The sequence below is a fragment of the Hyperolius riggenbachi genome, chromosome 2, assembly GCF_040937935.1.
Source record: "Hyperolius riggenbachi isolate aHypRig1 chromosome 2, aHypRig1.pri, whole genome shotgun sequence".
Taxonomy (NCBI): Eukaryota; Metazoa; Chordata; class Amphibia; order Anura; family Hyperoliidae; genus Hyperolius; species Hyperolius riggenbachi.
In genome coordinates this window covers 269,039,842-269,184,020 of record NC_090647.1, presented here as the reverse complement: position 1 = coordinate 269,184,020, position 144,179 = coordinate 269,039,842, and the positions used below count along the sequence as shown (strand labels likewise).

Below are 144,179 nucleotides of genomic sequence, written 5' to 3'. Positions count from 1 at the left end.
AAAATAGGGTCACTTGTGGGGTACTTATATTGCCCTGGCATTTTTTTTTGGGGGGGGGGGGCTAAATTGTGATTACCCCTGTAAAGCCCCTTTGCACAGCTACGCAGCAAAAAAGTGTCACATATGTGATATCACCGTACTCAGAAGCAGGGCTGTGGAGTCGGTCCAAAAATCCACCGACTCCGACTCCTCAGTTTAGGATTCCACCGACTCCGACTCATCGACTCCGACTCCTCTAATTTGCATATTACAATTTTGTTGATTAAAAGTATGTAACATGAAATTCGTCTCTTAACTGCCAACGCTTAGGAATTTTACAAGACAACTGAAGTGATAAGGATATGTAGAATACTATATTTATTCCCTTTAGACTAAAACTAGTCCTTGGGAAGAGTACTTGTAAAAGGTACAAACCGGAACAAAGAACATCTATCAGGCCCTAGGCAATGTAAGTGTGGGTACATGTAAGAATGATGCGCAGGTACTCTGCAGGGGAATGAGGAGATTCTTCCTCTATTACAAATTCTTCATGCACAATCTGAACAAGGTTTATGGGTGACAGACAACACCTCTGTGTTCAATGTGCACAGCATTCTCAGTGGATTCCCTGCAGCTCTGTGGGGAGTGCATATGTAGAGTATAGTACTACTGTGTAACAAAGTAAACCTGAGACAGATGAAATTAAAGTTTTATACAGACCTGGGGCTTCCTCCAGCCGCCTTCAGGATAATCAGTCCCTCGTTGTCCTCCTCCACCACCTGGATCTTCTGCTATGAGTCCAGGTACTTGAGCCAGTCAGGCGTAGTGCGCATGCACACACTCCGCCGCCAGGAGCGTACTACACCTGTGCAGCACTATTGCGCAGGTGCAGAATGTTCCTGGCTGTGGGAGCGGCATGCGGCCGGACAGCGCTGACTGGCTGAATTACCAGGACTCATAGCAGAAGATCAGGGTGGTGGAGGACAGCGAGGGACTGATTAGCCTGAAGGGGGCTGGAGGAAGCCCCAGGTATGTATAAAACTTTACTTTTCATCCGTCCCAGGTACCCTTTAATTTGTAGTCACCAAACCAAATTTTAACAACATATCACATTATTTGATTTCATCAGCAAAGTGTTATGATCATGTCTGCAGCGTTTACTGCTGGCTGCAGTGGTATTGTAACCCAAGCAGTTCTGATGTTATTACATGCATTTTCTTGCATAGTTTGGTTTGCACTTAAACTAGTTGCTGATTCCATCTGCAGTCCCTCTGAAATTAATGACAGTTTAACATGCTCTTGTGTAAACAAACATTGTCTGCTGCAGTGGAGGGGCAGTCCCTTTCCTGCAGGCTGCATATCATTGTCTGCCTTTTCCTGCTATCAGCCTGTGATTAATTACCATTCACTTGTGTGGGAATCTGCAGGTCTGCTCCCATTGGATGACCTCAGTATAAAGAACTGCTTCCTGCAATGTCTCATGGGCTACCATAGTCTCAGATCCTGTCTGTTACTCTGCCCGTGCCCCACCTCGTTCCTAGTCCGTGTGGACTGCGCTGACTCCTGCGAAGGGGTCAGCGAGTCCTCCTAGTTCTGCTCTTGTTTCTAGAAGTTGTTACTTTGCTTGTCTTGTGTCATATATTGGTTCATCGCCAATATATACGCATACTTGCACGTTTATTATTTTCCTTGTATTCGTGTTACGTTGATACATCAGTGTCGCTGATATATACGTACACGAACTGTTTATATCCTGTATTCCGTTAGTCAGCGTTCCAGCACGCTGAGCTAGTTATCCTGTTCCTGGTCCTGTTTGTGGATTGCGTTCATCTCTGCGAAGAGATAGCGAATCCTTCTGAGTCCTGTTCCCTGTATTACTCTAGTCTTAGTCAGAGTTCCTGCTTATGTCATATATCGGTTCATTGCCGATATATACATATGTTAGTCAGACGTTACAAATGGTTTCATTGATAGCTGTAATTGTGATACGCTAGGAAATCATACTTATTGTATATTTGTCTGTGTTGCGTTCATCTATCTTGATCCTGCTATTTTCTGACTATCCTGTCCTGTCTTTGTGAGGCACGCCATTGCTGCAAACGCATTGGCTGCCTCATTCCAGTCTGTGTTTGTGGACGCTTGCTGTCACTAAGTAGTGGCTAGTTTAGCAAGCGTTCATTCTGTTTATCTGTCCTGATCTCCTCAGTTCTGGTTTGTGCGCTCAGCGCTACTTTGCGCTGAGACGTTATAGCGAAAGCATTGTTTGTGGCTGTCAGATCTGCACCGGCTCTGTGCGCCACAATCTCCTGTTGGAGTCAGTCCTCCCCTCCACTAAACTGGGGATATCCTGATTCCTTGTGCTGGTGTGTGTACCTCCTTCACGTCAGCTTATGCATCACGAGCTGACCGTGGAGAATACACCTCCAAGCGTGACATTAGAATACACCTCCAAGCGTGACATTATGGTAGCCCCATTACCAATCCCTATTGTGGGGGGAATTTCCAGAAATTATGACACTGTTTGTCAGGGGTCCTGCTCCTTTAAAAAATTTGAAAAGCTTGGTCCTGAAGTTACAGACAAATTTATATCAGAATTGGTTAAAGTTCTGGCCAATCCCGACTTTCGGGCTTCTGCAATTTCTACCTGGTCTGATTGGATCTTTTGTGCTCTTTTTAAGGGCAAACTTTTCGATTGGGCAATCGATGTCTTAGATCACACTCAGTTTAGACAAAGTCCTTTGCAATTTATAGCTTTTGTAATTCACAATTGGTTGCGCATAGATCCATTGCCTTTTCCTCTTAATGAACTCCTGGCAGCAGGCCAATCAGCTGCTCCTTCAATTGCTTGCAAGAATGAGCAGCAAGCAGAAAGTGTTACTGATAATTTTCCTGCAGCTTTGAATAAATCACCAAAAACAGCAAGGTCAAAGGCAAAACGCAAACGTTCTAAGAAACGTGTCCAATCTGCAGAATCGTTATGTTTAGCGACTGCGCATCAGACCTGCAATGAGATTCTGCCATTAACAGATAATGAAATGCAATTGTCTTTCAGGGGAGTTAAATGGACTTATGAAACTACTAATGAACTTTCATCACTGGCTAGGGAAAATAAAGATTTTTGTTTAAAAGAATTATCTGAGTATGATTATGAGGATATATTACAGAGTATTGAACAAATCAATCTATTCGTGCAGCAAGAAAAATTTGCATACACTACAGTCCAACACTTGCTACAGGTATTGGAAATCCTTAGGAATAAGAAATCTGCCAATCGCCTGTTAAATAATCCAATGTATGTTTCTGCCAAAACCACATTTGCAAACTGTGATCTGCCTGTTAAGTATGCTTGGAACCCTCCATTTGAGAAAGGAGAGATGGAGGCTCTGGTCGATGAATGGAAGAATGATTCAAGTTCATTTTGTCAATTTTACAGTGCAAAAAGTGAATTGGTATTGAATGCATGCATTAAGTCTGCCTATAACCTAATAAAAACTGGTGTGTGTGGGTATGACCTTGTGGCTCCATTGATCGATGTGTGGAAAATGATTTTGGACGATTTTTATGCGATTCAATCAGTTGATACCAGGGAAGACACACTGTCAATTGGAGACTGTCCCACTTTTCCAGTTACTGAGTCCCTGCCATGTCTTGTGAATGCTCCTGTAACTCCACCCTGTACCATGGATAACTCAGTGTTACTTCCCAGTAAAACAAAAGCCACTGATACTTTCTTAACTTTGCCCTGCACAAATTTCTCAGCAGAGAATCCAGAGGTCCTGCTGACTTGAGTCCAGCCTAGCCAGTACTCATGAGTCTTTGTTCAGTGAAACAGACACCAGAAAAATCTTGCCTGTCTCTGCAAACACTTCTGCAGAAATTACCTGTGTTAATAAAGTTCAACTCCTGTCTGATCCAGCAGATGCCAATAGATGCACTACATCAGTTTCCGAGTCCCAGCAATCCTGTCCAGAAACCTCAGAACCCCAGCATCTGAATTTTCCAATTTCACAATTGAATGGTGATTCAGATGCGCAAACATTGTGTTTTGATCTTCCTGTTTCTACACCTCACTCTAGTTTCATGAATAACTCAGAGCGTATGCTATGTGAATCCGAAATCGCAGAATTATTACCGTGTTCAGAAAATGTTCCAGTGAACTTGCCCTGTACCATGAATTGTGCAGTAGATCTCTCCAATGAAACTCAGGTCACAGAATCATTATGCTGTCCAGCAGGTGCTTCCATGGTTTTGCCCTGCAATATGGACTGTTCAGTGATCCTGTCCAGTGAAGCTGTGGTCACAGAGTCTTATGCTTCACCCAGTACTTTGGATACTTCAAACCCTCTAGCAGAGGAATCTGAGGCACTGCTTACCTCAGTTGGTGTTGCAGTAATATTCACTTGTCTAGCAGCTGTTTTGGAATTACAGTCTGCTCTAATAAAACTTGATGAATTTCTGCCCAGCGAAGCAGAAGCCATTGAAATATTGTCCTCGTCAGCAAGTGTGTTAGATACCTTGCCCTGTACACAGTCTGATTTAACCAATGTTGTTGAGTCCCTCTCCAGTGTTGTAACAGCCGAGGAACTCCAGCCCTGTCCTCTGAATGTTTTAAAAGTCTTGCCCTGTAACATGGATAATTCTGACTCGCTGGAAAAAATAATAGAAATCTCAGAATTTCAGTCCGGGTTAATGAGTGTTTCTGAAACCCAGCCCTGTATCCTGGAAAATTCTGGTTCTCTGGCCGGTGTGGCAGAAGTTCCAGTGTCCCCTTTCTGTCCAGTGAGTTACTCAGTTTTGCCTAGTTCAGTGGGGATTGCTGCACTACTGACTTGTTTTGCAGCCCTTCATGAGCTCCAATCCAGTGTATTTGATGAGTCTCTGTCTAGTCTAGAAGAAGTTATGGGAACCCTGTCTAGTTCGGTGCATACATCAGAAGATTTGTCCTGTCTTGTAAATGCCCCTGAACATGATTTGTTAATAACCTTGCTGGAATCAGAGACATCTAAGTCTGATCCTGCATTTTTTAGTGAGAATCCAGTAACTGTGAAGTCTAGTCATGATGATTTTTTTTGCCCAGTCCTGGTTTCGGTCCTGCCTTGACTGACTTTGAGGTTCGCAGTTCCTTGACATGCCCAGAAGTCTCTCTTGTGCCGGTGTGCCCAGATGTGCTTCGTATGTCAGAGTGCCCAAGTGTGTCTGTGTTGGCGTGCTCACACGCTTCCCTAGTGGAGACATGTTCTGATGTTGCCGGTTGGCCTGCATGCCCGGAGATGGTTCTGGTCCCTAAAAACCCTGATCTTGATGTTTGTCCTTGTGACCCTGACTCTAGAGTTGCCCTGGGTTCCATAGGGGTTCTTGATGGTTCTCCATGTGAGCCTAAGGGGCGTTCTGACCTGTGGGGATCTCTTTGGAGCTTCCAAGTGTTCTGGGAGATCTCTGAGGAAACTTGTCCTGGTACCTTGGACTGGTTCAACGGTGGGTTTTGTGTTGGTAGGGACAATTCCGGTGGGCATTGCAAAGGCTTTGGCGTTTTTGGACAGTCCCGGGAAGGCGGTGGGTATCGCTCAGAGAGTTTCTGGGGGCTTTTTTCTGGAAGTCGTGGTTCTGATGGGTATCACACTGAGGCTTGTAGTGCTGACGGGCATGGTTCTGTAGGTTCTGGTTCTGATGGGTCCAGTCTTGTGGGGCCTGATTCTGGAATGTGGTCTTGCCGGGCTGTCCCGGTCATCATGAATTATCAGTCAGATTGTTTTGTCGGGAATTTCAGTTTTGAAAAGCGTCTGGTATCCGCTTTTAAGGGGGGGTTATGTTATGATCATGGCTGCAGCGTTTACTGCTGGCTGCAGTGGTATTGTAACCCAAGCAGTTCTGATGTTATTACATGCATTTTCTTGCATAGTTTGGTTTGCACTTAAACTAGTTGCTGATTCCATCTGCAGTCACTCTGAAATTAATGACAGTTTAACACGCTCTTGTGTAAACAAACATTGTCTGCTGCAGTGGAGGGGCAGTCCCTTTCCTGCAGGCTGCATATCATTGTCTGCCTTTTCCTGCTATCAGCCTGTGATTAATTACCATTCACTTGTGTGGGAATCTGCAGGTCTGCTCCCATTGGATGACCTCAGTATAAAGAACTGCTTCCTGCAATGTCTCATGGGCTACCATAGTCTCAGATCCTGTCTGTTACTCTGCCCGTGCCCCACCTCGTTCCTAGTCCGTGTGGACTGTGCTGACTCCTGCGAAGGGGTCAGCGAGTCCTCCTAGTTCTGCTCTTGTTTCTAGAAGTTGTTACTTTGCTTGTCTTGTGTCATATATTGGTTCATCGCCAATATATACGCATACTTGCACGTTTATTATTTTCCTTGTATTCGTGTTACGTTGATACATCAGTGTCGCTGATATATACGTACATGAACTGTTTATATCCTGTATTCCGTTAGTCAGCGTTCCAGCACGCTGAGCTAGTTATCCTGTTCCTGGTCCTGTTTGTGGATTGCGTTCATCTCTGCGAAGAGATAGCGAATCCTTCTGAGTCCTGTTCCCTGTATTACTCTAGTCTTAGTCAGAGTTCCTGCTTATGTCATATATCGGTTCATTGCCGATATATACATATGTTAGTCAGACGTTACAAATGGTTTCATTGATAGCTGTAATTGTGATACGCTAGGAAATCATACTTATTGTATATTTGTCTGTGTTGCGTTCATCTATCTTGATCCTGCTATTTTCTGACTATCCTGTCCTGTCTTTGTGAGGCACGCCATTGCTGCAAACGCATTGGCTGCCTCATTCCAGTCTGTGTTTGTGGACGCTTGCTGTCACTAAGTAGTGGCTAGTTTAGCAAGCGTTCATTCTGTTTACCTGTCCTGATCTCCTCAGTTCTGGTTTGTGCGCTCAGCGCTACTTTGCGCAGACACGTTATAGCAAAAGCATTGTTTGTGGCTGTCAGATCTGCACCGGCTCTGTGCGCCACAATCTCCTGTTGGAGTCAGTCCTCCCCTCCACTAAACTGGGGATATCCTGATTCCTTGTGCTGGTGTGTGTACCTCCTTCACGTCAGCTTATGCATCACGAGCTGACCGTGGAGAATACACCTCCAAGCGTGACACAAAGGGAGTGCATACATTTGCATAAATCAGCATCAATGCAGAATTATTTCCATCTCATTGACCATCTCTATTAGTGACACAGCTACACATCAGGCTTTATTCTTACAGCATATATGTTATTTAGTATATATAAGAGATTCCTGTGTACACATCATATATACAGTCACAATCAGATCTGTATATCTGACCTTAAAAATACGGGAACTGCTTTATTGAAGCAGCACAAGTAACTAATTTTGATTGGTTTATTTCATTTTTGTGGACTATGCACAGCTATTACTGTATTTATACTGTATATATACATTATTTTTAATGACTATTATCTGAGAAATAGAACATTTTATCATATTTTCTATTTTAATTACAGTTACAAATTCATTAGGAGTCGGAGTCGGTGCATTTTTTCCCGACTCAGACTCCAGGCACCCAAAATTGCCCGACTCCACGACTCCGACTCCACAGCCCTGCTCAGAAGTAGTATAATGTGTTTTAGGGGTGTCTTGTCACACATACCCATGCTGGGTGGGAGAAATATCTCTGAAAATGACAACTTTTTCCATTTTTTTTACACTAAATTGACCCATTGTCAATAAAATTGACCCATTGGCGTGACGCGGGCGGCAGGTGGTTAAAACAAAACAAACAAAAGTATTTGGCTTGAGGAATGCCTCATAAACCATATGAAAGGAACACAATTATGCAATGAGTAAAAGTTTATCTCGGATCCACTTTAACCACTTAAGTTGTAATTGTTACAACTTAGAAAAACTTCAAGAAACTTTACACATGCAGGCTTTCTGAAGTGAAATATATTTGAAAACAGGTATCCAAGAGGTTAACAACACAGCCTGGGTTTTCCGGGATGCCTTGTTTGTTCTGCTCCCACTGCTGCTGCCTGGGGGAGATCTGTCCCCATTAACTTTCTGGCTTATCGCCACTTCAAAGCAGGCGGCATTTCTTTGTGTCAATACCGGCTGCTCTTATCTTTATGAATTGACACTTATTACATTTTACGACATGTGCTGGAGGTGTTCACCGCACAAGGCGGTAATTTATCTCACTGCTCGGTAATTGTAGCTTCTCATGCGGAAACAGCTATTATGAACGGACACTTTGTTAAGTGCTCGGGAAAGTCTGCTGTTTTCAGCATAACCGCTGCGGTAATGCTTTATGAATGATACCCATTATTGTTAGATCTGACAGATTAGCTGCATGCTTGTTTCTGGTGTTATTTAGACACTTCAGCAGTCAAACATTCCAGCAAGGCTGCCAGGCAACTGGTATTGTTTAAAAGGAAATAAACATGGCAGCCTTCATAGTCTTCTCAGTTCAGTTGCCCTTTAAAATACATGTAAACATATACACATAAGAAGTATGTTTCTTCCAGAATAAAATGAGCCATAAATTACTTTTCTCCAATGTTGCTGTCACTGACAGTAGATAGTAAAAATAAGACAGAAAAGACAGGTTTTGAAATAGTTCATCTTCTCATGGTGAATTCTCAGCATGGCTTTTATGCTTTATAAAGACGCTCGCTGAAAAGGATTTATACAATGATGCTGGCCAGCCTCCGTGCTTGCTGCACACTTTTCTCAAGTTAATGAAAAGTATTGCTTGAAAGATAAGTTGTGGACCACCACTTGAGAACCCTGGGCTTACACATCCCCTAATGACCAGACAATTTTTTTACTAAATAGGCCACAGCAGCTTTAAGGGCTCGCTGCAGGGCCGTACAACTCAGCACCCAAGTGATCACACCCCCATCCCTTGGTAGCCTCTGATCACTCCCAGGATGCTTTTTTTTGTGTAAATATTTCCTTTTTTTAACCAGATGGGGACCGACGCAGTACGAATCTACGTCCAGCAGGTGGTGCTGCCACTCTGACTGGACGTAGATTCAAAGTCGCAGTACACAAAACCAGGGCTGTGGAGTCGGAGTCGTGGAGTCGGAGTGTCGGGCAATTTTGGGTGCCTGGAGTCGGAGTCGGGAAAAAAATGCACCGACTCCGACTCCTAATGAATTTGTAACTGTAATTAAAATAGAAAATATGATAAAATGTTCTATTTCTCAGATAATAGTCATTAAAAATAATGTATATATAGTATACAGTATATATACAGTAATAGCTGTGCTTAGTCCACAAAAATGAAACAAACCAATCAAAATTAGTTACTTGTGCTGCTTCAATAAAGCAGTCCCCGTATTTTTAAGGTCAGATATACATATCTGATTGTGACTGTATATATGATGTGTACACAGGAATCTCATATATATACACTAAATAACATCTATGCTGTAAGAATAAAGCCTGATGTGTAGCTGTGTCACTAATAGAGATGGTCAATGAGATGGAAATAATTCTGCACTGATGCTGATTTATGCAAATGTACGCACTCCCTTTGCTGATGAAATCAAATAATTTGATATGTTGTTAAAATTTGGTTTGGTGACTATAAATTAAAGGGTAACTGAGATGGATGAAAAGTAAAGTTTTATACATACCTGGGGCTTCCTCCAGCCTCCTTCAGGCTAATCAGTCCCTCGCTGTCCTCCACCACCCGGATCTTCTGCTATGAGTCCTGGTAATTCAGCCAGTCAGCGCTGTCCGGCCGCATACCGCTCCCACAGCCAGGAACATTCTGCACCTGCGCAATAGTGCTGCACAGGTGTAGTATGCTCCTGGCGGCGGAGTGTGTGCATGCGCACTACGCCCGACTGGCTCAAGTACCTGGACTCATAGCAGAAGATCCAGGTGGTGGAGGAGGACAACGAGGGACTGATTATCCTGAAGGCGGCTGGAGGAAGCCCCAGGTATGTATAAAACTTTAATTTCATCTGTCTCAGGTTTACTTTGTTACACAGTAGTACTATACTCTACATGTGCACTCCCCACAGAGCTGCAGGGAATCCACTGAGAATGCTGTGCACATTGAACACAGAGGTGTTGTCTGTTTACAATCTCCTCATTCCCCTGCAGAGTACCTGCACATCATTCTTACATGTACCCACACTTACATTGCCTAGGGCCTGATAGATGTTCTTTGTTCCGGTTTGTACCTTTTACAAGTACTCTTACCAAGGACTAGTTTGAGTCTAAAGGGAATAAATATAGTAGTCTACATATTCTTCTCACTTCAGTTGTCTTGTAAAATTCCTAAGCGTTGGCAGTTAAGAGACGAATTTCATGTTACATACTTTTAATCAACAAAATTGTAATATGCAAATTAGAGGAGTCGGAGTCGAGGAGTCGGAGGAATCCTAAACTGAGGAGTCGGAGTCGGTGGATTTTTGGACCGACTCCACAGCCCTGCACAAAACATCCCGCCGCAAACATGCGCACCGGAGAAGGGAGATTAAGCTGTCATATGACAGCTGACATCTCCCCTCAGTGATCAGGAGCCATCGCTCTTGGCTCCTGATCACGTGATCACTACGATTGCCGGCGGATCATAGTGATCACTGTTAGAGGTGTGGCGGTAGGCGGGGAACAAGAGGATCCACTCACCTTCCTGATGTTTCCCCGGCGATCGTCGTTCCCTTCCGCTCTGGCCGGCATCCCCGCTCACTCTGATGTAAGTTTTGGTTCCGAGCTTGATGACGTCATCAAGCCACGACCTGGAACTGAGCAGCAGTACGAGTGTGGTTGCCAGCCAGAGCGGAAGGGTCCACAGCTGCTCATCGCTGGAGTCTGGGAGGTGAGTAAAGGCTGCCTGCAATATGGTGGACACCTGGCCACACTGGGGACACCATGCCCAGCTTAGCCCTACCAGGGATCCGGCTGCCTGACCCCCCCCCCCCCCCAATGCGCCCCTTCCCCTCCAATGCAAAATCGCCTGGTCCTTGGGGGGGGGGGGGGGCTAGGCAGTGGTTCTGAAAGGGTTAAGTAAAATCAGCTTTTTTTTTTTTTTTTAATAGTGTGGCCAGCCCTCCCTCCCCCTGCCAGCCAATCAGCGTGATCTCAGCTGTTATAGGCATTAGCCTATGACAGCCGATCAATCCTGAGCCTGCCAGGGGGACAGCTGTGTCACACGGCTGTCCCCAGTACAACTCTGCCATAGATCGCAGCAATGTACACTGTAAATAGGCGTCGGTTTCACCGTCTAACAGTCTCCTAGCAGACTATTCAGCACAAGGTATGATCACTTACTATTCCTATAGATACAAAGGAGGCCAGTTGCATAGTGTGCAGGCAATTGTGAGGGAGGAGCCACTGAATGCAACACATGCAAGAGAGGCAACATACATTTAGACAGGGGGTTAATCCTAGAGAAATCATTGATCAAGCTTTCAATAATGTTCAGACTAAGGGAAATGTTAAACATCGTAGAGATAGAGACAAACAAATCTTAATTCAGTCCCATCAATTAATTTGAGCTGTGCTAAAAATGTGTGAGGACCTTTGTCTGGACAAGAGTTCAACATCCCTGGTCTATAGCTTTAGTATTGGAAGCAGAGGCCCAGCAGGATAGCGAGGCAATTTGCATTGTTAAAAAGGAAATACGTCAGTCTCTATGTCCCTAGCAGTTCAGGTGTGCTTTAATGTTGTGGTTGATTAGTGTATATTCTGCAACATTTTAATCATACATTGAGGTTCTTAATTACCACAAATGTTAAAACTATAAGGGTGTTACAAAAAAAAAAAAATTCTATCATACTGCCTTACTCTGTAGACTGGGGAAGTCAAAGAGCAATACTTGTCCCATGTGGGACACATGGCTTCCTTTTTCCCAAACCACATGGACCATCTTGTTATGTTCATGAGGGTGCCACCACACATACAACAATGCTGGGCTTACTTATCAGAAATTCCAGCATGCTTTGTACACTAAGCATCATGGATACAGCTTGTGTCAAATGTTTATCTATAGTTTAATACAAATATACTCACACATAAAACATCAATTTTTTTATTTGTAAGACTTCAAAAATACAGTAATGCATTGATCAAACACACTTTAGAGAACTATGCTTTAAACTTCAAATTGAGAAAATGTTGTAATGCATTTGTGGTTGTGATTATATTTGTCAGGACCCAATTTACAGTCCATCATAGGTTTTAAGTGCTACTGAAAAAAGTGTTGAAACATTAATAAAACCATTATTAAACCTGTAAACATCATTTACGCTGCAACTGATTTTTACATAGTTTATGTCCAGGCAAAAAAATTCATACACAAGCATTTTAACACCATATCTATGTACACCTGCAAGTGACAATGGGAGAAATTACACAGCCCTCCATAAAATATATCTGCCTGCAGTATTGTTGGTGCAAATGGTATTAAATACTCATTACCGGTAATTTGAGAATGGAAGAAGGAAAAACCCAAATCAAGTTTATTCAACGTCTGTATTCCATAGCATATGTTGCATGCCAACTTCCATTCCAAGCACTGCTCACTGGCATAAATAAGAAAATGAACAATATCAGGTTGTTTAGACTGATTTTGGTTAAAGGAACCAAGTCTTTTGTGCAAATAAGCCATCATGATGAGCAGAAAAAGAAAAATACCATATGCCATGGTGTTGCTCAGTAAATTAGAATGTCCTTTAAAGCTAAACTGATTATTAACCAAAGACAAATTTGTAAACCACTTATTTTACATGTGAAAGTACGATAGGTGGATTTCTTCTGTAATGTGATGTGGGTGTAGAACTCCAGCTAAGAACTTATATTTTAGCCTTGAACCTCACTTCCTTCCCTCTGTAGCGCAATCATCACAATAGGGAGTGAGGTAAAGCTACTAAGTAAGAACACAGACCACATTAAAGAGGAGCTGTTAGGTATAAGGTCTCAGAGAAAATAAACACATATATCAGTAGCTAAAGATTGGCTGTACTTACATTACATATGCATTTCACTGTCCACGTTTGGATTTCACAGAATTTGTATATAGTATATGCAGAGATAGATGCTCCTGACAGCTCATGGCAGGCTCCATGTTTTTCTGTCAAATGTGTCGTCATGTCCTGCCTGCTTCCTGATCACAGATAAGCTTGTACTTGAACAACACAGTGTGCAGTGAATATTAATGAGCCATGTGGCTAGGAACAATAGCTGACTCCTGCAGTGTACTCTGCCCGAGATTTATCAGTGCTACGCGATTACAAGCTGCTGTAACGTCTCATTAGCAGCCGAGGAGAGAGCCCCAGAATGCTTTGCAGTATGGTATGCGGCTTGCGTCTTCTTAAGAATAACAGCCTTGCTGATAAGCATACATCAAAGGTAACTGAGATTTTTATCTTCACTAATTGCTTTTGGGCTTCCTTCTAAACTGTTTAACACAGGAGAATAGAGGTTTAAATTAGCTTCTGCAGCCTGACAGTTACTCTTTAAAACCATTGCCAAAGACCTAAACATTCACTACACTACAAAAGAAAATGGGGAAAAAAAAGGACTAAAGAAAGAAAAGTTCTCATGACTCTCCTCATTGGGGAGATAACACTTATCACAGGAGCAGGAAATGAAATCCTCCCAAGCAGAACACAAACCGCAAAAATACCGTCTGTCAGGAGCTTTAACCCTTCACTAATGTGAGTTTTGACTGGAAATGTATTTTCATAGATAAATAAATGTTAGAACCATTACACGTGATTTCACATTCACTGACACATAAAAGAGAGTGGCATAATTGAGAGGGAGATGGATAAGGCAGAGAAGCAAAAGGGATATGGCACGGCTAAGTGCTCTCAAGCATTTCAGTTAGAATACATAGAGCAAGCACTATAGAGTGACTGCCTTCAATATTCCTCTCATGACTTTGTAGTTGATCAGTTGTTGGTTTTCTTTTGGAGGGTAACAAGGTCCTCGTTCAGTCACATAAGAGTAAGGGAATCTTAAGACCCACAGTCCATCAGCTGGCAGGGTGATTTCTGGCTTTTCCGGGAAGAAAATAGAACATGGAGGTGGTCCAGGCTGCACCTACAAGTAGCAAAATGAGAACGTAAGCATACAAGTGAACATGTATTGTGGCTTGTATACAATAAAATCTACATTTGTATAAGTACATATATTTGTACACCAAGTTTGGGTTGATGTGGCTCTGTAAAATATTTATAAGCTGTAGGCTTGCTATACACCAGCGGTTCTGGGTGTGTAGCCTGTTTTGGGTAGGCAATAATTTTCACTGCTGTTAGTACAAGGCTTATGGCATCCTTTCAGCGTAGTACATAACTTCTTGATAATTCTGTGACTAAATAACTTCACTGGATACAGTGTGTCAAACAACTTAAAAAAGATTGAGCGGTTCATATCAGAAATGCTATCTATGGAGAGGCGCATGCGCGGCGGATCCGAGATGGCCGCTTAGAGTCAGAGCTCCGGCCCGACCCCGCACTGATTCCGCCGCTATCAGCTACACTTCCGCATACAAAGAGCGGCGGCTGCACAGATCAGACCCGGAGCACTCACCCGCCCAGATGGCAGCCAAATCCAGCCTCAAGACGGCCCAGCAAACCGGAGCTATGGACCGGTATGTGCGCACCTCCTCCACCCAAGATGGCGCCGACCACGCTGACTCCTCTGGTGCTGACACCGCACCACAGGCCTCACAGCCGCAGCAGCAGCCTGGCACATCTCCCCAAGCATCAGGAGACATCCCGCTGACGGCCTCCATGCTAGAGGTAACCCTGGAAAAACACTATAGATCCCTCCATGACTCTTTACAACAAGTAATACTAACGGCTATTGGGGATCTTAAAGGGGACATTACTTCTTTAGGGGAACGCACTACTGTTATGGAGGAAAAGATGGAGGCCCTAACAATTAAACAGCATGAAATAGAGGATGAACAGAAAATCATACAAAATGACTTAAAAGCTATAAGGGCTGCACAAGAGGACAGCGAGAATAGGGATAGGAGGCAAAACATCAGAATCAAAGGCATGGCTATGACAGTTACGCCAGATCTACTGATGCCCCATCTCCTCGAGCTATTCAAATCAATCGTGCCTGACCAACCAGATGAACTCTGGCATATGGACCGTGCTCATAGGTCCCTGGGTGAAAGACAGGCGACTGTACGCCGTCCTAAGGACGTTATAATTAGAATGCATTATTATGAAGCAAAAGAGGCTCTAATGCGTGCCCTCCGCAATACCTCCAAAGTCCCCTTCAAAGGAGATGAACTCTCTATCTTTAATGATCTATCTCTAATCACTCTGACCAAAAGGAGGGCCCTAAGGCCTGTTACACAACTTCTGGCTGACGCAAAGATCCCATACAAGTGGGGTTTCCCATTCCGCCTGATAGTAAACAGACAAGGCCTCCAATATTCGCTTACTGATCTAGACGATGCTCCCCTCTTCTTAAAGCAGATGGGCCTCCGTCCACCTCCGAATGTGTCCTCTCAACATATACTCTCACCATCTGTCCGATCTCCACCACGAAAATTTCGTCATACCTCCGACTGGACTAAAACCCCTGTACGGAGTCTCACCTACCCGGACAGGTCAGAGGAAATGGAAGCTCTCCCAAGCTGACTTTATTCATCAGAAAAGCTGACAACTTTATGACACTAACCTGGAGATATGCTTCTAATCAGGCTCCATACACTACATCATATTATATACTGCCAGCATAAAAATAATCTGATCTATGTTGCTAGATAATAAGTGCTGGACTCCGGGCTCTGAGGGGCTACTCTCGGACTCCCACATGTACCTCCGGAAACCAGCCATTAGGTCTGCCTGGCCCTCTCGAGGACCGGTCACACCTTGGCGGTTCGTTCTCTCACAACCACTTTTGGTTGTTCTGGCATGTTGCCACAACTTTTGCAGTGGCTATTGTTATTTCATAATGGTTCTTATGATGTTAATGTTATTGTTCTTAATTCTGCTATACGCATACCTTATGTTTTCTCTCTCTTCTCAAACGCTACCTCAAGGTCCTTGCATCCACTCTCAAATGGTTACCAATCCACATTATTACAATATCCTCTTATTAGACAATGGTTAAGTTATATACTCTGAATGTTAAAGGCCTTAATGTTCCACAAAAAAGAATGTCTCTTCTGAAGGACCTACAGAAGCTTGATGCAGATTTGGCCTTCTTACAAGAGACACACTTAACTGCACAAGATTCGGTACGCCTTAATAACAGACATTATACAAATGTGTACTTAGCCTCTGGACCCAAAAAACGCGCTGGTGTAGCAATACTATATAAAAAAGATTTGCCTCTACTAATAGATAAAGCCATACGTGACGAAAAAGGACACTACCTGATACTCTTAGGGTCCCTAGCAGGTAAGCCAATCACATTGGCAAATGTGTATGCACCTAATACACAACAAATCCCTTTTTTATCCTCTTTCTTTTCAAAACTTCATAAAACTGCTAAGGGTACTATTATCCTGGGGGGGGGGACTTCAACTTGGCCTTCTCATCCACGAAGGATAGAAGTAAAACTCCATCCACATCTACTCTAGCTTCGCACGAACGAAATTCCCGTAAATTCCGAATATTACTTCGAAAATATGGATTGATAGACCTATGGAGGGTAGCTAACCCCACAGCAACTGACTTCACTTTCTACTCCCCACCCAATGCCTCCCATTCGCGAATTGACTATTTCTTCGCTAAAGCTCCACTCCTTCCTATACTAACTGACTCCACTATAATCCCAACAGCATGGTCTGACCACCAGGCAGTAATCATAGAACTTGACTGGCTATCTAACCCACATAAGCCACTTTATTGGAGGCTAAACGAATCTCTATTGAGAGATAAGACACTTATCCTAAACTGCTCGGAGGAACTACGTTCCTATTTTGAAATAAACATGGACTCTGTTTCATCATTCGGCCTAGTCTGGGAATCGCATAAAGCCTTTATAAGAGGTTTCTTTATAGCACAAGGATCTAGGAAAAAACAATACACATCCAAAAAACTGGTAGAACTAAATACCTCCCTGGCTAAAGCAATCACCTCATACAAAAAAGATCCGACACAAGAGCACTTTTCAGCTATACAGCAACTTAAACTAGACATCCGCACTCTTCAATCCTCCCAATTAGAAAAGAGCTTAAAATGGACTAGACAATTATTTTTTGAAAGGGGTAATAAACCACATACCATACTAGCCAGAAAACTTAATCCACAGAGCAGCCAACAGATAATCTATTCAATGAAGGACGATCAAGGAGTCATACATTATAACCCGACTAAAATAGCTAACATTTTCACCGCCTTTTATAAACAACTATACAATCTACCCGATCCTTCTGGAAACCCACAGTACTCAGAGAAAGTGTCATCCTTTTTAGAACAGCTTCATCTCCCTAAACTAACAGATGAAGACCGAGCCACCCTCAACGCCCCCATCACCTCAACTGAACTACTAGAGGTTCTTAAAAAACTACCATCATCCAAATCACCAGGACCAGATGGCTTGCCATATTCCTACTACAAACACTTCCAATCAATTCTTATCCCACTCCTAGTAAAACTAGCTAACAAAATTATGAATGGTGAGAACCCGCCGAATTCTATTCTTAAATCTCTCATCACTGTTATTCCTAAGGAAGGCAAGGACCCTCAGATACCCCAAAGCTACCGGCCGATCTCTCTCCTCAACTCAGATCTAAAAATCATCACAAAAACAATAGCTAACCGCCTTAACCCCATACTAACTAGACTCATAAACAATGACCAGGTAGGTTTCATTATGGGTCGTCAAGCGGGTGACAACACCAGAAAGGCCATCGACCTAATATCACTGATGGGCAGATCCAATAGACCTTCTCTGCTCTTAAGTTTAGATGCAGAGAAAGCCTTCGATCGCTTACATTGGCCCTTCCTATTTAGAGTTCTTGAACACCAAGGCTTCACTGGCCCTTTTCTTCACCTAATTAACTTCCTCTACTCCTCACCAACAGCATCAGTTAAACTCCCTTTTACCCCCCACTCACCTTTTAATATACATAATGGCACACGGCAAGGATGCCCCCTCTCCCCTCTCTTATTCGCCCTGAGTATAGAGCCACTAGCCTCAGCCATTAGGCAAAACATCAATATTAAGGGGGTTACCCAGGGTAAACATGAATACAAAATATCTCTATTCGCGGATGATATCCTTCTGACCATCGTTGATCCTCTCACTTCACTTCCAGCCCTACATGGTACACTAGCCCTTTACGAATCTCTATCAGGCTTTAAACTAAACCAGGAGAAAACTGAAGCTCTACCAATAAAAATCACCCCAGATCTCCTCATCTCCCTGAAATCAAGTTTCCCCTACAAATGGCAATCCCATTCCATAAAATACCTAGGAATTTTCTTAACCCCCACGTATACTACTATATATAAACATAACTTCCCATCTCTTATACAAAAGATTCTGCAAGACCTACACAAGTGGACAGCCTATAAGATTTCCTGGCTAGGCCGAATATATGCCCTAAAGATGAATATCTTACCTCGCCTTTTATACCTATTTGAAACCTTACCAGTCCTAGTACCATCCTCTCAATTCAAAATTCTACAATCAGCTTTCGGTAAATTTATATGGAACCATAAAAGGCCAAGAGTCCACAAAACCATACTTCTATCTCCTAGAGAACAAGGTGGTCTTGGGCTTCCACATCTACGTTCCTACTACTATGCTTCACACCTAAGACAACTACCTGAGTGGTCCAGCCTAAAAGTTCATACAAAATGGGGTCTCATAGAAGCTACCAGTTTGCTACCAATCTCATTAGCATCCTTAATCTGGTCACATTCCACTCCAAAACTTCCCAAACAACAAATGCTACCAACTATCAAATTTACACTACACATATGGCGTACTACAGCTACCATGGCTAAGTTGAAGTCCTCCCCCTCACCACTATGCCCAATACTGGGGAATCCTGGCTTTAAACCGGGCCTCTCAGAATCCTTTATGGCTACCTGGTTCAAAATGGGCTACTTTAACCTCAGCAACTGGATACACCCTCTTACAGGCAAAATCTATACCAGAAACCAACTTGAAGACAAAATGCCCTTTACACCCCAACTAATCATGGGTTACAACCAAACTACGCATTTTATACGCACCATCATACACGAGCCTGTCTTAACACTCAGACCTTCCTCATTTGAACGACTATGTGGCCAAGGGGGTTACCAAAAGAGTTTAATTTCCCAAATCTACATACTACTTATCACCAAATCGGGAACTTGGATACCAGACCATCACTACATGACAAAATGGTCAACCTCACTCTCTACAGTGATATCTATGGAAGACTGGGAGGAGATTTGGGAAAATGCCAAACACTCTTCCATGTGCACACAAATCAAGGAGAATATCTATAAAATTATCTACCACTGGTATCTTACCCCTGAAAAATTGTCAAAAATCTACCCGGACACATCTGATCTGTGTTGGAGAGGCTGCAATAACAAAGGCACTTTAGAACATATATTCTGGAGCTGCCCCTGTCTATCCCCTCTATGGAATGGAGTTCAAGAACTTATTACCTCCATAACCGGTGTCATAGTCCCAATAGACCCCATATATATGATACTAGGCAAACCAATCCCGGAAGTAAATAGACATACGAATCGCTTAATCACCCATATACTAACCGCCTCTAGACTAGCTATTGCCTCAGCCTGGAAAAACATTGCCCCTCCAAACATATCTGAAGTCATTCTCAAAGTTAACTGGACTAGATCCATGGAACAACTTACAGCCTCACTCAGGGATACTGAACGCAACTTTCACAAAATCTGGGAATCATGGCCTTATGCATCGCCTATTTATCATCCCCCTTGACCACATAAAACAAAATAAAAAAAAATGTCTCTTATATTCTATTAACATTAGGCCTTTACCTACATACCCATTTATTCAAGCTGTCGATTTCTCTTACAAGTATTGGCTAACCTTTGTGATACCATACAACTCCATACACAGGACCACAATTTCCTTTCTTTCCGCTCTACAACTGGCTTTCACTCCTTACCCCCTCTCTTTTCTCAATACTCTCACACTCACCTCTAACTGCTCTCCTTTAACTACAACTAAATACCTATTTGGACGAAGGTCCACTCAGATACTTCAAATGTTGGAATTTCTCTTTTTAGGGGTTATAAGAGAATACATATATTAAGCATGTTGTCTTTACTCCCTTGTCAAGTAGCCACAAAAAGACTCTTCCACTTATACTTTAACTACATTCTGTAAACATAATCCTGCTCATGTATATGTTCTACTTGACCCTTGTACTGTATTCATTGATCCTCAGGAAATTCTTTTGATTGTTGTTCTTTCTTAAAAACTTAATAAAAACAGTATAACAAAAAAAGAAATGCTATCTATGCTTACAAAGCTGTCATCACTCAGCTCAGCTAAGTCATTTTCTCCCAGACATAGGAAGAGGTCTTATGATAGAGTCTCCTGGAGTCCATTGCCTGACTCCAGAATGTGCTCCTACTTCCAGGAAAGACATGGCTATCTCAGAATCAGAATCATTTATTTCGCCAAGTACAACAGGGGTTATACCCGGAATTGGTTTTGGCACTACAGGGTTGGTGATGGTACAGTACATACAGTACATACAGTGGTACACAGTAACAACAGTATGGTGCATAAAAATGCTTTCAGTAACAATTTGGTCAGCGTACAGTAGATTAAAGTAGATACACAGATAAGCCCAGATAAGCCAAGGAGAGGGACCAGGGGAGCAACCCGCTGCCGTCTATGGCACTCAACGCTGTGCAGCGATATTTGAATCAGACGCCCAACAGTCCGACCTTAGAAAAGGGCAGTGAGAGATAGCAAGAAAAAAGAGAAAAAGATGGAGAGAAGAATGAGTCCATTAGTGTTGTGGCAATGCCTGGCTGGTGCCCTGGAGTAGTGTTCTGGCTTGGCCTCCGACTCCGCTACTGCTGGGGTGATCTTCTGGGATAAGGAGCTGAAGGCTGTTCCCCTCCCCCAAAAAAGCAAGATATTAGATATTTTTCTTACAAAATCTGCCTATGGCAGGGCAACTGCATGGCTACTTGGGGCAGGGCAATGGCGGCATGGCCTAGCATGGAGCAGACAGGGCTGTGTGGCGAGCGGCTCCTCACCTCGACCGGATGGGTGGAGGGCTGGAAGTCTCAGTGCTCCAGCTGCAAGAAGAGAGACCTAGCTTCCCTCGAGATGGAGCAGGTGGGGAGTCGTCAGAGCAGGCTGGGATGCAGCAGTAATGATTGCAGTCCTGTACCCTCCCTCACGTCGGAGCAGCCAGGAGCCTGCAGCACATGGGCGGCTAACTTCTGAGTGTCCTGGACGAAGCAAAGCAGGCCAGGCAGCGGCGGCGAGGAATGATGGCAGCGGATGTTTTCCTCCCCAATCGATGGTCCAGCGGTAGCAGGCATGTTTCTCCGCTATGAATGGTCCGGAGACCCACACCGGCGGCATAAGGCATGTACCTCCACAGCTGAAGGGCAGTTGGGTGAAGCACGTAGGTGGCCGAGTCTCGCGTCCTCCACACGGTGCCCCGATAGCCACATGTCCTGCAAGTGGCAGTGTTCCCAATTCCCTGCTGCAGAGGAGGCGACTCGGCGATGATGACCCGTCCTGATGTTCCATCCTCGTGGTTCCCGTCTGTGCGGTGATGGAGATGGCCAGCTAACCTTGAGTTCCTGATGGCTCACCAGGATCCAGAGATCAGCATGCCCAAGCTTCCAGGATGTGTAAAGCAGGGGGAACTCCTCTGCGTGCCAAGCCTAGGTGAGCCACATGGGAAGTGGGTGGAAAGAGGAAAAAGGGCCGGAGCCCTGTGTGCCGTGGCGACCTAGTCAGGCGCCATCTTGATGTATTGATGTATTGATACTTTGTGATACTTGGTAGGTGTTAGTGTACATATGATATATCAAAGATATAATTTACTTTTAAGGGGCCCATACACCTAACGATTTCCACGCCGATCTACAGCAGATTCAATCACTGATCTAATCTGCTGTGAAATCGTTGCGCAAACGTTGACTTTTCAATTTCCGACCGAAATACATCGTTCCCGATGATTCCCGTCGTTCCTGTCCGTGCGGAAGATTTCGCTTGATCGCCGGCGGCTCGGGAGTGCGTCGATAGCGGCGGTCGAATGTCCGACGACAGACACAATACATTACCTGTTCCGCCGGCGCGTGTCACCGCTGCTCCTTCTCCGCTGGGCTCCGAGTCTGGCAGGCTTCACTTCTTCCTGTCCCGGCAGGAAGTTTAAACAGTAGAGCGTCCTCTACTGTTTAAACTTCCCCAGACAGGAATTGAAGCTGGAGCCGAGCGCGGAGAAGAAGACAGCGGAGATCAGGGGACTCGCGCCGGCCGGATCAGGTAATGTATGAGGGGGGGGCGGCGGCAGCTTCACAGATGGTGATCGGTTTCATGCTGAAATCGATTCACAATCTGTTTGCAGTAAAGGCAGCCATACGATACCTCTCTGATCAGATTCGATCAGAGAGGGATCTATCTGTTGGTCGTTCTGATGGCAAATCGACCAGTGTATGGCCACCTTTAGTTAATATTCTGAATGGACCTTGCAAACAACTTCAACATACGTACGAACGTCCATTGCTTCAGCTCTACTCCATTTAAAGCTGCAAAGCTACAAAAATACAGCTGGTGTGGTAACGTCCTGTACTGGCTGTGAGGATAGATACATTTCCCATAATAACTTGTGATCAGCCTCCTCCTGTGAATGACTCAATTATTCATTTATTATTCATTACTCATGCATTAGTAATCATTATTACTAGCAAGCAAAAATGAGGATTACTAATCCAGTGACAGCAGAGATAGGCCCTGACACCTGAACAGAGTTACATTCGCAGAAATTAGAACACAGATGTAAATTAATGTAAAACGAAACTGGGTACCTATGATCAATGAAAGATATTCAAGTACTTTAAATAGGTCTGGTCTGCCATTAGACTAGCAGAGCTTCAAACACATGAGCAATGACAGTCTCCTGTTAGGCACTTGCAGAAAATTCCTCTTAAGCAAGTATGCTTTCAAAAATATTGCAGTGGACACTATCAGTTGGCAATCTACATGTATACATGGTATTAGGGCGCCAAGAAATGTGGGCGCCGGGTAAAGCTACTTCCTGCTGTATCCTCCATACAGCTCCTGGTGCGCGCACATGACCTGATGCAAGTCAGTGGACACATAGGGGGCCCACGGAGGATGCAGCAGAGCAGCAGGCAGCTGTAAGTGAAGAGCATGGCACTCAGAGCTCTGGTATGTGTTTTCTGCTGCGTACTGCTCTGCATTAGTGAGTGAAATGTCATGGCCATAAGTGCTGGTTGCCTGAAAGTCATGCTAATTCCAGTAAACTGGGATTCTACTGTAACTGAATTTTTAAAAAGTTATACATATTATGGTATGGTCTTTTCACCTCAAACTCTGGGAATTATGGAAAAATGACCAGTTATACAGACAAAAAGGAGATATCCTTTTGTGTTTACATAATACTGTGGTTGCAAAGAAGATATTATTTTCTTACTAGCTTCTGGCTGCATAGTATTGTTAAAGTGTACCTGAGCCCAAGCCTCAGGATCTTATTGAGGCTTCCCTCTGTATTTTAACGTCCTGTCATGAGGCAGCACCCCAGAAGATTAGTAACAATGTGCAGCTCTTCTCCCTGTACCCTGGCAGTGCAGTAGCCTTGCGAGCCCGCCTGTGCATGTGCAGTAAGCCGGAACCATGGGCTCTTTGGCTACTGCGCATGTGCGGCCGTGCTCGTGTGTAAACTGCACGGGCACGCTGCAAGACGGGAAGGAGCGCAGCGCTAGGCAACAGGGGACATCTAAGTAGCAAAGGAAGCCTCAATAGGATCTTAAGGCTTCCCTCTCTTAAAGGACAACCGAAGCGAAAATAACCAAATGAAATAAACAATTGTATATATCTTCCTTCTCCTAAAAATGACTTTTTAAGATATTCCACAGTTTTATTTTATGTTTAAATCTACTTTTTAAGTTTTAACTGTTTTATTGGTTTTGCTCAATGACACATTCATTGAAGTATGCCAGAGCTAAAATCTATGAACTATTGACGCTTTTTATCTCTTTCCTGCTCTCAGAAGCCATTTTCTGCTAGGAAAGGGTTTTATAGTTGGAATTTCTAATCAGTGAGGGTCAAAACTGTAGTCACTTCCTGTCTGAGTCGGGACTGAGTCAGCCACTTACATATCTGATATTTAACTCTTTCAGACAGAGAAAAAAAGAACGCAGCATAGTTATTAGTGTGCTTGGTACTGTACATACACGTGTCTATCTCATGTCACACGTCACTTTGGGTATCCTTTAAGGTGAGTAATTTTGTACCCGAGCTTTGGCTCAGGTACACTTTAACAATACTATGCAGCCAGAAACTGGTAACAGCTTCGGCTCGGGATCACTTTAAAGGGAACCAGAGAGGAATGATTTTATAAAATATAAAAAGGAGTTTATACATACCTGGGGCTTCTTCCAGCCCCATAAGCCTGGATCGCTCCCACGCCGCCATCATCCGCTTCCTGGATCCGCCGGTACCGGGCCCGTCACTTCCGGCGGACGCGGCCAATTGTCCGCATCACAGGGCTCCCTCCATACCCGTACGCATGCCGCTGCGCAGTAGGCAGCCACACGCGTACCTGTATGGAGGGAGCGCCCTGTGATGCGGAGAATTGGCCGCGGCCGACTGGCGGTAATGACGGGACCCGGTATCGGCGGTTCCAGGCAGCGGAGGACGGCGGCGTGGGAGCGATCCGTGCATATGTGGCTGGAGGAAGCCCCAGGTATATATATTTCATCCTCTCTGGTTCCCTTTAAGAACCACATTAAAATAGTTTATGTAGTAATTCATTGCATTTCACAACCAAAAAGTGTCTCATGATGGACTTGTAATCTGACTGCAATCTTTGTCTTACCATCAGCTGTGATGTTTGTATAGGTGTCAAAGAAACTAATATATTTTAAAAAGATTATTCAAATGAGAGTGCTTTTACACGTGTACAGTGATCCCACAGCAAGGGAGCCTACCACAGGTTCACCGCTCCGCACAAATCTGTACTCCTATGACCCTGTGGCAGAGTGCGCCGACAAGGTCATACCCATGGGTTCCCGCTCAGTGACATACTCCTGCTTGACAGGATATACATCACTGGGATTCCTGTCTGTAATGCACTGCTGACTTTGCATTGCAGTGATCTGAATACTTCCGTTGCACCACATTGAGTAGGAAAGTCTCCACAGACAGCCTCTTGCAGTAAAAAAGCTTACCGCAACACCAGTGTGAAAGGGCCCCTGATTGATATCTACTTGATCATTTATCTTGCACCAGTTGATATTAGATCAGTCTAGCAGGTATGAAACATCAGTCATACTGCTGCCACCACTAGCTTTGTATTGCTTGACCACAGATCACACACACACACCACGCCTTTCTGCCACCCTTAAAGGAATACTTAAGTCAAAATAAAAAAATGATTTTTACTTACCTGGGGCATCCCTCAGCCCCCTGAAGCTGTATGGTGCCCTCGCAGCCTGGCTCCGATCCTCCTGTCCCCGCCGGCGGCTACTTCCGGGTTTGGTGACAGCCACCGACAGGCTGGGAACGCGAGTGATTCTCCTCGTTCCCAGCCGCTATATCACCCTCTATGCTGCTATAGCGTATATGTTATACCAGCCTTTCTCAACCTTTCTACCCTGGAGGAACCCTGTAAATAACGTTTGGATCTCAAGGAACCCCTGCAAACAATTTTTTGATCTTGAGGAACCCCTACATTTATTTTGCAGGAGGCACGGTCTTTAAAAGTATGTGTGGCTGTTTATTTCACTCCCCCTATTACACTGCCACTCATACTGTTGCCTGAGCCCCCAATTTAGTGCTTCTTGTTTCAGTACCACCTATTATTGTGTGCTCTATTATACTTCCACCACGATGGGGGAAAATGCCAAGGAACCCCTGCAGAGTACTCAAGGAACCCTGGGGTTCCAGGGAACCCTGGTTGAGAAAGCCTGTGTTATACGCTATAGCAGCATAGAGGGTGATATAGCGGCTGGGAACGCGGAGAATCTCTCGCGTTCCCAGCTTGTCGGTGGCTGTCGCCGAACCCGGAAGTAGCCGCCGGCGGGGACAGGAGGATTGGAGCCAGGCTGCGAGGGCACCATACAGCTTCAGGGGGCTGAGGGATGCCCCAGGTGAGTAAAAATCTTTTTTTTATTTTGACTTAAGTATTCCTTTAAGTGCTAATGCCATGATAGAACAGCCTTTCCTGATTAATGTTCAACTGATAAAATTAAGAATTAATCATGTAACAGATTTGTCAGATCCAGTGTGTTATCAAATCTATAGCAATGCATAATCAGCAAGCATTAGTAAAGCCTTGGAAGTGTTATATACACTAGATGATGGTCATTTGGTGCCATCTTAGCTGTGAAACTAAAAATGTATACAGCTGCCCCAGGATGTTTAGCAATACACCATGGTATTGCTAAATGATGAGGAGTTTCAAATAAATGCACTGTGATCTGCTTACCAGCACCGCTCAGTTGTGCGTCGCCTTGTCGTTTGTCAACTGACAGCCCACACTGCTTGGCTATAACCAGGCAGCATATCTGTACAGGGATTATCTGCAAAGTTGCCCTAACAATCGTTATGGGAAACATTAAGAAAGTGTGTGTACGGGTCTTTCTATTACATAATCAGATTGCAAGTTATCTGGTCAGAACTTTATGTTGGGATAATTGCAACTTTAGGCTATGAGGAAGGAAAAAGAAGAAAAAACAAACAGAAATGAGGTGTAAATAATTACCTGAGGAGCCAAAGTAACTTGTAATGGAGCATCAGGAACAACAACGAACAGTCGCATGAGCTGTGCATAATGAGGTTTAAGTCCTCGTCCTTGTGAGGGCGATAGCATATATAAGGGCATATCACTATTGAGAGCTTTGACTGCAGATTCTTTAGGTCCATTGCCTAGTACCTTCATAATTTTATCAGGGCCTGAGCACATAAATCTTCGCCCTCTAGAATCCTCATATTCAAAACCCACAAATGCTCTTGCAATATCGTCCCTTCTACGACCCCTTCCAACTGCCACACCACTCCGCTTTCCTGGGACAGATTTATTAGGAGCTGGCCAAGAGTTGGTATCTAAGTCACCTTCATCTTCTGGCTTTGTCCGGATAACGATATCCCATGGCATCAAATAATTGGTCCCAGGAATAAATCCAAGTTGATCTAACCCAGTGTGGAAATTGTATGATTTTGCAGGGCCCAGCTTTAGAAGTGACCAGCTAGAAAATTTAGGTAAAAGGCCTTTTGGGCTATTTGAATGCATCATACCAGGGAGATATTCCACAGTGGATGCTTGACGGTCCACTAAACTTGGCCTCTTTTCCCCTTTTTCTTCTGATCCATGCCCTGCTGCATCTGCATTATCAGTCCCTGCTTGAGGTTCAGCCGGATATGTTCCCAAGCTGTCAGTGGACTGACCCAAACTGAGAGCCAGACTTAAGCTGGTGCTTTCACCCTGTGTTTGGGGTTCTTTATCTTTTAGCTTCTCCACTTCTACTTCACCCTCTTGGGAAATAGAAGATGCTTCATTCTTTGCTGGAGCAGGGTCAGGTGTGCTTGGTTGGAATATGGGGAAGTTAATGTGGTCCAGCTTTCCACAACATTTCTCTTCCAGTATCTGTGGAAGAAAAAGAAAAATACACAAGCTGAACCAAAGCTTTAAAACAAGTCACACTCAAATCAAAGGCTTGTTATATGAAGGCATGAGTTGCTGTGTGTTGATGTTGGATACATACATGGATATGTGCATCACCGCACTGAAGGAAGTTCAGTTGAATGAAGACGATTGAGTATTAGTACAATGTGCACTATCGCAACTCTGTTTTATTAGCTTCGTGATACGATTTTTGCCTATTAATTTGGTGCTTCTCTACCACTGATTGCGTAATCCTGATTGATCCCCTTATCAGTAAATCCACTGGGCTACGTGGGTAAATCCACTGAGGTATGTGTACATAAACATTACATATGTAATCAAGACATGCTACAGACACGTAGATGACATACTAGTTGCAATATCAGGTACCTTAATAGGACAAGGACTATTTGTACTGCACTTAAAGCAGTTATATAGCTTGGTTGAAAAAAAAAGGACATTCGTTTCTCAAGTCCAATGAGGAAAAAAAAAATATAAAAAAAAAAAATAATCAGTAAGTAAACATTAGGTGCCTTTCTCTCCTGCACTCCCACATATCCCAGTTGATCCAGAGCAAGGTTGTCCTAATGGTGGCCAGCATTATGAGATAATTATATGTGTAGTACTATTGATAAATAGACCATTAGTACCATAGAAGTGAGTCTCATATTGTTATTTTCATTTTAATGGCTTCATTTGTAAAGCATATCTGAAGGGAAATTTCACCGCTACAGCACTGGGACCCTCTGAACCTATTTGACAACAGCTTCCACTACGCAGCCATGGACTGTCAGAGCACTTGCACTCGTTCATGGACAGGAGTACAGCCGTGAAGAAGAGGGTCCCAGCAACCAGTGGTGGGCTCAAGGAGGATGAAAAAAAGTATCTTCTTTTCAAAAGTCACAGGTTTGCTTTAGGACTGAATTCAAAACAGCAGTTGTGACAAATCAGCCTTGCTGAGGGCTCTTTCACATTACCAAACGCGTGCATGAAACGATTTAGTGCATGCGTTAATGACCTGCGGCGTGACATCGGGAAGTTGCAGTGCGACGCCGATTAGCAGCAGTAGTTCTAATCAGGGCTGTGGAGTCGGAGTCGTGGAGTCGGGCAATTTTGGGTGCCTGGAGTCGGAGTCGGGAAAAATGCACCGACTCCGACTCCTAATGAATTTGTAACTGTAATTAAAATAGAAAATATGATAAAATGTTCTATTTCTCAGATAATAGTCATTAAAAATAATGTATATATACAGTAATAGCTGTGCTTAGTCCACAAAAATGAAATAAACCAATCAAAATTAGTTACTTGTGCTGCTTCAATAAAGCAGTCCCCATATTTTTAAGGTCAGATATACATATCTGATTGTGACTGTATATATGATGTGTACACAGGAATCTCTTATATATACACTAAATAACATCTATGCTGTAAGAGTAAAGCCTGATGTGTAGCTGTGTCACTAATAGAGATGGTCAACGAGATGGAAATAATTCTGCATTGATGCTGATTTATGCAAATGTATGCACTCCCTTTGCTGATGAAATCAAATAATTTGATATGTTGTTAAAATTTGGTTTGGTGACTACAAATTAAAGGGTAACTGAGACGGATGAAAAGTAAAGTTTTATACATACCTGGGGCTTCCTCCAGCCCCCTTCAGGCTAATCAGTCCCTCGCTGTCCTCCACCACCCGGATCTTCTGCTATGAGTCCTGGTAATTCAGCCAGCCAGCGCTGTCCGGCCGCATACCGCTCCCACAGCCAGGAACATTCTGCACCTGCGCAATAGTGCTGCACAGGTGTAGTATGCTCCTGGCGGCGGAGTGTGTGCATGCGCACTACGCCCGACTGGCTCAAGTACCTGGACTCATAGCAGAAGATCCAGGTGGTGGAGGAGGACAACGAGGGACTGATTATCCTGAAGGCGGCTGGAGGAAGCCCCAGGTATGTATAAAACTTTAATTTCATCTGTCTCAGGTTTACTTTGTTACACAGTAGTACTATACTCTACATATGCACTCCCCACAGAGCTGCAGGGAATCCACTGAGAATGCTGTGCACATTGAACACAGAGGTGTTGTCTGTTTACAATCTCCTCATTCCCCTGCAGAGTACCTGCACATCATTCTTACATGTACCCACACTTACATTGCCTAGGGCCTGATAGATGTTCTTTGTTCCCATTTGTACCTTTTTCAAGTACTCTTACCAAGGACTAGTTTTAGTCTAAAGGGAATAAATATAGTAGTCTACATATCCTTCTCACTTCAGTTGTCTTGTAAAATTCCTAAGCGTTGGCAGTTAAGAGACGAATTTCATGTTACATACTTTTAATCAACAAAATTGTAATATGCAAATTAGAGGAGTCGGAGTCATCCTAAACTGAGGAGTCGGAGTCGGTGGATTTTTGTACCAACTCCACAGCCCTGGTTCTAATTCACCCAATGGGAAAACGCAGAGGCTGGACGAGTCAAAGCTCCCAGATGCGTTACAACGTAACGCTCTGCAACGCTTTGTCTAATGCGAAAGTTAACAAGAAAGTCAAATAGACTTTCATGTTACCTTTCTAAATGCAATCTAGGGGCGATAAATCAAAACGCAAGGATCAGCTTCTAGTGTGAAAGTGTCCTGAACAGCCAAACACACCATAATAACCCTTTGAACTTTTCAGCTCCAACATGTTGCCACCTTTTCCCTATCAGATAACAGTAAAAAGAGAGAACATCCTACAGCCTGTCAGAAACCTCTCTCAACTATATAAACCGGTTTAGAAAATTGCACCACACATTACGCAATCTGTATTTTGGGATTTAGAAAAAAAAAAGTATTTCTGCTTTGTTACAGTTTGACAATTGACATTATTTATCAAGTGTAGTGCATAGGGGAGTAAATGTGCAAAGCATGTTAGAAATTGTCAATTCCAAGACATAACAACAAAAGTTGTTTAGGTGATACTTTTAATGACTAACTAGGGCTGAACGATCTATCGTTTGTAGACCGAAACATTGCATGTTTTGTACATTGTGGATTTAGTGCCAAAGCATGATTTGAAGAAAATCATGAATCGAAGTTTCTGCCGAGACCAATAGATATAAAAGGTTTATACATACCTGGGGCTTCTTTCAGCCCCCTCTGCACCGATCGCTCCCACGTCTTTCTGTTCTGCCGGTAGAAGGCTGGCCAGTCGAGGCGCACTGTGCATACGTGGCCATGTGCCCTTCTGCGCGCAGGCCCAGAACACTCCCAGCTGTGTGAGCAAGATGGGGGGGCATGCAGCCGCACTGCACTTGCGCTGACTGGCCCCGACTGGCTAAACTTATGGGGCTTCTACCGGCAGAACAAGAAGGCGTAGGAAGACAGCGTGGGAGCAATCGGTGCAGAGGGGGCTGGAGGAAGCCCCAGGTATGTATAAATCTTTTATATTTATTGGTCTCTGGTACACTTCAAGTCTTCGGATTCTCTCCATGACTAATACTGGACCACACGCAACAGAAATTGTAAACATATTCAAAATGTTCTGATCAGGCAAAAGAAGGTAAAAAAAAATCCCTGAATGCAATGTTTCAAGTGATTTATTTAAACACAGTACCTGGTAGAAGTCATAATTGGCGCTCTTTATGTCAAAGGGGTCTTCACGAGGTGCCTGTTTTCTCCCACAATTACAATTTCCAGTTGATCTTGCACGACTGTTGTGATGAAGTATTGGAGGATTTCTGTCAGGTTCAATTTTCTCTCCTAAAAATCATACACAGAAGCAAATTTAGCCAATATTTTAATTGCTCACACTTCACAGCATCTGCAACAGATCTGGACAAATTGTAAAACCCAATCTCATCTGAGTTAAAAAGTAAATGTATTTGTTTCTAGTTATGAATGCAACATTATTCAGCAGCAAAATAAGCTGAAGATGAATTTGCTAATGCAACACTTGCAGTATTTAAAATTAAAAGGATTGTATTAAACTTAAAAGTTGAATGCAAACCTGAACTAAATTGTAATTCACTTTTTCTGCCATTGCAGCTACTTAATCACGTGAGATGGTTGAGCACTGTGCTGACAGAGTGTTTTGTTCTATGGATGTGGGATCGGGCATGATGGGCAGGTGGCAGGGAATATAATAATGATTGGACAAGAGTGCTCCAGCTCAGCCAGCTGCTGAAAGGGAAGCCAGCAGAGTCAGGAGACAACTGCTCTCAATCAAGATTTGTGTCCAAGACGATTGCAAATGACAGGTCATCTCATCTCAGGTGAGGAAGGCATGTACACAGCTGAAGGCCCCATTCACACTTACAAAACGCTAGCGCTTTTGCTAGCGTTTTGCTCTGGCGTTTTTTGGCGATTAACGCCATTCACACTTGGGGCGATTTTCCGTTATCGCGATTAGCGCTTCTATAGCACTAAATGCGATCACCGGGAAATTGCCTGAAAATAGTGCAGGATACAAATTTTTTGGGGGCGATTTGCGTTAAATCGGCGGCTATTAACGCAAATTGTCCAAGTGAGAACAGGCCCATAGGTTATTATTGCACTAGCGCTTTAAAAAGTGTGAATGGGGCCTAAGTGTATATAAAACTACGTACACACACTAGATGACACTTGGGCTGAGATGGCCACTCAGAACCATCTTAACTGAGAACCTTGTGAGCGTAGAGGTATTCCTCATTGTCGTCTATAAATCCTGCATTGTTCACCTCCTCGCCCTGCCCGCTTGAAGCTGCTCCATTGTGCGATATGCGGTTGTCCCGCCTCCTCCCTCCTGCAACAGGCTCATTTGATGGGGTCATAATCAAACCCTGTATTTTTTCAAATTAAGCACTTGTCAGGTCATATTACAACAATGTACAAAGAAAAAGTTAACCTTTAGCTTATCTTGGCTGCAGGCTCACACATGTCCCCCTTATCAGTGAAAAAGAAAAGGGGGACGAGGGAATTGTGAGCCTTGTGGAGTGAGAAAGTGTGGGACTGGTGTGAAGGGGGAGAAATTAAAAGAGAGGGAAGAAACCCAAGTTGAGCGATGAACATGGTAGCTTGATCAAGGAGAGGCAGCATTTTTTATTCACAAGGTTCCTTAAAACTACAGGACTCTACCAGACTGTGGTTTACATGTTATTTGCTTTCGGCTTAGGTCCCACTTGCAATTATAAAGTGATTTTGCCACTTAAAAGCAATTTCTGGAAAGGTGATTTTGGCCCCTGTTTTTCCTTATGAAATCCATCCAAAAATGCTGCATGTAGAGCGATTTTGGCAAATTGCAATCATTCATGGCCTTTCACTTTAAAGCATAGAATGCTGCGGAAAGCGTTCTAGTGTGACCGTAGAGTCCCAGATTATAGGGTTCTAGAAAACAAGAAATGTGCATCTTATTAGACCCAAAGGTCCCATTGCTTTAGGGTGAAAAATGAAAAGACTCCCTCTGTAACAAGAGTTCACAACAGCACTGCAGGGATTGCATATGCAGAGTATAGTATTTCTGGATAACTTAGTTTGTAGTCACCAACCCCAAATTTAACAATATATCAAATTAACTGATTTTATGAGACAAGGGAGTGCAAAAAATATGCATATAAAATTTGCATAAACCTTCATCAGCACAGAATTATTTGCATCTCTCCGACTATCCCTACTAGTGAGACTACTACATATCAGGATTTATATAGCAGAGATGTTATTTATTATCAGGGCTGTGGATTCTGAGTAATTTTGGGTACCTGGAGTCGGTGGTTTCATAAATTGAGGAGTAGGATGAATTTTGTACCCACTCCACAGCTCTGTTTATTATACATAAAAGATTCATGTGTACACAGCAAATATACGTAGAAGAGGTGAGGAGGCGCCCGATATGTGGGCACAGTTAGGATGTGTTCTATACACTTAGATACAGTATTCTCAAGGGTTAGTAGTAGATGGTCCTACCTTAAAGAAGCAGTCCATCCGTAATAGTTTTAAAATTAGGTACTTTATTTGGCACTTAACTGACAACGCGTTTCGCGGTTAGAACCTCTTCTTCAGGTCGAATACTGTGCCTAATCAGAGCAGCAGCTATCCTGGGCGCCTGTATATGATATACTGTATCTAAGTGTAGAGAACACATCCTAACTGTGCACACATATCGGGCGCCTCCTCACCTCTTCTACTTACGTTTCACCCGAAAAATTGGGGTTACCGCTGTGGTAAGCAGGGCTGTGGAGTCGGTACAAAAATCTTCCGACTCCAGCTCCGACTCCTCAGTTTATGAAACCACGACTCCGACTCCAACTCCGGGTACCCAAAATGGCCCCGACTCCTTGGTCTAATACTTAACAGTTCTGTGGATTTTGTACAAAAATCATCCGACTCCTCAGTTTATGAAATCGCCGACTCCGACTCCAAGTGCCCACAACTGCCCCGACTCCATAGCCCTGGTGGTAAGTGGACCTTTTGAAGGAGCTGCGACCACCAGTTGACAAGGCCGAGTGGAGACGGTACTTCCCCACACACGATTTCAGTGGTTGCTTATCTTGCAACCTACTTTTGTTAGTATAACAGCTTTTATAATTGATAGAAGTCTACTAATACTCACAGTACTACACCAGATTGGGCTCCCGGTTTCCCTTCCATCCTTTTTTCTGCCTTCCCAAACCCCACACAGCAAATATATAGTCACAATCAGATACGTGGATCTGATTTTAAAAATGCGTTGACTGCTTTATTGCAGCAGCACAAGTAACTTGTTTTTTGATTGGTTTATTTCATTTTTGTGGACTAAGCACTGCTATTACTGTATATATGTTACTTATGATGACTGTTATCTGCGAAATAGAACATTTTATCATATTTTCTCTTTAAATTTGCTTAAATTAGGAGTCGGGGCATTTTTACCCCGACTCTGTCTCCAGGTACGCAAAAATTGTTCTGACTCCTCAGTCCGATCTGTAATAGGCCCCAATACAGTTAGATCATATCAGTATGGATGTCCTGAATGATTTACCTGACTTTGGCAGCAAGTGGAATTTATGGACACAGTGTTGATCTGTCAAACTTCTCTCCTCACAAAGCTGATGGCCACTACTCCAAAATTTATAACAGTCTTCATTTAGGTGAATGGCATATTTTTGGAAAGCTGGCCCTCGAGCATGCTGGCTGTATACCCTTAATGCCTGGGCAAGTTGATTCTTATGGACTGTTGTTGTATAATTATGGGGCAGATTGGACTGGTAAGCACTGTGTGCCAACGGAAGAGCCTTTTGGCATCGGTTTTCTGAAAACTTAGTGTCAGCATCCAGATAGCCTTCTAGCACTTTCATATTTGCCAAAAGTTTAGGAGGATAACCTCCAGGGAATGCAGGTGGATCATCATCTTTATTCTCTATGATTACTTCATATAATTTCAGGGCAACGTTGGCCCATTTTTGATATGTGGGCAGTTCGAAGTGAGAGGGTTGTGGGTTTCTGCCCACGCTGTCATCAAAGCCCTTCTTGGTGAGCACCAGCTCTACATGCTGAAACAAGAATTCCCTCAGTGTGCAGTCCACCAACTGCCCTGACACACTAGAACTGCTCTCAGCAGTGAATGACAACTGCTGCCGACTATGCCTCATCATCTGGAAGCGCCGGGGCCCAGAGATTGGCATTGCCATGGCAGAGGTATCTGTGTCCCTGACTGTGCAGTGATGTCTTAGGCCCTCTAGCAACATCCCAATAGGATCCTCATCTTGGTCAGCCACAATATAGACAAAGGCCTGGTTGGCAGGGACCGTGAACAGGCAGTTGATGCTCTGGTTGGTGAGAACGCGACTCTTGCGGAAGATGCGGTAGATCTGGTCCTCCAGGGCATGCTGCAGCCTCCTCTTGGGTGAGTGTTTTTTGGGCTTACTGTCAATAGCTGTCTGACTTATTCCCCGACTGCTGCTGCTGGGCTCCACACCTCGCAGTGCCCCATTAAGCTGGAAAACAAAAAGCAGGCGAGGCGGGCAGGGCCGAGCATTCAGCTTCCACTCCAGTCCCACTGGGCACTCCTTGAGGGTTGGCTTCAGAGAAGGCAGCAGCTTCTGACGGAGGCTATCTAGGGCACGGAAGAGCTTCTCATAGGCAATGTCAAAGCAGCAGGTGGGGTGCAGGAGCAGCAGTAGGTGGCAGACACTGAAGAGGTAGAGTACATGCATACAGTACAGCTTCTCCTCATCCTTCCAGAAATCGTGCGCCTCCGCATGGGACACCCCTCGCCCAAGCTCCTCGCACGCCCGGGCCAGCTGCCAGCTGTCACTGATGCCTGTCAGCAGCACGTACAGCACCCGTGACTCCTGCTCGTAGTACGTCTGGAACAGGCTGCGCTCCCTTGCCCGCTCTGGCGGCCGCTGGAAGAGGGGGAAGACATGGCGATCACATAGGGAGTTCACCAGGCAGCCCTTGTCCCAACCACCCTGCAGCAGTGATGTCTTCCCGAACACCCCCACCACGCACACCTCGTCCTCCTTCCATGCCGGCTCCGAGCTGAGCAACTCCCGCAGCAAAGTCGGCCCGCCCGATGACATCTTCATGGCTGTATGGGGGACACAATTCGGCGGTGCACTGATCTACGTGCACACAACACAAAGCCCCGTACGGAAACACGCCTCCAGATCGTTCTTTTCTCCTGCAATTACTCACCGGGCGCCACCTAGTGACCATGGAAAGATTGCTACACATCCATCCCAGACCGTGCTAATGCATGTACTTGTACTGTAGACATGCAGTCATCATGTAGAAAAAGGGCAGTGTGGTATAACATAGACAGACAGGGGCGAGCAGGTGCCAAAAACAGATGTATTTATTTTTAAATGAAGGAAAGACAGTTTCCTATCAACTCCATGGCAGCATCCTAACAGGATTATTCGCACCCACAACCTCTAGAGTAGCTATAACTTTGGAAGTAAGGTCAGGTGCCATTGCAGGATTTACTATAGTACTAAAGCTTGAAATATTAATTGCGGCTATAGAGCGCCAAGGTACTTGCTTTCAGCGCTACTTGACAAGAAGTGTTGTCATGGCTGTCACAAGTCTCAAGCAGCGGCGCAACGGCTATGAGGAACAGTAAAAGTGGCCATAAACGATACGGTTCTTCAGAGAATAATCTCCCATTCGACTGTATTATCAATCGGAAACAATCATTCAAGCCCACTAATGGAAGGAAAGGTGCTATCCAATTTAGTCAGATTAAAGAAATAAATCATTTTTTCGGTTAGATTCAATTAATTTAATGGAATAGGATAGCAGCTTTACTTCTGCACATCACTCCCCTCCTCAATCATGCATTGCTCACATGGCTGGAAGCATTCTGCACCTGCGCAGGTCATAAACCTTGCAACTGCATAGGTACAGAATACTTTCAGCCCAGGAAGTGCAATCAAGAAGGCGCATGGCCAGTGCATGCGCAGTTGTCCACAACTGTCTCAAGGGACTTAACCGGGGCTGAGAGAAGCAGAATTGTATAGATCATGAGGATAGCGAGGGACCAGATAAACTGCAGGGGGCTGGAAGAAGCCCCAAGTAAGTAAAAGTCAACTTTTTTATTTTAAAGTGTTTAAAGAGACACTGAAGCAAAAAAATAAATAAATTATGATGTAATGATTGGTATGTGTAGTACAGCTTTTAGGCCCCTTTTACACTTAATCAGTTGGTATGCGTTAGTATGTGTTAGTGCGCGTTAGTACGCGTTTTTTCCATAGCAGTGCATTGGGAAGAAGATTTCAGTTAAAACGCGTTAAGTGTGAAAGGTGCCATAGGAAAACATGGGACTTACTTTGAAAATCAGTTTTTTTTCAGTTTTAACTGAGAGCAACTGATTAAGTGTAAAAGGACCCTAAGAAATAAAACATTAAGAAATAAAACATTAAGAGCAGTGACATCAGTCTAATATTGTTTCCAGTACAGGAAGATTTAAGAAACACCAGTTAGCTATGCAAAAGAGCCATTGAGCTCCACGACTTTCAAAGTCGCAGAGAGCTCTGTCTTCTGAAGCTTGTTTTCTTAACTGTCTCTGACTGTATTTTCTTTTTCTCTGCAGAGGACAGTTCAAAATTTCATTGGCCTGCTCTGTAAAATAATTTAGAATGATAAGTGGTGTGTAAACTTCAAATATTAGAGAATGATGCAATGTTATAAAAAAAAACCACTATATAACTGAAAATAAAAATATGAGAATATTTTCTTTGTTAGTAATGTTCTAGTAAATATCCGTACTACACAACCAATTCATTATATCATTATTTTTTTTTTGCTTCTGTGTCTCTTTGAAAGTTCCTTTTAATGTGTACCTAAGCTGAAGCTTGGGTACAAAATCAGATACTTACCTAAAGAGAGAGAATCTCAAGATCCTATTGAGGCTTTACTCAGTGCTCTGATGTACCTCCTTGCTAAGCATGTCTCCCCCAACCCCCCCCCCCCAAAGATTGGCGACAAGGAATTGTTGCTAATCATATAAGGGCTGTGCACCTCCTCTTCAATCAGTGTTGCCGTGCATGTACAGTAAGCCACTGCTACGCTCGTAACAGGAGAGGAACACAACCCCAATGTATAAGGAAGCCCCGCTGAGTAAGGGGGGACATCAGAGCACGGAGGAGAGCCTTAATAGAATCCTGAGGCTTCCCTCTCTTTAGGTAAATATCTTTTTGAACCTGAACTTTGACTCGGGTTCCCCTTAAGTGCACTTTCACACTGGTAGCTTGTCCCCAGATCACTCCCTCATATAGGTTTCTGTTGAGGCTGAACCAATCCTGGCTGGCCCACGAAACTGTTGTGAAATATCTCCAATCAGTCTCTTGGAAGAAGATGGCGCATTAATTGGCAGCCATGGCCACATAATTCTGGCTTTTTCTTGTTTTTGTTCCGTTTTCCCTACCAATTAACCCTTGTGCAATGTGGTCTGGTTTAGCCTGGGATGCTGTTACGTGTCGTGGGAAGTCTGGGACCTGGGGTTTTTCCAACTTGCTGCTGCCTGGGTCTGTTGTCTTTGCAGGTACAGGCTGTGTGGAGTTCACTGCTGCTACCCAGGAGTTCATCGCTTCACTGAGGTAGGAAGACATTGGGAAACCTTTGGCCTCGCTGGATGCCGACTCCATCCATCTATCTATCCTTTGGCTGCTGCTGCTCCACCGCAGCAGGGATACCTCTGGTTCAGCCCCTCCATGATGCCAGCCACTAAACCAGAAGGGCTGCCGCAGCCGGACACTTCTGTGACAGCCAGATTAAAGGGGAACTGAAGAGAGAGGTATATGGAGGCTGTCATGTTTATTTCCTTTTAGACAATACCAGTTGCCTGGCAGCCCTGCTGATCCTCTGCCTCTAATACTATTAGCCATAGCCCCTGAACAAGCATGCAGCAGATCAGGTGTTTCAGTGGTTCAGACTTATAAGTCGGATCTGACAAGACTAGCTGCATGCTTGTTTCTGGTTTTAATCAGATACTACTGCAAAGAAATAGATCAGCAGGGCTGCCAGGCAACTGGTATTGCTTAAAAGGAAATAAACAGGACAGCCTCCATATACCTCTCTCTTCAGTTCCCCTTTAACTTGACCAACATTGTCAAATGCTACCCAGGAGTCGGGACTCATGCAGCCGAATCCCTTAGCAATCCGGGCTACGTAGCAGAACGGGAGGCATGTCTGAATCAGAAACAGACACAGCTCAGTGGAAACCGACCCCAAGACCTGTAAGATTCACAAAATGTCATATCTTATCTACAAGACAGCACAAATGATCACCAGCTGCACATTCTAAACCCTTGGAAACTGTGTGAAAGAAGATAACCTCTTATAATAGTAAATGTATAGTACGAAGGGAGTGTGGCAAAATGGCTTACAGGCAGATGTTTTGTTATAACACTTTCAATTTTACTTCACGATTACAGACTTAATAAATGGTAAAAGAGGATTCACACACGCAGGAGTTACATAAAAATCAGCTCCTTCATTCAAGCAATGGGATACTGCGGACTTGTATCAGGCCAGTAGACCACCAAGGAATACGAAAAGCTTAACACACACCATACAATCTTGGTTGTACAGATTCACCACATCTATATAGTATAAGGGCCAACACATTGAAAATACCTTGAATGACTGATTGGATAAGCTCTTATACTCCATGAAAGTGGTAAGATTGAACAACCAAGATTGTATGGTGGGGGTTGAGCCAAGGGAGGAGAAACCACTAGACCACCAGGGTCTGCTATGTAGGGGTGGAGGCACTAAACTTCCAGAGAATGCTGTATGGGGGGGGGGGGGGGGGAGTCACTAGACCACCAGTAAACTTTGTATAGAGGAGTGGGGTTCAGCAATTAATGCTGTATAAGGGAGATGGGATGACTAGATTATTAGGGAATGCTGTATAGGGGAGGGAGGACCGTTATATGGGGGAGGGAGCACGAAGCACTCGACTAGCAGGGGAAACTTTATAAAGGTGGCCGTCTCTACACCACAGGGAATATGGTGAACGTTAGAGAGCACTATACTATTATGGAATACTGTAACAGGGAGAGGGACAGCTAGGGCACCAGGAAATACTAATGGCCAGAGTATTGAAATTGCCATGAGGTTGAGCTACAGACTGGAGGGTTCAGAGATCAGAGCCCTTAAATAGGTGAGGGCATTGTTGCAGACATTTACTGCAGTTTTGATTATCTTCCAAGAGGCTGCATTTGCAAGCAACTTGTTCGGGTTCAGGCCTCGACCAAAAGAAGTTACTGACCTTTAGTCTGGGTGCACACTTGTCAGTGAGTGAAAGGTCGCGTTTTCTGTCATGTGCATTTTTGCATTTGTAGTGCATTTGCATTTTTCAGCACATGCGTTTTAACGAGTTTGCGGTTCGCATATGCATTTTGTATGTGTTTTTCTATTGCGTTTTATGCAAATCATTAGGAACACAACAGGAAGCAGAAATACGCACACAAAACGCATTACATTGTGTCACCATCGACTCATTATGTGAGTTTTGATGCGCGCCATCAGGACTGTACTGCTCAGGCGCAGTAGTTCTGCGCCTGCGCAGTACAATCCTTATGACAGTGATGACTAACCTTGGCACTCCAGCTGTGACAAAACTACATATCCCATCATGCCTCTGCCTCACCGAGTTATGCTTAGAGCTGTCAGAGTATTGCAATGCCTAATGGGACTTGTAGTTCCACCACAGCTGGAGTGCCAAGGTTAGCCATCACTGCCTTATGACGTCATCCAGACCATGTGACCCACGCCTTGGAGCGCAGAAGAAGCCAAGCTGGCGAGGTCAGCTTCTGCAGTGGAGGACACAGGATGGCTGCCAGGGGCTGGAGGAAGCCCCAGGTAAGTAGAATTTTATTTTAGAATAACTCATGCAGAAGCACCTGATCAGTTTGGTCAGTTGAGAGAATATATATATATTATATATATATATATATATATATATATATAAATAAATATAAAAATCTCTGATTTGCTAGTCATGATTAAGTATTAAAGTGGTATAAAACCCAGCATTTCTTCTTTGCTCTAAAAGAGTATTTTTTCCAAAGTGTTTTATTGAACATTTTTCAGAAAAAAATTTGACATAACATACCTCGCATGTCCTTATGCCCAGCTCCCAGGCGACACTGCCAGGTATCAATTGTTGTACATTTCCATAGATAACAGAAAAGAGACTGGTTACAATCTGCAGCTTACTATATCAGTTTCACAACTCAACCAGAAATCCCCTCTCTTCCCTCCCCTTCCCACCCTAACCCTCCCTTGGTCTCTCTCCCCTACCACCAGAAGAAAAAGCGGAAGTAAAAAGCATGTCCTATTTCCCTGCTGTTTGTTTAACACAAATAATGCAATAGATATGCGGGCACTTAAGTCTGTTGAGTTCTTGCTATACACCTGATCCTTGGGTGTCACGAGTACTTGAGATCTGAAGTTTTCCCAGAGAGCCTAGCAATTGTTGAGTGCAATACCACGTAGAATATTTGAAGTTCTCCATCAAGGTGTCTATCTCTTGTTGGTTGAAATGATGTTGAATAAACTGTTTCCATACCTTAAAAAACTTGTTGGCTCTTTTTTCTTTGCTTTGTAGAGTGTGTATTTTTTCCAACAGGAATCATTTTAGGAGTTCTTCTTTGACATTGGAGATTGAGGGGGGATGCGGGTTAATCCATTTTTGAAAAATGACTCTTTTTGCCACAATTAGTATTATATGGTAGAGGTCTGAGGGTATAAGTTAAGTGTTAGTGTCCTTGGGCTCAGCATAGTTGAATATGCACAAGTTTCTTTGTTTAGTGATATCTTTATGGCACATGAGATATTTGGCATACCTGCAAACTTTGTCCCAAAAATGGTCCATGAAAGGGCATTGCCATAGACAGTGTATCATATTTGCATCCGGTTCTTTACACTTGGGACACCATGGGTTGTAGTGCGGTGGTGGGGATCTATATTTTATGTTGAATGTATATTTGGCTTTGTGGATCAGTAGAAGGTTTGCAGTTCTCCAAGTCTCAGATGTGATAAGCGAGCAGAATTTTTCGTGGCCTCTTAGTAAGACCTCTGCTGGATTTTCTCCCAATTGTATTTTTTTCCAGGGCTTAGTTAGTAGGTCTTTTGTATTTCCGGTAGTATATGTTTTAAGCCCTCTGTAAATGTCCGATAGTCATCTAGGAGGCGTGCATGGTCCAATAATTCGATCCAGGGAATTTGGACTAGCAACCTTTGACATATCTCTTAAGTTGACTCCAGTCATTGATTTTATTTGTAAAAAGGCTAAAAAATCCCCTTTGGGAATTCCAAATTTATGTTGTAATTCAGGGAAGGTTAACCAAGTACCTTTATCTAGGTGAAGCATGTTCCCAAGGTTTGTTAGGCCTTTACTATCCCATGTGTGAAAGGTCTCTTGCTGTATGCTTGTGGGGGAAGTTTGGGTTTCCCCAAGTGGGCATGTATTTTGAAATTAGGCATGGTAATTTGAACATTTTTTAACTGCCCTCCATGTCTGTATCGTGTCTCTAAATATTATATTTTGCTTGAGACGGATTGGAATATTCGAAAACTTGGAATGTAATAGTCCCACCGGGGCTCCAAGGTAGAGCCATCTCAGCTTCAAGAGCATAGTTGGAGAATGTATGCGTTTTAAAAATCCAGTCCTGGACATGGCGTAGCAGGGCGGCTAAATTGTATAGGCGAACATCAGGCAGGTTTAAACCTCCTAATTCCTTTCCTACCTTCAATTTTTGCAGGGATATCCGTGACCTCTTGTTATTCCATATGAATTTGCCAAAGGCGGCATTTATAAGTTGTACGTCTTTATGTTTGAATAATAATGGGAGAGTTTGCAATGGATACAAGAGCCTGCCCATTGCAAACATTTTCACCAAAGCCGCCCTGCCTGCCAGGCCCAGTGGAAGATGCTTCCATTTATTCAATTGGGCTAGTACATCTTTAATTAATGGGGTTATATTAGTTTTATAGATTTGGGTGGGGTCCCTAGTTATATTTAGACCAAGATATTTGAAGCTGACTTTATTTATATTGATTCCTAGGGTCTTCCAGTTTGTGATATCTGCTTGTTTAGACAGCGGCATCAGGATGCTTTTCGCTTTGTTTACCTTGAAACCCGACCAGTATCCCATTTCTTGTATGACTTTAAAAATTTCAGGTACTTGAGCTACTGGATCTGAAAGAAATATTAGAATGTCATCTGCAAAGAGACACTGCTGCACTATTTTTTCCCCCACCTTTATTCCCATCACTTTTTCCCTCAGCAATCTAGCTAAGGGCTCTATTGCCAGATTGAAAAGGAGGGGAGAAAGTGGGCACCCCTGTCTAGTCCCCTTCTCAAGTGAAAAGGGGCTAGAGGAGTGACCTTGGCCTAAAATTTGGGCTCTAGGGGAGTCATATATAGCTCGTATTGCGTTTAAAAAAGGCCCCTGAAACCCCTGATTCTGCATGAGCATGTCAAGCCAGTCCCATTCCACATTATCAAATGCTTTTTCAGCATCAAGCGATAATACAGCTGTGTTTTGGTTGGATCTAGGATAGGCCCGAGCATGCTCCAGCAGTACCATGACTTTCCTAATGTTTGTGACTGCTGCTCTACCTTTTATAAACCCAACTTGATTGGGGTGCACTAGAGAGGGAAGTATCGCAGCCAGCCTCTCAGCAAGGATCTTCGAGAAAATTTTAGCATCCTGATTTAGCAAGGAAATCGGTCTGTAGGATGCAGGGTCTATGGGGTCTTTACCCTCTTTAGGTATAAGCCTAATATAGGCCAAAGTACCTGTCGGTAAATATTGCTTATCCGTTAGAATTTTGTTGAAGACCCCAGTTAAAGGCTGGGCAACCCCCCCCCCCACCCCCCCCCCCCCCCCACCCCTCAGAATTTTGAAAAATTCTGCGTTATACCCGTCGGGCCCTGGAGATTTAGAATTCTTGAGATTTTTTATGGTATCTAATACTTCCCCCTCAGGTATGGGGGCGTTTAAGTAGTCCCTATCCGTCTGAGAGATTTTGGGGACGTTTATTTGCTTCAAAAAAATTTTTAGGCCCTCAGATGTTTGTCTTGTTTTGGCATATATTTTCTGAAAATATGCTGAAAATATATCCGAAACTTCTTTGGGTTTCGTTGTTAGTTGGCCTTGATCGTTTTTAAAAGTGATGGGTTTTCGGTTTCTGTTGTCCTGGGCCTTAGCTATGTTTGCTAGAATTTTCCCAGTTTTTTCCCCATGTTTGAACCATTTGAGTTCCATGTAGGACCTATTGATATCCGCTTTGGCTTTAAACCACATATCCGCCACCAGTTTTTCTTTTAGCCACAGTTTTCTGTTTTCCTCCGTGGGAGTCTTAGAAAACTGTAAATACGCTGACCGTGCTTTTAGGATCATCTCCTGATAGTTTTTACTTAATATTTTTTTCTTTGTAGCCTGATAGGCTGTGATTCTACCTCTCAGTACCGCCTTGGCTGTTTCCCAAAAAAGGAACGGGTTGTCCCTGTGCTGCCTGTTATCATATGAATATTCTTGCCACCATGCAACCAGAGCTGCCTCAAAGGCTTCGTCTCCATAAAGTTGGGATGGAAAACGCCAGAAGAACTGCGAAGTCTTATGCATTGACATTTCCAGCTTCAGAGAAACTGGTGCGTGGTCTGATATCAATATGTCCTCAATAGAAGTGTCATCTACTTTGTTTAACAAGGACTCATGTACTAAAAATAGGTCTATTCGTGAAGAGGATTTTGTAGGCGGGGAATAGAAGCTGTATTGACATTCAAAGGGATGTTGAAATTTCCATTTATCAATCAGGCCTGTAGCTTCCATTAAAGGAGTGAGCCTAGTGTCTGAACGTCTAGCATGCATCAAGGGAGGGTTTCTATCTTCTGTGGTATTTATAACCGAGTTCATATCTCCAGGCCACTATTAGTGTATTTGTTGTCTCGTTGTTAAGTTGTGCTAGTAGCATGTCAAAGAATTCCTTGTTTTCCCCGTTTGGGCTATATATGTTATGAATTACATAAGTTTCTCCCATTATCTGTAACTCAACCCTGATCCATCTACCATCCGAGTCACATTTAGTTGACACGAGTTGGTGTTGTACCCGTTTTCCTATTAGTATTAACACCCCAGCTTTCCTATGAATTGCAGGTGATCCGTAAACTGCTCCCACCCAATGTTTTTTCATATACTGAAACTGGTCCACCGCTAGGTGAGTTTCCTGCAGTAGGCCAATGTCAGCACCTAACTTTTGAAGGTGTTTCAGTACCCTTGAGCGTTTATTAGGGGATCTCAATCCCCTTACATTCCAAGAAATTATTTTCATGTTCTTGTGTACATAGAACTCAGGTGATATAAGTATAGCAGGGTATTACACATATTTCTTAAAATACATTTCCCTTTTTCAGTAGAGCAGAGAGACCAATCCCTGTTTCCCAAACAAACTAGACCCCATTCCCCATGATACCCTCGTCCCTTCCCTAACTTTAGAACCCATAAACCTGCGTGAAGGACTTCACTTCTTCCCCGTACCTTCATCTCCTTGACTTCCGAAAGCCAGAGACCCAGCAAAATAAAACCTCCTAGTTACAAGCATTTACAGACAACTGAAAGAAGCAGTAAACTAAAACAGAGTAGAGAACTTCTATCCCTAAGCGTGCCTTATTTTTCAATTACATATGGCAAACATCATACACAGGCTTCTATCTCAATTTAGCCCGAGTGGATATAATAGAAGTCTGCTTAAATATTAAACGTTGGAATTTACAAAAGGGGAATTCCCTTCAGTCATTTTGTGAAGAGCTTTCCTCATTTTCTTCAGTGTGGATAGATTTCACAAAAGATAACGCTGGATCTGGGGCATGAAAAATATGCGTTTTGTTGTTTAAATCTGTGATTCTGAGTACTGCAGGGTATGCCAGAGTGAATTTCAGCTTCTTGTTCAAGAGGGCACTGCAAACTTTAGTGAAAGCTTGTCTTTTACGTGAGACTTCTGCAGAATAGTCATTAAATAGCTTGATGGAGTGGGATTGCAGGATCAAATCCTGCTTGCCTGCTTTGTATGCTGACATGATGGTTGCCTTATCTGCAAAGTCCAAGTATTTCACCATAACCATGCGAGGCATCTTTGCTTGCGGATTTGGCTTTAGGGGGCCCACTCTGTGCGCCCTCTCTACTTTCATTGGAGTTGGGAGACTCAGGAGGGCAGGAATCTCTGTAGAGCAGATGGTATGAAGCTGGACCTGCGTATAATCTTCAGGGAGACCCACAATACGTATATTGCTACGTCTCGACCTGTTTTCCAAGTCCTCTATTCTATCATGTGCTTCCATATTAGCCTTAGTGAGGTTTTCAATGCGACCGTTTGCAGCGTCAAGCGACTGTTAGCATTCTACTATTCTTTTCTCTGCCTCAGTGATCCTTTTGCCCTGGAGTTGCTGCTCCTTGTGAATCTTTTTAAGTGCCATAGTAACAGCTTCTTGAATGGTGTCAGTGATGTCTGGGAGCAGCACACGTTTCATCTCTACTGCCAATCTTTTATAATCAATATCTGAGCCATGTCTCTTACCCTCCACAGAGAGCCTTTCATCCTCAGTGTCGTACTCGGAATCCGGATCTTTTTGCCTCTGCCCACGCTTGTCTGGCTTGGAAGAACTTTCAGGCCTGTTCTTTGTGTTGCCGCCCGCCATCTTGGATGTCACGCCTGCCGCTGTTATGTTGTCTGGGCGCGTAAGGAAGCGGTCCATTCAGTGGCGCGGATTAGTGTCCTGTCTCCCCGGGACCTCGGGGGTGCAGGTCGGGTAGGTAGCTGGGCGTTTGGTGGGGTGTGGAGGCTTTTACGGGTCTCGGCCAGCCGGAGCTCCTTCACCTAGCTCCTCATGTACGGGCGCCGGAACCGGAAGTCCCTAAAAGAGTATTTACAGCAAATAATATAGTACCACAATTTTTATTTTTTTTTTTATTTTTTTTAGCAGAACAGCATTCAAAGGGTCAAAACACAGGACTTAGTTTTTTAATAGCAAACTCCCTGCAGAGAGATCCGCATCTGAAATGGTGATAACATTGTCTTGTGTTTACTTAATTGTAGCAGAGGAATGTAAACATTCCCTGACTGTGCAGAAACTTCTTCTAAAGTGTCCTGAACTGAAACACTGCTCAGAAATCATTACTGGGTACATTACAATATAAATACACCAGTAATGAATAAAATGCAATGGCAGCTTTCACAGCAAATATAACTGTACTTTGGGAACTTGCAATTTCTAAATGAATAATAATACTTATGCACAAAAGCTAATATAAAATCCAAAAAACATTGCGCTGATATAAAAATACAGGGTGATAAATATAATCGGTCGTGCGCTGCTCTATATTTCCAAAAGTTCAAATAATTCACAAATTAGCTGTGCTCATAAAAGTCCCAACAAACTTCTCTTGTATACAGCTGGTATCCAGGATTAATCTCCACTTCCACACGGGGAGGTTACTATGCCCAATTCAGTGAGAAACCACCACCACACCCCACGCAGTGGCCACTCACCGCTATGTTATGACCCTCAGTCAAGTGGGTCTTCAGCGCTTAAGTATTTTACAATTTTATGCTATGGGAGCTCTGGTATGTCTTTTTTGAGGTGTTAAAGACCAACAGACAGCTGGACTTTAAGAGAAGGATTTTACAGTGAATGGCAGGGGGCGGCCAGATGACCCCATAAGCGCTGAAGACCCACTTGACTGAGGGTCATAACATAGCAGTGAGTGGCCACTGCGTGGGGTGTGGTGGTGGTTTCTCACTGAAGTGGGCATAGTAACCTCCCCGTGTGGAAGTGGAGATTAATCCTGGATACCAGCTGTATACAAGAGAAGTTTGTTGGGACTTTTATGAGTGCAGCTAATTTGTGAATTACAAAAGCTAATATAACTGTATAGGATAACTGTATAGGATATAGAAAGTAGGAAAACACATTTTTATTGAATATCATGTCAGTTTAATACTGCTTTAATGCAGGATGTAATCACAGCGAATCAGAGCCCTGCAACTCTATCAGCTGATTAAACAAATCACATGCTTCTCCATGGGTTTGCCAAGACATGATCATCACCACTCCTAATTATCTTTGGTAGGAACCCATGCTTATTAGTATGAAATGTTGTCCAAATATGTTTGGGAAAGTGCTGCCCAATTAGGTTTCTGTTTTAGGTGAAAATGCTGCCTATTTTTTTTTTCTTAGTGGGGGAAACACTGTCTAGTTAGGCTGATTGGGACCAACACACTACTAATTATATTTTGAGAGAAATGCTGATTATTTTCTTTGGTGTACACACTGCATGTAAAATTGGGGCATGGTTGGAGTGTGTCTTCTCCCTGGCTCAAAAAGTTTGGAGGCACACTCACAGTCTGCACTGCCTCCTCACATTCATCTTGTTCTACTCCCACAAACATTCAGTTGCGTCACATGGAGCTGCAGTAACGTGGTCCAGGTCGTGGAGGGGTGTGAGTAACTGATATGAATGTCCCAGTCAGGTCTACATGGTGACTGACAGCAAATGGAGAGGATATCACTCACTATGGGGGTGTGGCTGCCATGAGACTACCACTCACATGCCTCCCTCTATGTCATAGACCACTTCATAGCTTGTAGGCCAGGTTTTGTCTGGGTGAGGAGGAAGGACAGGGGAACAAGTAGTGTGATGAGGTGGTCTGCCATTTACAGTAAGCATCTGGGGACTTGTGATCCACTGCTGCTGTAATTATACATCTTTAAATTATGAAACAAGTTTTTGCAGTTTTAAGCATTTTTTTTCAATATTTGCCTTCCTGTAACAAGGAATTAAACACAGAATACTTCAGAGGTCATACACTTTGAGATCAACGTACCTGAGGAGGCAGGCACAACCCTGCAAAACGTCGTCTTTGATGCCAATTAAGTTTTCCACTTCATAATACTGATTACTGTGTACTAGTCAAGAAGATGCAAATAATTCAGAGTGGATGCAGGATTATGCAAGGTGCCCGCCACAGTGGAATTCTGTTTGTTCATTTTAAACTGCATAAATTTGCATAATCCTGCATCAACTTCTCAATCAGCCCTCATTTTTATTCCTAAAAATAAATTCAACATACACTCAATGTTAAAATAGTTTATTTTATAAAACCAGACTTTTAACATAAAACATTTTCCCCAGCAGCACATACTGCATAGAATAATAACATTTACAAAAATTAAAGCGAAAACAACACCATAGTGAACTTAAGAGTGAACAGAAAACATAAATAAACAGAGATAGCACTGATAGATCCATCTAGACACTTTAAGGTGCCCATCAATGGTACAATCTCCAGACCGATTGACCGTCCAATCTGATCTTTGCGATTGATCGTCAACAATCATTCGGGCCCACCAATGGAGAAAATGATAAGTAATCCAATCACACTAATAGAATAAGTCCAACATTTGTGTTGATGGAACCATTATTAGAATGCTCATTCATCGTCAATCACCACCGTTAACTTTACCCGATCTGATAGATCGTACAGTTTTGGTAGATTATACCGTTAATGGGCACCTTTACAGTGATGACTCAGAGAAGCCGAAAGAAGTACTGGAGAAGGCAGGGTTTAGTTCGTAGTAAAAAATATTTCTTGGAGACCCCCCCAAAAAAGCTGCCACCCCTTCCCAGAGGTCAGCCCCGGTGTCCCACTTTAGCTGAACTACCATCTTAATAGTGTGCTTTACGTTACGTGTGTGTGTGTGTGTGTGTGTGTGTGTGTGTGTGTGTGTGTGTGTGTGTGTGTGTGTGTGTGTGTGTGTGTGTGTGGACCATGCACATTTTAAGTGTCCATTGCTGGTGGTACTAATGTTTACATTTATTCCTCTCCCCCCCCCCTCCCCCATCTACTCTGTAACAGCAATGGTGGTGGTGGGGAAGGAATAAACCAGAGTAAACAGTCTCATCACTGCAGGATGCCATAACTCTGCCTTGAATCTATCTAGAATCCTAAATATTTAGCAAGCTATGTCTTCATGTAAACAGCCAAAGTATTGTGTCATTTCATTTATACAGACATACATTTATAAGGAAAGATGAAAGATTAAAAAAAAGGATGGATGCTGCAACAGCCTTTTGTAAGGTATAACATTTATCCTGACATTTCTTCTTGCAGGTTACAAAAAGTTTTACTACTGATTGTAGGCCCAAATTGAGCTGCTTTGTAACCACTAAGTACAGATTGCTGAGAAATTCTATGTATCCTGCATGAGCAATTGGGTGCCCATTCCGCTCTGAAGTAATGGACTAAATGGAGTGATTGGAAGATGGCTATGACACACCCATTTATCTGTTCCAGCTAGAACACTTTGGAATGTCTGTTCTACATGAAAACAAACAAAAAAGAGGTAGCCAAGCTAAAATAATACGTGGCATTAAGCTGTGCAGTGCATAAATAAATGGAGGGGTTTTTTATTTAGTGCAACAAAAGTGGAAACATTCAATTTAAACAAACTTATTCTTTACACTTTTTGGGAAAAAAAACATTTGTGAACTGTTTTAAGGATCTCTATTGATATGTCTTTTTTGTTATCTCACCAATATTACTCAACATTCCTGTCTTTAGGCTCCACTTAGATACCCAAGTGTCTGCATAAGAATATTATATCCCAACAGCAACAGCATAAATTCACTAGGCTGAAATGGTGGAGGGTCAGCAAGGAAAGAATTATAAATCCGGTCAGGTCTGTTTCATGTTTTGTTCATCTGCTTTGTAACATTCTGTGTGTACAGCAGAAAAAAAAATAATCTGAGGCCAATATGTATCGGGTCTGCCTTGATCAGATATCTTATAGCCACAAGTTGTTGGTACTGTTGGACATTACCCCCCCCCCACCCCCCATGCTTTTTTAAGGCTCATTGGAGACACTCTCAATATGTCTGCAATGCTTACCATGTTGGTGTATTGGTCAGTCTCAAAACTGCAGCAACATGCCACAAAATGTCTGATGACTAGAAGAGCATCAGCATTCTAAACCTTGTAACCAAAGTATACACTCAAACGTATTTGCTCTCAGTTGATAAATGATATTCCTAGCAGCATTGTCACAACACAGTTATCACTTTAGGGAATCTCAGCAAAATATTACAGGATCAGTTAGTTATATTGGATTGGTGACAGGAATAATATCACATACAGGTTAGTGCAGTGCAAATGTAATTCTTAAAGTGGTAATCTACCCTTTTTTTTCATCTACCCTTTTTAGTTCTAGTTTTAGGTGAAGTAATAATAATTCGTTTTTTTTGTATATCGCTTTTCTCCTGTCGGACTCAAAGCAATTGTGAGGCAGCCACTAGAGCGCACTCAGGAGCAGTGTAAGGGAGTCTTGCCCAAAGAACTCCTTACTGAATAGGTGCTGGCTTACTAACCAGGCAGAGCCGTGATTCGAATCCATGTCTCCTGTGTCAGAGGCGGAGCCCTTAACCATTACACTATCCAGCCACCACCTGTTTAATACAGCTTCTTTCCCTACAATGCGGTTACCGTTTGTGCTTAGTCAAACCTCTGTGAGGAGCTGCACTTGCTGGTACCCCTCTGTGGAATACAACTCAGCTTTCACCCCTCTTAGTGGTTGGTTTTCTATATTAATATAAGGACAATGTACATCAATGCAGGGAACCTGAAAAATCAGCTTACAGCACAAACCTGGCACTTACAGTATGAGTGAAGGTGGAAGGAGCTCTCTCTCTTGAAGTCACAAATATTTGATCTATAATGGCTCATTGACACTAAAAGAGGTGCAGAGCAGTGCTAGTCACCCCACACCACCTCCGTCACTATGGCGTCCCTAGTCACACCGCCTGCAGTGTGATGCTACCTACAGTAGATAATGTGTCCTGCCACATTTTCAAAACAGAGACAGATGGTTCCATTTACTATTAAATGGGGCTGTGCTGCTCCATATTCCACCATGGCCAGCAGTGGTGTCAAGCTGTGTGCACTGCCGCCTTGTGAATGGGACCATATACTTAGAAACTAACAACAAAAATGTAAAGACTTGAGTAGAGCTCTACCTTAAGCAGCCAGATGTAAACATGACACAGTGAAATGAAATACACATAAAACAAAACACATAAAAACATAACATAAAATATAGTAAGATAGAAATAACACCAGCGTAGGATTATCCTAGAGGCAAAGCTTTATGACTATCTTATCAGCATGCAATTGCCGGAAGGAGAAGATAAAAACATGCTAATATAAAACTGCAAGTGTTAGTCACGTATAGGAGCAAACTCAGTGTAGCCTTTTGATAGCAGATTGCTTCAGTACTGAATAATATGCTTAGCAGAGTAATTGACTCTTTACACGTCAAGATGTATTTGGCAATATCCCCATACCACCACTGGCTGGAGTTTACTACTGAAAATCATCAGCATCCTTTCACAACAGTGCAGTGCTGTGCCCTGAAAGATGCCTATTCCACAGTATTTTACAGCACTGTAAATGTGGCCCCAATCAGCTACAGTGAGTGGAGCCACACCGCAGCTGCTGGTGGTCTGGGCATATTACCAAGAGTTGTGCACCATTCAGCAGCTCTGGTAGTGTGAACAAGCCCCAATACCTTGCATTTCTCCCTTTCTACTCTGACAAGAAAGAACATAGTAATTAGTAAAAATGGTAACAGGAGCTGTGGTATATAATGTGCAATAGTGCCTACCAGAGAACCAGTGGAGTACTTGCTCGTGAGTGGTCAAATGCTTTTCCTTATTTTGTCAAGTAAAAAGTAAGAGAAATTTACGTGATACAGAAAAGTGGTTTCTTCAGTTATTAAAAATATTCAATCCATGAGCTTGTAAGCTCAGTGGTTTTATCTAATAAATTACCAACTTAAAAAGTGGACCTATAAGTCACCCCAGTGTAATGAGTGAAAAAGGTAAACAGATCTGCAATGGTTAGCTGTATCCTCCAGCTACAGTGTTGGCAGTGTTCTTTCAAGTCTAAAAGAAGGGTCTGAAATCAGGCAGTGCTACTGACTGGCGGACTTTGTCTGATCATTACCCCCTGGTAGGGATACTACAACCAGTGCCATACCAGAAGGATGGTGAGCTCCTAAGAGTCACTACAGTCACTTCTGACCCACGTCTACCTTTTATTCAATCACTGCACAGGCAGGTGATTTTAAAACAAGAGTTGTAGGTTTCAAGCATACATTTTTGCACAATACATCATTTTTGAATATACATAATTATGCTTATTCGAGAATTTGGTTTCCTGGAGACAATCGCAGTGGGGATGGACTTTTTGGATGAGCCAGCTGTGAAGAAAAGGTACAGTATTAAGTATGTGAGGGAAATTATTGTATAGCAACCTCTTTATAAATATCAATGCAAATATACACGTTAAAAGCATCCCTTACTTATGTGATAATATATTAGCTAAAATGCTGATTCATCAAAATAGCTCTAGTAGAAATCAACCCCACAACCTCTAATACAGAAAAAAGCAAAAATCCTTACTTAGAGAGCTATCCTGTCAACATCAACCGTTTGCAACTGCATAAAATTGAGAACATACTCTGGAGGGTGAGGTGGAATAGTAAAATGGTAACATCACAGGAGACCAGGCTTAAAGTGAATCAGAGGTGAGAGATACATGGAGGCTGGCATATTTATTTCCTTTTAAGCAATACTAGTTGCCTGGCTGCCCTGCTGATTCTCTGCCTCTAATACGTTCAACCATAGACCTTCAACAAGCATAAAGCAGATCAGGGGTTTCTGAAAATATTGTAAGAACTGACAAGATTAGCTGCATGCTTGTTTCTGGTATAATTCAGCCACTACTGCAGCCAAATAGATGAGAAGGGCTGCCAGGCAACTGGTATTGTTTAAAAAGAAATGAATATGGCAGCCCCCATATCGCGCTCACCTCAGGTTCACTTTAAAATATATGTTACAGGCAGAAAGCACTCTGGAAACTTAAGTTCATGCTGTAATGCTGGAAACACACGTTGCGATTTCCCGCTCGATCCGCGTGGGATCGATTCGATTATTTCCAACATGTTCGATCGGGTTTCGATGGATACAGCCGTCGATTTTGCATATTAAGTATGCAAAATGACGGCTGTATCCATCGAAACCCAATCGAACATGTTGGAAATAACCGAACCGATCGACCAGGATTGAGCGGTGGGAGGTGTTTTTTTTTTAAAACAAAAAACGAAGCAAGCTAAATTAATAAAATAGATATATATTATAATATATATATATATATATATATATATATATATATATATATATATATATATATATATATATATATATATATATATATATATATATATATATATATATATATATATATATATATATATATATACACATATATACATATATACACACACACACACACACACACTGTGTGTGTGTTTGTGGGGGGGGAATCGGATCCCACCAACAGAAGCTCTGTTGGATGGGAGAGAGGGGGGGGGGGGGGAAATCACTTGTGTGCCGAGTTGTGCGTCCCTGCAGATATGCCTTAAAGCTGCAGTGATCAAATAGGGAAAAAATGGCCTGGTCTTTAGGGGGGTTTAGCACTGCAGTCCTCAGTTGATTGAAGAAGATCTGTGGCAAAAAAAAAACCAAAGAAACAAGTTTGATACTTAGCTTAGTAGAGGGAAGCCTCTGGATCCCCCAGAGGCTTCTTCAATCCTTTTTGAACCCTCCGCTGGTCAGCAGGACCCTCTTCTTCCTCGTGGTTGCGCTCCTGTCAGTGAGCAAGCATTCCCGCGCTGTGCAGGGGCACAGACGGCCCGCACCTACGCAGTAGATTCTGCGCAGGCAGTATTGCACAGCAGTATGACTGCACTCATACACAGAGAGGAGCGCAGCCATGCAAACATATTTGACAAGCCATTGTCAAGTAGGTGCAGAGGGCCTAAGTGCTTGAACAGCAAGATCAATGGGGATGGGGGAAGCCTCTTGATTATCCACAGTCTCTTCTCTACTGAGGCAAGTATCTAACTTGTAAAATTTTGCCTTCAGGTACACTTTAACATAGAGAGAGTTGAAAAACTTTTGAAATGGCCTTGAGAAAGCATCCAAAGCAGATCACTTAGCCATGAAGTCTTTTTGGTGGAGGTTTTGGTGAAGTTAATGGTAGCAGAGTTAATAGTCACATGAATGTCAGTAGGTAAGTATTTCCACTTTTTTGGGTACGGAAGTCCAGGAAGGTTGAGGCTAGGTCGGCTTATGAAGAGGGTCACCGTCTCAAGCTTTATTAAAAGGTAATTTGGCGTAAGGCTTGGTTTATCAGTCAAAGGAAGGTATCAGGAAAAGAGAGTTAACATTAGATTGGGAAGAAGGTAGAACTGAAAATAAACTAAAGAGATAAATCATACGTAGTAGCAAAAGTGTACCGTATAGAAATATACTGTTGTCTTATTTTTCACATTGTATAGGGTCACATTTTGAATGTGAAATGTGCAGCTACCTCATCTGCATAGATAACCACACCTCACACCTTTTTTAACAATTGCTGTGCAAAGAAATAAAAAGTCCCCTCAGACAAGTTATATTCCACTTTTCATTTCAGTTCAGGTACACTTTAAGGTTGTATTCACAGTGCCACGTTGCGGAGCTGCGTTATAAAGTCTTATAACGCAGCTTACCGCACTGCAATGATAATCCTATGGGCCATTCACAGTGCGACGTTATCGTGGTGTTGAAAATGTTGCATTGTGGTAACTCCCTGCTTACAGTGCGTTACCTCTTAACGCAGACACATTGCGACACTATTCAAATTTTTGTTATGAACTGCAAGTAAGGCTTATTTTTGGAGTAGGGTTTATACAGTGGTTTGCAAAAGTATTCGGTCCCCTTCAAGTTTTCCACATTTTGTCATATTACTGTCACAAACATGAATCAATTTTATTGGAATTCCACGTGAAAGACCAATACAAAGTGGTGTACATGTGAGAAGTGGAACGAAAATCATACATGATTCCAAACATTTAAAAAAAAAAAATAACTGCAAAGTGGGGTGTGCGTAATTATTCATCCATCTTCCCATCAACACTGACCAGCTTCCCTGTCCCTGCTGAAGAGAAGCACCCCCAGAGCATGATGCTGCCACCACCATATTTGAGAGTGGGGATGGTGTGTTCAGAGTGATGTGCAATGTTAGTTTTCTGCTACACATAGCGTTTTGCATTTTGGCCAAAAAGTTCCATTTTGGTCTCATCTGACCAGAGCACCTTCTTCCACATGGTTGCTGTGTCCCCCACATGCCTTGTGGCAAACTGCAAACGGGACTTCTTATGCTTTCTGTTAACAATGGCTTTCTTCTTGCCACTCTTCCATAAAGGCCAACTTTGTGCAGTGCACCACTAATAGTTGTCCTATGGGCAGATTCCCCCACCTGAGGTGTAGATTTCTGCAGCTCGTCCAGTCACCATGGGCCTCTTGACTGCACTTCTGATCAGCGCTCTCCTTGTTCGGCCTGCGAGTTTAGGTGGACGGCCTTGTCTTGGTAGGTTTACAGTTGTGCCATACTCCGATTTCTGAATGATCGCTTGAACAGTGCTCCGTGGGATGTTCAAGGCTTTGGAAATGTTTTTGTAGCCTAAGCCGGCTTTAAATTTCTCAATAACTTGACCTGTCTGGTGTGTTCTTTGGACTTCATGGTGTTGTTGCTCCCAATATTCTCTTAGACAACCTCTGAGGACATCACAGAGCAGCTGTATTTGTACTGACATTATATTACACACAGGTGCACTCTATTTAGTCATTAGCACTCATCAGGCAATGTCTATGGGCAACTGACTGCACTCAGACCAAAGGGGGCTGAATAATTACGCACACACCACTTTGCAGTTATTTATTTGTAAACATTTTTTTGAATCATCTATGATTTTCGTTCCACTTCTCACGTGTACACCACTTTGTATTGGTCTTTCACGTGGAATTCAAATAAAATTGATTTATGTTTGTGGCAGTAATATGACAAAATGTGAAAAACTTCAAGGGGGCCGAATACTTTTGCAAACCACTGTATTTCAAGCACTCTTAAAAATCCTGAAAGTAATCAAAGCTTATTTTTCAGGTAGGACTTATGTCAAATGCATGTTTGTTGTTTCAGACACGGTTTGCTTTATTGTGATAGATCTGTGCAGTAGGATAGAGATAGATATATATATCTATCACATAGCAGACTAACCTGAAATTTTCGCCTTAAAGCATTTGTCATCAATGGAGTCAGTCCTGTACCATTTTCCTTGTTCTCTCTCTCATACAACGGGGTTCCTCCTGGGCTCCTGATGAAGAAGACTTGGTTTGACTCAAATGTTTTCAAACTTCTTATGAAACTTTTGATTATACATCAACATCTCTGAAGAGATTCTAGTTGCCATGAGTGGGCACAGCAGTCTTTCAGAAAAAGCTCTAAAGATTCCTACATATTTTAAAATGTTTTCTTGTAACATTATTCTTGGAGGCATATTTACAAAAGAAATGTAAACTTAATGTATGCAGACAAAGCCCCAGCTCTATAGAACTCTCTCCCACAGTCAGTCTAAGAGGCTTCAAACCTAAACATCTTCAAAAATGTACAAAAACCCAGTTAGTTTCCTGAACCTAAGAGAATGCATCATTTTTGCATGCAGTGTTTAGAGTTCCCTGGCAGAAAAAAAAACACATTATTTTTATGGTGATGAGATATAACCTGCAATACTAGCTGGCAACTGTACAACTCGGTCAGGCAGTATGCAGCCAGGTGATTTAAACTGTTAGGTAAACAGTACATCATCTCATGTCATAAGGTGTAATTATACTGGCACTCAAGCAGAATGGAGACTCAAAACATAATGGCCAGATCCAGTTTTTATAGGAAGTCAAACTTCAGTCAATCTGATATGCATGCTTGTCCAGGGTCTATAACTAAGTGTATTAACGGCAGTGGATCAGCAGAACAACCAGGCAATCTGCATCGTTTAAAAGGAAATAATTATGGCAGACTTCATATCCCTCTCACTTCAGGTGTCCTTTATAGTGGATGTCAATTGGGTCCACAAAAATGAAACTAGTGGGGAGGCTGACTGATACTAACACTTAGGCTACTTACACACTAAGACGTTGCGTTTTAGGGGACGTATTGGTCGCATAACGTGCCCCTAACGCAACGCATGGTGGTGTGGGAGAGGACGTTAGAGTGAGCCGCGCTAGGCGGCTCTATCCGCATAAGGTCTCCCATAGTGGCGCTGATTGGCCGGCGGGACCACGTGATGCGGAGCGAGACACTCCGCATCACGTGGTCCCGCCGGCCAATCAGCAGCCGCCAGTGCAGTGCATATTAAGTAGCCATGTGCGCGGCTACTGTATCGGCATCTCCCTGCCTCCTCTCCGCCCCCCCCCCCACTGAGCATGTGCAAACAGTCTAACGTAGAACGCACAGCATGCTGCACTTTCACTACAACGTGCAGCGTTACATGTAACGCAACGTGGGCACTGTGAACAGCCCACTTGTGTTACATTGCGTTGGGGGAGCGTTACAGGCTGCACTAACGTGCACCTGTAATGTCCCACTGTGAAAGCAGCCTAAAGGTTGATTTACTAAATGTTGTTCTGAGCTGCCTAATATATATGTGATTTAGCAAACAGTTACTAGAACTTGTAGGTTACTTATTAGCCTCTACAAAAGTGAAAGGCTGAGGATTAGTAAAGTTTGGCCCTGTTCACACTGGGGATCGCAAAATGCTAGCAAATCACCAGCACAAAATCGCCATCACAATTTGTGTTTTTTTTTGTTTTTTTTACAGTTGAACTGCGATCACTCCAAAGTTGTGGAAAAGCACTGCTTGCGCCGCGCTTTCGTTTTCTGAAAATTGCTGGCGATTACTGAATTGAGATCACTAGCATATACTATTACACTAGCACTTTTCAAAGTGCTAGCGTTCGCCAGTGATTCGGTAATCTGCGGAAAACGCCCACAAATCGCCCCAGTGTCCAGCCCACCACCATGCTACACACAAATGCTGAGTGTGAAGGTGCTAATGCTGCATCATATACAGTCTTACCAAGGGGTTCATCTTTTCACTCTCGTCAGGTCCATTTCATACATAAACAATGTGTGCCGTACAAAACCTATTAACCTCTATGGCGGTGTTTCAACATGTTAACATACTGTACATAATGCACACACAGTGGACTTACCTCATCAGGTTGACCCTTTTGAGGTGGCGTCTCAAGTCCAGAGGGCTTTTACTAAGCTTATCTCTGTATCCAATAAAATACATAAAGTAATTATTTATTTAACTAAAGAATATTTTCTATGGATGTATTCTTCATTAACCTGCTTACTTGAAAATGTGTGCAAGTCGTCTTGGTGGCATCTTGGAACTGCTCTTTAGGCTTACACCTTGTAATTCAGAAATGGAGATGTATGGAATACCTTCATATTTTAGTGATCCCACCTTAAAATAATACAGTTAAACAGGATATTAAATATCCACAGTAACAAAACTACTAGTACTATAACCAAAAATAAAAATATGTTTATATGTAGTTTTCCATTAAAGAGAGACTGAAGCCTATTAAAATACTTATTTTTACCTGCTATTTATGTTAAGCAATGTTAGCAGTGCTGAAACGCTGCATTCCCGCAGCAGAACGAGGGTTTTATACCCCCCAAATCCCTGGGTTTTATACCCCCCAAATCCTCGGGTTTTATAACCCCCAAATCCCCGGGTTTTATACCCCCCCCCCCCCCCCCCAAAAAAAATCGGGGAGCGCTTCCTGGTAGAGGCAGAGCTTAGCGCTGTAGCTCTGCCTGTACTGGAGTCAATCTCCGCCTCTCTCCGCCCCTCTCAGTCTTCTTTCACTGTGAGGGGCTGGGAGAGGCGGAGATTGACTCCAGTAGAGGCAGAGCTACATTACAAAGCTCTGCCTCACCGGGCAGCAAAATCCACGACCTGGAAAGTCTCGGAATTTTCCCCCAGTATTTGGGGGGTATAAAGCCCTTATAGGATTCAGACTCTCTTAACTACCCTAAGACCGGCTCACGCCAATGGGCGTGAAAAAAAAAATATTTAACAACTGGTGGGCGATCAGACCCCACCAACAGAAAGCTCTGTTGTTGGGGAGAAAAGTGTGTGTGTGTGTGTGTGTGTGTGTGTGTGTGTGTGTGTGTGTGTGTGTGTGTGGTTAGGGGTTTCGGGGGAGAGAATAATTTGTGCCGAGTTGTGCAGCCCTGCAGCTTGGCCTTATTTAAAGCTGCAGTGGCCTGTTAAGCAAAAAATGCCCTGGTCTTTAGGGGGGTTTAGCACTGTAGTCCTCAAGTGGTTCAAGCTCGTAAAGCCCTGTACACATGCTAGATTAAAGTTGCCTGAGGCAGCTGGCTGACGTGTACAGCAGCGCCTGACTGGCCAGCCATTCGCCAGCTGGATCAACTCAGCCAATACATTAGTTCTCACTGCTCACCCCACTTGCCGCATGGCGGGTATTCAGCTGTACAGCGGAGTCCGTGCCTGTACAGCCTTGGGCCAGCAATTTTGCTTAAGAGATCCCAGTCAGGCGACAGCAATCCAGCATGTGTACGGGCCTTTAGACAAATAATAGTTAATGAAATTTGTTGACATGTAATCCTCCAACTCTCAGCTAACTCCATAAGTCTCTGGATCTTTTCTGCTCTTCATTCTAGACCGGTGGTGAGCGACTTAATCTTTAGCAGCATTGTAGAGGTGACCCCATGTGAAAAGGGTAACGTCTACAAATGGTTTAGAAGGTTTTAGCATTTATGCTTTCAGTATACCTGAAATTATATTCCATTTTAAAAGGAGGGCTGTAACATCCCAAAATAAAAAATTGGCACAAAATAGTGCCCCAAACATATATGTAGCCCCCCTCCCCCTTTTCTAAAATATTTCCCCATTACCTCCTTACTTGGAGATAATTTACTGATCTGAGGCTGTGATCCGCTAACACATTTTAGTGTCGTAGGAGAAAAAAAAAAAAAAGTAGATTGAGCGGATCAGGTAGCCTCCAAAACTACCGCTCTTGTGGGAAGCAATGGCCCACTCCTACTTTTGTGACCTCTGGAATGAGAGTTTTATTCTCTCATTCACCGCATGCAGGGAGGCGGGGGAGCGGCAGGGGGCATGGCGAGGGAGAGAGCTGTCCAACAGCAGCTCTGGAAACCTGCAGGAATGCCCCTGGGGGTGTTTGAACAGGGAATCCCTCTCCCATGTTTACCTCCAAGATAGCGACAAAATATTGTATCTAATCTCGAGGGGAGAAGGCTATGGCCTGGCGGTGGGGGGGGTGGGCTTTGGGGGGCAGAGAGCGGCTGTGAGCGGGCAGAGGCATGTCATGAGGCAGAGAAAATGCTTCTGTGTCCCTTCTGCCCACTTGGGTTCTCTTTAATGTCAAAAACACCTGATCTGCAGAATGCTTGTTCAGGGTTTATGGCTAAAAGTATTAGAGTCAGAGGATCAGCAGGACTGCCAGGCAACCGGTATTGTTTAACAGTGAATAAATATAGCAGCCTCCATATCCCTCTCACTTCAGTTCTCCTTTAACCATTTTAAACTCGTAACCCTAACCTACCAAGTTCTCCACAATTTCTCTCACCTGTACATCTCCTCACTAGTTTCCAGATACCAACGCAACCTCAATCTCCACTCCACACACGACCTTCTTTGTCATCCACTAGAATCACCTCTTTGCATTCACGTATACAAGATTTTCCATAAGCCTCAGGCCTCTCCTGGAATCTCTTGCCAAAACACATCTCTCACTCTCCAAAGCGCTCCCTAAAAACTAACCTTTTCCGACAAGCATACACTTTTAACTACTTAAAGAGAACCCGAGGTGGGATTTAATTATGTTAGTGGGGCACAGAGGCTGGTTGTGCACACTAACACCAGCCTCCGTTGCCCCATGGTGTGCCTCCAGGACCCCCCTGCGCGCCTCTACACCCCCCACAGTGCTGGCGACACGCAGCGTCACCAGCACAATGTTTACCTATGTGCTGTCTGTTAGCGCTGCTCCCCCGCCTCCTCCGTATCGGCGCTACCCGCCCGCGTCACTTTTTTATTTATTATTTATTTATTGTATTTATAAAGCGCCAACATATTACGCAGCGCTGAACATTAATTTAGGTTACAGACAATATTTAGGGGTGACATACAGCAATATGACAATACAGGAATAATAGAAAACCAGATCACACGGCACAGTATGAGTGCCAGGTAATGCTTAGTCATTGGATTGAGCATGTAGATTAGGCAAGTTAGGTTCACTCAGATGCATAGCATGGGTTCACAGTAATGGAGGTGCATGATCAGGTAGGACACAAAAGGAGGAGGACCCTGCCCAAAGGCTTACAATCTAGAGGGAGAGGTAAGGACACGAACGGTAGGGGACCAGAGTTTAGCTGTAGGTTTAGAGCACTTGTGAGGGGTAGTAGGCCAGAGTGAAAAGGTGAGTTTTGAGGGCTTTCTTGAAGATGTTGAAGGAGGGGGCTGCCCTAATGGGTGGAGGTAGGGAGTTCCATAGTGTTGGAGCAGCTTTTGAGAAGTCCTGGAGGCGTGCATGGGACTGGGTGATGCGGGGGGCGGTTAGGCGAAGTTCATTGGAAGAGCGGAGTGAGCGGCTAGGTGTGTACCTCTGAGTAAGATAGGAAAAGTAGGTTGGACAGGTTTTGTGGACAGATTTGTAGGTCAGACACAGTATCTTGAATTTGATTCTGGACTGGATAGGAAGCCAGTGGAGGGATTCTAGGAGGGGATCTGCCGTGGTGGAGCGATGGGAACAGTGGATAATTCTGGCTGCCGCATTCATGATGGACTGCAGTGGAGCTGTTCGGGTCATAGGGAGACCAGACAGCAGGGCATTGCAGTAGTCAAGGCGGGAAATTATGAGGGCATGGATGAGGAGTTTGGTGGTGGCAGAGGTCAGGAAAGGGCGAATCTTACAGATGTTACGAAGGTGGAAGTTGCAGGACTTTGTGAGGTTTTGGATGTGGGAAGTGAAGGAGAGTGCGGAGTCCAGGGTGACACCCAGAGAACGGGCTTGAGAGGTAGGGCGAATGGTAGTGTGGTTAACAGTGACATGCACATCTGGGAGGTTCGTGGATGGCCGGGGTGGGAAGATCATAAATTCCGTTTTGTCTAGATTTAGTTTCAGGAACCTAGCGGACATCCAGGAGGAGATGGCTGATAGGCAGGAGGAGACCTTGTCCATGGTAGTGGTGGATATGTCAGGGGTGTGGAGGTAGATGTGGGTGTCATCTGCATACAGATGATAGTTAAAACCCATGGAGGAGATAACCTTGCCAATGGAGGATGTGTATAGCGTGAACAGTAGGGGGCCAAGGACCGAACCTTGGGGGACTCCCACCGAGAGGTGGACGAGGACTCATTGAAGGCGGTCGTGAAGGAGCGGTTGGAGAGGTAGGATGAAAGCCAGGACAGGGCGAGATCGTGAATGCCCAAGGACTGGAGGGACTGGAGGAGTAGGGGATGATCTACTGTGTCATAGGGTGGAGGAGGAGCTGGTTGGGAGGGGGTGGGAGGTGAAGATTGGAGATTGGATATTTCTTGGCGGATGGAGACAATTTTGTTGGTGAAGTGGGTGGCTAAATCTGTGACAGAGAGGGAGGAAACGGAGGGTGGGGGGGGGTGGGTTTAAGCAGGGAGTTGAAAGTGGCAAAAAGACGCCGGGGATTGGAAGCTTGTGCTCCGATAAGCTTGGTAAAGTATTCCTGCTTCGCATGAGCAAGGGCAGCGTGGAACTGCAGCAGGTTGGTCTTGTACTGTAGGAAATCCTGGTTAAGTCTAGTTTTTCTCCATTTCCGTTCAGTGGCACGTGTTTTCCTCTGGAGGTTGCGAGTATGGGTAGTGCGCCAGGGCTGGGGGTTAGGGGTTGGTGGCGGCAAAATATTGGTGGAGCAGCTTTCTCTAGGGCTGATGAGAGAGTTTGGCGATACTGAGCTGCAGCAAGATTAGGACAGGTTAGGGTGGGGAGAGTGGAGGAGAGGGCATGGAGGGGGTCAGCAAGGACGCTAGGGTTGAGCTTGCGTAGGTCTCGCTGCCATCGACCAGGTGGGTGGGTGGGTAATTTGGAGGTGCTTTCCGTGAGGAGGTTGAAGGTGAGAAGGTGATGGTCTGAGGGTGGGAAGGGACGCGGGCAGGTAGCGCCGATACGGAGGTGGCGGGGGAGCGGCACTAACAGAAAGCACATAGGTAAACATTGTGCTGGCGACACGCTGCGTGTCGCCAGCACTGCGGGGGGTATAGCAGCACGCAGGGGGGTCCTGGAGGCACACCATGGGGCAACGGAGGCTGGGGTTAGTGTGCACAACCAGCCTCTGTGCCCCACTAACATAATGAAATCCCACCTCGGGTTCTCTTTAAGGACCATGCTAATTGAAATCTATGCCCTGTTTTGATGCTGATTTGGCTGCCAGGGTGTATTTTTCAATTCACCGCTGCAGTGCGCATCCGCCGTTCTCGCCGCTCCCGCCGCTGTCTCCCATCGCAGCTCACTCACCCTGTCAGTCTCTCTGACTGCAGAGCCCTGTGAGCCAGTCAGGAGCCGATTTCATTGGCTCCTGGCCGTGTCTATCAATGTAAGCAACTCCCATAGGCTTACATTGATTGACACCTTCAGGAGCCAATGAAAGCGGCTCCTGACTGGCTAACATGACTCTGCCATCATAGAGATGGCAGAGTGTTTGTCCTGAGGATCCTGGTGAGGCGTGGACAACGGTGGCGGCGGGTATGTGCAGCGATTCGTCGGTATTCCATCGTTATTGTACCAGCGGTCTCTGGTCTTTAAAGGGGCAGAGATCACGGGTACTTAAGTGGTTAACTTAGGCCATTTCCCTTCAACCTCTGGCCAAGTTGTGCTCATGTGTTTGTATATACACCTTGTATCCTCCCTATTCCTTTAGATTCTGAGCGTGCAAGGGCTGGGCTCTCTCACCCTTTTGTGTCTTGAAATTTGCTACACATTTTGTTCATCATGTTACAACTGTGATTACTATGTCCACATGTAATTCTGTAGTATGTAGCAATGTCTGTATTTTGTATATACCATTGTCTCTATTATTATGTACCCCATGTGTATTTCTTACTCATCAGTGTCACATGATAGGTTGGCACTTTAAAAAAAAGGGGTTGGGGTGACAAGCATTACTAACCTACAGGGTGCTGCTTCTGTGGCCTATTGTCTATATGGTGGTTGCCATGGAGATGTAATCCAAGTACAGAGAAGTACACTTGGAGGCTGGTTTAGTGTTAGGCATTAGTGGGTTTTAGGCACCGACAGGGGAGGGTTCGTGTGAGAATATGTGCTGGATAAGTGCATAGTAAAATATCGGTAATGTGAATTACCAACATCGTTATTAGCGGCACCACCCAATGCCCAACTCAAGCAGTGCCACCGCAATATGTATTCGGAACAATGACTGAAGGTTCTCCTTGAGGAAACTTACCTTTTCTCTTTCATTGTTATCTTTTGTTTTTCTTAACTTGACATTTAAAATATCTTTAAGTGTTATGAGTACAGGCCCTTCTATTTTTGCAGGTGCTTCCTGAACAAAAAAATCAAAAAGGAAACATTACCTTCAAGTACACCTTGATTTTCAGAGTATCACTACTGAAAACATATCACTATCACTACTGAAAACATAAATAGTTGCTCTTGAGATAAAGCCACTTCCTGTTCCCAGTAGTACATTTCCTCCTTATTGAATGTTATTCCCTTCTGCAAACACTGAATTGATAATGCATGCAGATGCGATTTATCTGTTGACCAAAATGTTCGTTTTCAATGGCTTTAAGTGACAGTACATCTGCATACAAAAATGTGTGTTCTGATCCCGGCCTGTGGAGCTATAAGCGTATTAAGAGGGGTGGGAAGAATTATATGTCTCGCTGTTAGCAATTGGAGGGAATAAAATCACAGTTAGCCAAATCGGCATATATGACTGCTAAATAGGAAGCAGCAAAGGAACCTGGATCCCCGTGTAGACATTAGAAACTCATCCAAAATAATCAAGACGGTTAAATGCATGTACTTCCAACAACAAGAGGAATAACTGTACAGAGATAAAGAGAGGATGTATAAGATGTTTAGCTGCAGTGCATGTACTGATCAACATGCACAAGAAAACAAACAGCTGAAATCAGCTTTCATAAAGAAGTAATAGAAACATGATGTGACAAGAATGTCTTAGAGTCCTTGTAATTAGACGGTTTTTGTGTATGTTAAGAAGTGGCTAGTGGCTACAAACATCTGACCATCTTGGAGAAATGAACATAGGATGATAAATTAAACATACATACTCTGGAGCTGTTATTTTGAGTCTTAGCTTACTACCTATACATTTTACCTGTTCAGATGTCACCACTGTGAGCTTGTTAGGCATATGTGCACAGTGAAGTTAAGAATAAAGAAGGGTTATAAACTCTGTAGGGTTTTATAGTGCGGGCACCTCTGATCTAGGTCTACTTTGAGCAGACACGCCTGACTTCTAGTATCAGTTACACTTTTAGAAAGTGTCCATTGCAATATGGGTGAAGCAAGTGAGATAAGGACAAAAGATTACAATGGACCATAGAATGAACCACTGTTCTAGTCTTTGAAGAAGGAAGTGCACAATGGACTATGGACTGACATAGCAGAGAAGCCTGGGAAAGTCTCCAGACTATCCAGGGGCTTCCCTCCTACTAAGGTAAGTATGTAACATGTTTTTTTTTATATCTGACTTTAGGTTTGCTTTAATACAAACCAGTCAATTTATTTCTTAGTGTTGTAAATAGAAACAACAGTCTACTGCGTGTAGATCTATGCAGAGTCAGCTATAACCACTGGGTGTGTCTATAATGCGAGTTGTGAATAAAGTTGTTGTAGTAGTTCTTGGTGTATAACAGTCAAGAGAGCCATTAGCCATGAGGCTGATTCATATCCATTTCTCCTGCACACTAAAGCTAGATTATAATAGCTTTCTAACAGAGAACACAGTTGACCTAAGCAATCTTAAGACACCAGTGCTAACCCCTCCCCTCTCCCCCCCCCCTCCCCCCCAAAAAAACAAGTAGAATTTCACTTTAAGATGTGCTTAGTCCTGAGATTCCCAAATAAAAATGTTACAAGCACATTTACATATGAATCAACTTAACTACTACAACATAACTAACCTTAAGTGGTTTATTTACAGCTTTCTTCAACACAGGCAAACGTTTCTGGAGTGGGAATACTGGAGGTGGACCTGGCGGTGGTGGTGGAGGAGGAGGAGGTGGTGGTGGTGGTGGTGGAGGAGGAGGTGGAGCAGTAGCTGGTACAGAAGACACAATGCATTCCCCTATTGCTAGTGCATTTGCTTCCTTTACAGAAGTTGAAGCAGTTGCTTGTTGACAACTACAACCACTAGAGTTGGCTAATAAAGCGGACGTATTTCCTTTATCCTAAAAAAAAAAAAAAAAAAAAAAAAAAAAAGGAAAAACATTTTAATGGCAGCCAGCTTGAAAATGAACATGAAATTACGTTTTTTTTAAACTTTAAAGTACCGGTAATTGAAATGGATCTTTCTAGGTCAATTTGCAGCTAGTATAAATTCCCCAAACCAACAGTAAGCTGAAATTGCAATTATTTGCAAGTATGGGATCTGTAGTCTATTTGAAGTACAGATAAGTTCTCATCATGCTGCATGAGTAATAAGTTGCAAAGAACAGGAGCTCGTTACACACTTTATGCACAATGGCCAATCCTGCCATTGGCAGAAGGCTGTGACGTGGTCATTGGTTAGAAACACTGTAGAACATCTGTGCTTTGTTTGCAACAAATGATAAAGTAGAAATGTTTAAAAATTATTTCTTACAATATTTAGAGAAAAACTGAATGGACTTTTTTCCCCACTCAAAAAAATGTGTAATTTGGGTCCAAATAAATATTGAGTATTTGCGGGATACTTTTTGTTTTCTCTGCTTATCTCACTCTTTGCCTTACAAGTACGCTGCCTTCACTGTAATTCCAATCACCTCATACAGACAAAGGCCACTTTGAGGATGCTTCATTCTTGAAATCTTCCTTTATTTTATACTAGCTGAAGAGCCGGCTTTGCTCGGGTTTGCATTTGGTTGTTGGCTCCACCCATTTTTTCTACGGTAACTCAATGACCAACTTTGTGAGCTTTGGGGTCCTTGGCATCAAAAATGTAGGAATAGAAGCAGTTTAAATTTCCCCACTGAATCAATTAAACAAATCTGATTGGCTGTTTGTGGCTCTGCCCTTTTTCCTGAATTTGAGCTTCAGACACCCAGTGACTGACTGTACCATGTCTGAGGCCTCTGCCATTAACAGAGAAAGAATGGCAGCAATTTAAATATTTCTCTTGAAAGTCAACAGATGAATTTTAATTGGCTGTTGTAGGCTCCACCCACTTTCCTAAATATTAATCCCAATCATCAAGTGTGCCAAATTTGAGAACCCTACCACTAACAGTGTAAGAATGGCTACAGATTACATTTTTGTATTGCTAGGCGGATAAGGATTGTGAGAAACCACAAAATATTTTTTATATATTTATATATTGTGGTTTCTCACATTGTTATCCTCCAATACATATGTGATTATTCGAGTGTGGTGGACAACTTGTATGAGGATACACATTTTTGTTTAACGAGTCATACATGACTCTTCTACCAACTATTTTATACATGCAGTTTACATTTTCCCATATAAAATGAATGGCTAAAATTTGATTGGCTGTTTTATGCTCCGCTCACTTTACCTGATTTTTTAACCTAAATCACCTAGTGACTAACTGTGCCAAGTTTGGGGACTCTGGTTTTATAACAGAGAATGGCAGCCTTTTACATTTTTCCCATTAACGTGAATGGGTAAAATCTAACTGGCGGTTTGTGGTTCCGTCCAGGTGTGCAGGGGGGCGCGAGACCCCCAGAACATTTCTACCCAGGTAGTAAGGGATCTATATACCAAGTTTGTTGAAATCGATGAAGGCGTTTGAGTGATTGCGGCAAACATGTCTAATTTTATATAATGTATATACAGTAGATTATAGGACATGCAAGTAGAGTAAAGCTGACCATACAGGGGCTGATCATGGCCCAACATGCCAAATCTCTATCCAACAGGAATGTGATCAGATAGTGATTGATTTGTGCACTACATGGCAGGCAAAGTCTTCTGAAATATACTGAGCATTGGCCCAAACTGCAAGCTCTGTAATGCTTGCTGCAGTGCAATGCTATGCTGCCATTGATCCCACACCCACTTGCACAGAAATTTACCAATATGTCCAATCAGACTCTTGCCTGATGATCTGCATAGAATGAAGATGTTGGGGCAACATATGACTGGCAGGTTCTATCAAAGTGATCAAATGAGCTGGAACTCAAACAGAAAAATCAGTATGTGTACGGCCAGTTTAAAGTGACCCTAAACCGAGTAGAATTATTTTAAATAAACACACAATGTACCTGCAAGTTAATATTACATACTTATCTCACAGTCAATTCCTCTCAGAAGCTCACCATTTTCTTCTTAAAACTGAAAGGACAACTGATGAGCAAGGTATTGTACATGCTTCCCTATGGCTCATGTGGGCGATACTACACTTTAACAGTGTTCTGACTAGAAAGCGGTTATGGGGTAATGGTTATTTTCAAAATGGAGGATAGAGAATTCCATTGATTACAGTAGACAGGATGCAGGAGAGGAGAAAAATTGATGAGTAGACTACACGGGGGGGGGGGGGGGGGGCAAGTATGTCTTGTTTGAGTTTATTTTGACTTTTAATTTTTCAGTTCAGGCTTGCTTAAAGTGTGACACTTTTTCCAGACTTGAAATTAGCCAAGTTAGATGGTAGTACCGTTGTACAGTAGACTGATTGCCTTTCCAATTAAATTCTATAAAATACACCAGAGATCATAAAAATCGAAAGAATCGATACTTACCCAGGACTTCCCTACATTCTTACCCAGGACATCCTCAAGCCCCATAAGCATGTGCGAGACCCTCGCCGTCCTCTTGCGGTCTGTTGTTCAGCCATGATCAGCCCTGGCTCAGTTGTGTCAGTCAGGGACTACTGCACATGCGGGTAAGTATCGATTCTTTAGATTTTGCGATCTCTGGTACACTTTAAGAGACGGAAGCCTTGGTAAAAAACCCTCCCTCCCGCTCCCCTACTTGCCCGCTCAGGAGCCTAACTAGGAGGTCTCCTTGGCCTTTTTTTACAAATCTTTATTTTTTTATTTGAGTCGGAAAAAAAATATACAATCAATAATATAAAACAGTACAGCCACCAAAACATGCTGTTACAGATATAACTCAATGGCAACACCACAATACTGGGTGTATTCTCAGTAGCTAAAATCTTGGTGGTCCTGAAAATATTTCAGACCCAAATTTAATTTAAGAACTAACATAACACACACACCCCAATCACACAACAAATCAGAACAAAACAAAAAAAAAACAAAAAAAAAAAAATCAGTCCAATTGGATTATTCGACCAAATGCACAGCCTTCAGATCCTACTACATATTATCCTCCACCAGCTTCCCATGGTCTCCAATCAAAGTCGTTACCCCGAGCCTCTCCCTAAACTCCAACCAAGTTGCCCATTGACTATAAAACTTCCCCATCTTATTTTGTGCCGACATTACTAATTCCTCCATCCTCATTGTGTCATTTACGGCTTCAGCCAGGTCTACTGCCCCCAGTTGGGCGCCAACTTTCCAATTTTTGGCTATCAGATATCTGACTGAGGACATCAAATGGCCAAGTATAGACCCCTTTGAGTTTTTTATTGGACCTGGAAACATTGAGAGTAACGCAATCTCTGGGGAGTGGGCTATATGACATAAGTTCATTTCCTCAAACCACTCGAAAGCTAGTCTCCATAGGTGAGAAATGCTATCGCACCCCCACCACATATGCAAATAATCCCCTACCTCTTTCCCACATCTCCAGCACATGTCCGAGCCCCCTCTTGCCATTTTGAAATCTGAGCTGGGGTACGAAACCATCGGATCAGGAGCCTATAATTCCTTTCCTGTACTTTACTTGACCTCGATGCCCCATGCGTCAGTGCCAATGCCTTTTTCCAGTCACTAGCTGTAAACTGTTTGCCTAAGTCTGCTTCCCATTGTGAGCAGATATGATTAAGCTGACTGGGAGAAACATCCAACAGTATTTTATAAATTTTTGAAATGGTATGTTCTGGTCGATGTTCACTGAGACATAGGCTCTCAAAGGCTGTACAATTCCTCATTAACTGAGATGAGAGTGAAAAGGATTTAACATAACTACATAATTGATGATATTGTAACCATTGTGAGATGTTGGGGCTGCTACTGCCTGCAGATAGCAGATCCCCGATGGGGGGAGGGGACCCATTAACCAAAAAAGTTCCCATAATTGGCCAGTCCCTTCTATTAAGGCCCAAAAAAGTATTCGCTCTAACTGCAACTGCAAAGCTTAAATTATCAAAAATGGGAGTGAGAGGACTCGGAATAGATGAATACAGTAAATGAGACCCCCCTCCTGACAACAAGGCATCCCAAATTGTCAATACATTCCGTACCAGCAAGGGGATATCAACTAGAGACCTTCTAAGACACACAGGGATCCAGGGTAATGCCCTGACATCCAAGTCTATTATCTGGGATTCCAGTTTAACCCATTGCTTCGTTTCATGACTGTGAAACCAGTCTATTATATGGGACAGTGCTATTGCTCTATGGTACAATTCCAAGTCGGGTAGGCCCAATCCCCCCCTCATTTTACTCTTTGACAGCAAAGCATACCGGAAGCGCGGGACTTTCTTATGACCCCATATGTATCTAATGAACATTAATCTAGGCATCTTTAGGAATATCTAAGGCAAGGCTGCCCAATAGGTCGATCGCGATCTACCGGTAGATCGCGACCGCCTGATTGGTAGATCGCGGCCTCGTGGCCGCGTCCCATTGAATTTTGCAGCCAGCAGCTTACGCGTCCTGTCGGACTATGCTGCTGGCCACTATTATCTTGCGGGGAGGAGAGGGGCGTGGCAGAGAGGCCAGGGGCGTCGACACAGTGTCATGGCAGATGGGCGGCGCTGGAGACAATACTTCCGCCTCCATTCACGCTGCCCGCCGGAGCTTCCCTCAGCCGCTGAACTGCATATCTGCCATCCAGGCAGCCGCGGCTGAGGGAGTGAAGCCAGGACGCCACCGCTGGAGCTGGAGGGAGGTAAGTTCCGTGCACCCGGGCTCCTATACCCAGCTAACCTACATTAAGGGCACCCAGCTAACCTACACTAAGGGCGCCCAGCTAACCTACACTAAGGGCGCCCAGCTAACCTACACTAAGGGCGCCCAGCTAACCTACACTAAGGGCGCCCAGCTAACCTACACTAAGGGCGCCCAGCTAACCTACACTAAGGGCACCCAGCTAACCTACACTAAGGGCACCCAGCTAACCTACACTAAGGGCACCCAGCTAACCTACACTAAGGGCACCCAGCTAACCTACACTGAGGCACCCAGCTAACCTACACTGAGGCACCCAGCTAACCTACACTGAGGCACCCAGCTAACCTACACTGAGGCACCCAGCTAACCTACACTGGAGGCACCCAGCTAACCTACACTGGAGGCACCCAGCTAACCTACACTGGAGGCACCCAGCTAACCTACACTGGAGGCACCCAGCTAACCTACACTGGAGGCACCCAGCTAACCTACACTGGAGGCACCCAGCTAACCTACACTGGAAGCACCCAGCTAACCTACACTGGAGGCACCCAGCTAACCTACACTGAAGGCACCCAGCTAACCTACACTGGAGGCACCCAGCTAACCTACACTGGAGGCACCTAGCTAACCTACACTGGAGGCACAGACACCTAGCTAACCTACACTGGAGGCACAGACACCTAGCTAACCTACACTGGAGGCACAGACACCTAGCTAACCTACACTGGAGGCACAGACACCTAGCTAACCTACACTGGAGGCACAGACACCTAGCTAACCTACACTGGAGGCACAGACACCTAGCTAACCTACACTGGAGGCACAGACACCTAGCTAACCTACACTGGAGGCACAGACACCTAGCTAACCTACACTGGAGGCACAGACACCTAGCTAACCTACACTGAAGGCACAGACACCTAGCTAACCTACACTGAAGGCACAGACACCTAGCTAACCTACACTGAAGGCACAGACACCTAGCTAACCTACACAGATGGCACAGACACCTAGCTAACCTATACTGAAGGGACCTATACCTAAGTACCTTTGCAGGGGAGTTCCATGGAGGGGGGGGGGGGGGGGCGGTTGCCTTTGAAACGTCGGTAGATCTCCTGGCCCCAGCTAATTTAAAAGTAGCTCGCGAGCCGAAAAAGTGTGGGCACCCCTGATCTAAGGGGACTGCCTGCATTACGTGTAGAAACCTAGGAAGAATGTCCATTTTAAGAACATTAATACGTCCCATCCAAGAGGGCTTGCCATACGTCGGGGAAGCAAGGTCTCTCGAGACCTGATGTAACAATGGGGTATAGTTTAGCTCATAAAGATTAGAGAGACATGAGGGGATCTGGATTCCTAGATATTTAATATGATGCTCTTTCCACTTAAAAGAAAAACCCGCTTTCAATTCAAGCAACATCTTTTGTGATAAATTGATATTTAAGACTTCGTATTTAGCAGTATTTATTTTAAAATTGCTAAGATCTCCAAAGATTCGGATTTCAGAGAGTACATTTGGTAGCGAGATCTTTGGCGAAGTGATGAATAGGAGCACGTCGTCCGCGTATAAGGATATCTTATGGTGACCAGTCCGGGTTCGGAGCCCCATTATAGAAGGGTTTTGTCTAATAGCATTAGCAAGATGTTCTATAGTTAACCATCTTAGCGGTATGGACGAGCTCAGCTCGTCCATCACCGCCGATGGCTGCCGCTCAGGCCCTGCTGGGCCGATTTTGTTCAAATAAAGAGCAGCACACGCAGCCGGCACTTTGCCAGCCGCGTGTGCTGCCCGATCGCCGCCGCTCTGCGGCGATTCGCCGCGAGCAGCGGCGAAAGAGGGTCCCCCCAGCCGCCTGAGCCCAGCGTAGCCGGAACAAAAAGTTACGGCCAGCGCTAAGGGCTGGATCGGAGGCGGCTGACGTCAGGACGTCGGCTGACGTCCATGACGTCACTCCGCTCGTCGCTATGGCGACGATCTAAACAAAACAAGGAAGGCCGCTCATTGCGGCCTTCCTTGTTTATTCTGGGCGCCGGAGGCGATCGGAAGAACGCCTCCGGAGCGCCCTCTAGTGGGCTTTCATGCAGCCAACTTTCAGTTGGCTGCATGAAATAGTTTTTTTTTAATTTAAAAAAAACCCTCCCGCAGCCGCCCTGGCGATCTTAATAGAACGCCAGGGTGGTTAATATATAGAGTAATGGAGATAGGGGACACCCCTGCCTGGTACCATTGTGGATGCTGAAGGCATCCGACAGTATGCCATTCACTCTTACTCTTGCTGTCGGTAGAGTGTATAGGGACATGATCCTCCCAATCATACCAGACCCCAGCCCGGCATGACAGAGGACCAGCTCCAAAAACGCCCAATTGACCCTGTCGAACGCCTTCTCTGCATCAATGGAAACCAGGCAGCTGGGCGTCCCTGTGCGCTGAGCCAGCTCAATCAGAGTAATAACCCTAAGCACATTGTCTCTCAGTTCTCTACCAGGGACGAATCCGGACTGGTCACCATGTATTCGATGAGGTATTAGAGGTCGTAGCCTATTAGCTATCAGCCCGGCAAACAACTTAATGTCCAGGTTGATCAGTGAAATAGGTCTATAACCCGAGCAGTCCATTTGATCCTTACCAGGCTTAGGTAGGACCACTATATGTGTCTGTAAGGCCTGAAGGGGAAAAGTGCTAGAAGCCGAGATAGAATTGAAAGCCTCTAATAACATCGGAACCAGCTCTTTCTGAAAAATTTATAAAAAGGGGCAGTGTAGCCATCTGGCCCTGGGCTTTTTCCATTTTTTAAAGCCTGGATAGCTGCTATCAATTCCCTCTCTGAAAAATCCCCCTCTAGTGCCCCCGATTCTTCCTTCGGAATCCCCGGTCTTTTACTCCCCCCTAGATAGTCATTAATTTTTTCTTTCAACTCACCAATTGAAAGACTATGATATTTACCTTGAATATTATATAATGAACTATAGTATTCTTTAAAAGTATCCGCTATGTCTTTTGATTCATATAACAGGCCCTTTGAGTGGGAGTTTATCTTTGGAATATAGGACATCGTTGGTCTGGGGTGGATAAATCTCGCTAAAGCATGACCACTTTTGTTTCCCAACTCGTATAACCGAGACTTGAGTTTCTCTCTATAGAAGAGAGTTTTGGCGTCTAGAATTTTTAACAAATCGTGTCTTACTCTAGATAATTTAATGGCTGTTCCAGGATCCCTGTGTGTCTTATGCAAAGTCTCCAAGTCATGAATCTCTGATAACAACGTGGACACCTGATGGGCACGCTCTTTCTTAATGCGTGCTCCGTGTGAGATAAGAATCCCGCGCAAAATACACTTCAGAGTTTCCCAACTGATCTGAGGGGAAGAAAGATCCCTGACATGTGTTATATGAAAATCAGCAATTGCGCGTAACAGTTCTTTTTTACATAAAGGTTCCTCCAAGAGACCACTGTTCAGGCGCCATACAAATTCAGACTTAGGATTATCTCCAAGCACAAATGAACCAATCACAGGAGAATGGTCAGACCACAACATCTGACCAATCTTACAATGAAATTGAAGATCTAATAAACGGTGAGACACTAACATATAATCTATTCTGCTATATGAGTTGTGTAAAGGAGAAAAAAAAAGTATAGTCTCTATCCGACGGGTTCATAACCCTCCAGCCATCGACCAACCTAAGTTCTTGCAATCTATGTTTAATCTTACATAAAATATTATGTGGAATTGTAGTTTTACCAGACGAGGAATCCCACTTTGGGTCCAAAGAAAGATTCAGATCCGACCCCACAATTACATAGCCTTCCATAAACCCCCGAAGATAGGAAAGATACCCCAACAATCTTTTACCTTGTTGTTTATTAGGCGAGTAAATTCCCGCAATAGTAAGAATCTGAGACAAATGTTTAATTTTCAAAAAAATGAATCTCCCAGTATTATCTACTTTACTATCAATCAAATCGAACTGGAACGTTCTATGGAAACCGATTGAGACTCCTCTTGATTTACTCTCAGGATTAGTACAATGAAACCATTTTGGGTAGAGATCCGAATGAGCCAGCGGAATCTTTCCCGTTTTAAAATGCGTTTCCTGTATAATTAGTATCGACACCCGCTGTTTATGAGCGTTATATAAGATCTGGGATCTTTTCCTCGGCTCGTTCAGACCCCTAGCATTAAATGTCATAGCTATTAATTTACCCATAATCTGGTCGGAAGGGGATCATAACTGTCCAAACCCAATAGACTGCAATCCAAGCACACACACAAACAAAACAAAACAAAACAAAACTAAACTAAAAAACAGAGAAACAAGCAAATACAAATAAGGGGGGCCGAACACGGCCCCTCGTCCCGGGGACAATATCCCAGGGGCGAGAGGCCGAACTCCGCGTCCCCTAGAGCCAGCGCCCATTCTGTATGGGCAAGCGCCACTCTGCAGCACATAAACAGCAATCACGAGACTGGTCGATTGACCAGTCCAGTGAGCGTGCGGTGGGGCTAAGAGGTCCACAGTCACTATTATGTACTTTACCTCCTTGGCTTTTCACCACATTTGAATGAACATGTACAGCTCAAGCGGATTTATATGTACAAGTTTATGGAGAGAGATTTGGAAGAGCCATCCATTAATAGCTGGCCCATGCCAACAAAATCATGCAGATTGCATGCAGCTTGGAATTGTACCAATTAAATTCAGCAGAAGTGTATTTGGCCTAATTCCAAGTTGCATGCAATATGCATTACATTTGTATGCATGGAGGAAATATTCCCATCTTTTCATCGAGCACTGTACCGCCTCATATTTCTCTGTAAACAATTGATGACGCTTACCAGAAGTGACAACTGCAACTTGAGAAACTCTATTTCCAGTTTATGTAAGCGTTTTTTTAGTGTGCGGAGCTCTCGCTGGCAGATGAAAGTTGGAGCGACTGTATTTTTTATCACGGTTACTCTCTGGAGGGAAAATATACAGGTATATATAAATCAACATGTAAAATCACAAAGCATAAAAAAGGCAGTTTTAAGAATTAGTGATCATCACGGTTTTGGAAGATAAAGCAAAACAGGCACAATGACAGTAGCAGGTGTGTCACAACAGATGTCAGTAAGATGCTAATAATTCTGGCTTGTATGTAAATGCAATGCAAATTGTAAGCAGTTAGGCACAAAAAAATAGACTTCTGTAGAGGTTGGTGATCATAGCTTACCTTTAAATCACACAACCTTTAGCATTGGGCACACTGTTGCATTGCTGTGTAATGCAGGTGGCCATGTGTTTTATAGAAATGAACAGCTGCTACAGCTGCTACATGGCTCTCCATTTCAGCACTGACCCTGTTCTATTATACTGAAGAGGACAGAGCAGCAGTGCATTGTCACAACTTGCATGAGTTCTGACAACACACCACTGAATGCATGTCAGTGCAAAATGGTTGAACTCGATGGACGTATGTCTTTTTTCAACCAAAATAACTATGTAACTATGTACTCGGAAAGGCACCAGCCAGTCTCCTAGAGTATGGCTCTCATACTACATGGAAGGGGGTAAAATTGGTCTGATATCTTTCATTTATCTTGCAAGTGTGTATGTAGCATTACTCTCTCTTCAATTACTCTGAATGATTACGGCTTTGTGGAAAATGCATGCAGCACAGCAACATATACATGTGCTCAGGTCCTTAAATTGAACCTAAACTGAGAAGGAAATGGATTTTTCCTTTTAAAATAATACCAGTTACCTAACTCTACTGCTGATACGGTCTCTCCAATACGTTTAGCCACAGCCCCAACAAGCATGCAGATCAGCTCTGACTGAAGTCAGGCTGGATTAGCTGTGTGCTTGTTTCAGGTGTGTGATTCATCCACTACTGCAGCCAAAGAGATCAGCAGGGCTGCCAGGCAACTGGTATTGTTTAAAAGGGAACATCCATATCCCTCTCAGTTAAGGTTCCCTTTAATCTCTCAGGCCCTTTGCACACTGACAACGGTGCTATGCACTGTGGTAGTGTTCCCTGCCGCAAGGTACATGCAGGTCTATGGAGAGATACACAGTCCATGCGATGCAACACAAGTATCAAAACTGCCGCAGTCCCACTGCAAAGTCTGCAGAGCGTTACTGCCTGATGGGCTTGATTCACTAAGACAAATAGCACACGCTATCAAAAGTTAACACCTTTTATCAGAGTAGCATAGCAAACTTATGCCTGCTAATTGGCAATGACAAGAGCTCCACTCATCCTGCCCTGAGCCCCTGTGGGTTCCTAGCGCTCGCTATGCTACTCTGATAAGGCGTGTTAACTTTGATAAGGTGTGCTAACTTTGATAAGGCATGCTATTTTGTCTTAGTGAATCAAGCCCAATGTGTCTACCGCATGGATCATGCAGTAATGCAAGTCAATGGGCTACGAAGGCAGTATGCACAATGTGAGCGTGGTGGGTATGCTCGGACCGACGGGAATCCCAGTGACGTACTTCCTGCCCAGCAGGGAAGGCCTGTTCACACTGCAGGACCCCATGTTTGCTGAAACACAGGAAACTGCAAGATGGAATGGTGAACGCATCCTGTGCTATTAATAGGATGCGCTCACACTTTCAATTGGAATGTGAACACAAGGACTGCAAATGCAAAACCCCAACCTGCTGAATTTTTCCACAACCGTATCACAATACAAATCAGAAGCATTGGAACACGTCATCGTTGATACCCACTGTTTGGCAAAAAAACAATGGGAATTTTATTACAACAGGGAAAATTCTCATTGGTTCATGGTGGACCAATGAGAATCCTAACTTTTGCTAGGCAGGATTCCTGTTGATTTTTTACAATCCAACAGGGAGCTCCATGCTTTGGCCAGGCTCCAAACAGTTTTAGGACGAGCGGCAGACAGTACGGCAGGTGAAGGCATTGAAAAAAAGCTAGTAAGTGAACAAAGTGGTGCGGATAAGCTTACTGTGCCATTTCTGCATCCACATCGCAGTGTGAACCAGGCCTCAGGGCTCTTTCACACTAGGAGCTAATCCGTGCATTTTGACAGATCGCTCCTAGATTGCATTTAGAAAGGTAACATAAAAGTCTATTAGACAAACCGTTCCAGAGCATTACGTTGTAACACGTCTGGGAGCTTCATAACATCCAGCCGCGGCATTTTCCCATCGGGTGAATTAGAACTACCGCCGCTAATCAGCGTCGCACCGCAACTTCCCAACGTTTACACCGCAGGTCATAAAGCGTGCAAGAAGTCGGTTCATGCACGTGTTCTGTGACGTGCAAGAGCCCTCAGTACGTCACATGAAACCAATTACTGTATCTCATCAGTTCATTTTTAGGTTTGCTCTAAATAACTTTTACATGTATATGTTTTACACGCTTACATATACACATTCAGAAACATCTAAAGGTATAGAACATTTACAGTTCTGAAAGCTACAGAAGTTAAAGTAAAAATAAATATTCGTACCTTTTTCAGACTGTTAATGAACCACGTATACAGTGATATGAAGGGACTCACTACAGAATATACAATGGCAATCACTATATTCATAAGATCAGGAAATTTAAACCGCACTGTAGGCATCAAACTCAGAATTGTATGTTCTGTAACCCTGAAAAAAAAAATGTATAAACAGTTTACATCGACTGACCGCATTACTCATGATTCTTGCAACATTATTCATGACTCTTGCAACAATATCAGTATAAGTAAACACTGTTTAACCACTTGCCGACCGCCCACAGCCGATGGGCGGCGGCAAAGTGGACGCCAAAAGGACCGCAATACGCCCAAGGGCGTTGCGTCCACTCGGCATGCCCGGGGAGCGATCGCGTCACTGGTGACGCGCGCTTCCCCTGGCAACTGGCTCCGCCCACCTGACGGCCGTTCAGAAGTGCCAGCGGGTTGTTAACCCCGCGATCGCCGCATACAAAGTGTATAATACACTTTGTAATGTATACAAAGTGTATTATGCAGGCTGCCTCCTGCCCTGGTGGTCCCAGTGTCCGAGGGACCACCAGGGCAGGCTGCAGCCACACTGATACTGCACCCCCCTTCCCTCTGATCGCCCACAGCACCCCTCAGACCCCCCCTGCCCACCCCTCAGACCCCTGTTTACACCCAATCACTCCCCTAATCACCCAGCAATCACTCCCTGTCACTATCTGTCAACGCTATTTTTTTTTATTAGGACCCTAACTGCACCCTGGGGGCTCCTGATTACCCCCCCACCCCTAAGATTCTCCCCAGACCCCCCCCCCCGTGTACTGTATGCATCTATCCCCCCTGTAATAACCCACTGATCACCGGTCAATCACCTGTCAATCACCCATCAATCAGCCCCTAACCTGCCCCTTGCGGGCAATCTGATCACCCACCCACACTATCAGATCGCCCGCAGACCCGACGTCAGATCACCTCCCAAGTGCATTGTTTACATCTGTTCTCTCCTCTAAACACCCACTAATTACCCATCAATCACCCCGTCACCAACTGTCACTGTCTGCTACCCATCAGATCAGACCCCTATCTGCCCCTAGGCCACCCAATCACCCGCCCACATCCTCAGAACGCCCTCAGACCCCAGCCCTGATCACCTCGCCAGTGCATTGCTTGCATCTATTTCCCCCCTCTAATCACACCTTGAGACACCCATCAATCACCTCCTGTCACCACCTGTCACCCCCTAGCACACCTACCCATCAGATCAGGCCCTAATTTGCCCCGTGCGGGCTCCTGATCATTCAGCCAAACCCTCAGATCCCCCTCAGACCCCCTTCTGATCACCTCCCCAGTGCATTGATTGCATCTATTTTCCCCTCTAACCACCCCCTGAGACACCCATCAATCACCTCCTGTCACCCCCCTAGCACTCCTATCCATCAGATCAGGCCCAATACAACCTGTCATCTAAGAGGCCACCCTGCTTCTGACCGGTTCCACAAAATTCGCCCCCTCATAGACCACCTGTCATCAAAATTTGCAGATGCTTATACCCCTGAACAGTCATTTTGAGGCATTTGGTTTCTAGACTACTCCTCACGGTTTTGGGCCCCTAAAATGCCAAGGCACTATAGGAACCCCACAAGTGACCCCATTTTAGAAAAAAAAGACACCCCAAGGTATTCCGTTAGGTGTATGACGAGTTCATAGAAGATTTTATTTTTCGGCATAAGTTAGCGGAAATTGATTTTTATTGTTTTTTTCACAAATTGTCATTTTCCACTAACTTGTGACAAAAAATAAAACCTTCTATGAACTCACCATACACCTAACGGAATACCTTGGGGTGTCTTCTTTCTAAAATGGGGTCACTTGTGGGGTTCCTATACTACCCTGGCATTTTAGGGGCCCTAAACCGTGAGTAGTCTAGAAACTCAAAATGACCCGTGAATAGGACGTTGGGTCCCTTAGCGTACCTAGGCTGCAAAAAAAAGTGTCACACATGTGGTATCACCGTACACACACAATTGTCCATTCACAGAGATAGTTCTCCCACCTAGCATGGGTATGTGTAAAAATACACCCCAAAACACATTATACTACTTCTCCTAGGTATAGCAATACCACGTGTGGCACTTTTTGCTCCCTAACTGCGCTAAGGGGCCCAAAGGCCAATGAGTACCTTTAGGATTTCACAGGTCGTTTTGAGACGCGTAACGGTTTAGGGCCCCTAAAATGCCAGGGCAGTGTAGGAACCCCACAAGTGACCCCATTTTAGAAAGGAGACACCCCAAGGTAGTCCGTTAGGGGTTTGGTGAGTTCATAGAAGATTTTATTTTTTGTCTCAAGTTAGTGGAAATTGATTTTTATTGTTTTTTTTTTCACAAAGTGTCAATTTCTGCTAACTTGTGACAAAAAAAAAAAAAAAAAAAATCTTCTATGAACTCACCATACTCCTAACAGAATACCTTGTGGTGTTGTCTTTCTAAAATGGGGTCACTTATGGGGTTCCTAAACTGCCCTGGCATTTTAGGGGCCCTACACCGTGAGGAGTAGTCTTGAAACAAAAATGACCTGTGAAATCCTAAAGGTACTCATTGGACTTTGGGCCCCTTAGCGCAGTTAGGGAGCAAAAAATTGCCACACGTGGTATCGCTGTACCTAGGAGAAGTAGTATAATGTGTTTTGGGGTGTATTTTTACACATACCCATGCTGGGTGGGAGAAATCTCTCTGTAATTGGACAATTGTGTGTAAAAAAAAAAAATCAAAACATTGTCATTTACAGAGATATTTCTCCCACCCAGCATGGGTATGTGTAAAAATACACACCAAAACACATTATACTATTTTTCCTGAGTACGGCAATACCACATGTGTGGCACTTTTTTGCAGCCTAACTGCGCTAAGGGGCCCAAAGTCCAATGAGCACCTTTAGGCTTTACAGGGGTGCTTACAATTTAGCACCCCCCAAAATGCCAGGACAGTAAACACACCCCACAAATGACCCCATTTTGGAAAGTAGACACTTCAAGGTATTCAGAGAGGGGCATGGTGAGTCGGTGGCAGATTTCATTTTTTTTTGTCACAAGTTAGCAGAAATGGAAACTTTTTTCTTTTTTTTGTCTCAAAGTGTAAATTTTCTGCTAACTTGTGACAGAAAATAAAAATCTTCTATGAACTCACCATGCCTCTCAGTGAATACTTTGGGATGTCTTCTTTCCAAAATGGGGTCATTTGGGGGGGTATTTATACTATCCTGGAATTTTAGCACCTCATGAAACCTGACAGGTGCTCAGAAAAGTCAGAGATGCTTCAAAATGGGAAAATTCACTTTTTGCACCATAGTTTGTAAACACTATAACTTTTACCCAAACCAATAAATATACACTGAATGATTTTTTTTTTTTATCAAAGACATGTAGCACAATAAATTTGGACAAAAATGTATACAGAAATTTTACTTTATTTGACAAATTTTATCACAGAAAGTAAAAAAAAATAAAAAATTTTTTTTTTACAAAATTCATGTCTTTTTTGATGAATATAATAAAAACTAAAACTCACAGCAGCAATCAAATAGCACCAAAAGAAAGCTGTATTAGTGGCAAGAAAAGGAGGGAAAATTCATTCAGATAGTAGGTTGTATAACCGAGCAATAAACCGTGAAAGCTGCAGTGGTCTGAATGGAAAAAAAGGCTCTAGTCCTTAAGGGGTAGAAAGACTGTGGTCCTCAAGTGGTTAATTTCAACATAAAAAAAAAACCCGATTTCAAGACTTTAGACTACAGCGAAGTCCCTGTCATACAGAACTCAGTAACCAGCATGCCTAAGGGCATAACGGTCACTGTCCTTTGGTGGTTTTGCAGGGCAAAAAAACAGTGTGTTCAGCGCCATCTTCTAACCTTCTTGTAGCTCCTAGCGGCTTTCTGGCGTCTGTGCGCGGCTCCCGGCGTGTCACGTGACCAGACGTGGGTCAGGTGACACACAGGGAGCAGTACACAGAGGACGCCAGAAAATAACTGGGAGCTACAGGAAGGTTAGAAGACGTGGCTGGACACTCGGTATTTTATGCTGCTATTCATGAACTTTGGCCTGCAAAAGGCGCGTGTCAAATGGTCACCAGACATGAGATGGACAGAGAATACGGTTTGTTAGAAAATGCTTATAGCAGGAGGATCAGTCATACTATGCCAGGAAAAAAACACCCACATATACAAGTGATAAATTCTTGATCTACTTACAAAACAGATGTATTGTGCTGGCCACGTTTTGATTTTAGTGAATTTTATATAACAAATGAAGAGAATTCTTTTCCTGGCAGGGGCCATGTCTTTTTCCCATAGTCTGAAGCAGCTAAATCCTGATGTCATTTCCTCAAGCTTTTTCCTTTTCTCCTCCAATCTGTTGTCATTTCTGGCTTGTTTGTAAACACAGGATCATGTTGCAGCCTCAGCCTGTCATACTGAAGTCTGCACAGACCAATCAGTGAGAAGCAGGAATGTTGGGGGAGATGACAAGCTTACTCCACAGCAATGACAGAGAATAGAGCCAGGCTGACAGATAAGATTTATTACAGCAGAAAGAATTCTGAATAGATTAGAGTGCCTGCAACGCAGGTTGAGATTCCTGGCACCATTACAAACACATTGCAGTGTTTAAAGAGAACCCGAGGTGGGTTTAAAGAATGTTATCTGCATACAGAGGCTGGATCTGCCTATACAGCCCAGCCTCTGTTGCTATCCAAAACCCCACTAAGGTCCCCCTGCACTCTGCAATCCCTCATAAATCATAGCCGTGCTGTGAGGCTGTGTTTACATCTGTAGTGTCAGTCTCAGCTGCTCCCCCCGCCTCCTGCATAGCTCCGGTCCCTGCCCCCGTCCCTTCCCTCCAATCAGCAGGAAGGGAAGGGATGCAGGCGGGGACTGGAGTTCTGCAGGAGGCGGGGAGAGCAGCAGACTGACACTATAGAGATAAACACAGCCAGCTCTGACAAGCTGTTTGTCAGCAGCGTGGCTGTGATTTATGGAGGGATTGCAGAGTGCAGGGGGACCTTAGGGGGGTTTGGGATAGCAACAGAGGCTGGGCTGTATAGGCAGATCCAGCCTCTGTATGCAGATAATATTCTTCAAACCCACCTCGGGTTCTCTTTAAATGGAATTTGATTTTGTGGCTGACAATCCCTCTTTAAAGCAGAACCAAAACTAAAAAGTCATTAAGAGATTTTTGACTTTTTTTTATATAAAACAAACATTCATTTAATTGTACACTGAAGCCTCTCCCCAAGGACATCCTGCCCTGGCAGGATTGTGGTACATGATGGGACAACTTCTACACAGGTTCCCAGAAGTTTAGTTCCTCTTGAACCGGTCACCTTTCAATTAGGCATTTGCTTTTATATAACCCATGGCACTGCTCAGGGTACTTCTACCTCTCAGTGCTTTATTTTGGTAGATGTGTGGTCTGTCAAGATTTCCACAGGCAAGTGGTGGTAAGGGGTGTGACTTAAAGGAGTCATCAAGCAATATTAACCACCTCCACGATCTACTTACCCGGGGCTATCTCCAGCCCCTTGCAGCAGACATGTCCCACGCCACAGCTCCGGTATCAGCCTCCGGCCCGGGGTCCCCGCACAGTGTAGAGGGCGACCTCGTCCTCTACTGCGCCTGCACGATCGCCGCTGTCAATCAAGTCTATGATGTCCGGACTGTACTGCGCAGGCGCAGTAGTTCTGCACCTGCACAATACAGTCTGGACAACATGGACTTGATTGACAGCGGTGCTTACGCAGGCGCAGTAGAGGGCGCCTGGCAAGACAACGTGCGGGGGCCCCGGGCCGGCGGCTGAGAGCGGAGCTGCGGCGTGTGACATGTCAGCTGCAAGGGGCTGGAGGAAGCCCCAGGTAAGTAGATTGGGGGGTAGTTAATATTGCTTGATTATACCTTTAAAGTAGAATTGGAACTGCCTCATTAATAAATGGGGTCCCAGGTATCCAATGCTGTAGGTGTAAGGAGTATATCTGTACCTCTTATCAATTTCTGCAAGTAGTAGAAATTTTAACTTTATATTTTATATATATATATTTTATACTATAACTTTGCCTAATCGCTAATGTCACGCATGCTGCATTTCTTGTGCGTTTCGCCTTATGTTCCATCCTAGCAGTCATAGAAAAACAGCAAAAAACACAATCGAAAAAAAAAAAGTGAAGCAAAAAAATATTGAGATCACGATCTGCAGTATAAAGGAGCCCTTATCTTTATCCCCAGCGGTAAACTTCACAAGAGTTGGATTATGGTTATGGACACCTTGGTGCAGGTATTACAGTATAGTGTAATTACATCATGCAGTGTAACTGCCACCAATTTGGGCACAATGACAAAGACTGTAGCAGCCTGATGCCATAGGCAGCGCATAGCAAGCTTACTGCTACTAATGCTGAGGGAGCAGCACTGCCCGTTTTTTTTGCTTTATTTTTGTTACTGAATTTTCCTTACTAGACTGGACTCAAAGTCTTCACAAGAAGAGAAAAGCAAATAAGTGATTCAAGTGAGGTGGATGAAGGATCGATTCTTAGAGCAAGGGAGATAACTTGTCTGTCATTTTAGGCTTCCAGCACGTTTTTCCTTCGTTTTTTTTATGCTAGTATTTAAGAAGCATAGGTGTGCATATTAATAAGCTGTCTTTACAGGATTTTTGTTTTCTTTAAAATTATATTAGCTTGCCCCAATACAAAACATACTTACCGTACTGAATAACTATTGGAAGCTTCTGATGTCTTCACTCTCCATACCTGTTTTTTCTTCTTATACTTTATTGCTCGACGTGCTTGCAAAAACTTTGCCATAATCTGTAATTTTCACAGCAAAACAATTTATAATCCATTCAGTCCATAATCCATGTTTTCTTTAACGCAACTTTTTCTTAAAAACTTATATGGAAAATGTCACATTATTTGCTTGGGATGGTCAATGAGATACAAATTTTATGCTGCTTCAGGCCGGGTGCACACACGGCAGAAACCACATAAAAACACACGCAAAACACATCAAAAACGCAAACGCACAGAAAAACACAACAAAAACGCAACATACATGCCAAAAACGCAACATTTCACGCTATGTTATATGTGAACCCAGCTTCAAAGTAATCCAACCAAACTGTTACAAGCTGCATCAATTTGCCTGAGCTTATTTCAGCAACATATAGACCCATAGGCTAGGTTCACAGTGGAGCTTTGTGGTGGAGCGAAACAGCCGCATTGTATTGCAGAATGTTGCACTGCTATAAAGAAGCAATGTGACGCGCACAGTGCGGCTGCTGCAGTGAATTACAACGTGTGCGTTGACAGTAAAGCATACTTTCCATTGTATGTGACACAACGCGTGGATAATGTGCGGGTCCGCCTTGCCATTTCAGCTTTCACAAGGAACGCAGTGTAACTCCCACTGTGAACCTATTCTTAATCAATTCCCTAAGTTTTCTTGCAGTAGATCATTTTTCATCTTCTGTTTAATATAACTTCCCTCTCCCTTGGTCCCGCTGGTGGCTCCAGTAATCCGGCGACGTGCCTGAAGTCACATGTACGCGCACAGTCATGTCATCACGCCGGTCGCCATAAGTGTCCTGAGAATGCCTTGTTCTCTAAAGACTGAACCGCACATGTGCAGGACGCTTATGGCACAACTTCAGCCAAACTCACCGGATTACCGGAGCCTCCAGCAGGACCAAGGGAGAGCAGAGGAGGATTCCAGGAGACATTGTAGAGTGGGATGGGGGGGGGGGGGCGGTCTGGAGAAAGTTCCAAGTAAGTCTAGAATTCGTTTTTTTGGGGGTTTGGTTACTGCTTACGGTTGCTTTAAATGGGAACTGAAGAGAGAGGTATATGGAGGCTGCCATGTTTATTTCCTTTTAAGCAATACCAGTAGCCTGGCAGCCCTGCTGATCCTCTGCCTCTAATACTATTAGCCATAGCCCCTGAACAAGCATGCAGCAGATCAGGTGTTTCAGACTTTAATCAGATCTGACAAGATTAGCTGCATGCTTGTTTCTGGTGTTATTCAGATACTACTGCAGAGAAATAGACCAGCAGGGCTGCCAGGCAACTGGTATTGATTAAAAGGAAATAAATATGGCAGCCTCCGTATACCTCTTACTTCAGTTCCCCTTTAACACAGAACACCGTGATTCAGCTCTCTAAGTACATAGGATAAAGTGTGTGGAGACGGATGGGAAGATAAAATGTGTGGGTTTTATCTACAGTAGCACTTTTTATTTTCAAGCTATAACATGGTAAATATAGATTTAAGGAATGCCTACTGGTCTATCCCAGTCAAAGTATTGTCTCAAAGATTTTTAAAGAGGAACTCAAGTAAGAGGTATACGAATGCTGCCATATTTATTTCCTTTTAATCAATACCAGTTGCTTGGCAGCCCTGCTGGTCTATTTCTCTACAGTAGTATCTGAATAACACCAGAAACAAGCATGCAGCTAGTCTTGTCAGATCTGACTTTAAAGTCTGAAACACTTGATCTGCTGCATGCTTGTTCAGGGGCTATGGCTAATAGTATTAGAGGCAGAGGATCAGCAGGGCTGCCAGGCAACTGGTATTGCTTAAAAGGAAATAAACATGGCAGCCTCCATATACCTCTCTCTTCAGTTCCCCTTTAAGATTTGCCGTCCAACACTTGACTGCAGTAAGTCATTGTGCTTTGTTGTCCTGTGTCAAGCCCAATCACGGATTCTCATTTCCCATCTTGAATTTTCACGCAATTCGACAGTGGTTTCATATTTGAGCAAACAATGGGCATGAGGACTCAAAAATTGCTAAAATTGTATCTTCTTATTCAAAATTTAGTAGAAACTTTGTGTCCCTTTCAGCAGTGCATTTGAAAGTGTCCCTGAACTGTTTAGCCAATTACTGTAGCCACAAGACAATCTCTAAGGCAGTGGTCCTCAAACTAAGGCCCGCGGGCTGATATGCGGCCCCATGAGGGTTTTTTACCGGTCCTTCACACACAAAATGTATTACATACAGATTGCGCTGCAACTTTAAATATTGGTGGCTGCATATAGAATAGCAGATCTGGCACTACCCTTCCAGCCAGAAAGAAGCAATTTGCGCACAAAAACTTATTTGGCAATCACATGAATGTGTGTGCCTATGTGTAGGGGTGGATAATTTGCAGTTCATGCCATTACTGGAGACAGGGTAGTTTTTGGGGGAGTGGGGGTGACATCATGGCTCACATAGGACTTGCTATACAATATTTGCACTTGCTGTGTTGGTGGCATAATAATTGCACTTGCTGAGTTGGGGGGCAGGGCAGGCGAGTGTGCTCTGCTGTTAACACTCTGCACGGGCATTTGAGATGGGGGAGGGGCTCCGCAGTTGGCCTTGAACTGAAGCAGCTCCATAGATTTTAAATAGGTTTCAACATAAAATCTATTTCCAGTGTTCATCAGTAAGATCTTCATCAGAGAGAGGTCTATTGTTTAAAGGGGCACTATGGCGAAAAATTGTAAAATATGTGCAAACATATACAAATAAGAAGTACGTTTTTTTCCGGAGTAAAATGAGCCATAAATTACTTTTCTCCTATGTTGCTGTCACTTACAGTAGGTAGTAGAAATCTGACAGAAGCGACAGGTTTTGGACTAGTCCATCTCTTCATAGGGGATTCTCAGCAAGACTTTTATTCTTTATAAAAATATTCTCTAAAAAGGATTTAACCTCCTTAGCGGTTAGTCCGACACTGTGTCGGGCATACCGCTCTCTGGCCCCAGGAGTCCCCCATAATGAAATAATTGTCTCAAACGCCTATAAACCCTTTAGCTAGCACTAGGCTAGCTAGTAAAGGTGTCCAACACCCTCGGATTCCCAGCGATCCCCGTTTATACATAACCCTCGTATAAAAATTCACATGCAATGGAAACGAGGTTATTGCAGAGGTTGGGACTGCATCAACTGCAGTATTAGTTCTCTATTGGTCCTGTGCTTTGAATAGTGGTAATCATGAACAAGCTGTCCCCATCTCCTTCTTGCACCTGACACTGTGGTTGTCCTTGGCAGATTTTAGTCTGCCCTATCAATTTTTATGTAAAGAGTTGTCGAGGGCTCAATGTAAAACTTGCACCGGGGCCCTACAGCGCCTTAGCTACGCCATTGGCTATTGACATTGGCTTCAGATTTAATGCAGTGCAAACTCACAGCTAGTGGAAACAGAGGTCTAGGTAGTGACTAGAGATGGTCAATGAGATGCTGATGATTATGGCCTACATGCAAATGTAATGCCGATTGGGAAATGGCCAATCAAAATCGTCAAGAAGTACATTGACCCAAATCCATTCCTAGCTACATACTTTCCGGTTTATTAGCATCTCAGTGAATATCACTAGTGCCACAGGGACAGGGTCAAATTAGTTCCACCTCACTGGCACTAGATTTACATTGGAACGTATTTAGACAGAGCAGGGCTGGGCCGCGTAGAACAATAGCAGAAGACACCCACCACACTAGACCCATAATTAGCAGCCAGGCAATGTGACAGCGTGCACAGTGTGCATTGGGCATAATCCAGGTGATGCTGCACTGAGGGAAGCGCTCACACCCACCTGAGTCACAGAAGAGGAGCCGCTGGCTGACGCTACTCTCTGCCCGAACCACAACACTTCTACATTCAAACTCACTACCAGAGGCGGCGTGGTAGCCAGCCAGCCAATCACTATACGCGAACACCTACATGGTTGGGCGGCGCCCGTCTACCAGCGAATCAACAGGCGATCCTCCCAGCCTCACACCAACATGTACTATGAAGTGGTTAAATTCGCCAAAAGCTCATCCAGCGAACCGGAGTAAGCGAGCGAGAGGCTTCTAACCAATGAGAGAACAGGTCTCGTCTCGGAACGACCAATGAGCGTTCTGCAACAACTGACAGCTGCCCAATGAGCACGGCGGGGAGGTGTGAGCCCAGTGTAGAGCTGTAGATACAGGGCTCCTCCTCTACTCCCTCCCCCGCTCGTATTCCCGGCTCCGCCTGAGGAATGTAAACTATTCAACATGGAGACAGCAGTCAATAAGCTGGAGGCTCTGGTAAGGCGGCGGGGAGAGGGGTGTGTGCGGAGGGGCTTTCCGCTCCCGGCTGGGAGATTGCGCTGCTCTTGTCGCACACGTCGGTATGAGGCCGGGAGGAGGAAGCAGAGGCACGACTATTGCATGAGCTGATGTAGCGGCCTGGGAGCGGGGGCTGGCTGCCTGTGCGCCGCTAGTGGGTGAGAGCAGGGCGGGGGAGGAATTGCTAGAACAGTGCGCTGTGTTGGGGGGAGGGGCGACCCTCGGTGATGGAGCCTAATAGCGGACCCCGGTCGTCCGTGTTAAGAAATGGCGGGAGCTGCAGACGCCTCCTCATTCCTGCCCTCCACCCACTCTCCATCCCTCTAAGCGCTATCCATCCCTGCTCGTGTCCCGCTCTCTGCATGCCCAGCCATCTGTCCTTTACTTGTCACTGCCTGCCTCGCAGCTATATCATTATCAGCGCCATCCATCATCTACAGGCTCCTCCTTCCTCATTAGACATGCTCGGCCCCTCCTCTTACATTGTTGCACCTCCTTTTGCCCCTTCCTACACTGCCCCCTGCTGTATTTTAGGGTCCTATTATGGTGCCCACACGTGGCAGTCGGAGCCTTTAGTTGTGGATCATTTTATTGAATCAGCTTGAGAATTTAACATTCTAATAACTTTTCTTTTCAGTTCAATGTACATTTTAATCTGTTAAAATTGTGGAAAAGAACTGCTTTTGATCGATGCTATGTCTGTGTTTGGGTTTTCTACACTGTACTTTTTATTTTGCTCAATTTGGCATTAAATTAAAAATATTGATTTAAATTGAAATGGCTTTAACTTTTTTTAATGAACTTTAAGGTTGAAACACTGAACGTAATGTTTTGTGGTCGGTCACTTGTAATGTCGATCATAATATTGATTGGAATTATAATCAAAAACAATTTACTTTTATTCTACGATAGCCAAAATGGTGAGGGCTGAAATATTTCATTGCATGAAGCTAATCCTGTTCAAAAGCTAAAGAACAATTGGCAGCTCAATTTTTTTTTTTTTCCCAGCCGGGTGGCATCAAACAGTAGTCGGGTCGGGCAAAATGAGAGAAATCCAGGGCCAGAGCTTCTCTGCACAATTCTGCTTACAGCAGAGAAGGAGGTTGTCACAGGAGCCCTAGTGGTCAGACTGCAAATTGCCTTCCAATCGGTTTCAGCACACAGACCATGCAAGCTTTGGTCGCGATCTTTGTGCAGAAGCAGACAGAAATTTGGGCAGCAGCCCGACCAGAAGGGAGCCTGTGAGGTACGGTAATTACAACTTTACACACTATTTCAGGGTATTTGCCACCACCACTGGTATGGGCCAGTGGACCCGACTGACTGACTGGTCCTGCGAATAAAAACGGTTAAACACACTCTATTCTGTCTAGATATCAACAATAGTAGCGTCTCTTCAGAGGTCTGAGTTCACTTCCTGTGTAATGTGTATTCTGAATAATAGGGTAGCGGAACAGTGAATTACTTTGGTAAAGTGTTTATTCACGGCAGTATAAAGTAATATATACAGAAAATTATTAAAATCAACAATTATTGTGACATGAGATAACACAGTATGAAAATAAAGGGGAGAAAAAACTGATACTTAGAGTTCATGGAGAGGTGTCCTTTTGTGGGAAAACTTGTAAAGTTCTTGGTTTCAATCAAAGTTCAGAGTTCAGACCAGGTGGAAGCCAGCATATCCTCAAGCTGGCACAGATGTGATCAAGATAGAGTTTCAGGGTGGAGGACACTGAGTTTGCCTCCTCTGCCATTCTTATGACCCTGATCCAGTAGGAGGGAGTGAGGGCGGGAGCCACACACCCCCTTAGAATATGAGATGAGTCGTCCTCTTGTCCTGGGGACCAGAAATCATATCTAACCATATATGGGCTCTATCTCACAGAACCGTACAGGTCAGGGCAGATTTACTAACATTTTCAGGTCTGTCTCGATTTACCCAGCAGTCTTATACCAAACATGAGGTGTGGGACCCTGTGGTATCATCAGGGTATTTTCAAACTGCCTAACTGGCAGTCTTTACCTCAGAATGTTCTGAAACGTTCTCAGAACCAGCGCCAGACAGGGCCAATCCTGCTCTGTTAGTTTGGAGGGTCTGCCAGCCTGGCAACACAGAAAATATGACACATATAGCAGTTTATGGAATATGAGATACATCTGGGATTTACAGCAGGTCATCCCCAGGTAAAGGCTCTTTGAAGTTTGGGGCAGCAAGCTACGTGTCAGCTCCCCTGCTGGGAGGAGAGCCAGAATGTCTGATTTTTCTCCCCAACTATATTGTTTCTGTCATCGTGCTTATCAACTATATCTGATGGATGGGCCATCAGCACAGCTTGAAGCCAGGGACACTCTGAAGCAGGCCTTTTGGTGGAAGGAGGGAAAGAAAAAACCCCCAGGAATGTCAGTTCTGTTCGCTGCAGTGACCAGCAGATCTGACCAAGAAATCGGAGAAACCGACGGCGGATCTTCCAGATTCGCCTACGTTCCTCCCGGCTGTTCCGTGACAGCTGGGAGAAAGGGAAACTCCAGGTTGCTACAGGTAGCCCCTACACAACCAATCCAGATTCTATTGATCTGAATCGCAATCGATGCAGAGAATCGAGCACAATCGCTTTTTCTTCACGGGCGGTTCCAGGACGCGTCTGCGGCCCCGCAACCGTCCGTGACAGAGGTGAGCCAATGACAGCCGGGTGCTCACCAAAACTAGCCGGGTGGAGCACCTGGCTAAAAGAGCCACTGCTTCTCTGGAACCAAACCACTCTGTTCTCCCTCTTTTGTACCTCTTATTCATTTGTCCCTCTTTTTGGGCTGATGTACAGACCTATGTAAATATGTTTTTGCTTGCTTTAAAAAAAAAAAAAAAAAAAAAAAAAGTGTTTAACTCTAAACCTTAATATCATCCTGTACATTGATATAACTCCTTTCTTTAAATGCAAATATGAAGTAAAACTCATGATAAAAAAGTGATGTTTAAATTAAAGTTTATCTTTGGCTTATAAATACCTTGTAACTAGGTGGTGTGTCAGGGGTATGTCTTAACTCAACACTGCCTTTCTTCACTAGTGCGTACACACATCCAACTTTACGCCTGATTTAAACTGGTCGTTAGGATGACTTGAAGTGCAAACAAGAAGTTGTTCAGATGTCCTGTACACACTGACCAACAAAGCGGTTGATATTCTAATTTACATGTTGTTTAACCAACTTGATAATGAACTGGATAGAACAATGGACTAGTTTAAACGACTGATCAAACAACTATATGTTTTAACTACCAGTCGTTTGTACACCCGTATGGACCTTACAGTTTTGAACGACAGTTGGTCTAACTGATCCACCAAGCGGATCGGGCAAACCGGCTGTTATCAGTCGCTTAACTGCGCATACACATGTCCAACTTGTCCAAACAAGTTGGGTGGAAAATCAGGACGTGTGTACGTATCTTAAAGCTCACCTCTCACCACTTGTGCTCTGGACACTATTTCTTCTTAACCCCCTTGCCGGTTATCCCGAGCTCAGCTCGGGGTAACCTGCGCAGGAGGATTCCTCAGGCCCCGCTGGGCCGATTTCTATCAAATAAAAAGCAGCACACGCAGCCGGCACTTTGCCAGCCGCGTGTGCTGCCTGATCGCCGCGGCGGCGATCCGCCGCGAGCAGCGGCGAAAGAGGGTCCCCCCAGCCGCCCGAGCCCAGCGCAGTCGGAACAAACAGTTCCGGCCAGCGCTAAGGGCTGGATCGGAGGCGGCAGACGTCAGGACGTCGGCTGACGTCCATGACGTCACTCCGCTCGTCGCCATGGCGACGAGGAAAGCGAAACAAGGAAGGCCGCTCATTGCGGCCTTCCTTGTTACTTTTGATCGCCGGAGGCGATCGAAAGTGCGGATCCGGAGCGCCCTCTAGTGGGCTTTCATGCAGCCAACTTTCAGTTGGCTGCATGAAATAGTTTTTTTTTTATTTAAAAAAAACCCTCCCGCAGCCTCCCTGGCGATTTTAATAGAACGCCAGGGAGGTTAAAGGAGTTATCAGGCTAAAATAAGCGCTACTTACCCGGGGCTTCCTCCAGCCCCAAGCTCCCAGCATGTCCCTCGCCGCAGCTCTGCATGCAGCCATTCGCCACAGCTCTGTCCTAGTCCCCGGCGATGTCAGGCCGACCTCCAGGTCGGTCTGTACTGCGCCTGCACGAGCGGCGCTGTCAATCACCACCACGTGGAGCGGACTGCGTGGCGGACCAATTTTACCGCCTTCCATGTAGTATCAGAGCATACCTACAGTCTATTATATTGAGCTGAACTCCCCATCAGATGAAAATCTTTGCAAGATGCTGTGCATATGCAAAGATCAGTTCCTGCAAAATACATTTATATAGTGGTTTGCAAAAGTATTCGGCCCCCTTGAAGTTTTCCACATTTTGTCATTACTGCCACAAACCTGAATCAATTTTATTGGAATTCCATGTGAAAGACCAATACAAAGTGGTGTACACGTGAGAAGTGGAATGAAAATCATACATGATTCCAAACATTTAAAAAAAAAAAAAAAAAAAACTGCAAAGTGGGGTGTGCGTAATTATTCAGCCCCCTGAGTCAATACTTTGTAGGACCACCTTTTGCTGCAGTTACAGCTGCCAGTCTTTTAGGGTATGTCTCTACCAGCTTTGCACATCTAGAGACTGAAATCCTTGCCCATTCTTCTTTGCAAAACAGCTTCAGCTCAGTCAGATTAGATGAACAGCAGTTTTCAGATCTTGCCACAGATTCTCGATTGGATTTAGATCTGGACTTTGACTGGGCCATTCTAACACATGGATATGTTTTGTTTTAAACCATTCCATTGTTGCCCTGGCTTTATGTTTAGGGTCGTTGTCCTGCTGGAAGGTGAACCTCCGTCCCAGTCTCAAGTCTTTTGCAGTCTCCAAGAGGTTTTCTTCCAAGATTGCCCTGTATTTGGCTCCATCCACTTTCCCATCAACTCTGACCAGCTTCCCTGTCCCTGCTGAAGAGAAGCACCCCCAGAGCATGATGCTGCCACCACCATATTTGACAGTGGGGATGGTGTGTTCAGAGTGATGTGCAGTGTTACAAACCGTTTTGTATTTTGGCCAAAAAGTTATATTTTTGGTCTCATCTGACCAGAGCACCTTCTTTCACATGTTTGCTGTGTCCCCCACATGGCTTGTGGCTAACTGCAAACGGGACTTCTTATGCTTTCTGTTAACAATGGCTTTCTTCTTGCCACTCTTCCATAAAGGCCAACTTTGTGCAGTGCACGACATAGGACCGATTTCCCCCCCCCCCCCCCCCCCCCCCCCCCACCACCACCTGAGCTGTAGATCTCTGCAGCTCGTCCAATCACCACGGGCCTTTTGACTGCACTTTTGATCAGCGCTCTCCTTGTTCGGCCTGTGAGTTTAGGTGGACGGCCTTGTCTTGGTAGGTTTACAGTTCCATACTCCTTCCATTTCTGAATGATCGCTTGAACAGTGCTCCGTGGGATGTTCAAGGCTTTGGAAATGTTTTTGTAGCCTAAGCCGGCTTTAAATTACTCAATACTTGATCCCTGACCTGTCTGGTGTGTTCTTTGGACTTCATGGTGTTGTTGCTCCCAATATTCTCTTAGACAACCTCTGAGGCCGGCACAGAGCAGCTGTATTTGTACTGACATTACATTACACACAGGTGCACTCTATTTAGTCATTAGCACTCATCAGGCAATGTCTATGGGCAACTGACTGCACTCAGACCAGTTATTTATTTGTGTGTTTAAAAATAAATAAATTTGGAATCGTATGATTTTCGTTCCACTTCTCACGTGTACACCACTTTGTATTGGTCTTTCACGTGGAATTCCAATAAAATTGATTCATGTTTGTGGCAGTAGTTTGACAAAATGTGGAAAACTTCAAGGGGGCTAAATACTTTTGCAAACTACTGTAGTTTAATCTCATACACACGCCTGCCCACTCAGAGTTGGCAAAAACGAAACTAACCTTTCTCTTTTTTTTTTTTTTTTTTTTTTTTTTCCCCATTACTTTAGTATATCTTTAATTTAAAAGGATACCGTCCTTCTTTCTAATGACAAATTATTATTTTTTTACGCATTTATCTCTGTGCTCTCCCCAGATTTTTTTTTTTTTTTTTTTATCTCCTCTCCAGCCAGGTGGCAAGAAAAAGTGGCCGGGTAGGGTGCGACAGGAGCATGCAGAGCTGGTGCTTCTCTGTGCAACTTCTTTGCTTACCGCATAGGAGGAGGATGAGGAAATTAACCAATGACAGCCGGGTGCTCACCAAAATTATTTGCTTGGAGTATCCGGCTAAAAGGGCCTGGGGAGAACACTGATCTCTGGCACCGTGTCTAAAGTAGACTCACTCTGTTATTGTTGGGATTCCTAGCTAGGTACCTAGGTACATTTTAGTTGTATTGTCTGTTGGAACAGAGTGTAGATATCAGAATTAACTGGAAATCCCGACTTCAGGCTGGTAGAAGGCCAAGTACCGTATATACTCGCATATAAGCCGACCCCCCCCCCCCCCGCCCCCCAACTTTTACCGGGAAAAATGATTGACCCCCATATAAGCCGGGGGTAGGAAATGCTGGCCGCCTTATTCCCATAGTGTGTCCCAGTATAGCTAGTAAAGTGCCCAGTATAGCTAGTAATGTGCCCCAGTTTAGCTAGTATAGCACTCAGTATAGCTAGCTAGCTCCCCCCCACCCCACAGCCGCCGCCGCTGCTATTACCTGCCCGCATCTTCTATTCCCCTCTCCGTGCTTGTAAACATTCATAGCAGCGTGCCTGGCGCTGCTACTGTGACGAGCGGCGAGCCAGGAAAGAGCGGTTCCCATAGTAACAGGAAGCCGTACTCTTTCCTGCCTCGTCACAGTAGCAGCGCCGGGCGCGCTGCTGTGAATGTTTACAAGCACGAAGAGGGGAATAGAAGATGCAGGCAGGTAATAGCAGCGGCGGCGGCCGTGGGCGGAGCGGGGGACCAGCGGAGAGGGGGGGGGGGGCCCGCGGACCAACATGACTCGCATACAAGCTGACCCCCCCAACTTTTGGCCCCCTTTTTTGGGGGTCATAAATTCAGCTTGTATGCGAGTATATACGGTAATTGAATGTTTGTCTTCTATTTGTGGCCTGTGCAGTCAATCTGTATTGCTGAGGTCTTTCTTGATTGCAGTATCCTTGGCTGCAGTCTACTTTAGTCAAAAGGCTCTGTAAGCAAATACCTGGTAAAGTTAAGTCCTGCAAAATACTGTACATATGTACCATACAAGTTTAAATGTGGAAATTTGAATTGGACATAATAGAAGAAAGATCACACATGGATGAGGGTCCGTTTTCACTTGTATTTCTAGTTACATGTCTGTGATGTTGATATTTTAAACTTGTTTCAGCTAGTGTTGTCTACAAGGAAAGGGTCTATCACTCCTCTCCTGTTTGGTATACCTGTGTTGTTTTGTTTGTTTGTTTGTTTAGTTTTTTTTGTTTTTATGCAGCTTTTGGTGTACTTCATTTCTACTCAGTCTGCCATCTCTCCACAGCTTCATGGCACGGCGAAACGTTACTTTACAATCCATATGTTTTCTCCTGTATTATGAATAATACGTACTGCTACTAACCTTCCAGAAATTGCAGCATGTATTGTTGGGGATGCTGGCCTTAATTATCCTTTTTTCTCCTGTCCAAGCTACTGCTTCTTCTGACCATAGCTTTGACTGGGGTCGCTGCACACTTTCCAGTATTGCATTACCAATGTTCTGGTGCCACCAATTTCTAGTCATCCAGTCTTCTGCAGTAAGATGCATTTGTGAAAATGTATATAATGTGATGATGAAATGCATGCATGAAAGTGGAAAACAGCATTTGCAGGCAGAAAAGGGTAACCATTTTACTTTTGACCACTCTTAACGGATTTGTATGGTCTGGAACTAGTTTGATAGAATTCTATTTAAAAAAAATTACTTAGACCTCATTCATACTATGCAATGCAGATGGGAATTTATTATAATATATGACCACTGTATTTCTGTATGATGCAGCCTGGGGCTTGCTGTGCTCCAGACAAAAATCCATGCAGAGGTGCATCTGTTTAGTAGGAATATAGGACATTGCATCCTATGCAGTGTCTGATGATTCTACAAATTGCACACTATGTGAATTGCTGTGTACCACTTCGCACCTCACATTGTATGAATGAGACCTTAGCAGAGTTCCCCAACCCTGTCCTCAAGTACCACCAACTGTGCATGTTTTGTGGAAATCCACAGAGGTATTTGATCAGCTCTGCTGAGACACTAATTACCTCACCTGTGCATGGTTGTGGTTTTCTGCAAAACTTGTACAGTTGGTGGGTTTTGAGGACAGGGTTGGGGAACTACGTTTTTTAAAGGGCAACGGAAGTGAGAGGGATATAGAGGCTTTCATAATTTCCTTTTTAGCAATACTGGTTGCTTAATTTTGTCCTCTAATACTTTGTCATAGACGCTGAACAAGCATATGCGGATCAGATGTTTGACATTGGGCTCCGTTCACAAAACTTCTCAAATGACTTTATCACCTAATTAATAAAAAAAAAAAAACACCGGTACTTATCAGTTAGCCGGGCACATCCGGCAGGTGGCGCTAATTACTATTCCCCCTCCAGGCCGACATGGATAGTAGGAAAAGATGTAACTCTGGTGGAGTTTTGTCGCCACCTAGAGGATACGCCCGGCTAACGGATAAGTACCAAAACACCTTTCAGCACATTTACAAGCAAAATAACTCAGTTGTACCTGATTAACTTCATTTCAATATTGCTGTACACACGCACGCGCGCGCTGGTGCACACCAGAGCGGGTCGGTTTTAGCTGAAACACAAACTCCCAGGCTGCAGCATTTTTTTTTTTGGGATTTTGGAGGCGTTTCTGCCTCCAATGTTAGGTATAGGAAAAAGGCAAAACGCTTGATAAAACGCCAGATCAGAGCGTTTTTGTTACAGTAGCTGTTCAGTAACAACTTTACTGTAACTATCTGTAATCTGCTACACAAAAAATGCTTCCTAATAGTAAGAAAAAAACGCTTCAAAAACCACTAGCGTTTTGCGGATCTGCTAGCAGTTTTTGTGCACTAGGCCTGTCTTACTTATATATTTTTTGGAGCTTAAAAATGTAAAATTGATAAAGTGCCCATTGTCCGATATAGATGCTTGTTCCTGGAATGATTCAGACCCTAATGCAGCCAAACAAATCAGTAGGATGGCTAGGCAACTGGTGGTGTTAAAAAGGAATTACAAATGGCAGCTTCCATATTATTCTCACTTTAGTTGTCCTTTTATGTAGGAAAAAACAAAACAAGATTGCAGTGTTTTGCGATTATTTTTTTCACTATGTTGTGCTCAATCGAAGTGCGGGAAAAATGCAGCCTTTTTAGAAAATTACCATGATTCCAGTTCTAACTTTAACTGCGTTTGGAAAATGGCTAGCCTTTTCAGAAACAAAGCGGAATGCAGCCGGTGTGAAATGGCCCTTAGGCCCTGTTCAGACTGTCAGCGTTTGCACAATGCGTATAAATTTAAAGAAACGCAAGGTAAAGAAACGCATGCGTTTGTATGCGTTTTCTATGCGTTCAAATGCGTTTTCTATTGCGTTTTGCACATACACGTCACACAGGAAACAGAAAATAATTATGGAAACCGCAGAGGGAAACGTACGCTAAAACGCAATAATACGCGTTTTTGATACGCATCTATAGACTTTCATTGCGTCCGTTTCTGTGCATGACGCACAGAACTGCATGCAGCAATGCAGATGAGAAACGTATGTGTCTCATACGCATACATGTGAACGAGGCTATTAGCAAACATTAGTAGCCGTTTCTATGCGCAAAGTCTGCCCGTATGTATTCTGTAAAAAACTGCTAGGAATGTACATAGTCTGAACGAGGCCTTAGGATGTAAGATACGGGTTTTATTCCAAAAAGTTTAGCCTGATTTAGTTTTACCACTTAAAGGGACTCCGAGCAGTGCAGAAACTATGGAAAGATGCATATCATTTTAAAGCTCTCTTTCTCCTCTTTCCAATGATATATAAACCGCCGCCATACGCCTTTTAGTTTTCGCTATTTTCGCGATTGAAATTGCAGCGGCCGCGATTGCAATCGCGAAAATAAAGAAAACTAAAAGGCGTAGAGCGACGATTTAGGTGTCGCCAGAAAGAGGAGAAAGAGAGCTTTAAAATGATATCCATCTTTCCATAGTTACTTGTATTACACAGGACGACACTTTCCCCAGTGTCAGCAGCTCCATTCAGCAGAAAAAGTCGGCCTGTGTAATACAATGTAACTATGGCAAGATGGATATCATTTTAAAGCTCTCTTTCTCCTCTTTCTGGCGACACCTAAATCGTCGCCCTACGCCTTTTAGTTTTCTTTATTTTCGCGATTGAAATTGCGGCCGCGGCAATTTCAATAGCGAAAATAGCGAAAACTAAAAGACGTAGGGCGGTGGTTTACATATCATTGGAAAGAGGAGAAAGAGAGCTTTAAAATGATATGCATCTTTCCATAGTTTCTGCACTGCTCGGAGTCCCTTTAAGGACCAGGCTCTTTTTTGTATTTTTTTTTTTTTTTTCCTGATATGTGCTGCGTGGGCTCTCCAGCCCACAGCACAGATCAGGTTTGCAGCATGGCGATCAGACTTCCCCCGACCCCCCCCCCCCCCCCCCCCTTGTTTTTCCCCGCTAGGGGGATGGTCCTGCCTCCCTCTCGATATGGGCTGCGCAGGACTGATATCCGTCCTGCGCCGCCTAGGATAGACTTCAGCCTATCAGATGCCGGCGATTCCCGGCCAATCGGAGGCCGGGGATCGCCGATCTCCTTTACGGCTCTGCTGCCGTATGATGTAAACAGCGGGGATTTCTTCCCCGCGTGTTTACATTTAGCCTGCGAGCCGCGATCGGCGGCTCGCAGACTGTTCACGGAGACACCCTCCGTGAACTGACATGGAACAGCGGCCGTTTCCATGTAATTCCACTTACGACCAGCTGCCGCCTATCTGCGTTAGGCGGTCGTTAAGTAGTTAAGGCTACTTACACAGTAGGACGTTGCGTTTGATGCAATATACACTTTCACAGTGCAACGTTAAAGTCGCACGTTACAAAATGTATCTACTATGGAATGAAAACGGCACATGCGGAACATATTAAAAAAGCAAAAAAGAAATTACTGAGCATGTGCAACACAAGTAACGCAGCAGATTCATTGTTAAACGCACAGCATGCAGCACTTTTTAATAACACTACACATTACACACTAATGCAACGTGTGCACTGTGAATGTCACACAGACTTTCCATTGCTGTGCGTTACTCTGCGTTAAAGTATTTTATAATGTGTGACTTAACGTCGCACTGTGAAAGAGCCTTAAAGTGAACCAGAGACGAAGCATCCTCATGTATTTTTATCATAGAAATCAGTGGGAACATTAGAGAAAACATTTACCCTGCTCTTTGCTTCATCCTCACTGCTAAAAGTGTCTGTTATCTAGCTGAGATAAGAATCCCGGACTGAGCATTGAGTCTGGCTTTGCTATAATGACTCAGCAATAATGATTCCTGAGCAGAGCCAGCAGGGCTTGGACTTGAAAAGACACCAAAGAACACAGTCTCAGCTATAATCATTCTGTAGCAAAGCCAGACCGACTGCTCAGTCAGGATTCTTATCAGAGGTGATAACAGGCAAATTAAACAGAGAACAATGAAACAAAGAGCAGATTAGGTGTTTACTGTCATGTTCCCACTGATTTATAAGGTAACATACAAGAGGGTGCTTCATCTCTGGTTCTCTTTAAATGGGGTTTTCTTTTATTTGTTCAGCACTAACCTCCTGCTCCCATACAGTGTTCTCAAGATGAAAAATAGTTCGGGCCAGAGCCCTTTTTATGTTGTACTACTAGTGGCCACACACAAAAAAAGCAGTGCAATGTTAAAAGGGCATTGGCCTGCGACTTGTAGCACGTTATGGATGGACAGAATGCTGCTCTGCTTATTTGGGCATTTTAATGTGCTTTTAACTTTATTTATTTATTTATTTTTTGCGCGTTTTTAAACAGTAAATGTTTGGTTTTTTTCTGCTGGTGATTGCTCTGACTTTATTGCACTACTGTAATATACAGCTAGCAGTGCAATAGTATTGTCAAAGCATTTGGGAGCAGAGATTTCATCTTCCTATGACCTGCACGGATTGGGCGCAGTCACTATGCTGAATTCAATGGGGGAGAGCACAAATATACGATTATTTTATTTTAAAAATCTTGTTAATGTCACTATCTTTTAACACATTCCTTTTGACACTGTGAACTATAAAAGTATGATCTGAAAATCTGAATTTCAGTTCCAAAAAGCCGAATCTGACTTGGATTACATTGAACAAAAGCTTGAGTTTGAAATAAGGAAAAGCCTGCCGGAAGAATCCACAACACAGGTAACACTGCTGTCCTAACTGACACTGAAAGTGTTTTTTTTTTTAATTATAATTTTTTTTCATATTTTTTGAATTGGATAAGAACTGAATTAAATATTTTTTTTTTTTTTTTTTTTTGCTGTATTCTTATGCACTTTGTGTATTTGTAGGTTGCTAATACCTTCCACAGCGCTTAGTAACAAGACTATGCACTCTGCCAACTGCCCCTCAGAGGAGCTTGCAATCTAAGCCCTACCACAATCAAATGCCCCTACTGTGGCTAAGGCCAATGTTAGCAAGGACCAGTTACTTATGATTGTTTTTGGCATGTGAGATGAAACTCTTTGTAGAACATACAAACTCCATGCAGATAATGTCCCAGCTGGATTTTGAACCTGGGACTCGAGGGCTGCAAGCCATGAGTGCTATTCACCAGGCCAATGTGCGTTACCTGTTATTCACATCTTTGAGTGATTTTGTTTAGATTAAGGCTCGGTCCACATTTGTCCAGTTGCAGATCGGATCCGTTTCAAACAGATCTGTTTTTCTAAAAACTGATGCAAAACTCAGTTTTTCAAAATGTTGTCCTTTTTTGTAGCATACGTTTCCAGTCCGTTTAAATGTATGCTGTTTCTTCATGTGAATTTCTATTGTATAAGAGATGATGTTGAGGGGAGGAGCAGGCAGTAGGCAATCCGTTTTTGCCTCTGTTTTGTGTGCAAAAGTTCTTTGTGTGAAGAGGGAGATCCATTTTTGTGTAGCCTTTCACTACCCTTCTGTGTATCGTAGGTCTGTGAAAAACCTGCAAATCCGGACTCTGTTCAGGTTTTCAAAACGGATCCGTGTTTTCAAAGTGTTTTGAAGACGGCCCCTATTTTAAACATTGGTAACCGTGGCTCCAGTTTTGATCTGGGCCAAAAAACGTGAACCGACCCTTAATAAAAACTGTACAACATAAAATATAACAAGACAAGTCCATTTGAGTTTGAAATTGTATTAGTTAACATTAGTTAATGTGAGCACCACAATCACTTCTTGAACAATCTAGTCAAAGAACAAGTCAACAAAAGCTGAGTATTCGATTGGACTCTTTTTAACCACTTAACCACTTGCCGACCACCTACTTCATATTGGCGGCGGCAGAGTGGCAGCCCCAAGACCACGTAACGCAGAATGGCGTCAGGTCCTGGGGCACTGTTTTGCCGGGGATCGCGCGCTGGGATGCGCGCGCATCCGCCGGCAATAGGCTCCGCCAATCGGAAGCGCCGGCGGTTGTTAACCTGACGATCGCCGGATAGGAAGCGTATAATACGCTTTGTAATGTTTACAAAGTGTATTATACAGGCTGCCCCCTGCCCTGGTGGTCCCAGTGTCCGAGGGACCACCAGGGCAGGCTGCAGCCACCCTAGTCTGCACCCAAACACACTGATCTGCCCACCCCCCAGACCACTGTTTGCACACAATCACCCCCCTAATCACCCATCAATCACTTCCTGTCACCATCTGTCAACGCTATTATTATTTTTTTTAGTCCCTAAACTGCCCCCTGGGTACTCCTGATCACCCCCCCCCCCCCCTTCGTGTACTGTATGCATCTATCCCCTTGATCACCTGTCAATCACCTCCTGTCACTGCCACCCATCAGTCAGCCCCTAACCTGCCCCTTGCGGGCGATCTGATCACCCACCCACACCAATAGATCGCCCGCAGATCTGACATCAGATCACCTCCCAAATGCAGTGTTTACATCTGTTCTCTCCTGTAAACACCCACTAATTACCCATCAATCACCACCTGTCACTGTTACCCATCAGAATAGACCCTAATCTGACCCTTGCGGGCACCCAATCACCCGCCCCACACGCTCAGATTGCCCTCAGACCCCCCCTTATCAATTCGCCAGTGCAATATTTACATCTGTTCTTCCCTGTAATAACCCACTGATCACCTGTCAATCACCCCCTGTCACTGCCACCCATCAATCACTACCTGTCACTGCCACCCATCAATCAGCCCCTAACCTGCCCCTTGCAGGCAATCTGATCAACCACCCACACCATCAGATTGCCCCAGACCTACCCTCAGATCACCTCCAAAGTGCATTGTTTACATCTGTTCTGCCATCTAATCACCCACTTATCACCCATCAATCAGCCCCTGTCACTGCTACCCATCAGATTAGACCTTTATCTGCCCCTAGGGCACTCAATCACCCGCCCACACCCTCAGACTGCCCTCAGACCCCAGCCCTTATCACCTCGCCAGTGCATTGCTTGCATCTATTCCCCCCCCCCCCCCCCCCCCCCCACTAATCACACCTTGAAACACCCATCAATCACCTCCTGTCACCCCCTAACACACCTACCCATCAATTCAGGCCCTAATTTGCCCCGTGTGGGCTCCTGATCACTCGTCCAAACCCTCAGATCCCCCTCAGACCCCCTTCCGATCACCTCCCCAGTGCATTGATTGCATCTATTTTCCCCTCTAACCACCCCCGGAGACACCCATCAATCACCTCCTGTCACCCCCCTAGCACTCCTATCCATCAGATCAGGCCCAATACAACCTGTCATCTAAAAGGCCACCCTGCTTATGACCGGTTCCACAAAATTCGCCCCCTCATAGACCACCTGTCATCAAAATTTGCAGATGCTTATACCCCTGAACAGTCATTTTGAGACATTTGGTTTCCAGACTACACACGGTTTTGGGCCCGTAAAATGCCAGGGCGGTATAGGAACTCCACAAGTGACTCCTTTTTAGAAAAAAGACACCACAAGGTATTCTGTAAGGTGTATGAAGCGTTCATAGAATTTATTTTTTGTCAATTAGCGGAAATTGATTTTTATTTTTTTTTCACAAAGTTTCATTTTTCACTTACTTGTGACAAAAAATAAGATCTTCTATGAACTCGTCATACACCTAACGGAATACCTTGGGGTGTCTTCTTTCTAAAATGGGGTCACTTGTGGCATTCTTATACTGCCCTGGCATTTTAGGGGCCCTAAACCGTGAGGCGTAGTCTAGAAAACAAATGCCTCAAAATGACCTGTGACTAGGACGTTGGGCCCCTTAGCGCACCTAGGCTGCAAAAAAGTGTCACACATGTGGTATCGCCGTACTCAGAAGAAGTAGTATGTGTTTTGGGGTGTATTTTTACACATACCCATGCTGGGTGGGAGAAATCTCTCTGTAAATGGACAATTGTGTGTAAAAAAAAAAAAAAAATCTAATATGTCATTTACAGAGATATTTCTCCCACCCAGCATGGGTATGTGTAAAAATACACCACAAAACACATTATACTACTTCTTCTGAGCTCGGCAGTACCACATGTGGGGCACTTTTTTGCAGCCTAACTGCGCTAAAGGGCCCAAAGTCCAATTAATACCTTTAGGATTTCACAGGTCATTTTACGGCATTTGGTTTCCAGACTACTCCTCACGGTTTAGGGCCCCTAAAATGCCAGGGCAGTATAGGAACCCCACAAGTGAGCCCATTTTAGAAAGAAGACACCCCAAGGTATTCTGTTAGGTGTATGACGAGTTCATAGAAGATTTTATTTTTTGTCACAAGTTAGCGGAAATTGATTTGTATTGTTTTTTTTTTTTTCACAAAGTGTCAATTTCCACTAACTTGTGACAAAAAAAAAATCTTCTATGAACTCACCATACTCCTAACAGAATACCTTGGGGTGTCTTCTTTCTAAAATGGGGTCACTTGTGGGGTTCCTATACTGCCCTGGCATTTTAGGGGCCCTAAACCGTGAGGAGTAGTCTAGAATCCAAATGCCTCAAAATGACCTGTGAATAGGACGTTAGGCCCCTTAGCGCACCTAGGTTGCAAAAAAGTGCCACACATGTGGTATTGCCCTACTCAGGAGAAGTAGTATAATGTGTTTTGGGGTGTATACCCATGCTGGGTGGGAGAAATATCTCTGTAAATGACAATTTTTTTTTTAGATACACACAATTGTCCATTTACAGAGATATTTCTCCCACCCAGCATGGGTATGTGTAAAAATACACCCCAATACACACCAAAACACATTATACTACTTCTCCGGAGTACGGCGATACCACATGTGTGGCACTTTTTTGCAGCCTAACTGCGCTAAGGGGCCCTAAGTCCAATGAGCACCTTTAGGCTTTACAGGGGTGCTTACAATTTAGCACCCCCCAAAATGCCAGGACAGTAAACACACCCCACAAATGACCCCATTTTGGAAAGTAGACCCTTCAAAGTATTCAGAGAGGAGCATAGTGAGTCTGTGGCAGATTTCATTTTTTTTTTTTTTGTCGCAAGTTAGAAGAAATGGAAACTTTTTTTTTTTTGTCACAAAGTGTCATTTTCCACTAACTTGTGACAAAAAATTAAATCTTCTATGAACTCACCACCTCTCAGTGAATACTTTGGGATGTCTTCTTTCCAAAATGGGGTCATTTGGGGGGTATTTATACTATCCTGGAATTTTAGCACCTCATGAAACATGACAGGTGCTCAAAGTCGGAGATGCTTCAAAATGGGAAAATTCACTTTTTGCACCATAGTTTGTAAACGCTATAACTTTTACCCAAACCAATAAATATACACTGAATGGTTTGTTTGTTTTTTAATCAAAGACATGTAGCAGAATAACTTTCGCGCTCAAATGTATAGGAAATTTTACTTTATTTGAAAAATGTCAGCACAGAAAGTAAAAAAAAAGTCATTTTTGACAAAATTCATGTCTTTTTTGATGAATATAATAAAAAGTAAAACTCGCAGCAGCAATCAAATAGCACCAAAAGAAAGCTGTATTAGTGACAAGAAAAGGAGGTAAAATTCATTTAGGTGGTAGGTTGTATGACCGAGCAATAAACCGTTAAAGCTGCAGTGGTCTGAATGGAAAAAAAGGCTCTGGTCCTTAAGGGGTTTTATGACTGCAGTCCTTAAGTGTATATATGTATATATATATATTTTAGTCAAGTGTTTGCTCGATGTAAAATCTTTCCTCTCCCCGATTTACATTCTGACATTTATTACATGGTGACATTTTTACTGTGGGCAGGTTATGTAGCTGCTGCTAGCTGTTTTGGCTGTTAGAGACAGCTGTAAACAGCTAATACCTGTCTGTGAACCTTGTTACAGTGTAACAAACTGCCAAAAGTACCGTGTATTGGGTTCCCAGAGCTTCTTGTGGGAAGGGGTTTCAGCACAAAATCAGTAATACAGCGCCCCCTGATGGTCTGTTTGTGAAAAGCAATATATTTCTCATGTAAAAGGGGGTATCCGCTACTGATTGGGATAAAGTTCAATTCTTGGTTGGAGTTTCTCTTTAAAGCCAATGGGTACCACATTAAAAATAAAAGTCAGATACTCACCTAAGGAGAGGGAAGGCTCGGTCCTAATGAGCCTTCCCTCTCCTCTCCCGGTGCCCTCGGTGCTGCGCTGGCTCCCCTGTTCGCGGCCGCCGCAGGAACTTCGAGGTCTTCGGGAGCACTCGGGCTTCCGAAGACGGGGCGCTCCATACTACGAACGCGTGAGTGCGTCATAGAGGGCGGTCGCGCATGCGTAGTATGGAGCGGCCCGTCTTCGGGAGCCCGAGTGCTCCCGAAGGCTTCCGAAAGCTCCCTTCGGCATGCGGAAGTGGCAGTATTTGACCGAACTGGTCGAATACTGCCACGGGGGATCCTGCGCGGGACCGGGAGAGGAGAGGGAAGGCTCATTAGGACCGAGCCTTCCCTCTCCTTAGGTGAGTATCCGACTTTTTTATTTTTAAAATGGTAAACACTCACTTTAAGGACCACAGGCTTTACCCCCTCCCTCAAGACCAGGCCATTTTTTTTTCTAAAATAGGCCACTGCAGCTTTAAGGCCAAGCTGCAGGGCCACAAAACGCAGCACACAAGTGATTTGCGCTCGCCGCCGATTAACGCAAATCACCCAAGTAAGAACGGGCCCATATAGTTTTATGACACTAGCGCTTGAGCGTTTTTCCGAAATCGCCGGCAAAACGCTCAGATGTGAACGGGGTCTTGCTGTGCTTCACCAACACATGTAGGGCTAAATAAATTTGCATACGTATTATAGAATCTACTTACCACAATCAATCAGCTGTAATCATCAATGGAAAATCTAGTGTCTCCTGACAACTCTGACAGGATAATTTATGATCCGTCCTGCTAGAATAATAAACAAAACTATTATTATTTTATCGACTAGTTTATAGGCCCGCCCGTTAAATGGTTCATCATACCCATGGGCTACTGAAACTATCTTTTAATGTCCTTCGTTTAACCAGCTACAGTTAGAGTACTTTAAATTGGCTTTTTTTTTTTTTTTTTTTTTATTTCCCCAAGCATACTTGTGACTTCTGAAGCTAACAAGGAGTATCCATTTACAAATGTTTGCATTCATTTAGGATAACCCTACAAAGCTGCTGGAGCAGCTGGCCAGTGTCAAGTCACGGTTTAAATCTTTATCTACACAACTGGACAAGATTGCAAGTGACCAGCAGAAGTCTGTTGATGGCATTCAGCAAACCATTGCAAATACACTCAAAATGGTGCAGCTCTTGCAGCAACAAACAGATCTTCAGGTATTGCATTTCCAGGCCATGTCTTGTTTCTTTGTTTGCACATATGCCACCAGGAAAATCCTGTGAGGAGGTGGGAAACACTAACAGGAAAATCTGTAAGGAAAAAGGGGGCTGGCAGGTAAAATGACAAGGGGAGGGTGGCTACTAGACCACCAGGAAAATCCATGTGCGCAATGTTACTGTGGAAATATTGTTTTCGCACCCACTTTTGAGACCACATCCCCTTTATATTAAAGAGACCATTTTCTCCCCATTCCTATTTTTCCCTTTTTAAAATGCATAGTAAATAAAACTGCTGGAATAATATAGCACCCAAAGTAGTAAATGGCAGTGATGTCACTGGGGGGAGGGGGAGGTGCAGACCGCACCAGGTGTCATCAGCAGGGGGGGGGGGGGTGACACCAAGCTCCAGGCTAAGGGAGAATGGAGTAGGCTATGTAAATACAGACCAGGCTAGTGCCTGATGTACTTCTCCCTCCTGTACTTCTGGCTGCTCTGTGTTGTGCTGATAATGGAGTTCAGAGGCCACCAGGGCTACATGGTGGTCATCTTGACAGCCCCAGTAGAAAGAAATGTTACTACCTGGTGAGGTTGGAGGCTCATGAGGGAAGAGGGGATGACACCAACCCTAGTGATGCCTCTGGCCGGTGGTGTAAGTTTTTGCCTCATTGTTTTGTCCACGCAGTATGAGCTTCAATAAAGATAGTGAGCACAGTACTCCTCCTTCCTTCTGCCATGTGAAAGTGGTGCTAATAATGCATTAAATTTTAATGAATAAACTACTGGATTTTCCTGTGGTGCCTGATTTTTTTCATCAGCCATTTCCTAATCCATGCAGCACTACAGACGCATACATAAGATGGCCATACATCTCTTGACTTGAGCATTCCCGATTGATGTTTGCATCTATCGTACTTGCTGCAAGATGTTGGGCCATTGTGGTTGATGAGGTGCGCGATGGTAACTGCAAGCAACATCGGGACGAGTAACGGACAATTTTTAGATTTAGCATTCTTAAATGCTAAATATAAATTTTGCCTTCTTAAAACGGAAGGTATTTGCAATGATTCAGCTTTATGTGAGCAAGACGGGACTACCATGATGCATCACTTCAGCTTGGTAAGTGAATAAGCCGATTATTCCTTTATCTCCGCCAAACACATCTTGAGCTGTTGCTAAATAGGCTGCCCATCGCCTATAAATTCAACTTGCAGTCAGCAGTTGATTAGGGCTAAATTGGTATGCATCACTGCAAGTCAGACTATCATGTCTCTTCAGGTAGGACTGGTGAAGTAGTAGCTTTATAGTGTTAAGTCATGGTGAGCCAGAATCACAAGTTGCATTACATTAAGTCCTAGCTGACCTAGAAATGCAGTTTTTGTTCAGTTTGCCTGGCCCTGTGACGAACTCTAGTTGCTCTGTGACCATCTCTAGTGTTTGGCTGTGAAAGGGATCTTAGCAGCTACTAATTTCAAATAGCTGAAAAGGCTGCCATGTTTGAGAAGTTAACCCCCTTGCTCCTTCCATTATGCCATCCACTGCAATTATGAAGGCTAGGTGTGAAATTATTTAGGTGTGACTGTTATCAGTTTGGAGCATAGTAGGGGCTGGTTCACACTTGGCTCTTCAGTGTTTTGCTGAGTGCTGGCGATCACACTGCAGTGTTTTCGATTTCGATCAAATGCAAACGTGGTGCATGCAGCTTCTTTGGGGCAATTGCACTGTGATTCTCGTTCTATTGAACGCAGGATTTTGCTGGTGAATTGCTGACCGAATGCGATCGTGGGGCAAGCGGTGGGTAAGCACCGAATGTGAACCGGCCCTCAAGAAGTCTCATTGCCCTCTAATGCTTAATGGGTTTTTTATCTAAACTTGTGGGTATTTAGGTGAGTTATCTGCCTTCTATCTTCTGTTGCTTGAGACCTGAGGAAGGAGAAAGTAGGATTCTGCCTGCAATTAACCCTTAAATCTAAAAAAAAAAGGCACAGACATTTGTATACTGTGGTCCATCACTAAGCAGAAGTGATGCATCGAGGGAGTAATGACTGATTTTATTTATTTATTTTACTTGCATCTGCTCCAAACTCTGGAGCTGATGAACATTTAGACATGCAGTGTTCATTATAGGTAACCCAGATTGATATACAGGTATGTATATTAGCCAAGTTTTAGTTCAGAATCACTGTAATGCATTTTAAATGAGTAATTGTCCTATTTGCACATAATCTCTGTTTTTTATTTTGTTCTCTCCGCCCCTCTCCAGGTACCACCTTTCACAGAGGAGGAACGTCAGGCTTTGCACCAATTTGAGACTCTAGCATTGAAGGGTGTAAACTTATAATGAAGAGGTAATACTTTTCAAGATTTCCTTTTGACTGTTGGTGCTCCTTTCAGGAGAAGCCAGTAAACCTTGCTTTTACAGAGATTCTGCCCCATAGACTGGTATTTTATTTTTCTCAGTTGCTGCAGGATTAGCATTTAGTAGCCAGTACCGTGTACTGTATCTGTAGGAGGTGATTGATGGGTGTCTCAAGGTGTGATTAGTTAGGGGAATAGATGCAAGCAATGCACTGGCAAGGTGATCAGGGCTGGGGTCTGAGGGTGTGGGCGGGTGATTGGGTGCCCTAGGGGCAGATAGGGGTCTAATCTGATGGGTAGCAGTGACAGGGGGTGATTGATGGGTAATTAGTGGGTGTTTAGAGGAGAGAACAGATGTAAACAATACACTTGGGAGGTGATCTGACGGCGGGTTTGCAGGCGATCTAATGGTGTGGGTGGGTGATCAGATTGCCCGCAAGGGTTAGGGGCTGATTGATGGGTGGCAGTGACAGGGGGTGATTGATGGGTGATAGGTGATTGACAGGTGATCAGTGGGTTATTACAGGGAAGAACAGATGTAATTAATGCACTGGCGAATTGATAAGGGGGGGGTCTGAGGGCAATCTGAGCGTGTGGGTGGGTGATTGGGTGCCCGCAAGGGGCAGATTAGGGTCTGATCTGATAGGTAACAGTGACAGGTGGAGATAGTTGGTGATTGATGGGTAATTAGTGGGTGTTTAAAGAAGAGAACAGATGTAAACAATACACTTGGGAGGTGATCTGACGGCGGGTTTGCGGGCGATCTAATGGTGTGGGTGGGTGATCAGATTGCCCGCAAGGGGCAGGTTCGGGGCTGATTGATGGGTGGCAGTGACAGGGGGTGATTGATGGGTGATTGACAGGTGATCAGGGGGGATGTATGCATACAGTACACGGGGGGGGGGGGCTTTCTAGGGAGAAACTGCGGGGTGGGGGTGATCAGGAGTCCCCAGGGGGCAGTTTAGGGAATTAAAAAAAAAAAATTGATGGGTTATTAGGGGGGTGATTGGGTGCAAACAGTGGTCTGGGGGGGTGGGCGTCTGAGGGGTGCTGTGGGCGATCAGGGGGCAGGGGGGGGGCAGATCAGTGTGTTTGGGTGCAAACTAGGGCGGCTGCAGCCTGCCCTGGTGGTCCAGGGGCAGAGGCTGCTGGTACCGAAGTGGTTAAAGGAACACTATCAACGAAAGTAGTTTTGTGGCAACATTGATAATGGATGTAAAAGCAATATAAATAAAGGACTCTGCACATATTTTTCTGTGTAGTGCTTTTTATTTTCCAGGTACCTGTAAGTCGGTGTCCCCTGAATACACTGATGGCGACAGGATAGAGGAATAGTCCACCTTGGTAGGTGATGCCACCGATGTAAAAACTGAGTGGCCCCCCTCAAACACGCAGTAAGATAGTTTTTGAGAAACAAGAGCCAACAGCTCTTGCTCCTACTATGCTGACCGTCCCCCTCCCCAATGCGAGTTTTACGCCACGTTGCCACCGCAGTACTTGCGAATATGCCCACCAATAGGCTGTAAGAGAAGCAATAGCGTCTCTCCCTCCTCTCGCTCCTGTCCTTCTGTGTATACACTGTGTCTGCTGTGTCATTAGACATTTTCGCTTGCTATGCAATAGAAAATAACTAAAGCAAAGGAGGGCAGGAGAGTCCCATTTTGCTGCACACCATCTACACTAAAATATATTCAAATTGCTCTGCAGGATGGAATGTTTCCGCTCTTCTTTGTTTAGTTGTTTGGCGTTGCATAGCAACAGCAACCTCCACTGATGCAGCGGACAAAGTGTATACACAGAACTACAGGACAGGAGCGAGAGAAGGGAGAGACTCTCCCACTCCTCTTACATCCTATTGGCAGGCATATTGGCAATTACTGCTTTGACCACGTGTGTGTGTGTGTGTGTGTTTCTAACCTCTGCAGCTTCATCTGCAAAAGTTGACTCTTCCTCTGTCCACTGCTTTGTATGGAAAGCAGTCAACCAGTTCCTTGGAGAAAAAAAACAAGCAAAACATGACAGTAAAAATATGCAAAGTCCTTTATTTACTGTATATTGCTTTTACATCAGATACCAATGTTGCCACAAAACTTTCTTTGATAGTTTTCCTTTAAATTGAGTAAAAACTAATACATCTGCAAGAATGTTACTATAAATGTGTGCAGTTACATGATGTACTGTATAAGCCAAGAAATAAATCCTTTTTTGCTTTTGATTGAGTTCTAGAACATTTTGTGAATAGAAGAGAATGGGGTAAGTTTTTAACATTATGTGGAGTTAAACACCAAGTTATCAGCTAAATAGGGTTTTAGAATACAGCATATGTGGACTGTCTCAGGCTTGGTGCACACAAGCAGTTAGTGTTCAGAGAATATTTCTGCTACTCATTAAGCATCTTTTAATTTGCCTCAAGCCTGATTGGCACAGTAGATATTTCAGTGGTGTATGGATAGTTTTCTAAATGCAGCTTGGCACCACAGACTGTAAATGATTGGCCATTATACTACTTGAAGTGCAATGTGACCGCAATTTTTTTCCTGTCAATTACAGCTGTGATGGGAGGCCTTGGTAAACAAATAGGAGGCATGGTTCATACCATGCCCGGATTTACATCACAGGAGCCTATAGGCACAGATGTCCTGGCACCCTAGACTTCACCCTCCACAAGTTTGCTGGCTGTCACTTCACCCATACTTACCTTGCCCGTCATAAGTAGCTACAGGTGCCCCTTAATACTGAGGAAAATGTTGGCGACCTAATACTAAGTTGCCCTGACTGAAGGGAGATCTGGTCAGTGGAAGTATTATTGGTGTGCACTTACTACCTCATTTGCTTGTACCATTTGGTCAGTGTAATGCCAAGACCTGCCTGAGTAACCTCATTTACACTCCCCTCAGGACTCCGCCTAGGCAAGAAGGAAGGGAGGCACTCAAGGAGCAGAGTGAGCCGCCTTTCTATTATCAGACGAATGTAGGCACATGCCCTATGATAAATCCGGCCCTGGATCAAGCTCAGTATTATATATAATATATTAGTACTACAAGTATTGAATTACTTATGACTCTGTAAAGCATATTTACATTTATGCACCAATTTCTTTCACATTACTGTGAAGACTTCACTTCCACTAGTGGAGCACAAGGATGGCGCATTTCTTCAGCTTCCAGGCACAGCAATAGATTGCATGTAAATCTCACCACCAGTAGATCACCTCCTGGTGTTAATAGTCACGATCACCACCCATCCACCTTCAGTGACGCACTGTCAGGCATGTCCATAGGGCTGCTGTTAGCATGCAGCTTGTGTTCTGCGGCGCAGACGTGAGCTCTACGCGCACTGAGTAGTGCAGCTAAGTCAGGGAGTTGACGCTGAAACCGCATGTATACAAAGTTTTTGCTGCTGGTGGGAGCGCTCCCAGGCCACAGTACTTGAACCCGCCCACCTACGCATTACGCCTGCCCCCTTGCGAGCTTCGCGGTTTGGCTAAGCTTTCCTCTTTATCCCTCTTCCAGTACTGGGGCTGAGACTTCCACAGTCTTCCCCCTGGAAATAACCATGGTAACCTGGAAACTATTTAGGCAGCATTAAATTCAGACTGCGTGAATCTATCCGGAGGCTGTCAGATGTTTTATTTAAACAGCAGAAAGCGCAGGTTACAGCAGATCAGGAAAAATTGGAAGTAAAAGATTGTTGCAAACATGAGCCTCACATAGTTGAAAACCTCTTTATTGTGAAAATATATTTTCTGATTGTTACAGCCGGTCAGTTAGGGTAAACTTACACGATAAAACCATTTTAAAAAAAATAAACTGTCAGACACAATCTATTTTTCACAATAGAGGTTTTCTACTTTTTCAACTGTGAGGCTCATGTTTGCAACAATCTTCAAATTCCAATTTTTTAGTTTCTATTAACTGTTGATGAGCCTCATGCTAAAAATTCACTTTACGTACAATGAGTAGCTTTTCTACCATTGCCTCAGTAATACTAGAAATCAGTGATGCTCATCCGGATTTCGGATATTCGGGTTACCCGGATATTCGACCATTTTTCCACTATCCGGCCAGAACCGGATTCCGGATACTTAGTCAGAAATCCGGATAGCAATCTGCAGATAGTTTACCGGCCGACCCGGATATCCGCGGATTTCTCCCAGATATCCGAATCCGCATTACTAGTCTGTGGCAAAAACACCTGTGTCTCTCTCTCTCTCTATCTCTATCTCTATCTCTCTCTCTCGCCCTCTCTCTCGCCCTCTCTCTCTCGCCCTCTCTCTCTCTCTCTCGCCCTGTAAGAGAAAGTGTTATAAGGGCCCTGCCGTAACATAGATATTACGGTTGCTAAGACTACTCCTGGGCCTTTCTTGTAGTTGAAGAGATGAGTGAACTGTGACACCACACAAAAAAAAAAAAAACCGCAAACAGAGAAGCATATTGGAGTATTGGATTTGGTAAAGTCTTAAGCCAATGTGTTGACTCACCACACAGTCCTGCACCCAGCATGTGTTTCGTATGACTGTCTATAAGTAAGCTTTAAGGCACATACACACGTCGGATTTCCGCGAACGACTGGTCGTTTGAACGTCCCGTCGTTCGCCCGCTAAATAGGGCATATGTACAGACTGTCGTTCGCTTGATAAGAGTGGCGGATTGCTCAAACTCACTCTTATCAAGCGAACGACAGTCTGTACACACGCCTGATTTTAGCGGGCGAACAATGGAACATTCAAACGACCCGTCCGTGGAAATCTGACGTGTGTATGGGCCTTTAGGTTAGCAGGAATGGTTGCATGGCCACCTAGCTTTTCATCCTTTCCACCATTGCCCTGGAATCTTCCAGACTTCAAAGTGCTGTCCTTTGCTGTTTGTGTGGTTGGTGGTATAGTGGTGAGCATAGCTGGCCTCCATGCAGTTGACCTGGGTTCAATCCCTGGCCAAAGTATGTGAGCTTGCTTTTGACATACTACAAATCCCTGGAAGACGAGAGAGAGATGGTGGTGGTATGTTTTTAGCTTCTAAAACAGTTAAGAAGCCTTTAAAAGACCATTTCCAGTTTTCAATCCGGATATCCAAATCCGGCTGGATACTGGGGTGAGGTATCCTAATTCAATTTGGATTTCAAAATTGCAAACTCTGATATCCGACCTGGATCGGATATCTAGGTATCCGAATCCGAATTAGTTCCAGATAGTGAAAAGTGGTATCTGAGCCCCCCTGCTAGAAATACCTTGAGGAGCCCATATACATATCCATTTTTGTCTACAGCAAATTAAGAGCCAGGTGCAAATGTATACCCTAACTAATTTCTCTCATAGATGCAGTATGAGCCTTTTCTTCAAGTTCACTGATCCAATGCATACAATCAGTTCAGATAGGTCATTATCCGCCAAGATGCATTGCAGATCTCAGTTTTTAATATACCGTATATACTCGAATGTAAGCCAACCCATGTATAAGCTGAGGTAACCACTTTTCTCCCAGAAACCAGGAAAAGTGATTGACTCGTGTGTAAGCCCTCTCACCAGTATAGCCCTGTCCACAGTAGCCAGATGTGCCCCAAGGAATAGCAGCTTTCTCTCAAAATGCCACTAGGTGGCATCATAAATATGAGACAAAGCGATTGTCTCTCAGGAAAAATCCCCAATAAATTGAACCGCTTTCATGCACCACTTCACAAGTCAGGGGACACAGGTAGTCTTGAGCAGCGCACTTTGCACACCAGGTTGTAGGGGATGGGGGGTACGGACACAGCAGGGAGCCAGCTAGTAAGCCCAGGATCACTAGTGCACGATCCTTGCGCTCCTTTGTCAGTAACAAAACCTGCTCCACTATTTGTTCTGCTCCACTTACTTGCTTACAAGCTGAGGGGGTAACTTTCAGCACATTTTCTTGGGCTGAAAACTTAGGCTTATACGCGAGTATATAAGATGATATGGTTTTTAATTTTTTCATTCTTATGATTGTCACTCCTTACAGGTTTATAGTTTCTGACAGTGTATGACATGCCGGTCAAAGTTTACCATCTTTAGCACTTAAAACACTACTTCTTTCTATTTCAGGGTCTCCACACCAGTTGCAGTACTAACATCTGACAGTACATAAATTCATCAGTTTAAAGGGGTGAATGCACGATTAAGTGAAACTCACATTTTGTATACAGGATCTTGGAGAGAAGAAAGGTGTATCCTCATTACATCCATGGATGTTTAAAGTGAGCAGTTGGACTTTGCTCTGCTCTGTACTGCAAGTGTAAAACAAAAATGTTAAATCTCCGGTCAATTGGATATGGCTGCTTGCAAATCGAAGCTGCAAAATGCAAGTCAACAGAAGTGAATACATTTACACAGATGCTGGTCAACTTGCCTGTTCACAACCCTGTTTCTGTACTCCTTTCCAATTCCTGTTAACCACCCTGGCGTTCTGATTAAATCGCCAGGGTGGCTGCGGGAGGGTTTTTTTTAAATAAAAAAAAAACTATTTCATGCAGCCAACTGAAAGTTGGCTGCATGAAAGCCCACTAGAGGGCGCTCCGGAGGCGATCTTCCGATCGCCTCCGGCGCCCAGAACAAACAAGGAAGGCCGCAATGAGCGGCCTTCCTTGTTTTGCTTATATCGTCGCCATAGCGACGAGCGGAGTGACGTCATCGACGTCAGCCGACGTCGTGACGTCAGCCGCCTCCGATCCAGCCCTTAGCGCTGGCCGGAACTTTTTGTTCCGGCTACGCTGGGCTCAGGCGGCTGGGGGGACCCTCTTTCGCCGCTGCTCGCGGCGAATCGCCGCAGAGCGGCGGCGATCAGGCAGCACACGCGGCTGGCAAAGTGCCGGCTGCGTGTGCTGCTTTTTATTTCATTAAAATCGGCCCAGCAGGGCCTGAGCGGCAGCCGCTGGCGGTGTTGGACGAGCTGAGCTCGTCCAGACCGCTCAGCTGGTTAATTTACAAACTTCCGTCTCTTGGCATTTCACAAAAAAATGTATATCTCCACTCCCTTCTACCACTCTGCATGTGCTGCAGGTCAGTCAGTTCTATTCCCCCCCCCCCCCCCCCCCCAACTTTACCTATTTTTTTTATTATTTTGAAAACGTTTATTTTTATTTCTTCAAGATGTTTGAGCAATGCACTATGGCAATCTTTGATTTCTGAGATGGCAGGTTTACATTTGGAAGGCAACGATGTTATTGTAGATTAATTTTATTTGTATTTGGTATATAAATAAAAGGTGTTAATTATTATATTTGTGTGCAGCACAAACATTTTGTGTAAAGTGAATGTATTGTGGGTGTTTCCATTTTAATATCCCCTTACAAATGTCAGTGACTAGACATTTTCTGTGCTTTTTCTCCCAAGTGGTTTACATCAGACTTCCAACAATCATGCATCTGGGAGTAGAAATGGTCAATTATATACTAATAATTTCAAGTTATCAATCATTACTGCACTTTTAGTATTCCAAACTGCATACATTTGCATCAACTTGAAATTATTAGCATCTCATTGACATTGACTACTATCACACAGCTACAGTCATAAAGGGGCATCAGTTTTGAAAAGAACAAAGTATTGTGCAGCAGATGGTGTGATCCTTTCAAAACCTAATCTCAACATCCTTGGGCCAGTATGACCTAACTTGTAGAGACAGAAGTAAGTACCGTATTTTCTGCCGTATAAGACTCTCTGGAATATAAGATGCACCTAGGTTTAGAGGGCAAAAACCAGGATATAGAATATATCTATCTCTCTGTATAAATGTGTACACACACTCACACTAACTATATATTATTATACACACTAAACCTCAAGTGAGTGTACCTATACACTTCCCCCCCCCCCCCCCCATTTGCATCTCCTCTCCTCCGTGTAAGTGTAGGCGTGATCGGGCAGCCGGCTTACATACCATGCTCCATGACCACACGGATTGCAGACATCTACTGACTGTGTCATCAAATGTTTATAGGTGTGTGTGTGTGTGTATATCCACACACACACACACACACACACACACACACACACACACACACACACACACACACACACACACACACACACACACACACACACACACACACACACACTAGAGCGAGTTGAATGAGTTCACCTATTGTCTGCTTTATTCCAAGATCCAGCCTCTTTACTTGTTCACCAATAATACAATGGTCATGTGACTGCTATTGTGCTGTGGTGACAAATGTGTGTGGTGTACAGCAGAAATTGTGAATGGATAAAATAAAGCACGCAAATATAACAAACATGCTCTGCTCAAGCCAATATACTGCCTACACATTAAAGGGATACTGTAGGGGGGTAAGAGGAAAATGAGTTGAACTTACCCGGGGCTTCTAACGGTCCCCCGCAGACATCCTGTGTTAGCGCAGTCACTCACCGATGCTCCGGCCCCGCCTCCGGTTCACTTCTGGAATTTCAGACTTTAAAGTCTGAAAACCACTGCGCCTGCGTTGCTGTGTCCTCGATCCCGCTGATGTCACCAAGAGCGCACAGCGCAGGCCCAGTATGGTCTGTGTCTGCGCAGTACACTCCTGGTGACATCAGCGGGAGTGAGGACATGGCAACGCAGACGCAGTGGTTTTCTGACTTTAAAGTCTGAAATTCCAGAAGTGAACTGGAGGCGGGGCCAGAGCATCGGTGAGTGGCTGCGCCAACACAGGATGTCTGCGGGGGACCATTAGAAGTCCCGGGTAAGTTCAACTCATTTTCCCCCGACCCCACCTACAGTATCCCTTTAACTCTGTTTAGCAGCCAGTTTATGTAGAGGCTTGCAAGTGTTCCAGGGAAATTGTTTTTGCACTTTTTATTTATTTGTTTTATTATGTTACATTTGCTTGCCACTACATATTTATGGCCACTTATCACTAGAGGGCAGTATGAGACAATAGAGGACTTCTTTCAGTTTCTGAATTTTACGTTAGCAGGCAGAGATCAAATAATTTACAGCGCACTGTTCTGCCTACTGAATACCAAAGTAGTGCACTTATCTCAAACCAGATGACTCTATTGAAGCTGCTAATGGTGTAAATCCCAATCTACACGATACGATTCTTTGTGCGATTTGGTTACGATTCTATTTACGATCCGATTAAATCCGACATGTCCGAACGGGATTCGATTCGAATGTTATATGTGTAAATTGTAATGTAAAAAATAGGTAGATGTAGTTTTACTATTTGGCCACAAGATGGCCACCTTGAGTTTATTTTTTTTCTCCCTGTGCTTCTCGATCACTGGAAGCACAATGAGGGCGGGGAAACTTTTTGCAGAATGACTGAAGCTTCTAGTAAGAGCGCTGCAGTTTTTCTGCTGGGGTCATGGATCGGTGATCGGGAACCATGTTCCCGTTCACTGATCCCAGGGCTACCGGGGGACAGCACGGGGGTGCGCCCGTGATCGCGCCGAAGCATGGCAGAGCAGCCGCCTGGACGTGAGGAGCTGCCTGGACGTGAAGAGAATCTGTAATAAAAAAATGTTTCCCTGGTTGTACTTACCTCAGGAGGAGGAAGCCTCCGGATCCTAATGAGGCTTCCTCCCCCCCCCCCCCCCTTCCTACTATGCAACACTAATCCAGCACTTGGACCCCGGCAGCAGGAGACAGCAATATTTACTTTTGGGATCCAGCGCAGGCACAAGAACATCTTTCCCACTCATTCTTGGGCGGAAATAGCTGAGCCAGATTGGGTCAGCTATTTCCACTGGAGCATGAAGATGGTACTGCGCCTGCACTGAATCCCAAATGTAAATATTGCGGGGTGCTGCCGGCGCTACTGTTCCTGAACGCAAAGAGCCAGTGCTGGACTGTGGCAACACAGGAGGACAGACGAAGCCTCATTAGGCTACAGATTTTACACCAAAATGGAGGAAAAATCTTTTCAAAAGACACAAAAAAAAAAAAAAAATCCTTGAGGTACTCGGGAGGGGTAAGCCTCTGGATCCTAATGAGGCTTCCCCGTCCTCTCTTTTCGTTGCATCGATGGCTCCTCTGAAACCACAGCCGACAGACTTGGCTGTGGCACAGGTGCCGTAGTGCCTGCAATACTTACCTTCCCCCAGCTCCAGCACAGATGCAATAGCGGCTTTCCGATGCGCTCCAGTGGAAATAGCCACGCCCGATTTGGTCTGCACTACTGCGCAGGCGCAAGTCTCTTCCACAGTAGAGTGAAACCTTGGCCAGTTCTGCCTGAGCCCGATTGGAAAGCCTCTACTGCACCTGCACAAGATTACGGTAGGCAAATATACTTTGGGGCTTCAAGCGATGCAATGGGGGAAGCCTTGTTAGGAGCCAGAGGCTTCCCCCTCCCGAGTTAAATAACCCCAGGTGGAGTTCATTTTTTTTTAAATTACAGGTTTTCTTTAAGCTCTTAGCAAGCAAAACAATAAAAAAAATACTGTTAAGTTAGATATGTATTACAAATTTCAGTGCTGAGTTGTCTTCCATCACAGAATCTCCCATCATTTACAACATCTGGAAATATTCCTGAAGAAGGGGACTCTATCCCAGAAAGTTTGCATAATTTAACTTTATCATTTAGACATTAAAAAGTATTTTACAAAACTTTTTGTTTTCTTTACCTACATAACTTGTTTGGCTAATATGGTACAGAAACTTTTTTTTTTTGCTACTTAAAAACCTACAGGAACGGTAAACCAACCATACTTATTTTTTTTAGACTGTTTAACAATAATTTAATAGTGTTGGGGTGCCTCCACACCTCCTAGTAATGTTTAAAGGGAAGGTTCAGGGACAATAAAAATTAAAAATCCAAATCCACTTTACTGGGGCTTCCTCCAGCCCGTGGCAGGCAGAAGGTGCCCCCGGCGCCGCTCCGCAGGCTCCCAGTGGCCGGCCTGGCTTCTTCTGCGCTCCATTATGCGTTTCATGCCGGCGCGCTGACGTCATCGGACGTCCTCCGGGCTGTACTGCGCAGGCTCAGTAGTTCTGAGGCCAGGTCGGGTCTCAGTAGTTCTGAGGCCCAGGTCGGGTCGGCTACCGGATGCTACTGGGAGCCTGCGGAGCGGCGCAGAGGGCACCTCCTGCCTGCCACGGGCTGGAGGAAGCCCCAGGTAAGTGGATTTTTTTTTATTTATTGCACCTGAACCTTCTCTTTAACTACTTTGGCCTCCTGGACGTACTAGCTACGCCCAGGAGGCCATGTGCGCGTCCGCGCTCCCGGCCGCGGATCGTTAGCCCACGAATCAGTGAATCGGGCTATGGTGCCCGCTCACTGATTCCCCTCCCCCGCAGAAAAAGCGACAGCTTCTCTCAGAAGCTCTGCTTTTTCTGGCTGTTGCATCCCCCATACGTCCCTTTAAGCGTATGTTACGCTTAGAGTGACGTCATGTAAACAAACTCATGGCTGCCATCTTGTGGCCAAAAAGTAAAACTACAACTAAAAGTAAAAAAAAAAAAAAAACCTTAACACACATTTACATTCTAAAAGTTCTGTTTACATCCCACCCTCCCAAAAAATACCTAAATAAAATGTTTAATATAAAAAAAAAATTACAATAATAAAAAAAGTAAATATTTACCTAAGGGTCTAAACTTTTTAAATATCAATGTAAAGATGAAATATTTCTATACTTTTTTTTTTTTTTTTTTTTATTATAAACTTGTAAATAGTGATTGATGCAAAACGGAAAAAATGCACCTTTATTTCCAAATAAAATATTGTCGCCATACATTATGATAGGGACATAATTTTAATGGTGTAATAACCAGGACATATGGGCAAATACAATACGTGAGTTTTAATTATGGAGGCATGTATTATTTTAAAACTATAATGGCTGAAAACTGAGAAATAATGAATTTTTTTCCATTTTTCTCTTATTCTTCCTGTTAAAATGCATTTACAGTAAAGTGGCTCTAAGCAAAATGTACCCCCCAAAGAAAGCCTAATTGGTGGTGGAAAAAACAAGATATAGATCAGTTCATTCTAATAAGTAGTGATAAAGTTATAGGCTAATGAATGGGAGGTGAACATTGCTCGGATGCATAAAGTGAAAACAACTGAAGGCTGAAGTGGTTAAGGGCAATATTTTTCCTAGCAAAAACTCTGTGACAAAATTCAAATTCAATTAACCTCTTGCCGACCGGCCGCGGCGGCAGCCCCAGGACCGCCTAACGCCAATTGGCGTAAAGTCCTGGGGCTCTGTTTTGCAGGAGATTGCGCGCGCATCTCCTGCTTGGGGGGCGGAGTTCCGCCCCGCCTTCCGCTCGGGAGACTGTTAGACGGCGTGATTGCCGTCTATTTACTCTGTGCAGCGCTGTGATCAGCAGCAGCGCTGCACTGGGGACAGCCGTGTGACACGGCTGTCCCCCTGGGGGACAAGACAGCGATCGGCTCTCATAGGCAGAAGCCTATGACAGCCGATCGCCGTAATTGGCCGGCTGTGGGGAGGGAGCGAGGGAGGGAAGGGATTTAAAGGAAGAGGTTTTTTTTTTTAAAAAAAAAACCGGCAACACAAATATTTATTAAAAAAAAATAAACATGGGAGTGATCAGACCCCACCAACAGAGAGCTCTGTTGGTGGGGAGAAAAGGGGGGGGGGGAAATCACTCGTGTGCTATGTTGTGCGGCCCTGCAGCTTGGCCTTAAAGCTGCAGTGGCCTTTTAAACTAAAAATTGCCTGGTCACTAAAGGGGTTTAGCCCTGCAGTCCTCAAGAGGTTAAAAAAAATTCAACCTGTAGCTGTGAAATATATCCTCATGTCCCTAGTTCACATATTTTATGCTGTAGTGCAATAGTACAACCAATCCTTAGATTGTAGACAGCTACAACTTACTTTCAGTATCTTATCAAATAGACATATGACCAAATCCGGTAGAGAATGCGGAATCCGTGCAGCAACATTTTGGATGTTGAGAATCTAGTTTAAAATTTAGTATGCGGTTTCATATCGACAAATCATTGGACCTCTTCTGTTACCCCATCCCTAGGTGACCTGTGAACCCCATCTGTCTGGAGTTATTGAAGTGCAGCCACCATAACATACTTTCCCAGCCATAAGCGAAACCATTACTTTCCCCATAACGACTGGCCAGTGGCGTAGCTAAGGAGCTGTGGGCCCCGATGCAAGTTTTACAATGGGGCCCCCCCCCCAAGCACTCTATACGTAACAATTGATACGGCGCACCAAAACCTGCCAATGGCAAGTACAGTGTCAGAAGTGCAAGAAGGGGATGGGGAGCAGTCTGTTAATGATAACCACTATTCAATGTATCTATAGAAGTGATTGTTATGAGCACAGGACCAATAGAGAGCTAATACTGTAGTTGAGGGAGGGCTTTTGGGGCCCCTCTTGCCCAAGGGCCCCGATGCGGTCGCAACCTCTGCAACCCCTATTGCTACGCCCCTGCGACTGGCCATCCTTGCATCCAGTGCAGGCACCTTGACATCCTCACTGTATTACAGAGATTAAGGGCACCGCTTATTTCAGTTAGCTTACACCTAAGCATGTATAACTCTTATTTAAATACCGTTCCTAACACAGATTGGGATATGAGAGTTTCCAAGTCTTCTGCCAGTCAATGCATTGCTCCAGATGTGGAATACGAGTCACACGATCCTACTCAATGCTGTTAATTACTCATGAAAAATAAGGGCATAGGTATATAAGATGACCAGGCTTGCAATAGAGGGCAATGTTAGCTTCACAGTTTTAGAAATGCATAGGTGACCGCAAACTGAAATGGAAAGATGGTGTTTAACATTACAAAACCTTGTGCAGCTGTGATAAACCCTTGCATCAGGTTTCTAAGAAAGTTGTCATTCACTTTAAAGTAGAACTTTAACCCAGAATTGAACTTATCCCCAATCAGTAGGCAATATACCTATTCCATGAGAAATCATTACTTTTACTCATTTGAAGTGTACCTGAGGCAATGTTACATGATGAGATAAATGTGTATGTACAGTACAAAACATTAATACCCAGGCTGTTTTACTAGCTTTATTTTGCTGCCTGAAAGAGTTAATTTTTAGCCATGGAAGTGACAGCTTCTGTTTTGTAAGCATCATTGATAAGCTAATTACAGCCATAAAAGTTTTCTTGGCAGAACACAACTTCTGAACAGGGGAGAGGTATGACATGGTCAACAGTGCATGTATTTTCACTTAATAGACTGCTACTGATTAAAGACAGTAAAACATTCAACCTACTTTGTAAATGTTTAAATATAAAAGAAAAGCAAGGGGATACTTAAAGTGATCCCGAGCCGAAGCTTGGGATCAAAATCTGATATGTACCATGAGATGAGAGGATCCTCAGGATCCTATTGATGCTTCCCTTGCTGATCTAACAAACCCCCCCCCCCCCCCCATATTTGAGTAACGCACAGTAGCCACGCGACCCCGCCTGTGCATGCACGGTACCGCGGCATGCACAGAGGGGTTTCCCTCTCTCTAGGTATCTAATTTTGTACCCTACCTTCAGCTTGGGTACTCTTTAAAAAAAAAAAATCACATTTTTTTAGGAGTAGGAGGATAAATATAGTGTTGGGCGAACATCTAGATGTTCGGGTTCGGGCCGAACAGGCCGAACATGGCCGCGATGTTCGGGTGTTCGACCCGAACTCCGAACATAATGGAAGTCAATGGGGACCTGAACTTTTGTGCTCTGTAAAGCCTCCTTACATGCTACATACCCCAAATTTACAGGGTATGTGCACCTTGGGGGTGGGTACAAGAGGAAAAAATTTTTTAGCAAAAAGAGCTTATAGTTTTTGAGAAAATCGATTTTAAAGTTTCGAAGGGAAAACTGTCTTTTAAATGCGGGAAATGTCTGTTTTCTTTGCACAGGTAACATGCTTTTTGTCGGCACGCAGTCATAAATGTAATACATATAAGAGGTTCCAGGAAAAGGGACCGGTAACCCTAACCCAGCAGCAGCACACGTGATGGAACAGGAGGAGGGTGGCGCAGGAGGAGAAGGCCACGCTTTGTGAGACACAACAACCCAGACCTTGCATGAGGACAAGAAGCGTGCGGAGAGCATGCTTTGTACCGCCATGCAGTCATAAATGTAATAAAGATAAGTGGTTCAATAAACAGGGACCACGCGGCAACGCTAACCCAGCAGCAGCAGACGTGATGGAACAGGAGGAGGCGCAGGAGGAGAAGGCCACGCTTTGTGAGACACAACAACCCAGGCCTTGCATGAGGACAAGAAGCGTGCGGATAGCATGCTTTGTACCGCCATGCAGTCATAAATGTAATAAAGATAAGTGGTTCAATAAACAGGGACCACGCGGCAACGCTAACCCAGCAGCAGCAGACGTGATGGAACAGGAGGAGGCGCAGGAGGAGAAGGCCACGCTTTGTGAGACACAACAACCCAGGCCTTGCATGAGGACAAGAAGCGTGCGGATAGCATGCTTTGTACCGCCATGCAGTCATAAATGTAATAAAGATAAGTGGTTCCATAAACAGGGACCGGCAACGCTAACCCAGCAGCAGCAGCACACGTGATGGAACAGGAGGAGGCACAGGAGGAGAAGGCCACGCTTTGTGAGACACAACAACCCAGGCCTTGCATGAGGACAAAAAGCGTGCGGATAGCATGCTTTGTACCGCCATGCAGTCATAAATGTAATAAAGATAAGAGGTTCCATAAACAGGGACCGGCAACGCTAACCCAGCAGCAGCAGCACACGTGATGGAACAGGAGGAGGCGCAGGAGGAGAAGGCCACGCTTTGTGAGACACAACAACCCAGGCCTTGCATGAGGACAAAAAGCGTGCGGATAGCATGCTTTTTACCGCCATGCATGCAGTCATAAATGTAATAAAGATAAGAGGTTCAATAAACAGGGACCGGGCAGCAACGCTAACCCAGCAGCAGCAGCACACGTGATGGAACAGGAGCAGGCGCAGGAGGAGAAGAAGGCCATGCTTTTTGAGACACAACAACCCAGGCCTTGCATGAGGACAAAAAGCGTGCGGATATAGCAGCAATGCTTTTTGCCGCCATGCAGTCATAAATGTAATACAGATGAGAGGTTCAATAAACGGACCGGAAACGCTAAACCATCCCAGATGTTCATTGGTCATGTTACTTGGTTGGGGTCCTGGAGTGTTGCGTAGTCGTTTCCAATCCAGGATTGATTCATTTTAATTTGAGTCAGACGGTCTGCATTTTCTGTGGAGAGGCGGATACGCCGATCTGTGACGATGCCTCCGGCAGCACTGAAACAGCGTTCCGACATAACGCTGGCTGCCGGGCAAGCCAGCACCTCTATTGCGTACATTGCCAGTTCGTGCCAGGTGTCTAGCTTCATGCCCGGTTTCAGGTCCAGCGGTGCCAGCCACAAATCCGTCTGTTCCTTTATTCCCCTCCAAATTTCCTCCCCTGTGTGCTGCTTATCCCCAAGGCAGATCAGCTTCAGCAACGCTTGCTGACGCATGCCAACAGCTGTGCTGCACTGCTTCCACGATCCTACTGCTGCTGGTGCTGGGTTAGCGTTTCCGGATGAGGTACAGCTTTGAGATGCGTTGGAGGAGAAGGAGTCAGAGAGGTAGGTGCTGCTGTTGTTATCCAGTGGGAGGGACGGCGGTGCAGCTGTTTGCGGCGTGGGCAACACCCGCGCCGTAGCAGGTGAGGAATCGCTGCCAGGCCCCACAAGGTTCACCCAGTGCGCGGTAAGGGAGATGTATCGACCCTGGCCGAACGCACTCGTCCAGGTGTCAGTGGTGAGGTGAACCTTGCAGGCAACGGCATTCTTCAAGCTTCGGGTTATTTAGCTGACCACGTGCTCATGCAACTCAGGCACTGCAGAGCGCGCAAAGTGGTAGCGGCTGGGAACCACGTAACGTGGGATTACCACTGACATCATGCCCTTGAAGCTGTTTGTCTCCACCACTCGATATGGCAGCATTTCGCAGGCCAGAACCTTGGCTATGCTGGCTGGCTGTTACTGCCACGGCCCGGGGGTCATTTGCTGGCAATTTCCTCTTGCGCTCAAACATCTCAGAGATAGACAACTCAACCGTAGGGCTGCACACCGAAGGGCTGTTGGTTGTTGTGTTTGATGAACACTGGGAGACCTCAAGAGCACTAGTCCGGAAAGTGACAGTGTCAGCATCGTCTGATGTTTGTGAATGTTGTGAACCACGCAATGGCTGGGCTACTGCTGCTGCTGAGGCGGGTCTGGTGAACCCAAGGGAGGCAGTGTTGCTGGTGGTACCCTGCCCTGCCGCGTTTGCCCACAGAGTGGGATGTTTGGATAGAATGTGGCGGCTCATGCTGGTGGTGGAGAGGTTGTTAATATTTTTCCCCCTGCTCAGGCGGGTCTTGCACACCTTGCAAATCGCCATGGTAACATCCTCAGTGCAGTCTTCAAAGAAAGCCCAGACTTTGGAGCACCTGCCTTGCTGGCGATTTCTGTTTGCGCCTCTTTTGCCTCTCACTTGAACTTCCATGCTTGCGGTGCCTGAAATTGCGCGCCGCCTACCTTGTGGCACAAGGCGAACTCGTGCAGCAGTGGGTTCCTCAACAGACTCATCTGTGCTGCTGCTACGACGGCGATGTTCTCGTTCACAAACAAAATCTGGGTCTATGTCCACATTGTCCATACCCTCCTCTTCCATCTCCTCAAACTCGTCATATGTCATTGTGGGGGGCCGCCGCCGTGGAGTAGAGCTCCCCAGAACAACCTCTGCGCAGCTCACTCCAACGTCGTCTGGTTATCTGGCAGTTGTGTGCGTGGTGTCGCTGCCGGTTGTGTCAGCTTTGTGCCCACTGGCTCCTTGTAACTGGCTGAGGACTCGGACCTCGTGCGTGATGTGCTGGTGCTGCTTAACCCACTGCTGGACGCTTGAGAGGTCATCCAAGTAATTATCTGGTCCTGTTCTTTTGGATCTGTGAGGGTTGTTGTCCTGGACAACATGGGCGGTATTGAGTGGGTTTTCTTGGGTGCTCCCCTGTGGCCTGTACGTGAACCGTCAGGGGAAACACCTCTTCCCTTGCCCCTCCCTCTTTCACCGGATTTCTTCCTCATTTCACTTATCCTTAAAGTACACGCTGACTGGCAGCAGTACAGTGGCAGTACAGAAATGCTATACAGTGGTGGGTGAGCGGTGTACCACTATTGTCAGCAGCGACACAGAGCACAATGCTATACAGTGGCGGGTGAGCGGTGTACTACTGTTCCCAGCAGACACAGAGTGGAAGTAAACACAATGCTATATAGTGTGGCTGAGCCGTGTACACAGAGTGGCATTAAACACAATGCTATATAGTCTGCTATATAGTCACCCCGAACAGGGTGATGTTCTGCAGAACCCGAACAGTGGCAAACACTGTTCGCCCAACACTACTGGGAGGGAACGCAGATTTTAGTACCTAAACACACGATACAACATGTTTTCCGGGGTCGGACTCACATACAGATGGTCCCGATCATCATCCTCATCATACAACTCTTCTCCTGAGTCTGACCCACCCACCACCTCTGCCACCCCAACATCCCCAGACACAGACCCCTCATCGTCCTCAACATTAACTTGGGATGCTGGCCTGAGCCAGACCTCCTCCTCCACATCAGGCCCCATCATCTCCTCAATGGCAGCCCTCATTAATCGCTCTGGCGATGGACCGATGGACACAACGTTCTCCTTCGGGGAGGGCTGCTGCTGACCACTGGCTGCTGGGGTGGATGTTATAGCTTGCGTGGGGCGTTGGCTGTTGCTGTTGTTGGGAGTGCTGCTCACAGCGGAGGTCTCTGGGGAACTCATGTTGAGCTCATATAGTGGTTGACGGTGAGTGGAGTATTACTGATCCCAGCAATATACACACTGACTGGCAGAGTACGCAATGCTATATAGTGTGGCTGAGCGGTGTACACAGAGTGGCAGTAAACACAATGCTATATAGTCTGGCTGAGCGAGCGGTGTACTACTGTTCCCAGCAGAATCAGAGTGGCAGTAAACAATGGTATATAGTCTGGCTGAGCAGTGTACACAGAGTGTCAGTAAACAATGGTATATAGTCTGGCTGAGCGGTGTACACAGAGTGTCAGTAAACAATGCAATATAGTCTGGCTGAGCGGTGTACACAGAGTGTCAGTAAACAATGCTATATAATCTGGCTGAGCGGTGTACACAGAGTGTCAGTAAACAATGGTATATAGTCTGGCTGAGCGGTGTACACAGAGTGTCAGTAAACAATGGTATATAGTCTGGCTGAGCGGTGTACACAGAGTGTCAGTAAACAATGGTATATAGTCTGGCTGAGCGGTGTACACAGAGTGTCAGTAAACAATGGTATATAGTCTGGCTGAGCGGTGTACACAGAGTGTCAGTAAACAATGGTATATAGTCTGGCTGAGCGGTGTACACAGATTGTCAGTAAACAATGGTATATAGTCTGGCTGAGCGGTGTACACAGAGTGTCAGTAAACAATGGTATATAGTCTGGCTGAGCGGTGTACACAGAGTGTCAGTAAACAATGGTATATAGTCTGGCTGAGCGGTGTACACAGATTGTCAGTAAACAATGGTATATAGTCTGGCTGAGCGGTGTACACAGAGTGGCAGTAAACACAATGCTATATATAGCGTGGCTGAGCGAGGTGCACAGTGGCAGTACACACAATGCTATATAGTCAGGCTAAGCCGTGTACACAGAGTGTCAGAAAACACAATGCTATATATAGCGTGGCTGAGCGAGGTGCACAGTGGCAGTACACACAATGCTATATAGTCAGGCTAAGCCGTGTACACAGAGTGTCAGAAAACACAATGCTATATATAGCGTGGCTGAGCGAGGTGCACAGTGGCAGTACACACAATGCTATATAGTCAGGCTAAGCCGTGTACACAGAGTGTCAGAAAACACAATGCTATATATAGCGTGGCTGAGCGAGGTACACAGTGGCAGTAAACAATGCTATATATATAGTGTGGCTGAGCGAGCGGTGTACTACTGTTCCCAGCAGCGACACACAATGACTGGGGGGGACCCTGGCTAGCGTGGCTGGAGAGCGAACTACCCTGCCTGCCTACCCAAAGCTAAACCCACAGAGAAATGGCGGAGATATGACGTGGTTCGGGTATTTATTTACCCGAACCACGTGACCGTTCGGCCAATCAGAGCGCGTTCGGGCCCGAACCACGTGACCCGTTCGGCCAATCACAGCGCTAGCCGAACGTTCGGGGAACGTTCGGCCATGCGCTCTTAGTTCGGCCATGTGGCCGAACGGTTTGGCCGAGCACCGTCAGGTGTTCGGTAGAGTTGGGCCGAACGGTTCGCCGGCGAACCTGGTTCGCGCGAACCTAGGTGGTTCGCGTGCGGGTACCGCACGCGAACTTTATTGCGGAAAAGTTCGCCCCATTGCGGTTCGCCCCATAATGCACTGAGGGTCAACTTTGACCCTCTACATCACAGTCAGCAGGCCCAGTGTAGCCAATTAGGCTACACTAGCCCCTGGAGCCCCACCCCCCCTTATATAGGCAGGCAGCGGCGGCCGTGGCCACTCGTGTGCCTGCATTAGTTAGAGTAGGGCGAGCTACTGCAGTCTCTCATAGGGAAAGATTAGTTAGCCTTAGCTTGTCCCTGGCTGCATACCTGTTCATTGATCCTGCCACTGCATACCTGTTCATTGATCCTGCCACTGCATACCTGTTCATTGATCCTGCCACTGCATACCTGTTCATTGATCCTGCCACTGCATACCTGTTCAGTGATCCTGCCACTGCATACCTGTTCATTGATCCTGCCACTGCATACCTGTTCATTGATCCTGCCACTGCATACCTGTTCATTGATCCTGCCACTGCATACCTGTTCATTGATCCTGCCACTGCATACCTGTTCATTGATCCTGCCACTGCATACCTGTTCATTGATCCTGCCACTGCATACCTGTTCATTGATCCTGCCACTGCATACCTGTTCATTGATCCTGCCACTGCATACCTGTTCATTGATCCTGCTACTGCATACCTGTTCAGTGATCCTGCCACTGCATACCTGTTCATTGATCCTGCCACTGCATACCTGTTCTGTGAACCCACCACTGCATACCTGTTCTGTTCAGTGGACCCGCCACTGTATACCTGTTTAGTGAACCCGCCACTGCATACCTGTTCTGTTCAGTGGACCCGCCACTGTATACCTGTTCAGTGGACCCGCCACTGCATACCTGTTCTGTTCAGTGAACCCGCCACTGCATACCTGTTCATTGATCCTGCCACTGCATACCTGTTCATTGATCCTGCCACTGCATACCTGTTCATTGATCCTGCCACTGCATACCTGTTCATTGATCCTGCCACTGCATACCTGTTCAGTGATCCTGCCACTGCATACCTGTTCATTGATCCTGCCACTGCATACCTGTTCTGTGAACCCACCACTGCATACCTGTTCTGTTCAGTGGACCCGCCACTGTATACCTGTTTAGTGAACCCGCCACTGCATACCTGTTCTGTTCAGTGGACCCGCCACTGTATACCTGTTCAGTGGACCCGCCACTGCATACCTGTTCTGTTCAGTGAACCCGCCACTGCATACCTGTTCTGTTCAGTGGAGTTTGGTGTGTCAGTGTGAAGCAGTACCTTAATTACACTCCCTGATTGATGTATACACATGCAAGATGTTTTAAAGCACTTTAGGCCTGTCATTTAGCATTCAATGTGATTTCTGCCCTTAAAACGCTGCTTTGCGTCAAATCCAGATTTTTCCCGGTGACTTTTGGCGTGTATCCCACTCCGCCATGCCCCCCTCCAGGTGTTAGACCCCTTGAAACATCTTTTCCATCACTTTTGTGGCCAGCATAAATTTTTTTTTTTTTCAAAGTTCGCATCCCCATTGAAGTCTATTGCGGTTCGCGAACTTTAACGCGAACCGAACCTTCCGCGAAAGTTCGCGAACCCGGTTCGCGAACCTAAAATCGGAGGTTCGGCCCAACTCTAGTGTTCGGCCGAACTCGAACATCACCCGAACAGGGTGATGTTCTGCAGAACCCGAACAGTGGCGAACACTGTTCGCCCAACACTAGATAAATATAATTGTTGATCTCATAGTTTATTTTCACCTCGGGCTCACTTTAAAGATCATCAGCGACATCTGTATGGCTAATATTATGGCGAAACCTCTCCCACAATGTGATGTCAGGGCTATGGTCCTGACAGTTTCCTGTCTGTGATCCTTGTTACAATGTGGGAAATAACAGCTGTTTCCAACTGCCAAGCAAACAGCATTTCCCTTTGTACATAGAACCCTCATTAAACGAACATTCTGCCGAAGTCACCTGGCAGGACTAAAGATGTAACCTCCTGTGATAAATTCCAGAATGTAGATTGGGATGAGGAAAGATTTTACTATTTCCACCCCATTCCTTTAGATTGTAAGCTCGCAAGGGCAGGGCTCTCACCCTTTTGTGTCATGGAATGTTATTAATTCAATTGCTTGCACACTGTTAGAAATTTATACATTTTAGTCATCCTGTTAAATCAAATTGTAATCAGCAGTGCTGTATCTTGTATCAGTGTTCATATTTTCATGTATATCATTGTCTGTATCATTATGTATCCCTTGTTTGTTTTCTTACATTGTACAGCGCCACGGAATATGTTGGCGCTTTATAAATAAATAATAATAATAATAATACTATGGGCAAACAATGACATTTAGATACTTACCTAAGAAGAGGGGACGGCTCTAGATCCTACAGAGCATGCCTGGTCCTCTATCTGCCCCCCTCGTTCCAGCACTGTCCCCCATTCAATTTTCACACCTTGGGGACTCCTCGGAAAGGCTCTGGAAGCACCCAAACGCACACAGTGCAAATTTGCTCATCTTTAGAAGTACTCTAGCCATGACCACTTTTGAAACCTTAGTGAGGAGTACCAAATGGGTATTCTGACATTCTAGTCAGATAACTTCAACGGGGGGCCCTGCAGTGGAATGAGAGAGGACCAGGAAGGGTCTATGGGATCCAGAGCCTTCTCTCTTCTTAGGCGACTAACATTTTTTTTCTTTTTTCAGGTTGCCTTTCATGAACTATTGTTTAACCACTTGAGGACCACAGTCTTTTCGCCCCTTAACCCTCCTGGCGGTATGAAAAATTCCGCCAGGAAGCAGCGCGGCAGTTTTTTTTTTTGTTTTTTTTTAAATCATGTAGCGAGCCCAGGGCTCGCTACATGATAGCCGCTGCTCAGCGGCATCCCCCCGCCCTCTTCGATCGCCTTCGGCGATCTCCGATCAGGAAATCCCGTTCAAAGAACGGGATTTCCTGGAGGGCTTCCCCCGTCGCCATGGCGACGGGGCGGGATGACATCACAGACGTCGTGACGTCATTGGGAGTCCCGATCTACCCCTCGGCACTGCCTGGCACTAATTGGCCAGGCAGCGCACGGGGTCTGGGGGGGGGGGCCCGCGCGCTGCAACGGATAGCGGCGATCGGGCGCAGGCCGGCGGCGATCAGTGTGCTGGCGCAGCTAGCAAAGTGCTAGCTGCGTCCAGCAAAAAAAAAAAAATTAAGAAAATCGGCCCAGCAGGGCCGGAGAAAACCTCCTGCACGGCTTACCCCGAACTACGTTCGGGGTTACCGCCAGGAAGGTTAAGGACCAGGCACTTTTTTTCCATTCAGACCACTGCAGCTTTCACGGTTTATTGCTCGGTCATACAACCTACCACCTAAATGAATTTTACCTCCTTTTCTTGTCACTAATACAGCTTTCTTTTGGTGCTATTTGATTGCTGCTGCAAGTTTAACTTTTTATTATATTCATCAAAAAATACATGAATTTTGTCAAAAAAAATGACTTTTTTAACTTTCTGTGCTGACATTTTTCAAATAAAGTTAAATTTCCTATACATTTGAGCGTGAAAGTTATTCTGCTACATGTCTTTGATAAAAAAAAAAACCATTCAGTGTATATTTATTGGATTGGGTAAAAGTTATAGCGTTTACAAACTATGGTGCCAAAAGTGAATTTTCCCATTTTGAAGCATCTCTGCCTTTTCTAACCACCTGTCATGTTTCATGAGGTGCTAAAATTCCAGGATAGTATAAATACCCCCCAAATGACCCCATTTTGGAAAGAAGACATCCCAAAGTATTCAGTGAGAGGCATGGTGAGTTTCCTAGAAGATTTTATTTTTTGTCACAAGTTAGCGGAAAATGACACTTTGTGACAAAAAAAAAAAAGTTTCCATTTCTTCTAACTTGCGACCAAAAAAAAATGAAATCTGCCATGGACTCACTATGCTCCTCTCTGAATACCTACTTTCCAAAATGGGGTCATTTGTGGGGTGTGTTCACTGTCCTGGCATTTTGGGGGGTGCCTAATTGTAAGCACCCCTGTAAAGCCTAAAGATGCTCATTGGGCCTTTTAGCGCAGTTAGGCTGCAAAAAAAGTGCCACACATGTGGTATTGTCGTACTCAGGAGAAGTAGTATAATGTGTTTTGGGGTGTATTTTTACACATACCCATGCTGGGTGGGAGAAATATCTCTGTAAATGACAATTTTTTGATTTTTTTTTTTACGCACAATTGTCCATTTACAGAGATATTTCTCCCATTCAGCATGGGTATGTGTAAAAAAACACCCCAAAACACATTATACTACTTCTCCTGAGTACGGCGATACGACATGTGTGGCACTTTTTTGCACCCTAAGTGCGCTAAGGGGCCCAAAGTCCAATGAGTACCTTTAGGATTTCACAGGTCATTTTGAGAAATTTTGTTTCAAGACTACTCCTCACGGTTTAGGGCCCCTAAAATGCCAGGGCAGTATAGGAACCCCACAAATGACCCCATTTTAGAAAGAAGACACCCCAAGGTATTCCATTAGGAGTATGGTAAGTTCATAGAAGATTTTTTTTCTGTCACAAGTTTGTGAAAAAACACAATTAAAATCAATTTCCACCAACTTGTGACAAAAAAAAATCTTCTATGAACTCACCATACTCCTAACGGAATACTTCGGGTCGTCTTCTTTCTAAAATGGGGTCATTTGTGGGGTTCCTATACTGCCCTGGCATTTTAGGGGCCCTAAACCGTGAGGAGACGGGATGATTGATGGGTGATCAGTGGGTGATTAGATGGCAGAACAGATGTAAACAATGCACTTTGGAGGTGATCTGAGGGTAGGTCTGGGGCAATCTGATGGTGTGGGTGGGTGATCAGATTGCCCGCAAGGGGAAGGTTAGTGGCTGATTGATGGGTGGCAGTGACAGGGGGTGATTGACAGGTGATCAGTGGGTTATTACAGGGAAGAACGGATGTAAATAATGCACTGGCGAATTAATAAGGGGGGGGGGGTCTGAGGGCAATCTGAGCGTGTGGGCGGGTGATTGGGTGCCCGCAAGGGGCAGATTAGGGTCTAATCTGATGGGTAACAGTGACAGGTGGTGATAGGGGGTGTGTAACGATCCGCTCAGCTGCCTGTGCAGGCAGGCAGCCTTTTGATCATTATTCAGGTCTGCATGCTGCAGGACTCTGGAAAGAAGACCTTCTGTCAGTTTTGCAGCTTGTGCTTGCTGAGGAATTTGCATACGTTGTCATGCAAATTGCCTGGCCACATTCATTGGAGGCGTGTACTATAAGTACTATGTGTGTCCCACAATGCTTCGCTGCTCATAGAGGTTTGTTCCTGCTGGACTCACCTGGAGTGTCAGCCACTGCTATCTTAGTATAGTTAATTCTTGGGGAGTGCTCCTTGCATTCCTAGTTAGTGCAGTCAGTTTGTGTATAATTTGTACTGCCTATTCTGTCTTGTCTTGTCTGTCGCGATTGCGCTGTCACCAGCGGCGGTTGATAGCGAATCGCTCTGTCTTGTTTGGATCTCACTAGCCTCTAGCGGTAGCGGCTGTGGATCCTTCTGATCTGAGTTCCTGGAGTGTAAGCTGGAGCAGCGGTTGCTACCGGCTACCTCATCTGATCTGTCTTGTTTAGATCGCACTAGCCGCTAGCGTTAGCGGCTGTGGATCTTTCTGATCTGTGTTCCTGCTTGGATCACACTTGCTCTGGCGGAAGAGCGGTGGATCCTTTCTGCCTAGTTCCTGTTTCTCGTTTGTCTGTCTTGTCTGATACGGGCGCTTGCTGTAGGCTCGATGAGGTAACCGTTAAGCAAGCGTTCACGTTCTTTGTTTCGTGTTTGTCTGTTGATGGTTAGTTAGGCGTGCTTGTCTCTATTGTGCTTATCACGTGGAGACCGCGCATAACCGCGTGCACTGTTGCGAATGAGTGCGGTGTTCGCGGTTAGCTAGCGTTTATTATTTTCCGTATATTCTCATTGTATTATTTGCTGTGCCTTTGCTAACCTCGTATTCTGTTCTGATCTGCCTTGTGTCACGTCTGGCGATCGCACCTCTCGCGATCGCGTTCCTATTTCATATCTGCTGTTGTGTGTGCGCGGTCGCGGGGTGGCGACTAGATTGGTGCACACACATACAATCTGTCCCTTTGCTCGTTCTCATTCGCAATTGCCTCTCTTGCGATTGCGTTCTGCGCTTCGTACAAATTCCTGTCTGGCATTTGTGGAGGTACAGAGGATTGGTTCCTCTGCACTCCCCAGCGCCATCTGCCGACAGGAATTTTCCCTCTACTGGTGCTTGCACCAAAAGCTGGGTTCTAGTATCTTGACACGCTTGTGGAGGACCTCCACAGTGTCAGCGCACATCTTTGTGCGCTGAACACGGAGATATCCCACAATCGTTACAGGGTGATTGATGGGTAATTAGTGGGTGTTTAGAGTAGAGAACAGATGTAAACACTGCACTTGGGAGGTGATCTGATGTCGGATCTGCGGGCGATCTATTGGTGTGGGTGGGTGATCAGATTGCCCGCAAGGGGCAGGTTAGGGGCTGATTGATGGGTGGCAGTGACAGGGGGTGATTGATGGATGATTGACAGGTGATTGGCAGGTGATCAGGGGGGATAGATGCATACAGTACAGTGGGGGGGGGGGGGGGGTCAGGAGGGAGCAGGGGGCAGTTTAGGGTTAAAAAAGAAAGTGACAAGTCGCCGTCGGCTGATCGCGTCACGAATGGCATGATCGCCGCATAACCACGCCTACCGCCGCCTCCGCCGATGGGCGTATTGCGGTCGTTTAGGCCCAGTCTTTGCCGCCGCCCATCGGCTGGGGGCGGTCGGCAAGTGGATAAGTAAACCTGTGATTTAAAAAAATAAAATAAAGTAAATAAGATACTTACAGTGGTTTTCAACAATATTCAGCCTCCTTGAAGTTTTCCACATTTTGTCATATTACTGCCTCAAACATGAATCAATTTTATTGGACTTCCAAGTGAAAAGACCAATACAAAGTGGTGTACACGTGAGAAGTGGAACGAAAATCATACATGATTCCAAACATTTTTTACAAATAAATAACTGCAAAGTGGGGTGTGTGTAATTATTCAGCCTCCTTTGGTCTGAGTGCAGTCAGTTGCCCATAGACATTGCTTGATGAGTGCTAATGACTAAATAGTGCACCTGTGTGTAATCTAATGTCCGTACAAATACAGCTGCTCTGTGATGGCCTCGGAGGTTGTCTAAGAGAATATTGGGAGCAACAACACCATGAAGTCCAAAGAACACAACAGACAGGTCAGGGATAAAATTGAGAAATTTAAAGTAGACTTAGGCTACAAAATTTTTTCCAAAGCCTTGAACATCCCATGGAGCACTGTTCAAACGATCATTCAGAAATGCAAGGAGTAGGGCATAACTAAACCTACCAAGACAAGGCCGTCCACCTAAACTCTCAGGCCAAACAAGGAGAGTGCTGATCAGAAATGCAGTCAAAAGGCCCATGGTGACTCTGGACAAGCTGCAGAGATCTACAGCTCAGGTGGGGGAATCTGTCCATAGGGCAACTATTAGTCGTGCACTGTACAAAGTTGGCCTTTATGGAAGAGTGGCAAGAAGAAAACCATTGTTAACAGAAAAGCATAAGAAGTCCCTTTTGCAGTTTGCCACAAGCCATGTGGGGGACACAGCAAACGTGGAAGAAGGTGCTCTGGTCAGATGAGACCAAAATTGAACTTTTTGGCCAAAATGCAAAACGCTATGTGTGGCGGAAAACTAACACTGCACATCGGTCTGAACACACCATCCCCACTGTCAAATATGGTGGTGGCAGCATCATGCTCTGGGGGTGCTTCTCTTCAGCAGGGACAGGGAAACTGGTCAGAGTTGATGGGAAGATGGATGGAGCCTAAGGCCCAGTGCACACCAAAACCGCTAGCAGATCTGCAAAACGCTAGATGTTTTTGACGCAGATTTTCAGAGCGATTCTAGGCATGTTTAGAGAGGTTTTCTAAACATGCCTAGCGTTTTTTTGGAACGTTTTTGTGTAGCAGATTACAAATATTGTTACATTGAAGCGGTTACTGAACAGCTAATGTAACAAAAACGCCTGGGAAACCGCTCTGGATCTAGTGTTTTTCAGAGCAGTTTGAGCTTTTCCTATACTTTACATTGAGGCACAAACGCATCTGCAAACCGCAAAAGTGCTGCAGGACCCACGTTTGCGGTTTGCTAAAAACCTCAAACCGCTGGTGTGCACCATCCCATGGAAATACATTAGCCAAGCATTTTCACAGGCGGAAGCGGTTTGTGGAACACTTCAAAAACCGCTCGGTGTGCACCAGGCCAAATACAAGGCAATCTTGGAAGAAAACCTCTTGGAGTCTGCAAAAGACTTGAGACTGGGGCGGAGGTTCACCTTCCAGCAGGACAACAAGCCTAAACATAAAGCCCGGGCAACAATGGAATGGTTTAAAACAAAACATATCCATGTGTTAGAATGGCCCAGTCAAAGTCCAGATCTAAATCCAATCGAGAATCTGTGGCAAGAACTGAAAACTGCTGTTCACAAACGCTCAGGCAAAGACAACGGAAAGAGGCGCCCTCTAGTATAGCACAGTAGCACCTAATTATTAACAATTTCACAGGTTAAGAATAAAAGTGTCCTACCTGTGTAGAGTGATACTCAGATTAGTATATTGTTCAAAACAATTTTTTTTAATTATTATTCAGAATCAAGCACTTGGACAACGCGTTTCGCGACATCAGTCGCTTCCTCAGGTCAAATAAGCGTGCTTATCAGCAAAGATCCCCGCTGCCCAATTCATTGACCTCCAACTCCAAAGGACCTGAAATGACGTCACAGCTCTGCTCTCCGCGCTCCCCGGCACCGGAGAGCAGAGCTGTGACGTCATTTCAGGTCCTTTGGAGTTGGAGGTCAATGAATTGGGCAGCTGGGATCTTTCCTGATAAGCACGCTTATTTGACCTGAGGAAGCGACTGATGTCGCGAAACGCGTTGTCCAAGTGCTTGATTCTGAATAATAATTAAAAAAATTGTTTTGAACAATATACTAATCTGAGTATCACTCTACACAGGTAGGACACTTTTATTCTTAACCTGTGAAATTGTTAATAATTAGGTGCTACTGTGCTATACTAGAGGGCGCCTCCTTCCGTTGTCTTTGCCTGAACCTTCATACCCTACTAGCTAGGGAGGGTGTCCCTACCTTGGTATAGGGCACCCCTTTTTCCGTGGGAACAGCGACCTAAAGGCCGAGTGGAGACGGTACTTCTCCACATATGCTGATGGTGGTTGCCTTCAAAAGCAACCCACCTTTGTGAGTATATTACCTTTTACCACATAGTCCCATTGTTGAACGTTATCACACGATATCGGGCTCCCGGTGTCCCTGTGTTTTTTTGTCTCTTATTTTACCTAGTCCGATGTTCACAAACGCTATCCATCTAATCTGACTGAGCTGGAGCTGTTTTGCAAAGAAGAATGGGCAAGGATTTCAGTCTCTAGATGTGCAAAGCTGGTGGAGACATACCCCAAAAGACTGGCAGCTGTAATTGCAGCAAAAGGTGGTTCTACAAAGTATTGACTCAGGGGGCTGAATAATTACGCACACCCCACTTTGCAGTTATTTTTATTTTTGTACATGTTTGGAATCGTGTATGATTTTCGTTCCACTTCTCACGTGTACACCACTTTGTAAATTGATTAATGTTTCTGGCAGTAATATGACAAAATGTGGAAAACTTCAAGGGGGCCCAATAGTTTTGTAAACCACTGTACCTCGTAGAGGAAAGCCTCTGGATTGTCCAGAGGCTTCTCCGTTCTTTCTTGAATCCACTGCTGTTCCCCAGGACCCCTTTTTTTGGCCACCCTCCTATTTATGAACGAATGCAGTAGCTTGGAGCCACTTGGGCACAGAAAAAAGTCCTGTGTACACAAACCTATTTGACAAGCTCTTGTTAACTAGGTTCAGAGGGTTCCAGCGCTGGCATGGGAATGAGGGAAGCCTCTGCCTGGTTTCACACTGTATATTGGCGTTAGCAATACGGTGCGTTGCACCCGCTGCACCACTGTAATAATCTTACCTTCCAGTGGCAGGCCCCACGGCGTCTCCGGCGAGGTCCAGGCGAGCGGCGGGACTGCCGCGCTGGAATCCTCTGACGGCATCCCCAGCATCCCTCCGGCGGTGTCTTCCGGCTCGCGCACGACCCGAAAGTCGCATTACGCACGCGTGAGTTCGAGTGAGCCTTATAGGCTCAGGAAAAGAATCTGAAGTGATGTCACTGTGACCTCACTGATTGGGGGGTGGTTTGGGGGAATGCTGGATCTGTACTTAAGGCCAGGAGCTTCAGTTGCTCGCTGGCCTTGATACTAATCAGTTCGCTGGTTTCAGGTCTAGCTAGAAAGCCTTTCTGAGCTACATTAATATATTGTGTAGACGCACAATATATATGTACTCCAGATAGTCAGTCTTTGTTATTTTCGAATTTATGATTATTGTATATATTTCTGTGTACTGACCTCTCGCTTGCTCTTTGACCTCGCTCTAGTCTTGTCCTTCTGTACCGCAGTCATCTGATTCACGTTACCGACTCGGCATTGTCCCTGACTACTGACTGATCCTTGCAATACTACTGACATCTGATTCATGTGTATGACCCTGCTCGAACTCGACTCTGATTTAGCGTAACGATTTTGTACCTCGACATTGTAAAACTTGTGCACAAGTTCTGACCAGACCAATACTACGCATTGTACTGTTATTGTGTATTTAATTGTACGTTACCTCGTCACGCACTAGCGTGATATTATCAAGGCCCCTAAAACAGATATCATGGAGGCCATGCAGGAACAGATTCAGACTAATTGACGCGGTTAATAATCTCACAGAGCAACTGAATAATCAGCAGATGCAGATTACGCAGTTATCCAATGCCGTTGCTCAGATCAATTTAACCACCAATGTTCCGCAGGCTTCTTCACGGCTCTCATTTCTCCTATTGTTGAGCCAAAAATGCCATTACCAGAGAACTTTTCTGGATTACGATCTGATTTCAGTAAATTCAGAAACCGTTGCATGTCTTACTTTGAAGTTAGGCCTAGATCTTCCGGTACAGAGGCACAAAGGATTAACCTTTATTAAAACTTTTCTACAAGGTGATTTACAAACCTGGGCCTATGGTCTAAGTACTGATCATGTGGCTCTCACCTATGTAGAGAGTTTTTTTAATGAGATGGGTACCATTTATGCGGATTCAGACATTTCCGCTACTGCAGCTCGCAAATTAAGAGATCTGAGGCAGGGACGACACACAGCGGAAGAATACGCTGCTGAGTTCAGTAAGTGGTCAGTTTCTGTTAAGTGGGGTGGGGAAGCACTCCTAGACCAGTTCTTATTTGGGTTGTCTGATCCTGTTAACGATGCATTAATCAGTCACCCAGAACCGAAAACTTTAGAGGAGGCCATTTCTCTAGCAATTCGTGCCGATAAAGACGGATCAGATACCGTCGTCA

At 44.6% G+C, this 144,179-nt stretch overlaps 3 protein-coding genes across 4 annotated transcripts; 1 reads left to right on the top strand and 2 right to left on the bottom strand.

Annotated features, from left to right (window-relative positions):
- Nucleotides 1–11,989: 11,989 nt before the first annotated feature.
- Nucleotides 11,990–36,323, bottom strand: SMG8 (SMG8 nonsense mediated mRNA decay factor). The gene is made up of 4 exons (XM_068268647.1): nt 34,722–36,323; nt 31,344–31,489; nt 26,856–27,737; nt 11,990–14,011 (listed from the first exon to the last, which is right to left on the bottom strand). Exons 1-4 carry the CDS (start codon nt 36,268–36,270, stop codon nt 13,814–13,816), a joined length of 2,775 nt encoding a protein of 924 aa, XP_068124748.1. The 5' UTR covers nt 36,271–36,323; the 3' UTR covers nt 11,990–13,813.
- Nucleotides 36,324–49,326: 13,003 nt separating this feature from the next.
- PRR11 (proline rich 11) lies at nt 49,327–91,178 on the bottom strand. Of its 2 annotated transcripts, none has more exons than XM_068268645.1 (10): nt 90,635–91,178; nt 86,638–86,741; nt 79,918–80,062; nt 77,291–77,413; nt 67,389–67,655; nt 65,681–65,779; nt 59,545–59,657; nt 59,398–59,460; nt 57,407–57,503; nt 49,327–53,507 (listed from the first exon to the last, which is right to left on the bottom strand). In XM_068268645.1, exons 2-10 carry the CDS (start codon nt 86,736–86,738, stop codon nt 53,445–53,447), a joined length of 1,071 nt encoding a protein of 356 aa, XP_068124746.1. In that variant the 5' UTR covers nt 86,739–86,741; nt 90,635–91,178; the 3' UTR covers nt 49,327–53,444. The 2 variants fall into 2 exon arrangements, with proteins under 2 accessions (XP_068124746.1, XP_068124745.1); XM_068268644.1 differs by lacking the exon at nt 90,635–91,178 and adding an exon at nt 89,510–89,848.
- SKA2 (spindle and kinetochore associated complex subunit 2) lies at nt 90,834–119,612 on the top strand. The gene is made up of 5 exons (XM_068268646.1): nt 90,834–90,984; nt 103,372–103,461; nt 109,846–110,022; nt 112,286–112,370; nt 118,439–119,612. The coding sequence occupies exons 1-4, from the start codon at nt 90,952–90,954 to the stop codon at nt 112,361–112,363; spliced, it is 378 nt and encodes a 125-aa protein (XP_068124747.1). The 5' UTR covers nt 90,834–90,951; the 3' UTR covers nt 112,364–112,370; nt 118,439–119,612.
- Nucleotides 119,613–144,179: the final 24,567 nt, after the last annotated feature.

Coding starts and splice junctions, on each gene's coding strand:
- SMG8 (XM_068268647.1), bottom strand. CDS start 36,270: ATGAAGATGTCATCGGGCGGGCCGACTTTGCTGCGGGAGTTGCTCAGC. Junction 31,490..34,721: donor CCACTTGCTGCCAAAGTCAG/GTAAATCATTCA, acceptor TATGATTTTTAG/GAGAGAAAATTGAACCTGAC. Junction 14,012..26,855: donor AAGTTACTTTGGCTCCTCAG/GTAATTATTTAC, acceptor TGCTACTTGTAG/GTGCAGCCTGGACCACCTCC.
- PRR11 (XM_068268644.1), bottom strand. CDS start 89,566: ATGAAGAGATGGACTAGTCCAAAACCTGTCGCTTCTGTCAGATTTCTA. Junction 59,658..65,680: donor ATAACAATGAAAGAGAAAAG/GTAAGTTTCCTC, acceptor TATTATTTTAAG/GTGGGATCACTAAAATATGA. Junction 57,504..59,397: donor AAAAGGGTCAACCTGATGAG/GTAAGTCCACTG, acceptor CTTCTTCATCAG/GAGCCCAGGAGGAACCCCGT.
- SKA2 (XM_068268646.1), top strand. CDS start 90,952: ATGGAGACAGCAGTCAATAAGCTGGAGGCTCTG. Junction 90,985..103,371: donor TCAATAAGCTGGAGGCTCTG/GTAAGGCGGCGG, acceptor TCTGAATTTCAG/TTCCAAAAAGCCGAATCTGA. Junction 110,023..112,285: donor AGCAACAAACAGATCTTCAG/GTATTGCATTTC, acceptor GCCCCTCTCCAG/GTACCACCTTTCACAGAGGA.